The 143,472-nt window shown below is 44.3% G+C and overlaps 4 protein-coding genes and 1 long non-coding RNA gene across 8 annotated transcripts in view; 2 read left to right on the top strand and 3 right to left on the bottom strand.

Moving 5' to 3' along the window:
- VSIG10L2 (V-set and immunoglobulin domain containing 10 like 2) overlaps nucleotides 1-2,885 on the bottom strand; it is a 10,148-nt gene extending 7,263 nt beyond the window's left edge. Inside the window, 3 exon segments of the mRNA XM_087433899.1 lie at nucleotides 305-580; nucleotides 852-1,202; nucleotides 2,804-2,885. Coding sequence (XP_087290025.1) covers nucleotides 305-580; nucleotides 852-1,202; nucleotides 2,804-2,885 — 709 coding nt within the window.
- Nucleotides 2,886-23,899: 21,014 nt separating this feature from the next.
- Nucleotides 23,900-40,499, bottom strand: DDX25 (DEAD-box helicase 25). Its single transcript, XM_004438442.2, has 12 exons — nucleotides 40,437-40,499; nucleotides 39,743-39,809; nucleotides 39,434-39,478; nucleotides 38,807-38,942; nucleotides 37,512-37,604; nucleotides 37,296-37,398; nucleotides 35,614-35,728; nucleotides 34,461-34,638; nucleotides 28,922-29,159; nucleotides 27,707-27,869; nucleotides 25,429-25,617; nucleotides 23,900-24,175 (listed from the first exon to the last, which is right to left on the bottom strand). Exons 1-12 carry the CDS (start codon nucleotides 40,497-40,499, stop codon nucleotides 24,114-24,116), a joined length of 1,452 nt encoding a protein of 483 aa, XP_004438499.1. The 3' UTR covers nucleotides 23,900-24,113.
- A 1,365-nt stretch (nucleotides 40,500-41,864) lies between these two features.
- PUS3 (pseudouridine synthase 3) lies at nucleotides 41,865-52,052 on the top strand. Of its 2 annotated transcripts, none has more exons than XM_014793717.2 (5): nucleotides 41,865-41,909; nucleotides 48,753-49,173; nucleotides 49,291-49,856; nucleotides 51,078-51,268; nucleotides 51,412-52,052. In XM_014793717.2, the coding sequence occupies exons 2-5, from the start codon at nucleotides 48,799-48,801 to the stop codon at nucleotides 51,720-51,722; spliced, it is 1,443 nt and encodes a 480-aa protein (XP_014649203.1). In that variant the 5' UTR covers nucleotides 41,865-41,909; nucleotides 48,753-48,798; the 3' UTR covers nucleotides 51,723-52,052. The 2 variants fall into 2 exon arrangements, with proteins under 2 accessions (XP_014649203.1, XP_004438497.1); XM_004438440.3 differs by lacking the exon at nucleotides 41,865-41,909 and adding an exon at nucleotides 41,953-43,347.
- HYLS1 (HYLS1 centriolar and ciliogenesis associated) lies at nucleotides 43,860-56,889 on the bottom strand. Of its 3 annotated transcripts, none has more exons than XM_087433894.1 (3): nucleotides 56,767-56,885; nucleotides 53,827-53,876; nucleotides 43,860-45,220 (listed from the first exon to the last, which is right to left on the bottom strand). In XM_087433894.1, the coding sequence occupies exon 3, from the start codon at nucleotides 45,193-45,195 to the stop codon at nucleotides 44,293-44,295; it is 903 nt and encodes a 300-aa protein (XP_087290020.1). In that variant the 5' UTR covers nucleotides 45,196-45,220; nucleotides 53,827-53,876; nucleotides 56,767-56,885; the 3' UTR covers nucleotides 43,860-44,292. The 3 variants fall into 3 exon arrangements, with proteins under 3 accessions (XP_087290020.1, XP_087290018.1, XP_087290019.1); XM_087433892.1 differs by lacking the exon at nucleotides 53,827-53,876 and adding an exon at nucleotides 48,099-48,220; XM_087433893.1 differs by lacking the exon at nucleotides 53,827-53,876 and having other exon boundaries at nucleotides 56,767-56,889.
- Nucleotides 56,890-57,043: 154 nt separating this feature from the next.
- LOC106803153 (uncharacterized) lies at nucleotides 57,044-92,821 on the top strand. Its single transcript, XR_015552752.1, has 8 exons — nucleotides 57,044-57,180; nucleotides 69,832-69,896; nucleotides 78,912-78,985; nucleotides 79,317-79,556; nucleotides 80,925-80,964; nucleotides 81,322-81,401; nucleotides 81,784-81,890; nucleotides 85,678-92,821. It is a non-coding gene; the product is annotated as an uncharacterized LOC106803153 (long non-coding RNA).
- Nucleotides 92,822-143,472: the final 50,651 nt, after the last annotated feature.

Raw genomic sequence — 143,472 nt, 5'->3', positions numbered from 1 at the left:
AGTCTTTCAGGCTCAACCCAAAGACAGACTTTCTGGGCCAGGCCTGAAATTATGGGCAAAATTGTGACTATGAATGTACGCACATCCCACAGGGAGGAGGAGCCCATGACCTGGAAAAGCTTAAAACCCCTTGTACTAGAGCCCTTTGGGCACCAATGGGTACAGTGCCCTGAGGCTCTTGCCTATTGAAGGCTCTTGGGGGAACTGCAGCACTCTCGGGGGCCCTGAGGTGTGTCAGGAGTCCGAGCGTGGGTGGGTAGGAGGGTGCCAGCCCTGACCGCCACCCCACCCCAGTCTGACTCACAGATGACATCCAGGAAGGCTTCATCACTGCTCAGCCGGTTGACGGCGTTGTGGGCACTGCACATGTACCAGCCCAGGTGTGTCCTGTTGACTGGGTCCAGCTGGAGCAGTCGCTTCGTGACTCGCACCAGAGCCTCCTCAGGGCCTCGGGGTGCCTGATGCTGCCAGGCAAAGGTCACGGGCTCCGTGCCCTCCCGCACTGCACATGTGGCCACCACGGAGGTCCCCTCCACTGGGGATGGGTCACTCAGCCGCACCTGAGGCTTCGATACAGGCACTGGCCAGAGGAAGGAGAGGCCCTGTGTTTGTTATAGCAGACCGAGGCTGTGCCTGGCTGTGTCCATTGGCCCAGCCCTTGCTGGCTGGGGGCTGGCCTGCCCACTGGGCCCTGAACATCCCTTCCTCCTGACCCCAGGTTTCCTCCCTCCCTGGAGGTGGGCCCTGTAGAACCTGGGCCCAGCAGAATACAATGGGAAGCACATGCAAATAGATGCAAAGCTGCATGCAAAGCAGCTCAAGTCAGCTTGGATCCTGGCAAGGCCCCTCACCCAGCACGGCCAGAGTGAGGTAGGAGTAGGTAGTGTGGAGTTGGCCGCTGGCCACGTGCAGGGCCTGGCACAGGAAGAGGCCGCGGGCACCCTCCTGCAGCTCTCCCAGCACCAGGCTGCCGTTCCGCAGACTCACGGCCCCCGGAGCTGAGGCCCCGGCCTCCACTTTGGACTGCGATCTGTTGGTGATGGCCACAGGCCGGGGAATTAGCGAGCCCAGGGGGGTGAAGCTCCAGAAGACCACCAAGGGGGCGGGCCGGGAGCCACAGGCCAGCCCCACAGAGCCGCCTCGCACTCCTTGGATGGACGTGGCCGCCTCTGCAGGGGCTCCGAGGGTCGGATGGGGCTGCCCTGGGGACAGAGTGGCAAGGCAGGACGTCTGGGCTGTTCTGGGTTCTCCTGCTCCTCCTCCTTGCCCAGAACCTCTGCTTATTGTTCTGCAGAACCGGTGGGCCGGGCAGGGTTTGATGAGACAGCATAAGACCTTTGCAGCTGGTGGGCAAGACAGTTTCTGAGGGAGCCTGCGGAGTTTCCTGTCTAGATGTGCTCTAGGAGCAGGCTGGATGGGGGAATCCTTGACTGAGATCAGGGAAGGGACTGGAGTAGAGGTTCCCATCCTCATGGGTCATCAGACCACGTGGAAAGCTTGATAAAAATATAGATTCCTGGGCCTCATCCCAGACTACTGAGTCAGAATCCCCAGGGCAGAGGGCAGTGGGTCAGGAATCTGTGTTCTTAACAAGCGCCCAGAAGTCAATCTGATGATCAGCCAAATAGTGACCCCCAAGGCTCAGGAGACCTACATGGCCACTGGCAATTCAGGCTCTGGAGGTCTCTGGGTAAGGATTCCAGGGGGATTCTAGACCCATTGCAGCAAACGTAGGATGACACCAGCCTGCCATGAGCCCATCCAGCACTCATTCATTCATCAGCTGTTAATTATACAGGGCCTGCTTCGGGCCAGGCACCCGGGTTTCAATGACAATGAGCCATCCCGTCCCTGCTCTCATGGAGCTTTCAGTCTGTCAGACATTGAACAGTCGTTATGAGGCAAGGCAGTCAACAGTGCTCTTTTCTGCTCAGGGCCTAGCACGGACCTGAGAGTCTGCCCAAGCACTGTGTTCTTCTGTCCCTTGTGGCCAGGATACTATAAAGAGCCTCAGCAAACTTATGAAAATAAATGCCTCAGAGGACGACGAGCCACAGGAGTAATTCACGTGAGCTTCCATTTGCCAAATGCCTCCTTTGTGCTGCGCCCTGTCCTAGACTCCTCACATGCATTACCTGTTGACTTCAATTGTAATAACATCCCCTGAGACTCTGAAACAGGAAATCACTTTGTCTAAAACCACATGGTGGGTGGTGGAGCTGGGATTGGAGCCTTGTCTAACCTCCAGTCTCAGACACTTCTCACTGCCATCAGCTTCTCCAGAGAGGGAAGAGGAGAAGACAGGCATGGAGTCGGGGGGAAGGGATCAAAGGTAAAATTCCAGTGTTTGGTTGATCAAGAAGAAAACAGTTAACCCAGAAACCGATTCTTTCCAACCCCATGGATGCTGCTTTGACCCAAGCTACCAGCATCTCTCACCTAGACCATTGTGGTGGTCTCCCAACTGCCTCCAGCTTCCTGAAAACCCTTTGGCTTGGAGGGAACTTTCTGAAACCCAGACCTGACCATGTCACTCCATGCTTACAACCTGACAGTGGCCCTCAGGATAGCTTCCAGCTTCTTCAGGTAATTAATGCAGAATGCCCTCTGTGTTCCTGCTCCGCCTCCCCCACCTGGTCACTCAGTGCATGCTGGCTAATGTCTAGCAGATGAGCAAAGTTAATGGACTTCATTGAGTGGCTACTCAAGTGCAAAAGGAGGATCCGAGGAAAAAAGAGTAAGAAATAATGGGATGTGAGTGGGGAACGGGCCTCCATGGAGGGGTGATCTGAGTATCACTCACCTGAGACCCCTAGATGCAGAAGGCAGAGGGGAGTCAGCAGCAGGGGACTGAGCAGTCTGCACAGGGCCCTCTGACCCACCATGGCTCCATCTCCCTGGGTGGCCTCCAGTCTGAGGCCTGCCTGACTCTCAGGCTCCCTCTCCCCAGAGCAAAGCCCAGCCCTGAAAGGATTGGGGGTCTGGCTCAGGTTGCCAACCTCAGACCCTCCGACACCTCCCCCCTGCTCTCCTGTTACCCACTCTGCCCCGATTAGGGGTGAATTATTTACCAGATGGTTCACTCCATCCATAATGCAGAGTTGGAGACGGCAAGACCTGGCTGGGGCAGACCTAGGGGAGGCCCCTGAGCTCCATGCATCTTCATTTCAAGGATATTATAAAATTAGAGAGTCACGGAGCACAGAGTTGGAAAAGGCCTCGACCTCATCAAGCCCAAACACCCGCCCAGCACAGCCTCCTGCGTGCAGCCCTCCAGACCACAGAGACCAGGAGGTGCAAACACACCTTTAAATGCCCTTTGTGTCCTCTGTGTTTCCACATGTTTTCTTGGGAGAAGTTGGTGGAGTGGTGGAAGGAGCTCCAGAGTCAGCCCCAGAGTTTGGGTCTAACTGACAAACTGTGAAACATTATGAAATTTCTGAGCCTCTCTGAGCTTTAGCTTCTTCACAGACAAATGGGGATAATAGTACTTTCTTTCTTGTAAAGATTATTGTGAATATTGAAAGAAAAAACTTATATCAACATCAGGGGTCTTCTTGGGTGCTAGTAATGTCCTATTTCTTGACTTGGGCAGGGTTACAGTTCATCAAGCTGCCCATTCATGTTTTACATACTTTTACATATGCTTGACAAAATTCACACACACACACACACACACACACACACACGGGTGAACAGTGCCCTGCAGGTAGGTGGTGCACTGGCATTCATGCTCCTAGCTGGATTTGACCCACAAAGTCTGGACCCTGGAGCTGGAGTGGAGACGAGCTTTCCTGCTGTTCAGGGCTCTCTGAATCCCGGCTCTCTCTCTCCTGCTCTCAGCATGTCCTGCTGCCCTAGCTGTCTTTTTTTTTTTTTTTTTTTTTTTTATTATTTTTTCCCCCAAAGCCCCAGCAGATAGTTGCATGTCATAGCTGCACATCCTTCTAGTTGCTGTATGTGGGACGCGGCCTCAGCATGGCCAGAGAAGCGGTGCGTCAGTGCACGCCTGGGATCTGAACCCGGGCCGCCAGCAGCGGAGCGCACGCACTTAACCACTAAGCCACGGGGCCGGCCCTGCCCTAGCTGTCTTTGAGTGACAGCCTGAGATGAGGTCAGCGTTTTCTGTCCTCTGGTGGCAGGGTTGGGGGGAGGGTAAGATTCCTGGACCCCAGTGAGATGGGGGATCTGACATCTGGTGTCAGGTTCCTGAGGGCTCAGCTGGAACAGGAGCTGTCAGAGCTGAGAGCCCGGCAAGCTCCTCCTGGGCCCAGAGGTGCTCACTGTGGCACTCTCAGCCTCTCACTTTCCCTAGTTCAGTGGACAGACCCCTGTCCTACTCTCACTCAACCCATGGCCAAGCTCCCTCCCCGCCCTCCTTAGGGTCTTGAGCCCCCATTCCCATCTAACTCAGCTTTGAGCAGAATGGTAGATGGTCCCTGAGAGTCGGGCTCCCACGTGGTGGGGATGACACGTTTGCCTGACCCTGTTGACCAGTCTATATGGCCCGCTCATCTTGATCCCCCCACCCCAAACTGGAACTGTTTTCAGAACTCCATTTTACGTTCCTTTTGGAGCAAAGAATGGGGATCTGGGACTGCCGTCCACCTCAGGGTGGGCAGCAGCCCCTGTCTCTAGAGAAAACATGAGATTTCAGGCAGGGTGGATCGGGAAACCTTTAAAGGATTCTCTGGCTTGCAGCGAGGGTTTGTGTGGGCCCTGAAGTTAATCTATTCTGCTTGTGGAATTAGCCCCTCCAGCCTTTTCTCACCCAGGGCCGTCAGGTCACAGAAGGCTTGGGAGGTGCTCCTTGACCTACTCTGTCTCCTTAGTAAGGGAGACCCCGGAAGGGAGAGTCTGGGAAGGAGATGTATTCCTCAGGATTCTCCAGAGAAACAGAACCGATAGGATGTGCATATACATAGAAAGAGATTCATTATAAGGAGTTGGCTCACGTGATTATGTGGGCTGGCAAGTCCCAAGATCCGCAGTCAGCAAGCTGGAGACCCAGGAGAGCCCATGGTGTAAGTTCCAGTCTGAAGGCTGGCAAGCTTGAGACCCAAGACGAGCTGATGTTTCAGTTCGAGTCCAAAGGCAGGAAAAGACTGATGTCCCAGCTCAAAGCAGTCGGACAGGAGGAGTTCTCTTTATTTGGTGGAAGGTCAAACTTTTTGTTCTACCCAGGCTTTCAACTGATTGATGAGGCCCACCCACATGGTGGGGAGCAATCTGCTTTACTCAGTCCACTGATTCAAATGCTAATCTCATCCAGAAACACCCTCACAGACACACCCAGAATAATGTTTGACCAAATATCTGGGTACCCCATGGCTCAGCGAAGTTGACACAAAATTAACCATCATGGACGTGAAGTGTATCCCCATGCTATGCCCTGGCTCTGCCAGACCAGGACCCCCAGGGCAGAGCCGCAGCCCCTGTCTGGAAGGGAAGAGGATGCAGGACTGGAATGGGACTGCTGGCTCTGGGCTGCTGTCTCTGCTGCTGTGGGAGCTCAGAGGCCAGGGAAGACAAGGTGATGGGGCCTTCACTTTTGAGGGACAAGAGAGCACAGTGGTCAGAACACAGCTTTGCCTCTTTATTACTATTGATCTTAGCATGTTACTTATCCCCTCTGAGCTTCAGTTTCTTCATCTATATAATCAGTTTCCTGAGAAGAGTAAATGAGTTTATGCATCTATAGCACTGCCTATTAAAATTACTTATGGCCCTTGACCTGAAGTATGTAAACAATTAATTCAACAAACATTTCTTGAGCATTTACTAAGTGGAAGGCACTGGGCTGTATATGGTAGGGCACCTTCCTTTCTCCTTTCCCCTTTCCCACGGAGCATCAGCCCAACCAGGGTAACCTGGTACTGTGCTTTGCTCTGGGCATGCTCAGTGCCTAGACCATGGGGCAGGTGAAGCTTCAGGCTCCCAGCTTTCGGTACCTGCTTTTCATCTTCCCCTCCTGCTCAGGCTTACTCCACCCCTACTGCGGGGGGCCCTCATCCAGAGCCTACCTTGGTCCCCAGGGCTCACATCAGCACTTGTATTCATTGTTCTGGGAGATCTGGAGGGAGGGAAAGGAGATGGTGTGGAGTCAGGAACAATGAGGGGTCAAACCTGGGGTGGTTTCTCATCTAAATTCAGAAAGAGGTGATTGTAAGGATGGACTTGAGGATCCAGACTCTTGTGTAGTTTGAGCTGAAATTTTGGAGAACCAGGTAGAGGGCTCTGAATGGGGCAGTGGGACCTCCCTTGCAGCACAGGATGCCCCTCTGCAGCCTTCTGGAAAGATGGCCCTTCAGCCTCTCCCACTGACCAACATTGGGTGGGCATTGTACTAGTTGCACGATCTTGGGCAGGCAACACACCCTCTCTGAGCCTCATCCTCCTCATCTCTAAAATGAGCATCATAATAACTACCTCTTCAAGTTATCGGACAGATAAGATGCAACCATACATACCAAGAACCTAGCAGGTAGCATACATTCAATAAATGTTCATTCTCACCCTCTTTCTGTTTAGGTTGAACTGGGATCTGCTTCTCTGACACTTCTATCCTTGAGGTTGAGTTCTTCCACAGAAGCTTTGCAAAATTATTAAAATCCCTCTTCCAAATGAAAGTCACCTAATATTTGAAACAGCATGTCCAGCCCTTCTCTTCTCTACCTGAATAATAATTAGAGTTACTGTTGATTGCCAGGCATGTGCTATATGTACTAGGTGTTTTCCAGTACTCCGTGAGACAGTACTGCTATCCACATTTTACAGCAGGCTCAAAATCTCTCCACTTTTTCCCTGAAGACTTGATTTCCCAAACCCCGTGTTGCTCCCCACCTTTGGGCGTTCTCCAGTTTGTCCCATCCCCCTGAAGCTATGTTCACCCTGGGCTGGCCAGTGGCCTGTGCAAATGCTACGTTCCTTCTCTCTGATAAGAAGACTCAAAATCGTTCTCAGTTACCACTGTGTTAGAGCCTCGTTTATCCATCTAGTTAACGTTTATTTCCTGGCCACTGTGTACCAGGGCATGGTCACTCTGCTGCTTTCCTGGGCCCTCACCTGGCCCAGGAGGAAGGCTGGACAGAACTCAGTACGCTGAGAGGAAATGGCGGCTCCATGGGGCTCCCCAGGTCTGTTGACTGGGTAGCGGTGTGGCTACAACAAGCGCTCAGGTTTCTGGCTGCTGCTTCACTTTCTGGGAGCCTTCTGCCTTGCTTTGGGCAGCAGTGTGACAGACTTCGGTACTTGTTACACTTGGGGTGAGATGACTCTTGTTCCTGGCCTCTTCCTGAGTTTAAACCCAGCTCTCCAGCATGTGGCGACCATTTTGAATACTGATCTGAAACCCCAGGCTTTCAGAGGGGCAGAATGTGGAAGTTTAGGGACAGCTGGGCTGGAGCAGAGGAAGCAGATGCTCCTGGAAGTAAATGGCTTTTCCATGTGTGTCCATGTGTGCCTTGTCAGAGGCCAACCCTAAGCCCTCGGGGACCCCAGCAGGAGATGAACCGAGAGCTGGAGAGGAAATGGGCCAGAGGCTCTGCAGTCGACATGGCTCCCGCTGTGTTCATGGCTGAGAGGAGGAAGGAGGAGGGCAAGAGGGACAGAGGGCCCGGCAGGGGTCACTGCCTAGTCACTTTGTAAACTGCTCCTTGGAGACCAGAGAGGAAATGAATGAGGCCCTAGATGGAGGGGTGAAGAAAGGGAGACCAAGAGATCAGGAGAGGAAGGAAGTGGGGCAGGGGGAGGCAGAGGCCGAGGTGTGACAGTGGAGGCTCCAGCCCCCCTGGGCCGCAGGGAAGGAGGCCTGGCTTCCGTGCCAGCTCTGCCCGCTGACTAACCCTCCTTCCACCTGCTGCACCACTCCCGGGGCCCTTTCGCATCCAGCCCTTGCGGTCCGCCGTGGGCAAGACACCCCATTTCTCTGGGCCTCTGTTTCCGGATTGGTTAAAAATGTGATCATAACGCTGCCCAGCTGCTTCTCAGGGTTGCTGTAAGAGCTGGCAAGCGGATGAGGAGGAGAGGACTGTGAAAAGTATAAACCATGTATGAAAAAGGGGGTGTGGAAGGAGAGAAGACCTTGGAATCAGATCAGCATTCAGATCCTGGCTCCGTGGCCCACTATCTGACTGACAGCAAATGGGTTACTTCCCTACTCCAAGTCTCAGTTTTTCTCCTGTAAAATGAGGCTAATTGTTTATTAGGCAATATTAGAAAATTATTGTTATTTTCTTATGTATGATAATAGTTTTATGATTATGTAAGACAATGTTTCTATTTTTTTTTAAGGAATACTAAAATACTCAGGGATGAGATGTGATGGCATCTTTAGTTTACTTTAAAATACTTCTGCAAAAATAAGTTAGATGAAACTTTAGCCAGGTCTTTAGTTCTACATTGCCTCAGGGATTTTTACAGGGTGGAAGCAGAACCTGCTCCACAGCAAAGTGAACATTTCCATATTTTTGTAAAAGCCTAAATCCATTGAGAAGGTTTATTAGGGGTTCTCGGTGGCAGTGTTGAGAAGGAGAAAAGAGAGTGCCTTTGGAGGCAGTTAGAGTGGAGGGGAAGGGATTTCCCTGAGTTTGGGGACAGGTCAGAGGTGACTGGGTCCCTGGGAGAGGCTGAAGGGAGAGGCCAGGCCGAGGACCTGCAGGGGAGAGAAGTGGAGAGCCGTCCTCATGGACATCACAGGCCCCCTGAGGCTTGAACAACAAGAAGGTCAACAGCAACCACTGTGGACCCGAGGTTAGAAGCTTCTCCCTGTTTTTGGTACCTCCTGGATTCTGGTGGGACTCTGGGAGGGGCAGGGGCCCCAGTACTGGAGTCAACTTTATTTGATTTTAATGAAGCAAAGGAATGGATACTCTTGCAAACCTAAGTTTATGGAGTAAGATTCACACCCACCTCACTGCCAATATTGTTATTAGTCGTATTATTATTACGAAGTAGACTGGAGCCTGGGCCATGACACTAGGTTTCAGTGTGTATTAAATGCTGCTTCACTGAGAAGAATGCTCGGGAATGGCTGAGGTTTCTCCGCAAGTAAAGGTTCCAGGCACTCCCCTGCTGCAGCTGGCAATACGGCTTTTACTATGCCCCAGTGACAGTGTTAGGACAGTTTTCTATGGTAGAGGGCCTGGTTGGAGAACTCAGTCTTGGCTGGACCCAGTGGACGTCTGTCTGGACAGGGACGAGGGGGTGCCAGGCCAGGCACTTGAGGTCTGTGGAGGAAGCCAGGGTCCAAGGAAACGTCCGGTCTCTCTCTCCATCTTCAGGCCTGGTCTGCTTCCCCATTCCCAATGTTCTGCCCCGTAACCTGGCTAGATTCTCCAAGTTCCTTGGCTGGGGAGCAGGAAGGAGTAGGGAGTTTCCAGAATGTCTCTGTAGAGCTCCAGGGGGAGGCTTGGCAACTGGAAATTATCAGCCGTCTCCTTGGCAACCAGCAGCCAAATAATTCTGGGAATGGAGGAGGGAGGGGAGCTGTCTGCAGGGCAGCCAAGAGAAGCAGCCCTCAGCCCCCAGAAAACTTCATTTCCTCATTACCTGTGTCAGTCGGGGTCTGGTCAGGGGACAGAAACCACACCAGTTAGTTGAAAGGAGAGAATTTAATATAAAGAATTGATAACTAGGTATAAAGTCGTTAATTAGGTAATGGAAGGGTAACGAGCACGCTTAGGTATCGTGAAGGTGGCAGCTGCAGGAGCAGCTGTCAGCCCTGGGGCTGGGAAAACCAAAGGAAGAGGCTGGAATTACTAAACCTTAGACGTTTCAAGGAGGGACCCAGAGCCTGGGACCCAGACATCTGAGGAGGAGCTCTGAGCAAGAAGGGAGGACCCTTGGGCTTGTGCCCAGACCTCTGAGGAAGGGTCACCCGCAGGCTGGTGCTGGCGTCTCTGGGGCAGGGGTGTGGGGGTGGGGGTGGATGATGAAGCTGCAAGTGTGGGAAAAACTGCCAACTGGATTCAGCTGTTGCTTCAGGATGGGCCTGCTGCTGCTGTTGGGGAAGAAGTGTTGTTGGGGTGACGCTCACAGGGAGCCCAAACTCGCAAACAGGAAGGACCGTGTCCACCCTTCCTGCTCCAGCCTGCAGCCTCCCCCTAGTGGCTCCCATTGGGAGAATCTAACAGGGAACAGCTGGCAAAGCAGAAATGGGGGTTCGCAGGGCTCAAGGCCAGCATCCCAAAGCACTGTATAGAGGATAGGTCTGGAGCTGAGAAGCAAGAACCCTCAAGTATTAGTCACTGCGGGGCAGGACGTGCTGGTCTTCCAGCCCCCGCTTCAGTGGAAAGAAGAGTGCTGAGCACACAGTAGGTGTTCATCTAATATCATTGTCTGGCCTCTGCCTTGGTTGATTCCTGAAAGGGCATGTGGGCAGGCCTTCCTGGACTTACTGTGGCTTGTCTTGAAGAGTTACTGACATTCACAGGCTCTGACAGCTGGAAGGAATTTGTATAATGTAATGATGAAAACAACAGCAGTGAGGAATATTTAGGTGAGAGTGGCCTTAGGAAAACTGACTATAAATCACTGTGATCAAATCCTACGTTAAGTGTAAAGAATAAGATAAATAGATCCATGGGACAGAAATAGAACCAAGTCCAGAAATAGATCTCAGGACGCATGGATTATAGTATCTGATAAAGGTGGTGTTTCAAACCAGTGGGGAAAAGGATAGTTTATTTAATAAATTGTATAGGCACCACTGGCTATCTGTCTGAAAAAACAAGACAAAGTTAACCTTTCTACCTCACAAGTTATTAAAACTAAATTTCAAATAGATGAAAGATTTAAATGTGCTTAAATTTAAACATTTAAAACAATTTAAATATTGTTTTTTATATTTAAACAATTTCATGAGGAAATATTTAAAACAATTTTAAACAATATTTGAAACAATTTAAATAATATTTGAAACAATTTAAATATTTAAAACAATTTAATGAGGAAAAAATTAGGAGAATATTTATACAATCTAGGGTCTGAGAAGATTTTTCTAAACAAAACAGAAAATCCAGAAGCTATAGAGGAAAAGATAGACATCAAATGTTTAAATTTTAGAAGGATAAAAGATAACATATACAAAGTCAACAAGACAAATTATAGACTGGAGAAAATATTTCAATATATACCACGATAAAGAGTTAATATCTGTAATACAGAAAGAGCTCTTACACACGATAAGAAAGAGAAATAACCAAGTAGAAAAATGGACAAAACGTGTGACTAGGTGATTCATGGAAGAGAAAACCCACATGGCCAATGCATTTATGGAAAGATGCTCATCTTCACTAATAGTGAAGGAAAGGCAAATTTTAAAAGCGTGACACTACTTTTTATTTATCAGAATAGCAAAACTTTAAAAGAACGATGGTAGCTAGGGCTGGAGAAGATGAGGGAGAAACGATGTCTCAGTCACAGCTGGTGGATATGTGAATTCCCACAGACTTGGAGAAAGGGATCTGGTACCATACATGAAACTAAAAATATGCGTCTCTTTCACCCAGTTATGTCCTTCCTGGCAATTTATCTCACAGAAAAAAAAAAAGAAGCAAACTCCAGTGCGCAAAGATATGCATATAAAATTTTTTATAGCATTTTTTGTGGTGTCAAAAATACTGTTAATGGTTGAAGGACATACACATATCCATATACTGTAATGTTACGCAACTATTAAAAAGAATAAATTACAAAAAGACAAATGCTGTATGATTCCACTTTAGATACCTCTAGAGTAGTCAAACTTATAGAAAGAGAAAGAATAGTGGTTGCCAGGGGCTGAGGTTGAAGGGGCAATCGGGAGCTGTTGTCTCATGGACACAGAGTTTCAGTTTTACAAGATGAAGAAGTTCTGGAGGTTGGTTGCACAACAATGTGAATAAACTTAACACTACTGTACACTTAAAAATGGTTCAGATGGTAAATTTTATGTTATGTATATTTTACCACAATTTAAGAAACAGAATAAATGAGAGGGATTTTCACAATGTTTTGTTAGGTGAGAAAAGCAACTTGCAGAGAAATCTATGTGGTATTTGTGAAATAAATGACAATAAATGTAAATAAATGCCTGTGGATGTTCCAGACCTGCCTGGTCATGACCTCACTCCTCTGATTCCAGAGCACTCTCCACCCTCCTCAAGGCCTAGAATTCCAGGCAGGAGCTAGCATTGAACCAAGCCCACTAGATTTGTCAGCCTTCGGGTGGCAAAGCATCCTTTTGACTCCTGCCCTGGTGTTTTCCCATTTCAACCCTCCTCCCCCAAACACCAGGGCCCCACAGGCTCTGGCATCGCCAGGCCAGGCCCACAGCTGTTTCCAATATTCTGCACAAACTTTATTGAAATGAGAAGCCCCATTTATCATCCCTGAGGCCCCGGTTCCTCCTGATTAGGTACATATGACCTGACCTGTCAGCAGGGCCTGAGCCAGCAATCAAAGAGGAGATTGTTCTGGGCCAGGAGGTGAGAAGGGAGGAGGCTGGGGAGCTGAGAAGGGCCCAAACGGGTCTTCAGCCAGCCTGGGGTAGATGGGAGATATTCTCAAGCTGAGGGGAGAAGGGGAAGGCAAGGCTGAGTAAATTCTTCAAGGGCCACTGGTCTGCTCATCTTCTCTGGCTATATCTTCTCTCTCTGGCCTCCGAGTCTCTTCCAAAAGACATATCCCACAGCAGGAACATCCCCGAGCTCCAAACTCGTGCCAATTTCTCTTTCGTTTCATCTCTCAGCTGTACCAGGAAACACCTCTGGACATAATAAAAAAGATAAAGCATCTCTTTAGCCTTGGCTTCTCCACGGTTCCACTTGTCCTAGAGCTCCAGAATCATTGAAAATCAAATATTGAAAATAACTTAGAGATCACCTTTGTCAAGTCCCTTTCAATGCAGAAACTTCCTAAACAGCATCCCTGACTGATGGGCATGCCAGTTGATGCTTGAACATTCTAAGCTATGTGGTCCAATATGGTAGTTGCTAGCGACATGTGGCTATTTAAAAATAAATCCCACTTCTAGGTACATATCCAAAGGAAACAGAATCAGTATCTCAAAGAGATATCTGCACTCCTTTTTTCATTGCAAATTATTAACAATAGCTAGGATATGGAAACAACCTAAGTGTCCATCAATGGATGAATGGATAAAGAAGATGTGGTATAAATATACAATGGAATATTATGCAGCCGTGAAAAAGACATCCTGCCATTTGCTACAACATGGATGAAACTGGAGGGCATTATGCTATGTGAAACAAGCCAGAGAAAGACAAATACTGTATAATATCACTTATATGTGGAATCTGAAAAAAAAAAGTTGAACTCATAGAAACAGAGAATAGAATGGTGGTTGCTAGGGGCTGGGGGTGAGGAAAAAGGGGAGATGTTGGTCAAAGTGTAAAATTTCAGTTTTAAGATGAATAAGTTCTGACTAATGCACAGCATGGTGACTATAGTTAATAATACTGTATTGTACACTTGAAATTTGATGAGAGTAAATCTTGAGTTCTCACCAAAAAAAAAAGGTAACTACATGAGGTGATAGATGTTTTAATTAATTTGATTGTGGTAATCATTTCCCAATGTATATACATATCAAATCATCATGTTGTATACCTTAAATATATGCAATTTTGTCAATTATAGCTAAATAAAGCTGGGAAAAAATTAACTAAAACAAAAAATATGGCTTCTTAGTCACACTAGCCACAATTCAAGTGCTCAGTAGCCACATGTGTTGGACAATGTGTCAAGAAATGTGAAGGATCTCATACTTTACTCTAGTTGCAAGCTAACAAGTGAATCTGCCAGTTTCGTGGATGCTGGCAGAAGACATGAGACTCCCGGGTCTGAGACAAAGGACTTTATTATTTATAGCAATATCAGTAGCCAGAGTATCAGCATTTTCTTGCTCTAGCTTCCAAAGCTGTAATTCCCATGAGGCAACATGAAGAGGGCCAGGTGGTACCTGCACATGTGGCGGGTTGCAGTACAGGAGGGGAACCCTGAGTTCAGGGAAACTGAATCTTTTATAACAGGCAGGAAACATGCTGTCCTTTGTTCTGGAGGAAGACACTATCTCTACCTTCCAAGGCTGTTGACCTTGGAATGCATCCAGAAAAAGGCATTCAGTACCTCTGCTTGCAAAATGTGCAGAAATGCAAGAGACCCATGGAGAATGTTCTCTCAGCACAGTGCGGATACTGAGCATATCCATCGCTGGAGCAAGTTCAGTTGGACAGCACTGCTCTAAGGAGCTAGCTGCTTTACTAGGTCCTCTCATCACTTCTGAATTCTGACCCAAGGAGTCACAGAGAAATAAGCCACCATTGGCTCTCTGCATCCTTACAGGTACATTTCAAGGTGTCTTCCTTGATGCAGATGTTCATTCACATCATGCTTCTTGTCTTCTTAACTAAGTCACAAAAGGCTGGGTCTGATTTAACACGTATGTGGTCCTTCACCCAGGCTTTCATGTGCTCTGTCTTCATAAGGACACTGAGAATCCAGGAGGGACAAAGGTGACACAACCAGGACACTCTTGACGGGTGCAACACTCTAGTGCAGTGGTTCCCAAACTTTAGCAGGCATCAGAATCACCTGGAAGGTTTGAGAAAAGAGTTTGCTGAGTCCCATCCCCAGAGTGTCTGGTTCAGGGGTCTGGGGTGGGGCCTGAGAATCTGCATCGCTAACAAGTTCCCAGGTGCTGCTGATGCTGCTGGGCTGGGAGCACACTGTGAGACCACTGCTCTGGTGTGACAGGAGCACTGTGGGCCACATGCGAGGTGATACATGGATGACAATTTCTATCCTACAAATATTTATACTTGAATGCATGTTGGAAAAATATAACCAGCACATCAAACTAGCTATATTTTTAAGTAAAAATAAAGTGATTTAAGGATATATTTACATACATACATAGTATGAAGATTGGCAAAGATGGTGAAGGTGTTAAAAGAGTGGTTGAAGTTTGGGCAGTACTGCTGCAGGGGGAAGGGAAAAGGACGGGGTTCAGAGAGGCCCCCAGTCAAATCCCAGCTCTGCTGCATGCTGGCAATTCACACTTCGCAGCTTCTGCATTCAAAAAATAGCATTATCAAGTTTCCATGGGAGTTTTCCAGGACTTGTGAGGATCAACTGACTGACTGACTAACTAACTAACTTCCTCCCTTCCTTCCTCCCTCCCTCAGGAAACAGGCACAGTCCCCACCCTTGGGGTGCTCACAGTCTAGGGGACGTGCCCTGTCACCTTTAAATGCTAAGAAATTGTCAGGGATTGTTCCTGTCCCAGGTCCGCCACCCTAAGACAGAAACCACCCTCCATCTGCCTGAAGCCCGAGGACTCTGGAAGGAGGAAAAAGTCCTAGCTCTGGGAGAGTGCAGGGTCACACAACCGTCTTGCCAGGATGGGCAGGCGCAGACCCCAGGCCCTCTAGCTAACTGGCTTCCCTCTGCTCGGGCCTAAGCAGCACCGTCCTGCCCTTGGGGGCAGCTGTTAACTTTTCTAATCGTGCTGCCTCAGGTTAATAACGTGGCTATTTGGTGAATCCTGAGTCTGAACCCATATAAGAGGGATGGACATGGGCCTGGCCAGAAAATCCATCTGGGACAGAATCCATATTTCTTTTTCTAGAGCAATAAGGCCCTGTCTTAATGGGCCTAGTTTTAATGGTAGTAGGGCAGCAGGAAAGAAAAAGTATGACTTAACAAGAAAGGAAAACAAACCTTGTGACCATCAGCATGGAGAAACCTCTCTGGAAGAGCCCACTTCAAGGAGCTTAGGTCAAACCAACTGGTCTTTCTTCCGTCCAAAGGACTGCTAACTGGTAGAGACAACACTGGGAGAGAGGCAGCCTTTTAAATGAACCCCTAAATTCATGCTTTTGGCTGAGCCCTCTAGACTCCAAGTGGTGTTTCCATTGCACCATTCATTCCAGGTCTTTCTGCTCCCTGCCCTCCTCATTTTAATGATCTCAGACAGACATAAAAACGGCTGAGTTCAGCACCAGTGACTGAGACATGCACGTTGCCTCAGCGTCCCAGCGGACCCCAGCTGGGTACCATGCTGCCCTCGGCTCCCTTTTGACAGGATAAAGTGAACTCATTTATGCGGTTGTTTTAAGTGAGCTCACGCGAGACAGAGCCAGAGAACGGAGACATAAATCTCTCCCAGCACACGGAGTCGCTGCCAAACACCTTGGATAAAGCTTTCTGCCTGTTCAAGACAGTTTTTCCTCCCTTCTAAAAACGAGGAGGGGAAAAGCACTAAAAATTGAAGGTGATGGAGGCAGAGTGTTAGCAGATTCTGGGGATGACAAACTTGTCAACGCTTTGGCCTAATAAAAATTCTTCCAGTAAGAAAGGCAAACTGTTAGAGATTTTCCTTAGCTCTTTCAGTGGGTGTGGAGGGTGTCACTGGTCATTTGGTCTGGCTCTGGGTTAACCCTGGCTGGGGACGAGGGATTTTCTTACATCTCCAAAGGTTGCATCTGCACCAGAGGAGGGGCTCTTATCACATTCCGCCCTCTGGGCCCTCCGCCCTCCAATGCTGCTTCTCACCTAGAGCAAACTCAGCAGGCTGTTTGAAAACCTCCCAGCCAGAGAGAAACCACTCCAGGAGTGCAGAGCCACTCTGGGAAGGGACGGCGAGTGGTGTGGCCTAGCCAGCCTTGTGTGGCTGCAGGACAAAGAACTGCTTTTGTTTTTCCCGTCACTAAGAGATTTCGTTCAAGTTTTTCTTCTTTGCAAACACATTACAGCCACAAACCTGTAGAAGAAAGTCACCCATAACCTTACTATCCCTATAATGTATCAAAGGGCTTGTGTTTCCAGGGTTCTTATCCCCACACATACTTTTAAACATAATTGTGACTAAGATTCAGCCAAGAATTCTCACCTAGATCTGTGTTCTAAAACTTTGCTACTCAAAGTGTGGTCTGTAAACTAAAAGCATCAGCATCACCCCGACTCACCAACCCAGAGAGCTGCAGTTTAACACCATCCCCAGGTGATTTGTGTTTACAGTCAAGTTCGAGACAGGGTGCCCTGAAATACATTGGTCAGGACAAAACTCTTCTCTAAACTGGGGCTACACAATTTTATCCTTCCCTCCCTCTTCCCGTGGGTGTGAAACACACACTGTGAGGTGCTGGACCCTGGGTTGGGTGCTGGGACTGACATAGAGCAGACTCAATTAGAAAGAGTTCTGCCTTTTTGCCCCTATGGTCCATTGGAGGGGAAGCCGGAACAAGCCCGTGGTGTCTTCCACTACACGAAGCAGAGATGGAACGGATTTTAGAGCTGGAAGGGACCTTGGGGCACGAGGCCACGGCACGAGAAGTGACTTTGTCCTGGCACAGAATGGGCTAATAATGGTGGGGGTCTCCTGACCCCTCGAGGATACACCACTCTTCCCCTCACCTGGCCTCACTCTCTGGCGGAAGAGTGAGCACACGGGCATGCCTGGCCCACCCCCAGTCTCCCCAGCTGAGACCACCTCACCCACACTCTCGGCAGTCACAGCCTGGGGCCCAAGCCACGTCCGTTCCCTTTGTGTCTTTTTTCCTGGCATGCTCCTGACTTTTCTGAGACAGGAAAGACCTACCACGCGATTAAATATTGTAAAGAAATCAATTCCCCACAAATTAATGTATGGACTGAATAAATTATTACTGCCAAATGGATGCAGTCAAATAAAAATCCAGAAGGCTTTCTGAAAGTTGATAAAATGGATCTAAAGTTAATCTTGAGGAATAAAACTGGTAATGATATTCTAAAAAGATAAAAAAGAATTAAAGTAGCCAAGAGGAGGAACAAGTCCTTAAATTAAAACACATTATATAACAATAATACTTAAAACTGTGGTACTGGCAAAAGAATAAACTGGAATTAAGTACATATCCAGAATCCTATTATACGTGCATAGATGTGTACAAATTTAATATCATAAAGGAGATATCAGAAGAAAATGGAAAAAAGATTTCTCAATAAATGGTATTGGAATTATTAATTAGCATTTTTTAAAAAGAGAAAATATGATCAATTTGATATACCTCACACTAGAATAAATTTCAGATGGATTAAAGTCAAATATCTTTTAAAGATAAAATTGCAACAATAACTGAGAACAAAATCGAACATTTTCTAGAGCAGCGCTAACGTTCTAGAAGCAGCAGACAAAACCCACAAAATTATTGATATATTTCACTATAAAAATTAGATAATTTTGTGTGTAAAAGCCATCATATAAATAAAAAAGGCAAACTGGGAAGATATATGTTCAGTAAAGAAAAGTTATCTTTATTTTATTTGGAAAAATCAATTCAAACATGTATTTCACACAACTTGATAAGGACAACATTAAGATCTCATAAGATAAACGGGCAAAGGGAAAAACACCACAGATGTTTTTCAAACAATGAATCATATACAAAAAATAAATTCAAGGTTGCTTGTATGAAAAGAAATGTAAACCAGAAAAAGTTACCAGGCAATTTTAAAATGAAACTATCCCCTGCTGGTAAGGTGAGGTGAAATCGGTGTGGCAACATAAATTGGTGTGGTCTAGCTCTTGAAAGCAATTTGGCCCAACCATCTATTAAAAGCCATAAAAATGCTCCTATTTTTTGACCTACTACTCAAACTTAACAGCTCTAATCCTAAGAAATCATTCAAAATAATGGGCAAGATTTGCTGAAGCATTATTTATAATTACAATGTTGAAAAACTGAACACCACATAAATGTTCAACAAAGATAGTAATATGCATTGTGTTATATCCACCTGGCAGGATAATCTGGTCAATTATTATTTGTACTAATTCCAAAGACTTTGTAGCAACAGGAAAAAACACTTGAATGTTTCAAATAAAAGGACATAACTTATATGCATTATGATTAACTAAATAGTCATATTAAGATGAAAAGGACTCTATCAAGAAAATAATTATGATGAAGTAATGAGATTTCTGATAATTTCTCCCCTACTACTTTTGTTTGCTGTTTTATGGCTTTTATCATATAAATATTAAATTAAAAATAATCCACATTCTGCATAAGCTGATGAAGATAGGTATAAAGAGATGGTCACATGGGGAAGAAGCCAGTGAATCTCAAAGTTAAGACAGGGTGCACTAGGAGTTAATCACTCCATTTTCTTCTCATTTGTGGAAAATAATCTTCCTCTGAGCAAAGCTTCCATAGCTCATGTTCTTCCATGTGTGTAATTCTGCTGTGTGGGGTCATGGAAACATGGTATTTTAGGATGGGCAGAGTCTCAGAGATATTTTATTCCAAACTCCCAGCTAATTCAAGAACTAGAACTATAGCATCCATTGCAAGTACCTGTAATGAATGCTTCTGATTGACTGAATATTCTCATGAACGAGGAGCTCACCACCTCACAAAGCAGCCTGTTCAGGCTCTGCCTTCTCAATCATGCCTGATGCTGTTATACGTGACCATGCCTCTAAATCTCACACAAAGCAGGCCTGCTCAATCACTTCCTCCCAACTGGGATTTCAAACCACGCAGCACAAACTAAGGGACTGGAGTGAGACTGCATCATTCTTCCTAACAAAAGAAAAATATTAAGCTCAAAATATGAGACTATCCCTATTCATGAAAAGTATATTCTAGAAATGGGAATATAGAAACCCATGGCTAGTCTATTGAATAGAAAAAAATTATGAGCAAAGATGAATCCCCCAAAAAAGTGCTACAGACAGTTGCCCAGGCTTCTCTCTAAAGACTAAAGACTTTAGATCTGTAAAGATTTTCATTTAGAAAATTCTTTCAGTTCTTCTGAGAACAAGAGGAGGAAGCCATCTTTTCAGTGCTCATCTTTCTGACTACCCTAGAGCTCCTGGTTGTCTCACCTCAGCAGCAGAAGTGGAAGGCTGGTAAACTGTGAGGGAGGCTGGCAGCTCCACACGGGCAGTGGGACTCTGGGTTTTTGGGACACACTATTACTTCTTGTAACCAACAATCACCACATTGCACGTGTGTTTCCTGTATTTCATTAGAAGAGCCTCAAAGTTTTATGTTTAAAGCTGGAGTGGGAAACCAAATTAAAAATGGATAACGGTGCTTCAACCCCACCCAAATTTTAAAATGACAGTTTGCAAAGTGCTACGGTTATATTGTAAAATGACAGATTGCAAGGTGTTATCTGGCAGGTGAGGCACAATGTTTGTCCCCGACCCCCAGTGTGATGATATTTGGAGGGGAGGCTTTTGGGAGGTGATTAGCTCATGAGGGTGGGACCCTCACGATGGGATTTTGGGATTAGAGACATGAGAGACAGTTCTTGCTCTCCCTGCCAATGTGAGGACACAGGAAGAAGGCGGAAGAGAGTTCTCACCAGAAACTAAACCCTGATGGACCTTGATCTTGGACTTTATGGCCTCCAGAACTGTGAGAAAATAAATTTCTGTTGTTTAAGCCACCCAGTCCGTGGTATTTTGTTACGGCAGCCCGAGCTGACGGAGACACAAAGCGGTAAGGAAAACCATTGTCAGAGGGCGCCAGCGGCACAGCTGAGGACAGCCAGGAGGGGTGTGAGAAGGCCAGAGCCTGGGTGATCACCCCTCCTCAGAGATGCAGGGAGCACAGGAGAGCCAAGGACCCAGGAGAATGCAGAACCTAGGAATGAAAACATCAGCCTGGGGAGGTGAGCAGCAGCCCTGGGGGAGGGGGTCAGCAGTAGAAGTAAGGAGGGAAAGTTCTCACTCTTCTCTCAGCCATGGCTTAAAAAAAGTATAGAAAACGCTGGGGTGAGCTCTTCTTGGATTTTCCCTAGAGCAGAGTTGGTATTCCCTGCAGCATATAGCAAGACTGTGATATTTCACAGTCCATGGGTTACAATCTTATACATGAGTCCCTGAAAGTGGTGGAAGGTTGGAGTGAGGCAGTAGGACTTAAGAGGACCTGACTCTCCCGTTAGTCCCTTGGTTTTCAATACGTGTCCATCTGCTGGGCCCCAAGTGTCCTCTGGATCAGCACACATAGGCTCTCTGTACAACAGCAGCAGGGGACAGAGGAAGGCCCTCGAGTTCAGAAGGCAAAGAAGTACAGCCCATGGAGAGGTCCTTGCTCTGGACTCCCACCAGCTTCCATCTCAACAGCTGTGTTGTGTCTGCTTGGGTCCTGTCTCTGATGTGGACCCCTACTTGAATCAAAGGGAAGGAGACTGAGCGTCTGAGATGACCAAGAGCAAACCAAGGCTGACACAACCGGCTTCTCTCCCCAGTGTCTGGAAGGTACTGCTCACCCCCCAGCAATTCCCCAAGATTTTCCACTGTTGATCACATGTGCAGAGACTGCCAGCAGCCTTCATGGGGACTGAGCTTTGCGGAGGAGGATCAACACTCTGTCGTGACCAAAAGCAACAATGTCTCCTGAGGAGGGCTGTCAGACATCCTACCAGACTATGACCACCGTGTCTGCCTTTCCTCTTATTCATAGTTGCCATAGATCCAGCACCTAACATCACAGGAGCTGTGCCCACGCAGGGTGTTCACTCACCACTCCCACTAGAGACCACAGCCCTGCTCTACGTAATCATGAATTTCAATATGCTAACCGTATTCAGCCGGCCAAGATAAACCTAATGGATTTGGTTTAGTATTTGGTGCCAAGTAACACACAGCTGATTAACCCAGCTCACAGATGCCCTGAAATCAGCTGGCTACTCCTTGCTTCTCCATTTACTTCTTCCTCAGGCAGGCATCAACTGAGAGAGATGACCTTGGCCAGGCCATGCACAGAGATGTGAAAATTGCTTGCAGTTCTGAGCAAGGAGCTGCACCCTGCAAAAGAGGCTTTGGATTGTTGACTCACCAAACTGGACAGTTAGTGTTAAGACAGCTGTGATGCACAAAGAACACAGGATGGCTGTGCTGCCTCCTAGGTGGCGAGACAAAGGGATATGAGGAGAGGGGCAGAGGGGAAGGCAGAAGAATACCCACTATTTGCAGACCTTGTGGGAACCGTTGCCAAATGGAAATTACTGAAGACATTTGTGAGGGTAACTGGCAGAGATTCCATCAGCGATCTGAACTGGAAAGGGAAGTGGAGAAGTTTTATTTAAGACCCCCTAACACTGAGCTGAGCATAATTCAAAGTCCAACTCGATTCTCAAATAGCGAGAGAGCAAAATATCTTGATACACTTCCTATGCTTATTCATCCTGTGCCATATAATTGGGGTTCAAAACTAGGATGGAAAACATCAGGGAAGAATGTTAGTGAATGAAGAAACGGCAAAGGAATATGTCAACAAGAACAAATATTCACTGAGTGCCTCTTACGTGCTGGGCTCTGTGTAGGACTGCTCACAGGCTGGTCACAGTCCAGAGAGGAAGGCAGACACAGCGTCAGGAGAACCTGAGTGGGCATGGAGAGGTGGGAGCTCCCCTTTCACAAAATCTGTCTCTGAGGACTTCTCTGGGCCTCAGCATCTCCTAGGATAGTGGTCTTTATTGCCTACTGCTTTCCTATGCTTTCAGCTCCTTTATATAAGCGTGTATTTCTGGGCTCTACCCTCAGAGAGTCTGTTTTTTCCTGTATGGGCGAAGGAATCTATTTTTTTTCAAGTTCTCCAGGTAATTCTGCTGATGAGTGGGATCTGGAACACTGCCTCAGTGGACCCATGTCAGATAACTGCACAGTGGTACTAAGGCCATGATGAGAGGCACTATGAAATCCATACTTCTCTCCTGTAATAGGAGATGCAGTGTCTTCTCCTCTGGGAAGCGGGCCCAGCTGGTGTTAGGGGTCCCTCCTCTTGCTTTACTAGCGACCTGTACACTCTCCTTGAGCATAGTCTATTAGGATGCTGGCTTATTCTGGGTCTCTGCTATTCGACTCTGAATTCTGAGACGACTGTACCATCTTATTCATCTCCCTTTCCCCGCTGTTGGCATAAAGTGTGCGCAATACATATCGGTTGTGGAGTGAGGAAGCTGGATGATGATCACGTATTTCTGAGCCCTGCTCACAGGGAGAAAACAAGGGCAGGGTGACACGGATGTGGAATATCAAAAGAGATACGCCAGAAACACCCTTCCACGCCGGGGTGACAAGAGCATTCACTGATGCTGCCAGGGGTCGTCTGGGGTGACAGAGCCAGGGCCTGGGCTCTGACTCGAGGCTGCAAAACCTGCTCGAGCTTTCCGGGAGAGTATCAATTTCCCCCCGTTTTCTCAAGCTCACTGTTTCACTTTTCAGTAGCAAATGTGAGAAGAAAAAAGCATCTCAACAGGACCTGCAGGAAAACATCCCGGATTCTTAGATATACCTTTAAGTTCTTAAAAGCAAAACCTTTTGGATTCCTGAAATGTTACTTCTTTAATAAGGCAAGAGGGTTTTTTTCCCCCACTTCCAGTTTTTAAGAAACACCTATAATAAAGCCACATTTTCAGAAACTATTAAATAACTGATGATAGATTAAATCTTCTCTAATTTGAAGGCATTAAGAAGCAAAACAGAAAAATATTTTGAAATTCTGTATGTCGGTTGAAACATTAAAAAAGCAAAACGTTCTCTCTTCCAAATTGTTTTGCTTTTTAAAGGTTTCACCTTGCACTCTCACCTAAGAATATATGTGATTGTGTGCATGCGTGTGCACATGTGTGCACGGGTGGCAAGCATGCATGCCTGCATGGGGGAGGGAAGACAGTGGCTAGAAGGGGCAGCCTGTGAGTGAGGCCTGACGAGGTGTGGCTTTTTCATTTGCCCTACTAACGCAAATTCCAAAAAAAGCAGTAAAGTTCTACTGCCATCTCGTGGCACTGTAAGATGTTCACAAGAGGCACAATCGGCTCAGATTCTATAAACTAAATCCAAAAACATCCCAGTGGTCCACACAAAGATGTTTACCTGTCAAAAGATGAGAATAAGAAATAATCTTGCTTTTTTATTCAAAAGGACCATATGCTTCACATCAATTTGGTTTCAAAAAGACCCCAGGTCTTAAAACTAAGGCTACCACAACATTTGTTTTGCAATATGTAATAGTTTCACGTTGAAAAAGCCTCAACATAAAAAATTACCTTCAAAACCCACTGGGACATTCTCACATAAACTAGGATAGTTCACAAACAATAAAGTTCTTTCTTCAATATTCAATCTTTTCAATTTCATCCATATCTTCAGGGTCGAGTTGATTAATATTGCTGTCTAAAAGAACAAAAGAGAAGGGACCAGTTTTATCCCAGGGCCTAAATGGAATCTCATTCCATTCAACTCTGAATTTCTGAAGACAGTGACACCTCTGAAAAAATATATATGTTCTTGTGACACCTTGTATACAAAAGCCTTGAGATAAGAACATTCTCTAGATTTGATAAGGAAGGGATGATATCAAAATAACTGATTAATACTGACTAAAATAGCACTGAATGCACCAGACAATAGAAAATACATGTCTAGGTACCTTGAGGCAGAAAAAAGGTCAGAGCGCAAGTGAGGGGAGCCTGGGAAGGGGCCCGACAGAGCTCAGAAGGAATGAAGTGGGTGTGTGTATGGGGAGTGGGGGTGTGGGATGGCAACAGGGAGAGGGATGAAGGCTCCTCCTGAGGTCACTTCCCAAGACCAGGTCTTTAGGAGCTTACCATAGAAACAGTGGATCATAACGGTTCTCTCTCCCCCAACCCTCCTCAGTTATCCTAACACAGGGGTGCTTAACCAACTTCCCTGAAGTGTTCACGGATGTGCTACAATCAGTCTGCACACCTTTTAAAATTATATTCCAAATTGCATGCATGTGTCTATGTGCATTTCCCCAGGGAGAGTGTCCATTGCTTCCCACAAAGGTTAAGCACCATTGTCCTGAAAGGTGAAAGATATATTTGGAGTCATCTGAGTGTTTCTCCTCCCCTGCTCCCCAGCCATCTCCATGGCTTCGGGGCATGGGGTCATTTGAGAAGTGGAATCTCAGGTTCCATCACCCTTCCAGTTTCCAGTCCAAGAGCCCTGCAGGTTATCAGAGCTTGCCTTGTTTAGATGGGGGTGCTGCAGGAAGGGCAGCAGACCTCAGAAGTTAGGACTGTCCTATTTGGTAGGGTGGGGCGAGAGGAAGGGAAATGTGAAAAAGAGGAAGCTGGGGACAGACTATAATCATAAGGACTTCATTATTTTGCTTAAGGTCGTTCTTTAAAGGACACGAAAATCTGTTCCAGATCCCAGAATGAGCAATAACATACAAATCTGAGCTCATATTAATTCCACTTGATTTAAAAATTTTTAACTACCATATATGAATTAGTCAACAGTCTTATATTAGGAACTCTGGCATTGTGAATTAGAAGCCTTCTACTCCATGGCTCCTGCCCTCATCCTATCAAAGCCTCTGGGCCTGAGGTCCATGACACACATCATCACTCTCAGCATTTAGCAAGTCCACAGTTCCCACTGTGAAAGGTGCTACTTACTAAAGTGATCCTGGATCTTCATAAGCAGGGGCAGCTTATCCACTTCAATCATGTTGAAGGCAAGGCCTTTCTTCCCAAAGCGTCCCGTCCGCCCTATGCGGTGGAGGTAGATTTCATAGTCTGGCTCCTCTGCTTGGTTTACGGGGAGATCAAAGTTCACAACAATTGTGACCTGCTTCACATCAATCCCTAGAAGAGGAAAGACACTGTAGGGGCCTGTAACCTTTTCCTTAGGACACAGCTATTCAAGAAGCACATCTGCCGAGGGAATTCTCATTTAATAGACAAAATTTATAAATTATATCTGGTTTTACATAACTGAAACAGGTCCTCTGGTCAGGCATTTGCTTGCACAGTATGTCTACGATGTTGGATAGGAGTGTCAGCAGAAGCTAATTCACAGAAGTCTAAATGTGTACAAAGAGTGTGTGTGTGTTGTGGGAGGGGCTCTCACCCAGCCCATGGAGCCACTCCCTCCTCTCCGCTCCTGCTGTGCCCAGTCCCCAGCAGGCCCCTCACCCATCGCGGGGCCCCAGCTCTGCTCCACTCCATGGCCATTGTTCTAACCAGGTCTTTTTGATCCCTTGCCTCAACTGTTACCACAACTTCCAGACTGGTTCCCCGCCCTCACTTCTCCTGCTCCTCTAATCTCTCACCACAGTCCCCACAGCCATGTCCAGAGCACTTGTGTTTGGAACCCAACTGCCCAAATTGTATAAGATAAAGTACAAGCCACTCAAGACTTCCAAACTACCTCAAGTCTCATCTCTTCCTCTCCTGACTCACAAATCCAACAATACAGTCACACGGTCTTGTCATTTCCCAAGCAAACTGTAAATTCTCATCAAACTGAATTCTACATTTCCTTCAAAACCTTCCACATCTAATGTTTCCCAGGAAGACTTCTGTGATCCCCCAGTGCTTCAGTCCCCCAGTACGAACAAGCTGTCTGGGTCACAGTCCTTGTACTCCTTGCACTGTGTGTCGACTCTGGAGCTCTCTGTGCCGTCCTTCCTGTGGGGTCTAGATAGTGCTGTCCAATAACCATTACCCTCATGTGGCTATTTAACTTTAAATTAATTCAAATTAAAACTTCAGTTCCTTAGTCAACTGGCCACATTTTAAGTGCTCAATAGCCATATATGGCTAGTGGCTACCAATTGGACAGCACAGAATAGAACATCTCCATCGGTGAAGAAATTTCTATTGGATAGTGCTGGTCTAGAGTCAAGAGTCTAGGCAGTGAGCTCCTGAGGGGCAGGGGCCTCATCATTTTTCAGGCTACTCTTCCCAAATGCCAAGATCAGCACTCATGGCAGGTCCTCAGTTCTATTTGCTGAACTAAGGACGAATTAGAAACATGGTTTGAGTACAGTGTCGAGGCAAGATACAGGAGGGATGAAGAAAGTAGGAAGGCCCTTCTGTTGAAAAAACAATGATTGTTTTTCTCAGTAGTGAATAGTTTTAAAATTAAAAACACCTCAGAGATGACCAACGTCATTAGTCATTAGGGAACACAAGTTAAAAACATGTGATACCACCCATATCTAATAGAAAGGTTAAAATGAGAAAGAGTGACAATTCCAATTGCTGACAAGGATGCGGAGCAACGGGAACCCTCCTACATTGCTGGTGGAAATGAAAAATTGTACAGCCACTTCGGAAAACAGTTTTGCAGTTTCTCATAAAGCTAAACATACATTCACCGTATGACCCAGAAATCCTATTCCTAGGTATTTACCCAAGAGAAATGAAAACATATGTCTACACAAGACCTATATATGAATGTTTAGTACAGCTTTATCCAAAAAAGCCCCCAACTGTAAACAATCCAAATGTCCATCAACTGGTGAATGGATGAACGAACTATGGTATATTCACTCAATGGACTACTACTCAGCAATAAAAAGGAATGAACTACTGATACATGTAACAACACTGATGAATTTAAAAGCATTATGTCAAGTGGGAGTAAGTCAGACACAAACGCTACCAACTGTAGGATTTAGTTTATATGGCGTTCTGGAAGAGACACAAATATAGAGACAGAAATTCGATCAGTAGTTACCAGAGTCCAGTAGTTGCAGAGACTGACTGCAAAAGAGCAGAAAGAAATTTTGGGGGGGAGATGGAAATGTTTTGTATTTTGATTACAATGATGGTTACATGACTATCGATGTTTGTCAAAACTCACTGAACTGTATACTTAACAAGAGTGAATTTTATCATATGTAAATTATACCTCAATAAACTTGACTTTAAATACATACACACACACCTCGAGCACAGACATTGGTCGTTATAAGAACTTTCTCTTTCCCATCCCGAAACCTCTGAATGATGGAAGCTCGCTGATCCACAGTCAGCTCTCCGCTTAACAAAGACACTTGGTGGCCATCCTGTATCATCTTCACAGTCAACCACTTGGCATTTCGACGAGTCTACATAAAAAACAAAACCCAGTACAGCACCCCAAGTTAAAGCAGACTGGCCGTGTTTGCCATGCTCATGGATGTACACACAGCAGGGTGCCGGGAAGGGCTGCAGAGATTTGCTTCATCTCTCCCTTAATCTCAGAGGAACCTCAGAGAGGGGCACGGGACTCTCCCCTCCCCCTGCGCTTCTAAAGGTCACTTCCTCCCTGCCAGAACTTTAGCTTCCGAGCCATGAAACAGAGATAATAAAAATGTCCTACCTACCTCACAGGTGGTCTGAGGACACAATGAGATACTGTAATAACGGCAACGTCAGATACTCTAACAGTGCTGCACGTATGCCAGGCATCTTGCTAAAATCTTTACACACATTATGGTCACTTGCTTTCACAACAATTTGATGAAGGAGCAACCTAATTTCATTTTAAAAATTAAAAAAAGGCCCCAAATCTTACAAACATTAAGTAACTTGCCCAAGGTTATGTGGCTAGTCTGTGGCAGAGCCAAACTTTTCTTTAGTCTACAAATATGTTTCAGTGCTGTTCACAGGCCAGGTGGGTGCTATTCTAGTGCAAGGGATGTGAAAGGGATGGATATGATCCCACTGTCATGGAGCTTAGAGTATTCAAGGGGGAGTGAGAAACTAAAACCAATACAGGAACATGAAAAATGTCAGAGAGCAAAAAAATAGGTAACAGTGAGTAACTGAGTGGCTACTTTACTCATAGTAAGTCACGAATAGAAGAGAACATTCTTAACTCGATAAATGGTATCTACAAAAACCCTACAAATAACATCAACTTAAATGAGGAAGTGTCAGAAGCAGTCCCTCTCAAAATAAGGATGTCTTCTGTTTAATGTATTGCAGTCCTACCCTATTACTTAACTTTTCTAAGTTTCACCCATAAAATACAGATAATTTCTATTCAGAGTTGCTCTGAAGATTCAACTACATAATGTACAAAAAGTGCTGAATATGGTCCCCGGCTCTACTATTGTCCCCCCACCACCCCCTGCAGGGAAGTCTGGGCGTGACGAAGACAAATCTCAGCAGTTACCTGGCAGAAGATGATGGCCTGGCCAATGGTGATGCCGCCATAGATGTTGCACAGAGCTTGGTACTTGTCCTTCCTACTCTCGCACAGCACGTAATACTGCCGGATGTTGTTCAGGGTCAGCTCCTCCCTCCGTAACTTGATAACATTAGGGTCAGGAATGATTCGCTCTGCAAACTGCCACACAGAGTCCTCGAAGGTCGCTGAAAAGAGGAGCATCTGGCATTCGGAGGATAAAGCTCTGGAAGAGGGAAGGCAAGAAGGCCATCACCCAACTGCCATGCTGTCCCTCCTCTCCTTCCAGGCAGCTTCCAGCACTTCACACCCACCGCCATAAGCTCTCCGCACACCTGCTCCGGGGTCAGTGTGAGGTGCTGCCTGTAATGACCAGCTACATCTTCATGCAAAGAGCCACGTGTCCCGCCCCTCCCTGCCACCAAGAATTTGGAAAATTACGTAAACTGAATGTGGAGCTCCAGAGCCAAGTTTAGATACATATTCTGGAGGGTCTGAGGTTTTTCATGCCCATTTTCTCCTTGGGAGACATAGAAGCGTGGAGCCAAGAGTGTTAGTTAGATGCTCTTTATGGCAATCATCTCACACAGTGACACGGGATGCAGGACACAGAGGCTAGTCATTTGATGGCAGGTGATATATTTCTTGGGAGGGAAAAAACAAGAGCCACAACTAACTTTATTTGGAATGGGAAGAATATGGATACAAATAAAAGGGGAGCAAAGGGGAAAATGCTATTGCAGGTGAAATGTAAACTGAACCCATAATGAATACAGGGCTAATTCACCTGGAGTTCAAAAACAGGCAAAATGCATCTAAGGCGTTAGCAGTTAGGAGACAGGTGACGCCTGGGGAGGAGGGAGGGGCTGCTGGTAGGAAACGGCCGTAGAGACTTCGGAAGTGCTGGTATAGTTCTATTTCTCTACCAGGGCCATTGTCACATGAGCACAGCCTCCTTGTCATAATTCACTCAGTGGTACACTTATGATTTGTGTATTTCTCTGTCCATACTTTTTACATAAATAAAGAGGTTAATTTGTTTTTAACAAAATAGAGAGACCAGAGAGAAATCACCACTTTTGAGAAGAAGACAGAACACTTAGAAGAATAAGCTGTTAGTGCTAAAAGGGAGTGGGAGAGATCACATAGTCCAGTGATTCCCAAACACTGTTTAAGCCTGCGGCCTGGATCATCTGGGGAGCTTTTCAAAATAATAGTCTTTGATAGACCCTGGTTAATTATGGTAGACTGTCTACCTGTGTTACCTTCCCAGCTTCCCACATCCCACTTACATAAAGAGAGAAAAAGATCTGAATCCACAAAAACATGGACAATAGGAAAGGAGAAACTGGTGGAAGAGATATTTCAATGCATTTTTGGAAGAATGAAAAGTGTGATAAACGAGCAAGTGGAGGAAAATACAAGTGCTATACAGGGAAACACTGATGAAAGAGGTAGCTAAGTGGAAAAGACTGGTTCCCTCAGAGCACTGAGAGGTCTAGGACCTGCAAGCACCAGAGACCAGAGAAGTCGGTGAAAAGGACGGGTAATGGGGGCGGTATGCTAGAAGACATGAGAAGAATTCTGCATTAGCATGCCAGGGCCTCTTGGCCATGATATATCACAATCCTTCATCTGGAAAAAGATGGCACCAGGGCTAACATTGGGTTCAACAAAATATAACATGAATTTCATTTCTTTTCTTGTTTTTTTGTGAGGAAGATTAGCCCTGAGCTAACATCCATTGCCAATCCTCCTCTTCTTGCTGAGGAAGATTGGCCCTGGGCTAACATCGTGTTCATCTTCCTCCACTTTATATGTGGGATGCCTGCCACAGCACGGCTTGACAAGCGGTGTGTAGGTCCATGCCTGGGATCTGAACCTGCGAACCCCGGGCCACCGAAGTGCAGCACGTGAACTTAACCACTACACCACTGGGCTGGCCCCTGTTTCTTTTTTTTAATGTAGCTATTAGAAAATTTAAAAATTACACATGTGGCTTGCATTATATTTTGATTGGACAGTACTGTGATTTAATATTTTTTAAACAAAAGAAAGGAAAACCAGGGGCTGGTTCCGTGGCCTAGTGGTTAAGTTCAGCATGCTCCGTTTTGGCGGCCCAGGTTCGGTTCCTGTGCATGGACCTACACTACTCATTGTCAGCCATCCTGTGGCAGCAACCCATATACAAAATAGAGGAAAACTGGCAGAGATGTTAGCTCAGGGTGAATCTTCCTCAAGCAAAAAGAGGAAGATTAGCAACAGATGTTAGCTCAGGGCAAATCTTCCTCAGCAAAAAAAAAAAAAGGAAGGAAAACTGAACAATGGGGGGATAAATAACCAACATAAATGCTCTATCCAATTATTACTTAATATTCTCTTGAGTAGACAGCCCTTTTTGGTGAATCTTTCCTGGAGTTTTGAATCTTTCATTTGCTGTTATAGATAAACATACCAACTTATTGGTAAGGGATGGCAAGAAGGGAGTCTCGCTTGATCTTTGGCCAAAATTACTTTAAATAGGAAGTCTGGCTGAAAACGTGTATAAGGAGCAGTTGGACCCCACCTTACTTTAGGCAGCTATGCATGTAGCAGCAGAAGACTAGAGGTTTATTCTGCATAGAAATTTCAGACTTGGGGATACCAGCCTCAGTAGAAGGTGAGGGTAAAGCATGGAGCTGAAAATAGGGGATCAGGGGAAACTATGCATACTGACTCCTCTCAGCCCATTCCCCTGCCATGCTTCCACGATGCCAGCAACCAAGTGGGTATCTCCCAGGAAGGAGAGCAGAGCCATTACATAGTCCCAAAGACCTATGACAATCATCCTGAAGTGAAGCTTGCCATGCCACAAGCCTCCACCATGAACATAGAGCTGTCAATAAGCTTGATAGTTTCTCATCTTAGATTATGAAAGGCTGGCCACATTATCAACTGACATGACGAGGAAAGGTCCACCATGAAAGACAGAGACTGTAGCAAAAAAACAAAAAAGGAAACTCAGATAATTCAGAGACAATGTGGAGAACAGAAAAAAAGTTTTAAATACTATAATTAATATCCTCAGAGAGACAACAGAAACATATTGCATCCATAATGCAAGAAAAGGAAGCTATGGAAAAGAAATAGAGAACAATGCCAGGATGGTCCAGACAGGACAGAAAAAGACGGTGAAACGACAGTGCCACTTAAACGATGGACGGAAGGACACATACCACTGGGTTAAAGAGGTAAAGAACGAAAAGAGAGCATGCTGCACCATCTGAAGGGAAGAATTTGGGACTACGCATGGTGGAAAAGGGGATGTGAAAAGCACACATGGAGACTGAATCGCACAAGTTCAGGATGAGACAGGCAATACTTCCAAATTAAAAGTTTTTTTGCCTCCTCAAAAAACACCAGTGCTTGGCTGGAAACAGTGGACGCTGAATTAGTCTGGCCATTCCACACAAAGGGACATGCGTTATTGAATCCTTCCTTTGATACCCCTATGAAACTGAGTCAAGTTACATTTCCTGGCTCAGAGGTCGCAACTAAAACGTCCTGTGGGTGAACAAATGGAGAAATTTTGATGACAGGTGTCTTATCTCTTTCTGTGTAGAGCTGATTCTATCATATCAATGATAGATATCAATGATCATGCTTTCTACACTGTATCAAGTGATACGTCAAATCACAGCAACAAAAAATATGTTGCCCCTATTTCTTAGGTACTTGGATTTGAAATATGGAATTTCAAAGCATCTTCTTGACTTCTATAACGTTTTAATAAAATAAAAAAAATACAAAACAAAAGACTGTTGATATGGTATCGAAATACAACCTAGCCTTTGCTCAACTATCTGCACATGCAGTAGACAGTGCACACGTAAATTTGGCAGATTCCATTCAATCTATAAACTTCTTATCAAAGAACATGAAAAGATCTTACCAGTTAAATGTCCTGCATACTCTGTACACACCACTTCTAAAAAGCCATACAATTTGCTTTTTTTTATTAACAAAGTTTTGATAATGTAGTTATCAAAATGCAGATAAAGTTTATCAAAATGTAAAGTGTATCAAAAAGGTCACTCTTGAGTTTCTCAAAACTTGCAAAAGCACTTATTGAGATTTTTAACTGTACAGAAATAGAAGAAGATAGCCACCTTAGACATATGCCTACAAGATGACTATCATTGTTCCTGGCCTTTGAAAAGATTTAAAATGTTCCTTTGAAAAGATTTAAAATGTTGGCCTGCCATAAAGTCAATTGTCAAAATTTGAGACAAAAAGGATGTCCATTTCCAATTTGGAAATACACTGAGGATGAGAATGGAGAAAAAGATTACAGTAAAACAGAAACAATATGCTGTTTCTCCAAAACTATAATGACAGCTGTAACAGGAGGCCTGGAGAGCAAGCAGTCCAGACTGACACGGGAGAGAAGGAGCTCGGCAGATCTTCAGGGCAAAGAGATCGATGGATTTTTAAAATGTACTTGACTATTTGAAGATATCATTGACATATGATACACATGATGAAAAAGGCAGAGAAAAAAGAAAGATCCCTAAACAGTAATACCAATGAAACAGAAGAGGCAATTATTACTTCCAGGGGAAAAAGCGGTATAAGAAAAACATAATTATAATAATATACTGCTCAACAATATTTATAATGTCATAGTGATATCAATACTGACTGTTAATGTAACCAAACTCTTATGACGTAACCACAGAGATGTGACAGAGGGGACAGGAAGTGAGAGTGGATGGTGGAATGAAAGCACTGAATTCCTACCTCCCGTACGAGGAGTCCCCAGACAGTGATCATATATCAAGAAACAGCAATATAAAGCACATTATTTAAAGAGATGAAGGTTAACATCAGAACAGAGGTATTCTCCAGGGGATGGGGTGGGGATCACTGTCTTTCATTACAAGTCTTTCAGCACTATTAGAATTTAAAGCTGAGCATATAAATACTTTAAAAATAAGTGACACAGATTCCTAAGGCCACTCCCAGAAATTCTGATGCGGTAAATCTCAGGTTAGGCTGGTAATCTGTAATTTTAAGCCCCTCAGGTGATCCTGAGAGAGAGGCCTAGGACAATAAGACGATTTATTTAACCAATTAGAGGCCAAGTCAGGACTAGGCCACCAGACTTATGATTGCAGGTTACTGTGTTCTCTATACCACTTACCCCCGGTACCCTCACAGTAGTCCTACTAGGTTTTAATAAATTCTCTTTAGAATTTTGCTAGAAATATAAAAAATTGTTGGCAAAATCTGGTGGAGCCCCACCAAATGGATCCCGTCTCTAAGCCTGCAAAAGGAAAGGAGTCAGGCAAGATTACAAGGTGAAGAAGTCAAAAACTTACCGCAGGCTGACGGACCGTTGAGCTAGTGAAAATAAAGACAACTTCAGTTTGTTTTAAAGATGAAGAAAGTGGGGAATTAAGCAGTAAAGACAATTAGGAGCAGCAGACAAATGAAATTCCTAGTCTGGACAGAAGATCCAGGAAGAAAGGATGACCGTGAAGATTACCTTTGAATACGGATGCTTTGATCCGAGAATCCTTGCGTGTCGATCATCACATCGGCTTCATCCAGGACAAACACACGAATTTTAGTCAAATCAATTAACTTTCGCTTGAAACACCAATCTAGGACAGTCCCAGGAGTGCCGATTACAATCTGTTTGGTGACGTCAGTGCCTCTGGGAACTAGGAGAAAAGGTTTGAAGGGCTCCTTCAGATGCAGACGACTCTAGCAGTCCACAGTTCAGGGCAATGCCACTTACAGCTCTTAATGATTTTCCAAGCGCAACCCCTGAGGGTCATTGTGTTTTTGATTTTGCAGAGTTTTAGGATAAATTCCCGAGTTTCTAGCTTTATTGTAATGATAATAGTCCTGCATATGTGATTCTGCTCCACAGTCATTTAAAAAGCCACCCTGCAGCAATCCCACTGTCCTACAGAAATACTGGCCCAGTTGTGAAAACCCTACAAACCCTCCCCAAATGGAAAACAACCAAAGTGTCTATCAATAAGTTACATTAAATAAGTTATGGAATATTACACAGCCAGTCAAAAGAATGAGGTGGGGCTCTTACGTACTGATATGGAAAGATGTCCAAATCATGTAAGTTTTTTAACAGTATGGAAAAAACGCTCCCATTTTTTTAAACACTCTATGAAAACAAATAATACATATGTGCATTCGTATGTGTATGAGCTCAAAAAAATTGCAAAAATGAAAATCTGTTAACAAAACTGTAGTTATCTTTGGAAATAGGTGTTTGGAGGACAAGGAAGAACAACTTTCACTTTTACCTTCTAATCTTCTGAGTTTTAAAGATTTTTTTCACTATATGCATACAACACTTTAATGAAAAAGTTAAACAATAAAAGCTATTCTGCACCAAAACAACTGAGCCTCAAAGAAAAGAATATACAAAAGCATCCTCCTGTGGGATGTGGAAATGATGCAGCTGACATTCACCGGGTCTTCATTATGTGCCCAGCGCTGTGCACGGTGCTTTATCTATATCATCTCATTTAATTCTAAACAACTCTATGACACAGGTGCCATTATATCCCCTACTTTAGATACAAGAAAGCAGAGAAGTTATATAACATACTGGTTAGTGGTGGAGTCAGGATTTAAAAACTCAGCCAGGACTGGCTACCAATACATACTTTGATTGCCTCGAATGGCATACATCACTTGAACATCCACACAGAATTTTCCCATCCGTTCAACCACATGGCCAGTTTGAAGAGCCAATTCATAAGTAGGAGCCAGGCAGAGGCACTGTGAGATACAGAAGGGGGAAGGAGGAAGGTTCATACAAGCCATCATGCAGATTTGAAATACAATTAAAATCTGTACAGGGAGAGGCACAGAAGTGAAATTGGAAATTTTGGCTGAATAAAATGTTTCAAATTGAATACAATTTAGCAGTTGATAGATCTGAGGGGAATGATGAGTTTCGGCGGGAGGGTAGAAGGGGCAGAAGGATGGAGGAATAGCTGTCTTTTACATATTCCTCTCTCAAGAGTTATGAAGAAACACAGGTCACTGGTCACGCTTTTTTGGTGGGGGAAGAATGGGATGTAGGAAGGCTGGAAATCAAAAAGAGAGGGAATGCAAGACAAATTACAGCTTGAGTGTGATCCCCATCACCTCCTGCCCACTATTAAAAGTCTGCCTATTTCCAGAACACTCCCTGCTTGATCTAATCCATCTTATACATCTGTGGCAGAATATTCCCTCAAATGCTTTCATCTGTTACTTCCATCTCCCCTACGGTTGATAGTGGTTGTTGATGAATGAAGATGTTGTGGGAGAAACTGGTGATATTTAATGCATTTATCTGCTTTAATGAAGGATCTGTGATAGAGAGGAGGGGGAAATAGAGCTGAAGTGCTAAAAACCATTTCCACACACATTTCTCAACATGTGCTCCAGCACAGCTGTCTTGAAGAATTTTTATTCATAATATCAAACTCCAAACATAAATTTCACTGAACTTGTCCAAAAAAAAAGCACAAGATTTCCTATGCCTGGTCTTACTCATCCACAGCCCCAGCTTATCTTGCTGATCAGATGGTAAGCTTCCTGAGCATGCTCGTTTCCCCACAGCACTGAGTGCACTCGATACTCGGGTACTCAGCTTGCCAAACGAGTTGATAAGTACAGTTTGGAGAAGGAGGGAAAGATAACCAGATGCTTTCCATGAGTGCAAGCTAGACTAGGAGAATGGGAAGCTCCATTCCAGTCCCTGCTCAGTGACTCTCTGACACCTGTAACCTTACATGAGCCATTTCCCTCTCCAAGCCTCAGTTTTCTCCTCTGCTAGATGAGTGAGGTGGACTGGATGAGCTTCTAGTTTTATAGCTATACAGCTATCAATATTGAATGCTCACTTCATGCCAAGCACAACGCTAAAAAGTACATCATTTCCTTTAATCTGTATGACAATCCTATGAGGCAAGTATTCATTCATTCATTCATTCAATGTTTAATGAGTGCTTTCCACGAGCCAGGCACTGTGCTTGGGGTTAGGATTCAAGGTGAACACAACAACTACGATCCATGCCTTTATAGATGTGATCTTGACAGACAAGGCAACAGACTCGGAAAGATTTACTAACTTGCCTAAGACATTCAGCTAGTAAGTAGAGAGGTTGGGATTGGAACCAGTCAAGCTATAAAGCCTGGGCTCTCAATTACTGCCCCATACTGCTACCCAATACTCTATGATTTTATGAAAGAATGTCTATTCTCAATGTTATCATATCATTGCAGCAATAACCCCTATTACTAAAATGTCATTGGCATTGCAAGCATTCCCATTTCTCTCTCAGCATTTCCTTACCTGTGGGAACAATTCCAAGGCATTAACTCTGCTTAGCATTGCCAAGACAAAAGCAGCTGTTTTTCCTGTTCCAGACTGGCTCTGGGCTATGAGATTCTGGGGTCTGTAGGGAAGAGGAGACCACTGGGCATAAACTGAATACAAGAGCCTGGGCATAAATTGAATATAAGAGACTAAAAATAACCAAGTTGGAATACCACTACCCTGGAAACTCACGGATGTGCCAGCATCATAGGGAGAGCCATCTCTTGGATTTTGGATGGTCTATTAAATCCCAATGCATAGATCCCTTTTAGTAACTCTTCCTTTCTGTCAAAAAAAAAAATCATACACTTAAAGATTATGATTGGTTAGCAGCCTCAGAAATACACACTTGAAAGGTGCATTTCTCAATTAAGCCACTTTGCAACTGAGCTTGCAACTACTGCCAAAGTAATAGTTAGAAATATATAATTTATAACTCAACTCCAAAACATATACAAGCATGCCTGTACAGTTGGACCACTAAAATAAGCTATGCTATAAGCCTAGGCTGAGGACAGTAATAAGAGCCTAATGTTGAACTTTCTGTTGAACCAAGAAAAAAAGGACAAACTCATCTGATAGAAATATATCAATTTGCTAGGAGAGTTTTATTTTCCACACAAGCCGAAAACTAAGTGAGATTTATTGTTCAATTCTTTTTAATGAACGACAAACTTTGATGTTTTAGCAGTAATTTCAGAAAAGACAAAATTTTATTTAGGTGATTTTTATATCAATTCTCTCTAGGAACAGAAGACACAATATTACCTCACTCTTCTGAGCCAGTATTTTTAAATGCTTCTTTCCTGGGGCCTCATGATATATGTGAGAAAGAGTTGTGATAAAGTGAAGTAGGCTGGAACACTTCCACCTTCAATGACATGCACGTTTTGGATGTGCTTAATTGGTAGATTACTGGTAGCGAACTTTTAATTATAGGTAGTCTTCTTCCATTTAGAAAATGTCTGGGCATTGGGATTTTGGATTTTTCCCCTTTACATAAGTCCGTATCAGTAACTCTCCCTGGTAAAACACATTTCCTTAATACCAAGTGATAAATTCCTAAGAAATGCAAACCCATTTGGGAAAGTTATTCATTTTAATACCATTTGAAACAAAATATAACTAGGAAGGTAAAAGCTTGTAACTAAAGGAGATGGGAGAGGATATTTGGGTCATCAATGTCCCTGTATCTGTATTCTGGTATGCACAGTAGCAATACGGCTGTGTCAGGCTTAGCTATCCCCCTTAGCACAGCAAGGTTAAAATATTTTACCATCAAAAATGTTCTCAATTCACTGGACAATTCAGGTATCCTAGTGTTCCTCTTGGAGCTACATTTTAACTGCATGCAAAATGTACACATCTCATTTTAATATTGAATATTAGAACATGAAGGCAATTCTGATGGTTTTTATTAGCATCGTTGTTTGTTCTGTGCTATGCTTTCCAGCATTTTCCCACACTAAAAGAGTAAAAATACTCACAGCCGCAGCTCTTCAAATGTTTTCACAGAGTAGAGTGGAGAGCTGGGATCCTTTTGTAAAACTTCGACTCGGTGACTGGATTCTACTAAGGATTGTCGGATTAGCTTATTTAAAAGTGAATTAGCTGCCAAATCCACTAGAAAAAGCAAGAATAAAAAAGGGGATATTGCAGGGGAAAAATCAAGCCTCTTGAACAACACCTAATAAGTTCCTCCCTTCCATTCAGTGGTTGTATACAAAGCAACCGCTCCTACTCTCATCTTTCTTCTGAAAGAAGGTTCCAGAAAAAATGACATAGCACTGAGAATTCCTTTTTTCATGAGGATCCAGTTTCTTATGCTTTGCTATTACATTAACCTCAAGCAAGCCTACACCCATTGCCACCAGATCTAATTTTTCCTTGTCAGCTGAAAATTCTTAACCCTTTCCTACATATTCCATTTCAACTTCCTCTAAATAAATCGACCCCACTCCTAATTTAGTATTTCTTCTGATATTCACTATTTATAAAGAAAATAGAAGCAAAGACAGTTCTCTTCCAATTGCGATTCTTCACTCACATTGTCCAAGACATGACTGACTGACACAGAATGCTAGTAGATACATGCAAATGAATTTATCTCCTACCTACATCTTCTTCATCATCTTCTTCAGTGTTATTAATAGAACCATCTAAAAGGATGGAAGAGAAATAATACATGTAAAGATAATGCCGAGCAGAAATGTAAAGCATTATTATCCCAATTTCTCTTGCCAACTGTGTTTACTGACAGGAAAGGCCATCCAGGGGAGGAGTAAGCAAAAAGACTGGGAAGGTAGTGGAGGGCCTTGGATGTTAAATTAAGGGAGCCAAAGGTATTCAGTTGCCAGGGACATGAGGAAAGCAACGCTTTTTAATTAATTAAGGCCCATCTCCTTTACCCTAACAGCACTCACCTACGTTTGGGACTGTAGTAGTCTTAATACCCCGAAGGTTCTTCCGGGGGTGGATGAGGTTTGAAAACTATTGAAAGACACAAATTTCAACCAATATTAGGAAGCAAGCCCTCAAGCAGCCCAGTGCTCCCCCCTAACAGGGGCTGGAAGGGATGCAGAGAAGCCCACCCAAATACTGTTTCCTTTGCAATGTTAGGTATTAATGGATTCCTTTCAGGAATAGGTCTCCTGTATGTATTATCCTAAAATTGGTGGAGACTTTCCGCTGCCTCTGTAGATTAAGTTCCTCTTCAAAGGCTTCTAGTCTAAAAGTCCTTGGGGTCAAAGCACGAGCAAGGGACGGTGGATAGGCAAGGGCTTTGGTAGATAAGACGGACGCCAGCCGAGGCTAATGGTCAAATTGAGAGACTAGAAAACTCAGGGTCTAGTTGGGACTTGCGGTAGCTTTCGCTCCCGGGACTTCCAGGTGACTTCATTTTGCCCTTTCACACCAAAGGTCGTGTTCTCTCTCGGGGTCTCCTTTCCCGTGACCGTCTTCCAAACCCTTGCCCCATCTCCCCTCCACCACCTGACACCCCACTCCAAACGCTAGCGGGGCTCCCCCTCCCCTCCCCTCCCCTCCCCAGCAGACTTCCCTCTGGGGGTGCTGATCGAGCCCCCGCCCCTTTGCCCTCCCCGGCTCGGTGGCGGTTACGTGGCTGTTCAGCCGCTCGCTCTCCGCCGCCCCTGCGTCGCCTCCCCAAAGTAACGACGCCATAGCTGCGATCGCTGCTCCCGCCCCCGGCACGTGGCGTCCCCCACAGGCGCGAGGCAGTGCCTGGCCGCACTCAGCGACCAATGGGCTTTCTCAGGGGGCAGGCTCATGCGCCCGTGACCACCCGCTGCGCGGCGCGCAGGCGCCTGAGCTCCGGGGAGGAGGGAGGGAGGGGTCGGGAGAGGAGGGGAGGGGCCGCGGGAGGAGGGGTAGAACTGTGTTGATCCGCCAGGTTTCTAGTTGGTCAGCCCCGATCCGGGTCAGGTGTTAGGAAACCGGGGAGGGGGCGCTATCCTAGTGAACATTCACCTGCTGCTGACCTCTGCTAAGCCAACAACAGCTTGGGACTCGAATTGGCAGCAATTTTCTTACTGACTTGAGAGTCCTACCTCCCTTACCCCACCGCCCACTACCCAGACAATTCTCCTGGTAGTGACGCTGGACCCCCCACCCCCACCCCACACACGCTTCAAGCTCTCGTGCCCGCTTTCCCCCCGAAATTCCCGCTTCTACATTACAAGATGTCAGAAAGGCTAGCGAATTGCATAGGAAAGTGGAGGGTCAAAATGGGTGTTTCATCTGACAAATGAATTTGAATGTGAAACATGCGGAGAGGAAGTAAAGTCGTTCAAGTTCTAACTACTATCCCTGTTCCTAGATACCTGTGATGTTCCACATACCGGCTTGTTTTACTTTTGTTACTATGTGCCCCTTGCTAAAACAATCCTGAGAAAACTGTTTTCCTTTCAACTTCCACCGCCTATCTGCACCTGCATAATCCAGGATAGATTCTTTGTACTACTGACTGCTAAATTTGGACAAAAGAACCAGATTTTTTTCCAATTTCCTGACTGGAATCTTGAAATTTGGATCAGCATCTCTGGAAAAACCCACAAACAAAAACCTAGTTATGATCTCTCCGTGGTGCTGAAGCAAGACTCCTCAGCTCTGTTCGGTCACTCTTAGGCACCTCAACTGTTTGTTTGGAGGTTATCATGTTCCTTTTCAGCCTTTATATGTGGATTCTAATAGTAAACGTTTTGTCTCTCAATGGTAACTTTCTACTAATTTAAGTAGGTATAAATTCGGGCCAGGTTCTTTAATTTCAGTTTGCGTATGAGGATAGCAGACATTTGAAAAATTACTTTTCTATTATTTTAGCGAACTAGAATTTATCCTATCTTTTATTCTTGTACTACCACGAGCCCCAGATTCTGCCTTGTCGGAGGTGGAGAAATGGTGGCCAGCCTAGAAAAACATCAGGCAGATCTCAGCGCCTGCACCCTCGGCTCTTAGAACTACATTTCCCACAAAGACGGACTACCTCTCCCATGAGGCACCGCGTGCGCGCGAGGAAGACGCAAAATGACAGCTTCCCGTCTTGCGAAAAGCTGCGTGGCCCACGACCGGAAGGTAAGCGTGAGGCTTTTGGGGTGAGTTATTTTCTGGGTTTTGCAGAGAGGAACGCTCAAATGGACAAGCAGCAGGAGGTTTCTCTCTCCCCTATCCCCTTTTCCCATACTTTGATCTTTTCAGGAAAGCACTGGTGTATGGAAGTGGGACCTCGTGTTTCTGTGTCTGGTGCTTCTGGCAGAAAGGTCCTTCTCAGCAGTGGGACCTTCTTTAATTGATTCTTGTAGGGACCTTGGACTGTGGAGTTAAGTCTCTGCTGCCTCAGAATTCTGTTTGCTCAGAAAACTAAATACTACTAGAGGTCGGGATCCCAGTCGTCTGTAGGGTGGGAGGGAGGCGTGGCGACTGTTTTTTATTAGTGATCATAGTGCGTGCCTCCTGATACTTTGGCTGTTACCCCTCCTTCCCTCTTTTACAATAAAGTTTATCATGAGGAAAGCTCTTTGCACTACTCCACTGGTTACTAATATTTTCAAGAGTAAAACCCTTTTTTAACTTAAAAAAATGTATTGAAACTCTAGCAATGGCTGTTTTAGTGTTTACAGTGGATGCTTAGCACACGCAGGAATTCCCTCTTCCTGGTAATGTGGCGGCCGCTTTTCAGGTGTTACATGTCTGCTTGAGAACCACTGTTATTTCACCCTGAGGATGGTACGGTGTGCTGGAGAAAGCACTATACTGAGAGGAGTCTTGAGCTCAAGTCCTCTTTTTGCCACCAATTTGTCTTATTACCCGCTTAACCCCTTTGGACTAGTTCTTTGGTTAAATAAGGGTTGAACTAGATAACCTTGGAAACTTTTTGATTTGGTAACATTGGGCTTGGAGATAGATACAAAGAAGGTAAATCATTGGAGTGTTTTGCTGTAATTTCCATGTAAAAAATGCTATGTGGCTTTTAACTTTTTAAAAAATAGAGGTATAAAGAGAATAAAAACTACCTTTAGTCCCACTACCCAGAGTTAGGCTTTGATTTTTCCTTGTGCATTGTGTATATGGGTGTATGGCTGAGATCAGAGTGCATCGTTTGCAACCTGTTCGTTTCACCTAATTTGCATTTTTCCATTAGCTTCCCGTGATTCTCAATGACTGATATTCTAATGTCCATTTAATCACTTTACTATTATTGGATAATTTGCGGTTTTTACTTATTTGCAGAGTATATATCCTACATGTATCTTTGACTCACTGATTCTTTCCCTCATAAATGCCTACCAATGGAACTGGGTGAATGAATGAATGAATGATGGAGAAAATGTATTTCGGTAGATAAGAATGGTCAAGGTCATTCATTTTTATGTTACACAGCTGTTTTTCCTTGAGCAAGCAAATTATTTATGCTGTCACTCTTCTGGCTTCAAATGCTAAAACTGACAACCTCTAGATTTTAGATGTTCCTCATTGGATCAGAAGCATCAAGAACAAATAGGTCCAATTTAAGGTGAGCAGAATTAGTGTTTTGGTCTGTACCCAAATAGGCCAGATTCATTTTCATATTTATGTCTGCACCTGGTTCCAGATGTTAGTAGTGTGAAGTTCTGTTGCAGTGGGAATAGCCTTCAAGTAACAGCCATAATTTCTAAGAAAATCTCAGTGGCAAATTAAAAAAAGCATAGTATTCTAGAAGTAACAACTGGAGGGCACTATATTATTGAAATAATTCTGAAACAAAATCTTGTATGTCATATAGTGCTGTTATTGAGCATCTATTACAAAGCACTTTATTTGGTTATCTGGATTTCCTATCTTCCTGTAGTAATTGAGGATATCTGTGCTGTGACCTTTCTTCCTTCCTTTAGGATTGTGTGTGTAAAGGCCAGGTTTTTTCCCTTTCCCTTTCCCTTTGGTTCTCGTTATTTAGGTGGTGAGAGTATGATGAGGAGTATGATTGGAAGCAGAATCATAACCCAGGTTTGAGATCATCTTACTTTGGGAAGTAAAAATAAGGTTAAGTTCACAAATTTCCAGAATTCTTTAATGGATAAGCTTAATGCCCAGAAACTTGAAAAACACACTAATAAAAAGAGCAACTCACATTGGCCAAAGGTAAAAAGATTTGTAGAACAGAAATAGTGCTAACTGATTTTGCTTACTAATCTCACAAAACAGAAAGACAGGTCTGTTTTTCTTTCTCTGGCAAGATTTCTCCTGCAATTGCTGACTCTGAGAGTGGTAATTTGGAAGTTAAGTGGCATCTGATACCAATGTGATATATACCTAGAATAGACCAATGATGACTGAAGTCCTTACTCTATAATGTCCCAAGGGCTTTCAAGTTAATTGTTTCTAACAACTAATTTAAATAAAAGAAGAGCTATAAAGAACCAGGTTATCCCAAACAATCTTGTGAAGAGATAGGTTAAAAAAAAAAAAAAAAAAAAAAAACTTAAGAAGGAGAAAGAGGGAAGGGAAGCTTCCTGGGAATGACACCATTTGCAAGGTCACAACGAACACCCCAACGGAGGGCAGATCTTTTCTTCTCAGTTGGTACTAGGTAATTGTTTGGAACATATATGTGCTGAGGCTTCGATTGGGGTTCTGCTCGACAAAGCATCTGCTCTCGGACACCCCAGCGTAATTCCTTCCTATGATCTTCACCAGGAAACCGCATTGAGTCCCAGTCTCGTTTGTACTCAAAATAGCGGGCTACCCGGTCTACCTTGCCCCGGTTTCGGCTTAACTGGTCCAGCTTTGGGAGAATAAAGGACTTGGGTCGGCTGGCAACAATCAGGTCTTGTTCATATGCTGGAGGGCCCATTCCTTCTCTTCGTAGATAGCAAATGAGCTGATCCTGAGAGACTCCATGATATTCATGTGGTAGATTAAATTTTTGGGAAGTATCAACTGGGGATTCCCTGTCTTCCTGGAACTGTAGATTCATCAGCCTTTGTCTTAAGTCCCAGAGATCCACATCACTTTCTGTACCAGACTCTGATTCACTGATAATTGACTCATCTGTCACTAATACTTCCCCACCTGGCTTCCTACGCAGCACTTTTCTCTTCATCACTGGCTTCCGGAGTCTTCTGGAGGCCTCTGAGACTGTTTCTGAAGTGACATTATTTTCTACGTATGGGTACTGCAGGTGCACAGGAAGAGCAGATCGGTTTCCTGGGGTTACTGAAGCTTTACTGTAGGGATCATATTGGACAGACTGGGCTTCTCTCCTGACATCTCCCTCACCCTGCCCTGCACAGATATGGGTAAAAGCTGTAGCAGCTGCTAACATTTGTTCTTCTGGATCCATATTGGCCCATTTTTGTCCATCAGGTCCCATGAGTTCCTCCATTGCTTCCCCTACACTGTAGGACCTTCTGCAAGAGAAAACATTGATCAGTTTTCTGATAATAAATTCCCAATCATAAACTGTTCATTCCCTTCTTGTCTATTATTTTATAGCAGTCACATGGAAAAGAATGACCAAAGCAATCTTAAGTACAATAGTTATACAGTCATGCACTGCATAGTGATGTTTCGGTCAACGACGGACCGCATATACGACTGTGGTCCCCTAAGATTTGTACCATAGAGCCTAGGTATGTAGTAGGCTATACCATCTAGGTTTGTGTAGGTACACTCGATGTTTGCACAATGATGAAATCGCCTAACGATGCATTTCTCAGAACGCATCCCCATAGTTAAGCAATGCATCACTGTATAATAAAATATAGATTAGTACAGGGTAGTATGGGAACAGTTTGGAGGGGCATTAACTTAGTTTTAGAGAATCTATTACCTGCTTTCATTTCCACTCTCTTACTACTCGCTCTTAACTTTCTACTGCCTGGTAGTTCTTGCCACCTTTAATAGCTACTAGGACAGCACAGGTGAGTTCTGGCATAAGAAAAGCTTGAGACTACAAGATATGGGGCATAATGCTTAATGTACATTATGTAACTTGTACTTAGAGGGACACTTTATGTATCTAGCAGTGTTCTATGTGCTTTACATTTATTAATTCATGTAATCTTCACAACTGTGAGATAGGTACTAAATTTTTTTTTTTGTGAGGAAGATCAGCCCTGAGCTAACATCTGCCAATCCTCCTCTTTTTTTTTTTTGCTGAGGAAGATTGGCTCTGGGCTAACATCCATGCCCATCTTCCTCCACTTTACATGGGACGCTGCCACAGCATGGCCTGACAAGCAGTGCGTCAGTGCGTGCCCGGGATCCAAACCGAGGAACCCTGGGCCGCCGCAGCAGAACCTGCGCACCTAACTGCTTGCGCCACCGGGCCGGCCCCTAGGTACGCTTATCATCTCCTTTTCACAGGTGAGTAACATGAGGCATAGAAAGGTTAAATAAATGGCCCAAGATTATACAGCTAGATGTGGGGGAGCTGGAATTCCAACTCAGTCAGTCTGGCTTAAGAATCCTTGCTTTTAACCATGAGAGTGATTTAATCCAAAAAATCATCACAAAGGCAGTAATATGCATGCATACTCTCTTTATGCTTAAGTAATTTTAATGCATCTTCAGTTGCCAAGCTAAATCTGTTCATCCCAGTACTCTGTCACTGAAATAAAAACTTTTAGTATTCAACCAGCCAAATACCTAATGCTAGTTTCCTCACTGGATCTGGGATAGGTATCTACTGCTCACTATTTCCTGTGTCCCTACTATTTTTCTTTTTAAACTGAAAAACTAATATATGCAGCACATGGTAATTTTAAGCAAGGATTCCCCCTCCACCCACCAAGTTTCACTCTTAAAGGCAGTTTCTTATAATTTCTCCAGTATTTTCCATATTCATATGCACATTTTTTATACCATAAAGGAGCATATTATACAACTCTTCTGAACCTTTAAGACATTCTTGGTGATCCAGCTATATCAACACATGTAAACTTACTTCATTTTGTTTAAAGTTGCATAGAACTCCAATGTATGGATGTACCATAATTTATTTGGCCAGTCCCTGATTGATTTAATTTAGGCTTACAATCTTTTGCTGTTAAAAACGAATGTTACAATGAATATCTTTTTTTTACATACTGTGCAAGCATAAGTATATGTTAAATTTCTAGAAACGGAATAGGTGGGTCAAAAGCTATGTGTGCTCAATTTTGATAGCTGTTGCCAAATGCCCTCTAAAGAGAAGAAGTACCAACTGTGTATGACAGAGCTTGTTTCTCCAAAGTGGTGTACTATCAAACTTTCTAGTCTTTGCAGTCAGTTTGGTAAAAAAATAGTTCTCATGTAAATTGGCATTTATTTAAATTGAGTAAAATTGAGCATCTTTTCATACATTTATAGGTTTTTTTCTCCCTTTTTGTATGAAATGCTTGTTCTTTTCCCATTTACCTCTCAGGTTGTTGGATTTTTTTTTTATTGATCTTTATATTAAAACGGATTTATATATTCTTGAAATATGTATTAAGGAAGTTAGCCCTTTACTGTCATTACTTTTTTCTTCCCAGTTTGTTGTTTACCTTCTGACTTTATTTTTTGCTAGTAGAAACTTTTATTTTTAGGTAGTCATATTTTTTTCTATAGTTTTCTATAGTTTCTGGGTTTATACAGTGTTTTACTTAGAAATGCCTTTCCCACTCCAAGATTTTAAGAAAGTTATTCCCTATTTTCTTCTAGTTTTTTTTTTGTGAGGAAGATTAGCCTTGAGCTAACATCCATTGCCAATCCTCCTCTTTTTGCTGAGGAAGATTGGCCCTGGGCTAACATCTGTGCCCATCTTCTTCTACTTTATATGTGGGACGCCTGCCACAGCATGGCTTGATAAGTGGTGCGTAGGTCTGCACCCAGGATCCAAACCTGCGAACCCTGGGCTGCCGAAGCGGAGCGCATGAACTTAACCGCTACGCCACCAGGCCAGCCCCACTTCTTCTAGTACTTTTATAGCTTCATTTTTTACATTTAAACTTTTAATCTATCAGAGATATAGAAATTCAAAGGGCAAAAAATTAAATGAGCTACTTAGATAACACCGTCAGCCTTAGTAACAGATGTGGAGATGATCTTCTATAACTAAAGTAACCATCCGTCATAGACTGTCTAGTACTGTCCCAATTTTAAGGATGTAGTACAGCTGTCTTCAGATTTGAAATATGCCAGGAATTTCAACATTGACATCTAAATTACATTATCAAGACTAACTCTTCCAGCTGCTAGAGGTATAGAAATCTTTTATCAGAACATGTACTAAATTTGTCTTAAAGGATCATGATGCTTAATTACCTTCTTTCTGCCATCAAAACTGCTTAAAGTGGGAAAATCTCTACTCCAGGTTCTACTTTATTCCAATATGAAGTACAATCATTGACAAGTTTCTTCAATCAGGCTAGCTCCTATTGTACCACCTTTAAGATAGAACTGACTATTAGATGATAGAACACAGAAGTCACTAATTTTATCTGAAATACTGGAAAACAATAGAAACTCAGAGTAGAAATTTTATATTCCATATAAAGAGATCTATGATTAGAAAGATTGGAAAAATATAATGAGAAGTCAAAAGGAAATGTTTTAGGGAAAAATACCAATAACATCAGTCCTCAATCATCTCAGCTAGTGAAAAATAGGGAAACGAAACCTAAAGACATTTTCCCTAAATTTTGATTACTTACCCCTTAACAATACAAGCTGAATAATTTTTGATACTATTTTCCTTTTCCCCTGCGAACTGGCCAGGCAGGATCGGAAAGAATAGTATCTGTGGATGATCAACCCATAATAATTAATGTAATGCTTGTATCCCTGGGCAGAAGCAAAAGTCTATATCCTTTAGGCATTAAATTAAATCTTAGATACTATTTGGACATGATGGAATGATACTGACATCACCAAAGGAATTAGCACTGAAACTGTTGTATCCTTTTACTCTCTTTTCAGGTAAGGTGGACCTATGTGATTTGTTTATTCCTGGAGTTATCTTATCATGGCTGAAGATGACACAGACAGAAACCAGACTGAGAAACTACTAAAAAGAGTGCAAGAACTGGAGCAGGAGGTACAAAGACTTAAAAAAGAACAGAACAACAAGAAGGACTCAAACGTTAGAGAAAATTCTTCAGGAAGTGGAAAAGCTAAGCGTGCATTTGATTTCGGTGCTCATGGTCGAAGACATGTAGCCCTAAAGATAGCCTATCTGGGCTGGGGATACCAGGGCTTTGCCAGTCAGGAAAACACAAACAATACAATTGAAGAGAAACTGTTTGAGGCTCTAACCAAGACTCGACTAGTAGAAAGTAGGCAGACATCCAACTATCACCGATGTGGGCGAACAGACAAAGGAGTTAGTGCCTTTGGACAGGTAAGGGCCACTCTTCTGTTTCTCAGAGCAAGCAATACCAATATATTCTAGGTGTACATACTGAGGATTCAGGTTATTTGTATCTCTAAAACACAGTATCTTTCTCTAATTCCACAGGTGATTTCTCTTGACCTTCGTTCTCACTTTCCAAATGGCAGGGATTCAGAGGATTTTAATTTAAAAGATGAAGTCAGTGATGCTGCTAAAGAGATCCGATATACTCACATTCTCAATCGGGTGCTCCCTCCAGACATCCGTGTACTGGCCTGGGCCCCTGTAGAACCCAGCTTCAGTGCTAGGTTCAGCTGTCTTGAGCGGACTTACCGCTATTTTTTCCCTCGTGCTGATTTAGACATTATAACCATGAACTACGCAGCTCAGAAGTATGTTGGCACACACGATTTTAGGAACTTATGTAAGATGGATGTAGCCAACGGAGTGATTAATTTTCAGAGGACTATTCTGTCTGCTCAAGTACAGCTAGTGGGCCCCAGCCTGGCTGAGGAGAGAGGCCAAGAACCTTTCCAGCTGTGTCAGTTTGAAGTGATTGGCCAGGCCTTCCTTTATCATCAAGTCCGCTGTATGATGGCTATCCTTTTTCTGATTGGCCAAGGAATGGAGAAGCCAGAGGTTATTGATGAGCTGCTGAACATAGAGAAAAATCCCCAGAAACCTCAATACAGGTAAGTTTTTAAAAAAACCTCAAAACACAAAACTGCTATTGCCCTTAGAATATTTAAAAATATATTCTAGGGGCCGGCCCCATGGCTTAGCGGTTAAGTGTGCACGCTCCACTACTGGTGGCCCGGGTTTGGATCCCAGGCGCGCTGATGTGCTGCTTCTCTGGCCATGCTGAGGCCGCGTCCCACATACGGCAACTAGCAGGATGTGCAACTACGACATACAACTATCTACTGGGGCTTTGGGGAGAAAAAGGGAAAAAAAGCAGGAAGATTGGCAATAGATGTTAGCTCAGGGTTGGTCTTCCTCAGCAAAAAGGAGGAGGATTGGCATGGATGTTAGCTCAGGGCTGATCTTCCTCACATAAATAAATAAATAAATAAATAAATTCTAACATATCTTCCTCTCTTCACAATTGTCTAAATAACTAAGTCACTGAGTCTGTCTTCATGAAACTTTTAATGCAACTCGTAGCGTGTTATGAACACATAGGAGAAAGTGGTCTCTTTTAATTTTCTTCTGTCATTGTTCTATCCCTTTAGTAAGAAATAGGTGTTTGGACCAGGCCCTTAAATAAAAGGACATTCATTTCCCTCTCTATATTTTTTCTGAATTTGTGTTAAGAGGTATATTGTTAGGTTCTGGTGAAGTTAAAAAGTGAGCATTCAAACTATTCATATTAAATCTTGCTTGCTTTGTATTATGGAGTAGTCATACTACTGTACTTTTTTATTTTTCCTAATTTTCAGTTTCTGAAATGGTAGGAAAGGCAGGAAGAATAGTCAGGCTTTTCTTTTGAGAGCAGGCTGAGGTCAGATAGACAAATAATTCATTGCTAAGCAGTGAAATCTAGTTTTACTCCATACTATACAAAATTTGTATAATTTTGTTTGGACAAGTTTGGAAAAAAACACCACCAGCTGTTTGTAATTTTATAGCCGTATGGTCGAACCAAGTCAACTCACTTCTAGGTGATTTGTTACCATTGAAATTTATCCTAATCTAGATCAAGCCTAACCAATTGATCCATGGTTTATTGTCTTTTTCTTTTTTTAATTATAAAGTTGTTCCAAGTTAGGGATGGTGTTGTATTTTCTTAGCTATTAGATACTCGATATGGACAAGTTTTTCCCCTCCTTTAACCCAACTAACCCTGTTTTTTAGGGACTTGGATGGCTGCTGTGTATTCTCATACCTTATTTCTTCTCTTTCTCTCTCTCTAGTATGGCTGTAGAATTTCCTCTAGTCCTATATGATTGTAAGTTTGAAAACATCAAGTGGATCTATGACCGGGAGGTTCAGGAATTCAATGTTACTCACCTACAGCAACTCTGGGCTAATCATGCTGTTAAAACTCACATGCTGTATAGTATGCTGCAAGGACTGGACTCTGTGGCAGTACCCTGTGGGACAGGTATGCCAGGGAAATCCAAGGATAAAATGATTTACTAGAACCAAAGTTATACAGGGTTATGGGGGAGGTAGATTTATATAAAGTTTGGAGGTGATTCTATTGTGGTCAAGTATCCATGTAATGCTTGATTGTATATATTATAGGACCAAAGACGGATGGAGTGATGGAGTGGAGAAATGTTACACCTTCTGTCATAAAGCAGACCAGTGCCTTTGTAGAAGGAGTGAAAATGCGCACATATAAGCCCCTAATGGATCGTCCTAAATGCCAAGGCTTAGAATCTCGGATCCAGCATTTTGTACGTAGGGGACGCATCGAGCACCCACATTTATTCCATGAGGAAGAAACAAAAGCCAAAAGGGACTGTGATGACACACTAGAGGAAGAAAATACTATTTTGGAGAAACCAGCAAAGAGAGTCTGTGTTGATCCAGAAATTAAAAGCATCATTTAACCATATAAAATGCATCAAGATCTAGGAAGCAACAACTAGCTAAGTGGGTAGGTGGATAGAAAGGAAATACAAAATATTTACTACAACAAGACCTAGAAATTCAGATGATCGGCTCTTTAAAAACAAAAACCAAAAAACACTATAGGTCCTATTAAGGAATTTCTTACGTGAACAAGAAAGAGTGCAAACATTCTGTCATTCCTTCCTATACAGAAGGATTAAGAGATGGAAGAAGCAAAAAGCAGTTGTAAAATGGAGAGGTATTTATGTACACCTGGAAACCTGTGCCTGTGTTCACATTCATTAAAGCCTGATCCTGCAAGTGTCTAATTTGTTGTGCTGTCCTTTTTAAAAGCAAAGCAAATGTGATACTCACTACTCAGCTGAATTCTCATAAAGAGCTCTGCCCAAGTGTCTTATTTTCTAAGTCAGAAATTAAAAATAGGAAATTTGGTTAGTTAAATATCTGATAAATTGGTCTAGAGCCAGGCACAATACTACCTGAAAGTGACCTGAGTAAGACACAGCATCTCTTAGAAAGCTTATCAGACTAGTGCTGTGTGAGCCACAAATGGTCTCTGTTGCATATTTTTTTTTTTTCCTTTTTTACAACCTTTTACATATGTAAAAAACATTGTTAGCCCATGACCCATATAAAAACAGGCCATGTAGTTAACTAACCTCCAGTCTAATGGTTTAAGGAAAGCTGGTACAAGAGATATCCAAGGTAAATCTTGCAGAAGAAGTGGGAGCCAGTTAAAGTGGGGATAAAGAAGCAGAGTTTTAAGTGTGTCTAAGGCGGAAGATGCAGTTTGTCTAAAGGGTTAAAGACTACAGCACTTGTGTTCAGGTAACCATAAATACAGTGGTACATGGCTTGAGAGTGACAAACGCATAGTTTAGAAAGGTGAGCAAGGGTCATGTTTGTACACTCTTGTAGGCCTTCCTAAAAAAGCTTAGATTTTATCTTGAGAGGCGGCTGAAAAAAAATTAAAAGCCACAATTGTGTAGCAAAAACGTTGCCCTGGGTGTACTACTGTGGTCTGGATGAGGGCAAGATGATGGGACCAATTAGGAGCCGATGATTACAGCCGTTAAAGTAATCAAGGAAATAGATGATGATGGCCTAGACTAGATTTGTAGTCAAGGGAATGGAGAGAGTAGATGAATTTGAGATTAAGAAAGGAGTAGCAACAGGACTCTGTGGTTGACTGAATGTGACGTTCAAAAGGAGGGAAGCTTTCAGCATAACTCCCAGGTTTCAGATTTTAAGGACATCTGAGACACACACTGGGACAGGAAAATGAAGTGGAGCTTTGCTTGTTCTCAAAGTTGATAACTGTCAAAGTATTACTCATAAACACCAATATTTATTCAGAAGAGTTCAGTGTTCTCTTAAATACATTATCCTTTATAGCAATTAAATAATGAAGTAAATGAAAGACTTTCTACCTCAATAACAATTTTCGTCATTGCTGAGTATATTACTTATCCACATTTATACTACTATGTTTTGAGATCCAAAGTTTTATTTATCAACCAACAAATAGTTTTCTCCTACCTATGTTCAAAACTCCAGGTATACAAATGTGGTTTATATCTTCAAGCTGCTGGCTAAAATATAACTAACATATAAATAATAAACTGGTGCTGCATAAGTGCTACAGCAGCTTAGTAGCAGGTGGGCTACAGAAATAAGGCTTCATTGAAAAAGTTCCAGGTTTAGGAAGTAAAATAGTATAAGAAAAGTGAAATGACCTTGTAGTATTGAAGAATAAGAAGATACATAACAGCTTTTACATTCTAGCAGAGAGGGAACCATTTTAGAGATGGGGAAATAGTGGTATAAAATAACTAAGATTTATTCTCAATAGCCAATTGTATGATCCAGGTCTTCTGGATTTTGAATCATGTCATTGGTTTTTGGGACCTGATCTGCCAACATTTTATAATGCTCTGAATAGTCTTAAAATATGATTGCCTTCTCCTTAATTTTGATGTAAAGATCCTTTTGTTTTTAGTGTAATCATTGAGCACAGTAGAATATCTTCACTTAAACATGTAAGGACAAACCAAAGCATTTTATTTTTTTTCAATTTCCTACCTTATTTCAATATACCTTCACTGGCTTTAGTTTTCAAGTTAGAGAAAAACCTAGAAAAGAACAGAGTTTTCTAAGAAGTCACTCCTTATTTAAAATAATCAACTCTAAAGAAATGCTACATGGGACAAAAAGCACTAATTAAAAAGCCATGCTTGAGGGCCGGCCCTGTGGCTTGGTGGTTAAGTGCGCGCGCTGCAATGCTGGTGGCCCGGGTTCGGATCCCGGGTGCGCATCGAGGCACCACTTCTCCGTCCATCCTGAGGCCGAGTCCCACATGCAGCAACCAGAAGGATGTGCAGCTATGACATACAACTATCTACTGGGGCTTTGGAGGGAAAAAAAAAAAAAAAGCCATGCTTGGGAGATTCTGTGGAGGCCAAGGAGTTGGAGGATCAAGGTCTTAGATCATAAGTAAAATCCTTTCAAGGTTAATTAGGTTGTACTATCAAATCGAGATGAATAAAGATTTAGTGACATTATTTTTGGGGTAGTTACCACAGAAAAACTTCTACCATAAAAGTCCCAAAATGTAACTTTGCAAAATTACTTCAGTTATTTGAGGTTGTGTTTGTATAAATTCCAAAGTCTCTGACCCATGGTAGGGACTAAATAAATGTTAGAAGTAAAATAGGACTTAGATCTTACTTTCTCCACTGGAAAAATGGAAGGAATTATTTCAATAGGTTGTGCAGTTTAAATCAGATTATACATATATAAATATACAAAATGTTACATATGTAACATATATAACATGTAATATGTAACGATATATATAATACATATTAATATATGACAAATATATATAAATAAAATGATGCTTTGTGAGAAGTATTAAACCATTCATTTCAATGTTCGTGCAATACCAAACTACCTAATAAAGAGACAAACATAGGATAGAGGAAAGTAAGGACAGAGAAGGAAAAGGCTGTCTGGGCTAGGAGGATTTCTAACACTAAAGCCCAAAGAGATTTTTTTATGGCACGTGTACTATGCTACACAGTGATTAATACGTTATTTTCTTTGAATTTAAATTATGGCACACTTCCATTTTTTTTGTGAACGTATGAAGATAGGTGTTTGCAAATAATACAATACAAGCTTAAGTAAGGTCCACAGGTAACTGTCAGTTCTTTTTCTTTCTTTTAACATAAAGACCTGATAATCCTTTCTCTTTACTTAGAGGGAAACTTTCACATAGAAACTAGAGCAGCTTCTATTTTGAAGATAAATACAGATAATATTGACCAAAATACTCAACAGTACCTTCTCTTCAAAAATCTTAAGACTCAAGTGTCCCAGGCTCAGCTAGTTGCAAGTGAAAGGCTCTGAAGGGTGGACCGGGAGCACTTGAAACTGGGATACAGGGGCTGGGTCAGTAGTTAGATTCTAACCATTACAGGGAGGCTATTGCAGAGTTAGAACAAATTCCTCTACCTCTGGGGAGGTGAGCATGCAGCTTAAAGAACCACAATATTAGAAAACAAACAAGACAACCATAATCCAAAGAGACAACAAACTGGGAAATAACTGTAACAGGTTAAAAATCACTAATCCAAATTCCTCTAAGAAAGGTACTAAAAAGACACACCTGCAGAATAAAGATAGATGATTTACCAAAGAAATAATGAATAATAAACAGAAAAAAATGTTTAATATTATTAATAACACAAATAAAAACATTAAGATATCCTTTTAGATTGGTAAGATTTTTCAATACCCAGTGCTAGTCAGGGTGTGGAGAAATATGCACCCTTACCGGGGGAGGCGGAGGGGGCAGGCGTGTAGATATCAATTTCTCTAGAGAGCAGTTTGGCAATATGAATCAGAATTTAGTACCATAATTTCTAAGCCACAATCCACATCCAGGAATTATTCTAAGATAAATTGGACAAGAATGCAATCATGTATATGTTCAAGTAACCACTACTGTGCTATTTGATGATGATGAAACTGGAAAAACAAATGTCATCATTAGGGGATTGGTTAAGTAATATACGGTACAGTAGAGCCATAGCAAGAAACATTACATCTATTAAGAATGATAATGCATATCTACGTTTGACATAGACATACGTCTAAAATATTACTGAGACATAAACTGCTTTTTAAATGAATATGCTTTATTATATTAAAGATACAGAATTATATAAAAATACATTTTGTTAAGTATAATCATGTAAATACATATTCATAATGAATATACCTGAAGCAAACCCAAATGTGAACAGTGTTTTTTTGGATGGTTATCTGTGGTTGATGGAATTTCAAGTATTTTCTTCCTTTCTTCTTTGTGCTTAATATTGCTTGGATTTATTTCTAAAAACAATGAGACTGTATAATTCTTATAATCAGAAAAAAAGGTTTATTTTCATTCTGGGGTAGGACTCTAGGGTTCTTCAATTTTACCGGCTCTCAACTCATTAGGGAAAGAGCTTCTCGCACAGTTCAACCCAGAAATTCACAAAAGGTGTGTAACTAGAAGGTAAGACTTTTCTCCCTTTATAACCAACAACAAAGACGAGACTCTGCACCATCTGGCCCCGGGCGTGGTTATCGTCTCGGACGCTCGCGGCCTCCGAGGAGGCGGCACGGCTGCCCCGCCGCCCCGGCCCCTCGCCGGGCGGCGACCCCGCGGTCCTCGCCGCTGCAGCCCCCAGGCAGCGGCGGAGGGGGTGGTGGCGGGGCTCCCCAGGGGCAGTCTGCGCACACTGTGACCTCGAGGGGCTCGGCGCGCCCCAGCACCGCTGAGACGCGCCTTAGGGAGCACAAAACTCGGGTTCATCAGCAATGTCAAGGCTCGGGACGGCGCGCCAGAGGGAACCGGTACGCAGGGGAGGGAAACTCCGACTCCCTGCTACTCAGAACCCGCCCCCTCCACAGCAGCGGGCGGGCTGCGCTCGGGGGCCCGTGCACCACCCCTCCCAGGCTTTGCCCGCTTACCAGTCCCACGGAAAACAACCGCCGCACTGAGTCCGGCCGCCCGGCTAGCGCAGCTCCGTAGGTTTCCGTTAGCGTCCCGCAGCTCGCGCAAGCGCACAGCCCACCCACGCACCGAGGCTGCCGTTAACCGACCGGCCCCAAGGTTTAAACCAGAAGAGCGAACCGGCGCCCTCTGCCCCGCCCCCCAGCCCTCCTATTGGTTCCGAGGGTGAACGTCTTCCAAGTCTACATTCTGATTGGTGCACATTTTCTCTTGGCCGTCCCCCAAGGCGGGAGGAAGCCCGGGATTTGGGGCTGATGGGGAATTACCCAAAGCCCTCCGGTCTCAAGCGCGTAACCGGGAACCGTGGCTGCGGTGCCTTCAGGCGTGCCCGGAGGGGAGAAGAGGATTCTCACGCCTCGGTTAACGGCGAGGTAGCTGGGTTTTTGGAGAGGCGATCTTAACGTCCCGTCCACCTCAGTGGAATCAGTCTCTACCCTCCCCAGCTGCGGCTGCGGGGTCGGTGAGGTCGGGAGGGGAGGGCGCTCAGAACGGCATTGGAGGCGTCTCCAGCAGTCCCGCCTCTTCATCTACCTGGGGTCTGACACGCGCAGGTTCTTCCTAAACCGGACGCGTATCTGCGCATTGAGTCCTTCCCGTGGCTTACAGGGCTCTCTGATTGACCCGTTGCTGTGTCTCCAGTTTCTACCAACGTTTCTCGCACACTGTGCTCCAGCCGCTCTGACTTCCTTGCTAGACGGAGCACTCGCTGGAGGTTTTCCTCCGCAGTGCTCCTATCTGCTCCTTTCACGTAGTCTTACTCTTTAAAGAAATGAGTGTGTGTATGTGTATGTACCTGGGAAAAAAGGTCTGGTGCTTTGGGAATTGCTGAGGATGAGACCTGAGGATGAGAAAAAAAGAATGAGGTCCCACAGATAAATTTCCTAGTCACTGCCCTGCAGCATAACTAAACTTGCCCTCCAAGTCCTGAGCGTTCTGCTTATATCCCACCTCACACCACGAGGCAGGTGCACGCTTGTTGACAAATTCAACTTATATTTCTTAAATCCAGGCTTCAATGAGAGGGAGAAAATAATGTTTAATTCTTTTCCTCCAACACTTCATATTACCTCTTACTCTTCCCTCTTTGTCTCAGGGCCTTCGCACTACTTCTAAGGCACTTTGGATTTGTTGAGGGAAAGAAAAAAGAATAAAGGAGAAGATGACAGAAGTAGGCTGTGAAGATTTGAATGACCCTATCCCTAGCTCTCCAAGGTCTTAACCCTGCTTTAGAGCACACATTCTTTCCTTTCCTCGTGAATGAATATCCCATGTTCAGGTTTGGTCATCTTATACCTGCAAGACTTTTCCTTTGGCATCGAATCTCCAATCAGTCTGTGTTAGAAATAAGAGGAGACATTTTTCTTACCTATTGCTTTGATCATTCAATATACCCCCCCCCATTAGTTTCTTGTTATCCTTTATGTTAGAATTTGATCTTTGAAAACCTTAATAACAACTGGAAGGGTCTATCGCCTGTCATATTTCAAGTACTATCTTGTGTTCAACTCAATACATGTTTTTTGGTGGATCACTTTATCCTCCAACTTAGCCTGGATCTGATATAATAATCCTCATGATTCCCTGAAATCCACTGAACCCAGGTCAAAAAACCTTAACCAAGACCATTTAAAATACAGTGTATGGAAGAAAATCCTATTCTTGCAAACCAAATTGCGTGTTTAAAAAGATTTATTAAGGAAAATTTCAAACATATAAAAAAATTATATGTAATGAAGCCCATGAAGCCCCATGAACTCAATGCCCAGCTCCAACAATTAACTCATGGCCAATCTTGTTGCTTCTATATCGCTATCCATGTACCTCCTCTTGTATTATTTTGAAGCAAATATCAGGCATCTGAAATCTTTAAATATTTAAGTATGATTTCTAAAAAAATAAAGGACTTTTTAAAGCATAACCACAATACTATTATCACACCTAAAATATTTAATGTATTTCCTTAATATCATCAAATATCAAGTGTTCATTTTCTACTTGTCTCATCATTTTTTTTCTTTACTTTGTTTGAACCAGGATCCAGTCAAATCCACATGTGATTGAACCAGGATCCAGGCAAATCCACATGTTGTGATTGGTTATGTCTTTTAAGTTTCTTTTATTCTCTAATTCCTCCTCCATTTTTTTCCCTTGCAGTTTATTCGTTGAAGGAACCATGTTGTTGGTCTTGTGGGGTTTCTGATAATCTGGATTTTGCTAATTACATCTAAGTGATGTTGTTTAACATGGCTTCCTCACCTTTTGGTTGTAACACAGCTCTCTTCCAGATGCTTTCTCTAATTAGGTCTAGCTGGTTTATTAAAGCATCATCTTTATGCATTCAAATATTACTTTCAACTGCTTATATTGTCATGCTTAGGTTAATCACTCCTCTATGATATCTTTGCTTCCCTCACCCCTTTGTTGACATTTTCAAACTCCTTCAACTGTAGTCCTCTCTTATCTGACAAATTATCTCCTGTCTCTCACATTTCCAGTTCTTCTGTCTTTATGTCTTCCCAATGCTGGGGAACAACAACAACAGCATAAAGAACAGCAAAATGAAAACAACTCTCCCTTAACTTGGCTGCCGCTCCTGTCAGCCCTCTTGTCCACTCTCTCTTCCCTATTTCATTGCTCAGTTGTTCCTGAAATCCTTGTGTTCTGGATTCTACCCTCATCGGTATATTCAAACTGAGTCTCAAGGGTCATCTTCTTAATAGTCAACTCCACTTGTTTTGCTTATTCTCTTTTACTTTTTTGAGTGTGTTTGATTATTTATTCAGCAAATATTTGTTGAACACCTGTGTTAGGTACTGTGCTATGTCTTAGTGATTTGATGATGAATAAAAAGACACAATCCCTGCCCTTATGAAGCTTCCAGTCTGACAGGAGAAATTGACATTGATCAAATAATCACAAATTATTGTAAAATTACAGTTGTGTTCAGTGCTACAGAGAGGCAAATGGTCCAATGAGAACATCTGGTAATAGGGAGATTTTGACATAGTGCCACTGAACCAAGAGCTAAGGGATAAGGACGGGAAAGGATGTGGAGGGGAAACATTGGGGTGAAAGGAGTTTTCCAGGTGGAGGGAAAAGCATATGCAAAGGCCTGTGGGAGTGGAAGCCTTGAAATTCAAGACATTGAAAGAAGACCAGCAAAGAGACAGAGGCTAGAATGAGGCTGCAGAGGTAGGCAAGGGCCAAATCATGTAGGTCGTGTAGGCCAAGGCAAAAGATTTGGTCTTTACCCTCAGAACTGTGGAAACTCACAGTTTCTCAGTGAGGATTGGGATGTGTTATGTCATGTACTCAGATTTGCATTTGAAATTTCTTCTTGGCTGCATTGAGGAGAATGCATCTGAGGTGGGCAAGATTATAGGTGAAATCCAAATGGGAGGCAGTTACGGTATTCCAGGTGGAAGATGGTGGTGGCTTTGATTAGGGTAGTAATAGCCAGAGATAGCAAGAAGGGGACAGATAGAACATTTAGTGGATAAAACCCATAATGACTTGAACATGGATTGGCTGGGATTGACTTATGAGAGAAAGACAGGTCATGGATTATTTGTAGGTTTCTGGTTTGTGCAGCTTCATGTCATTTTCTGAGACGGGTGGTACTGGAAGGAGACCATGTTTGAGAGGCAGAGTTAGATTTTCAGCATGTTGAATTTGAAATGCTCTTGAGACATCCATGTGGAGATAAAATTAGGCAGTTGGAAAAATGAGTGGCGATTAGATGCAAGATGTGACTTTATGATATTTGTATATGGGTGGATGGTAGTGTAAGTAATGGGTGAGAATGAGGTCTTCCAGGAGAGAGTATAGAATGACAAGAGCAGTCTACTCTCTTCTTGAAACTCTCATCTGTTGCATTGTGTGAGACTACCCTGTCCTAGTTCTCCTCCCACCTCTTCTCTTCTGCCTCTCAACTGTTGCTGAACCCCAAAGATTGGTCCTTTTCTTTTTCCCTTTGACAACATAATAGTTTTGTTGCTTCCACTATTCATTTATGTGAGATAATTTCAAAATCTATAATTCCAATCCTTACTTCTCTCCTGAGTTTCTAAAATCTATCTTAGCTGTATACTAGAATTTCTACATGGATATCTTTTCGTCTTCCCAAATGCAACAATCTGAAATATTACTCATCTTTTCCCCTCTGGATTCACCCTTGTGATTTCCATATTCCTAGCAGTGGTTTTATCATTTCCCCGTGCTCTCAACACTTAAGAAGTGATCATTTTTTACTCTTTCTCATCCCCAGATATCTCATAATCATTAAGTTCTGTCTTTTGTTCCCTTGTAAAGTCTCATCTCACTCTCTTCCATTTCCTTTTGACTACTAATCACTAGTTCAGCCCTAATTATTTCATTCTTGGATTCTTTTAGTAACACATTTAATAATATGGGAGGTTATGACATAGTAGTTAACAGTATAGGCTCTGGGATCATATTATCTGGGCTCAAATTCTCACTCCTCCACTCCCTAGTTTTGTGACTTGGGCAAGTTACATAGCCTCTCTTTGATTCTGTTTTCTCACTTTTAAAATAGAGATGATAATCCGACTTCCTTCATGTGGTTGTTGAATTAAATGAGAGATATTGAGAATTAAATAAGAAAATGCATATTACTACAGTGTCTACCAAATTAATAATAATGATGATGATGATGATAATCATCATCATCATCAATGAGCTGCCCCATTTGGGAGGGGCAGATGTTGTAAAAGTTGATGTAGAGTGAAATACGTAGCTGTTGTAAATCACAGTTTCTCAGCTTCAGCACTATTGATATTTTGGACGGGGTAATTGTTTGGGAGGACTATTCTGTACGTTGTAGGATGTTTACCAGCATCTCTGGCTTCTACCCACTAGGTGCAGTAGCATCCAAATAATAACAATCAAAAACGTCTCCAGACATCACCAAATGTCCACTGTGGGGGCAAAATCATCCCTGATTGAGAACCAGCTGTTATAAATAAAACACTTAAGACTAGACATGCCAGATTGTGAATGAGGTTTTCTTTACACCATGTTTCTTTGTATCTGTTGTACTTCTTAAACGTACTTAAACTTTTAGAAATGAGAGAATTAAGGGCTGAGTAGAGTTTTTTTGTGTGCAGAAGGGAAAATACCAGGCCATTTCCGTGCCCACAGTCTGAGGAAAAGTAGTAGAGTTAAGCCATGAATTAAGTGGCTTCATGGAAAGTGGTTTCAACCTGAGGCTCAGACAGAAAAGGACCCTGATTTCTCAGATCCTTAGGAGTTGTGAGAAGTAATTTTTACTTTGGAATAAAGAATGAAAGTAAGATACCTCAGAGAATAATTGGCCCAAGGGTTGAGCTAGAGCAGAACTGAAAGAGAAAGAAACGGAAACACTGGGAGGAAACCCTTTGATGCCTTATGTGATAGGTGTCTCCTGAACTTTACCCTCAACCCAAACTGGGCCTTTCTAGGAAGTGACGTATGGCCATTTAAAAGGAAATTCTTTTAGACAATAATGCATTTTTGTTAGTAAATCGTGATTAGTTGAAGGTAAGTTATTTGGGAGCTTTGGGAATAGATAGGATTTTCTGAATTCCCAGTTTCTGACAGCTCAGGACATATGAGCTAATACCTGCAGGGCTTACGTGTCTCAGATATAACATAGCTACCCAATGCATGAGTTATCAATTTCTTGCTGTTAGCCTGAGTGGTGCTGATCATTCCTAGTTCTTGACTGGTGCTGAATATTTTAGAATCGAGGGCACTGTGGCCCAGCCTCATGGTGGCTGTGAGATTCTAATGGGGGAAGAATCTGTTTCTTTGTTATTTCAGTAAGCCAATTTGATAAAGCTCTATTGGTGAGTTTTATGCTGGATTCTTTTATCCAAACCTCAAACCCTAATGCTCAGTTTTATATGTTGGTGTATCTTAAACTTTTGCCAAATAGAATACTGAAAAACTTGTAAAACTAACGTTATGTTCTACTTAGGTTAGTCTGATGCTTTCTAAAGCCTTTCTGACTCTGATTCTGTTTGTACCCCCAAGATTCCTCAGAATGCTTAAAAAATAGTTTTGTAGTACAGCAGATGACCGTGGGATGAGGTAAGGGAAAGGTGCTGCAGATGAAGTGAAAGGGGGTTTATGTTAGAATTAGTATTGTTTTTTTGCATATGACAAAACGCAATTCAAGCTACCTTAAGCAAATAGGGAAACTATTATTGGCCTACCTAACTGATAAATCCAAGGGCTGGTGCTAGTTCCTCAACCAGCTGCAGCCAGGAGTTGAAATGATTTTATCAGATCTTTCTCACTTCATCTTCATTTCTGTGCCTTAGCTTAGTTTTTCTCTGGGTTGAATTCATTCTCAGGCAGGCTCTCATAAGACCGTGGTTTACGTGTTCCTAAATGATAACTCTCTGAAAACAAGAGAAACCGTTTCTTTCCCAATGTCCATATTGATCACTGGAAAGGGAAATTGATGTCTTGTGCCCAGCCCTCTGGTGGAGGCGGGGGCACGTGATTTACAGATGATATGCAGCCACATCAGACTCACATGGGCCTGGGGAGAGATGGTTCAAGAGGTCTAACCTCAGGAGTAGAATTCTGGAATCGTAATTGCATAAGTTGCTGTTTAAAGTATGAAAGTAGATGCAATTGCTCAGGAAAGCATTTTGAGTGAGAAAAACAGTGAGGCAGGTTTGGAATTATAGGGAACACCAACATTTAACATGAGAGCAGCAGCAAAGAGAACATAAAGGAGACTGAGCAGGAACGATCAGGAGCTATACCAAACACCAGGGAGAATTGTTTTGATTAAAACTGTTTTGGTTGCAAGTGATAGAAGTTCAACTCAAATTAGCTTAAGCATGCCCGCTGTGTGCACACACATGCATGCAGGCACACATACATTACACACTCACATATACACAGTAAATTTATTTGTTCATTACCTGAAAATTTCAAGGAAATGGATCCTGAGCCTTAAATGATATCATCTGGACTCTATCACTCTATCTCTTGACTCTGTTTTCCTCTGGGTTACCTTCAGTTTTGGGTAGGCCCTTCTCCAGTGGAGGCAAAGATGATCCTCTGCAGCTCTGAGTTTATACTATATTTACTTTTAGACAGTCTAAAGAAAAAGAGAACTCCTCTTTCCTGAGGGGCCCAATAAAAGACGCAGAAATGTTTCTTCTAGGCCCTGTTTGGGTCACATATTTTCTTCAGCTAGGGGACAAAGTATTCTGGCTGTTGAGTTCTGATTTGTGTTCCCACCTCTGAAATTGGGGGGTTTGATCAGCTCTACCCAAGCCACATGTACTGAGAGTGTGAAAAGGGTGGTTCCAAAAAAAAGAAAAATATGAAGACATACCAAAAACGTTGCAGATTCCATCCCTTGTCTGTGCATCTACACTAAATCTTATTCTCAAAAACACTTTAAAAAAATTGTGAAATATGTCAGTCATACAAAAAGTTTTAGAGAATAAAATAATGAACACTCAGATACAACCTACCAAAAGAAATAAAATATTTTAAATAAAATTGAAACCAATGCCCAAATCCCTCTCCTTTGACTCCTACTCTTAACTTGGTATTTATAATTCTATTTTTTGTTGTTAGTTAATTGGTACATTTTTCCTTTTTTTCCGCAATTATTTTATTGAGGTCCATAATGGTTTATAACATTGTGTCATTTCAGGTATACATTATTTATCAGTTTATGTATAGATTGCATCATGCTCACCACCAATAGTCTCATTTTTTCTGTCATCATATGTATGTGCCCCTTTACTCCTTTTGCCCACCCCCTACCCCCTTCCCATGTAATAACCACTAATCTGTTATCTTTATCCATGTGTTTGTTTATCTTCCACATATGAGTGAAATCATGTGATGTTTGTCTTTCTCTGTCTGGCTTACTTCGCTTAACATAATACCCTCAAGGTCCGTCCATGTTGCTGCAAATGGAACGATTTTGTCCATTTTTATGGGTGAGTAGTAGTCCAGTGTGTGTGTGTGTGTGTGTGTGTGTGTGTGTGTGTGTGTGTGTATACATACCACATCTTCTTTATCCATTCATCAGTTGTTGGGCGCTTGGGTTGCTTCCATGTCTTGGCTATTGTGAATAATGCTGCGTGAACATAGGGGTGCGTAAATCTCTTTGAATTGTTGATTTCAAGTTCTTTGGATAAATACCCTGTAGAAGGATAGCTGGATCGTATGGTATTTCTATTTTTAACTTTTTTAGAAATCTCCGTACTGTTTTCCATAGTGGATGCACCAGTTTGCATTCCCACCAGCAGTGTATGAGGGTGCCCTTTTCTCCACATCCTCTCCAACGTTTGTTATTTTTTGTCTTGTTAATTATAACCATTCTGATGGGTGTCAGGTGATATCTCAATGTAGTTTTGATTTGCATTTCCCTAATAATTAGGGATGTCGAACATGTTTTCATGTGCTTATTGGCCATCTGTATGTCTTCTTTGGAAAAATGTCTGTTCATATCCTCTGCCCATTTTTTGATTGTGTTGGTTGTTTTTTTGTTGAGTTGAATGAGTTCTTTATATATTTTGGAGATCAACCCCCTGTCAGATAGGTGATTTGCAAATATTTTCTCCCAGTTGATGGGTTGTCTTTTCATTTTGTTCATGGTTTCCTTTGCTTTGTGGAAGCTTTTTAGTCTGATGTAGTCCCATTTGTTAACTTTTTCTTTTGTTTCCCTTGCCCGGCCAGACATGTTGTTTGAAAAGATGCTGCTAAGATCAGTGTCAAATATTGTACTGCCTATATTTTCTCCTAGGAATTTTATAGTTTCAGGTCTTATATTCAAGTCTTTAATCCATTTTGAGTTAATTTTTGTGTATGGTATAAGATAATGGTCTACTTTCATTCTTTTGCATGTGGCTGTCCAGTTTTCCCAACACTGTTTATTGAAGAGACTTTCCTTTCTCCATTGTATGTTCTTGGCTCCTTTGTCAAAGATTAACTGTCCACAGATGTGTAGTTTTATTTCTGGGGTTTCAATTCTGTTCCATTATCTGTGTGTCTGTTTTTGTGCCAGTACCATGCTGTTTTGATTACTATAGTTTTGTAGTATATTTTGAAGTCAGGGATTGTGATGCCTCCAGCTTTGTTCTTTTTTCTGAGGGTTGTTTTGACTAGTTGGGGTTTTGTTGTTCCATATAAATTTTAGGATTCTTTGTTCAATTTCCATGAAGAATGTTATTGGGATTCTAATTGGGATTGCATTGAATCTGTAGATTGCTTTAGGTAGTATGGACATTTTAACTATGTTTATTTTTCCAACACTTGAGCATGGAATATTTTTCCATTTCTTTGTGTCTTCTTCAATTTTTTTCAATAATGTTTTATAGTTTTCAGTGTATAGGTCTTTCACCTCTTTGGTTAAGTTTATTCCTAAATACTTTATTCTTTTTGTTGTGATTGTAAATGGGATTGTACTCTTGATTTCTCTCCCTGCTAGTTGATTGTTATTGTATAGAAATGCAACTGTTTTTTGTAGGTTGATTTTGTACCCTGCAACTTTGCTGCAGTTGATTATTTCTAATAGTTTTCTGATGGATTCTTTAGGGTTTTCTATATATAGGACCATGTCATCTGCAAACAGCAAGAGTTACACTTTTTCCTTTCCAATTTGGATTCTTTTATTTCTTTTTCTTGCCTAATTGCTCTGGCCAAAACCTCTAGTACCATGTTGAATAGGAGTGGCAAAAGTGGGCACCCTTGTCTTGTTCCTGTTCTCAGAGGGATGGCTTTCAGTTTTTTGCCATTAAGAATGATATTGACTGTGGGTTTGTTATATATGGCCTTTATTATGTTGAGGTACTTTCCTTCTATACCCATTTTGTTGAGAGTTTTTATCATAAATAGATGTTGGATCTTTTCAAATGTTTTTTCTGCAGCTATTGAGATGACCATGTGGTTCTTATTCTTCATTTTGTTAATGTGGTGTATCACATTGATTGATTTGTGGATGTTGAACCATCCCTGCACCCCTGGAATAAATCCCACTTGATCGTGGTGTATGATACTTTTAATGAATTGCTGTATTTGGTTTGCCCATATTTTGTTGAAGATTTTTACATCTATGTTCATTAGCAATATTGGCCTGTAGTTTTCCTTCTTTGTGTTGTCCTTGTCTGGTTTTGGCAATCTCTTTACTTGTGATTGGTCTATTCAGATTCTCTATTTCTTCTTGATTCAGTTTTGGGAGGATGTATGAGTTTTAAGAATTTATCCATTTCTTCTAGGTTATCCGATTTGTTGGCATATAGTTTTTCATAGTATTCTCTTATAATCCTTTGTATTTCTGCAGAATCTGTTGTAATTTCTCCTCTTTCATTCCTTATTTATTTGAGCCTTCTCTCTTTTTTTCTTGGTGAGTCTGGCTAAGGGTTTGTCAGTTTTGTTTATCTTCTCAAAGAACCAGCTCTTTGGTTTCATTAATCCTTTCTACTGTTTTTTAAGTCTCTATTTCATTTATTTCTGCTCTGATTTTTATTATTTCTCTCTTTCTGCTGACTTTGGGCTTTGTTTGTTCTTCTTGTTCTAGTTCTGTTAGGTGCAATTTAAGGTTACTTGTTTGAGATTTTTCTTGTTTGTTGAGGTGGGCTTGTATTGCTATGAATTTCCCTCTCATGACCATTTTTGCTGTATCCTAGAGGACTTGGTATATTGTATTTTCATTTTCGTTTCCAGGTATTTTTTAATTTCTCTTTTGATTTCTTCATTGATGCAGTGGTTATTCAGTAGCATGTTGTTTAGTCTGCATATGTTTCTGACTTTCCCAGCTTTTTTCTTGTAGTTGATTTCTAGTTTCATAGCACTATGGTCAGAAAAGATGCTTGGGATTATTTCAATATTCTTAAATCTGTTGAGGTTTGCCTTGTTTCCCAACATATGGTCTATCTTTGAGAATGATCCTTGTGCACTTGAGAAGAACGTGTATTCTGCTGTTTTTGGATGGAATGCTCTGTATATATCTATTGAGTCCATCTGATCAAGTGTTTCATTGAAATCTATTATTTCCGGGCCGGCTCCGTGGCTTAGCGGTTAAGTGCGCGCACTCTGATGCTGGCGGCCTGGGTTCGGATCCCGGGAGCGCCCCGAGGCACCACTTCTCCGTCCAACGTGAGGCCGAGTCCCACGTACAGCAACTAAAAGGATGTGAACCTATGACATACAACTGTCTGCTGGGGCTTTGGGGGGAAAAAAACTGAATAAATAAAAAAAAAAAAAAAAAAAAAAAAAAAAAAGAAATCTATTATTTCCTTGTTGACTTTTTGTCTGGATGATCTGTCCATTGATGTAAGTGAGATGTTGAGGTCCCCTACTATTATGGTGTTGCTGCGAATTTCTCCCTTTAGGTCTGTTAATAGTTGCTTTGTGTATTTTGGTGCCCCTGTCTTAGGTGCATATATATTCATAAGTGTTATGTCTTCTTGGTGGAATGTCCCTTTTATCATTATATACTGCCCCTCTTTGTCTCTTGTTGTCTTTTTTAACTTAAAGTCTGTTTTGTCTGCTATAAGTATGGCAAGACCTGCTTTCTTTTGTTTGCCATTAGCTTGGAATATTGTCTTCCATCCCTTCACTCTGAGCCTGTGTTTGTCTTTATAGCTGAGAGGTGTTTCCTAGAGGCTGCATATTGTTGGGTCTTGTTTTTTAATCCATCCAGCTACTCTATGTCTTTTGATTGGAGAATTCAATCCATTTACATTTAGAGTGATTATTGATATATGAGGGCTTAATACTGCTATTTTATCTCTTGTTTTCTGGTTGATTGATGTTTTCATTGTTTCTCTTCCTTTGTATTTCTGACTGCCATTTCATTTTGGTGGTTTTCTGTACTTGCTAAATTTTTGTCTAGTTGTTCTATCAATTGGTGAGAGAGGGGTGTTGATGTCTCCAGCTATGATTGCAGATTTGTCTTATTGTCGTTTCACTTCTATCAGTTTTTGCTTTACATATTTTGTAGCTCTGTTGTTTGATGGATGCATATTTAGAATCACTATGCCTTCTTGATAGATTGGCCCTTTTACCATTATATAATGCTCCTCTCTGTCTCTGGTAATTTTCTTTGCCCTGAAGTCTACTTTATCTAATGTGTATAAATCATGATTTGTTTTGATTATTTGCATGCTATATATTTTTCCATCCTTTTTATTTCAAACTGCCTATACTATATTTAGAGTGAGTTTCTTGTAGATAGCATATAGTTGCATCATAGTTGTTAATCTGCTCTGCCAATTTCTATATTGATTGATGTATTTAGAACATTTACATTTAAAATAATTATTGATATTATGTGCCTTAAGTCTGCCATTTTTTTTTCTTTTCCATTTGTTCTGTTTTTCATTACTCTTTAAGTTTTTCCTGCCTTCCTATAGGTTATATGAACAATTTTTAGAATTCCGTTTTGATTTATCTTTTTGAACCTTTTTTTTCTTGGTGAGTCTAACTAAAGGTTTGTCTATTTTGTTTATCTTTTCAAAAAATCAGCTCTTAGTTTCATTGATCTCTTCTATTGTCTTTTTAGTCCCTATTTCAATTATTTCCACTCTGATCTTTGTTATTTCCTTCCTTCTACTAACTTTGGGCTTCATTTGTTCTTGTTTTTCCAGTTCCTTGAGGTGTAAAGTTTGGTTATTTGAGATCTTTCTTGTCTTAATGTAGGCATTTAGCTCTATGAACTTTTCTCTTAGAACTGCTTTTGCTGTGTCCCATAAATTTTGGTATGTTGTATTTCCATTTTCATTTGTCTCAAGATATTTTTTGATTTCCCCTTTGACCCATTGGCTATTCAGCAGTATGTTGTTTAATCTTCACTTATTTGTGAATTTTCTAGTTTTCTTATTGTAATTGATTTCTAGTTTCATACCATTGTGGTGGGAAAAGATGCTTGATATGATTTCAATCTTTTTAAATTTATTAAGACTTGTTTTGTGGCCTAACGTATTATCTATCCTGGAAAGTGTTCCACGTGCACTTCAGAAAAATTTGTATTCTCTCTACAGGCATACCTTGGAGATATTGCGGGTTCAGTTCCAGACCACCACAATAAAGCAAATATTACAATAAAGTAAGTCACGTGAATTTTTTCATTTTCCACTGCATATAAAAGTTATGTTTATGCTGAGGCCGGCCCTGTGGGGTAACAGTTAAGTGCGCGCATTCTGCTGCTGGCGGCCCGGGTTCAGATCCCGGGCGCGCACCGATGCACTGCTTGTGAGGCCGTACTTTGGCGGCGTCCCATATAAAGTGGAGGAAGATGGGCACAGATGTTAGCCCAGGGCCAGTCTCCCTCAGCAAAAAGAGGAGGATTGGCATGGATGTTAGCTCAGGGCTGATCTTCCTCACACACACACAAAAAAAGTTATGTTTATGCTATACTGTAGTCTATTAAGTGTGAAATAGCATTATGTCTAAAAAACAACGTATATACCTTAATTAAAAAATACTTTATTGCTAAAAATCCTATCATCTGAGCCTTTAGCAAGTTGTAATCTTTTTTCTGGTGGAGGGTCTGGCCTTGATGTTGTTGGCTACTGACTGATCAGGGTGGTTGCTGAAGGTTAGGGTGGCTGTGGCAATTTCTTTTTTTTTTTTTTTTTTTGGTGAGGAAGATCAACACTGAGGTAACATCCAATGCCCGTCCTCCTCCTTTTTTGCTGAGGAAGATCGGCCCTGGGCTAACATCCATGTCCATCTTCCTCCACTTTATATGGGACACCACCACAGCATGGCTTGACAAGCAGTACGTCGGTGCACACCCAGGATCTGAACCTGCAAACCCCAGGCCACTGCAGTGGAACGCGCGCACTTAACTGCTGCGCCACCGGGCTGGCCCCGGCAATTTCTTAAAATAAGAAAACAAGGAAAGTTGTTGCATCAATTGACTCTTCCTTTCATGAACAATTTCTCTGTAGCATGTGATGCTGTTTGATAGCATTTTATGCACAGTAGAACTTCTTTCAAAATTGAGGTCAGTCTTCTCAAACCCTGCCACTACTTTATCAACTAAACTTATGTAATATTCTAAATCTTTTATTGTTGTTTCAGCAATATTCACAGTATCTTCACCAGGAGTAGATTCCATCTCAAGAAACCACTTTCTTTGTGCATCCATAAGAAGCAACTCCTCATCTGCTAAAGTTTTAACATGAGATTGCAGCAATTCAGTCATATCTTCAGGCTTCACTTCTAATTCTGGTTTTCTTGCTATTTCTACCACATCTGCAGTTGCTTCCTCCACTGAAGTCTTGAACCCCTCTCTCAAAGTCACCCGTGAGGGCTAGAATCAGCTTCTTTCAAATTCCTGTTAATGTTGATATTTTGATTTCTTCCCATGAATCACGAATGTTCTTAATGGAATCTAGAATGGTGAATCGTTTCCAGAAAGTTTTCAATTTACTTTGCCCAGATCCATTAGAGGAATCACTGTTTATGGCAGGTATAGCCTTACAAAATGTATTTCTTAAATAATAAGATTTGAAAGTTGAAATTACTCCTTGATCCATGGGCTGCAGGATGGATGTTGTATTAGCAGGCATGAAAACAACATTAATCCTATTGTACATCTCCTTCAGAGCTCTTGGGTGACCAGGTGAATTGTCAATGAGCTGTAATATTTTATTTTTTTCTGAGCAGTAGGCCTCAACAGCGGGCTTAAAATATTCAGTAAACCATGTTGTAAACTGTTTTTTTACAACCATGTTGTAAACCATGTGCTGTCATCCAGGCTTTGTTGTTCCATTTGTAGAGCACAGGCAGAGTAGATTTAGCATAATTCTTAAGAGCCCTGGGATTTTCAGAATGGTAAATAAGCATTGGCTTCAACTTAAGGTCACCAGCTGTATTAGCCCCTAACAAGAGAGTCAGCCTATCCTTTGAAGCTTTGAAGCCAGGCATTGACTTCTCCTCTCTAGCTGTCAAAGTCCTAGATGGCGTCTTCTTCCAATGTAAGGCTGTTTCATCTGCATTGAGAATATGTTTAGTGTAGCCACTTTCATTAATTATATTACCTATATCGTTTAGATAACTTGGTACAGGTTCTACATCAGCACTTGCTGCTTCACCTTGCACTTTTATGTTATGGAGAAAACATCTTTCCTTAAGCCTCAAAAACCAACCTCTGCTAGCTTCAGACTTTTCTTCTGCAGCTTCTCCACCTCTCTCAGCATTCATAGAATTGAAGAGAGTTAAGACCTTGCTCTGGTTTAGGCTTTGGCTTAAGAGAATGTTATGGCTGGTTTGATCTTCTATCCAAACCACTAAAACTTTCTCCATGTCAGCTAGAAGGCTATTTCTCTTTCTTATCATTTGTGTGTTCACTGGAGTAGCACTTTTAATTTACTTCAAGAATCTTTTCTTTGCATTCACAACTTGGCTAATTGTTGGGTGCAAGAGGCCTAGCTTTCGGCCTAACTTGGCTTTCAACATGCCTTCCTCACTAAGTGTAAGCATTTCCAGCTTTTGATTTAAAGTGAGAGACTTGTGGCTCTTCCTTTCACTTGAACACTTAGAGGCCATTGTAGGGTTATGAATTGTCCTAATTTCAATATTATTGTGTCTCAGGAATAGAGAAGCCCAAGGAGAGGGAGAGAAATGGGAACAGCTGGTCAGTAGAGCAGTCAGAACAGACACAATATTTAGCGATTAAGTTTGCCATCTTATATGGGCACGGTGCATGGCACCCCAAAAAAATTACAATAGTAACATCAAAGGTCACTGATCACAGATAACCATAATAAATATAATAATAATGAAAAAGTTTGAAATATTGAGAGAATTACCAAAATGTGACACAGAGACATGAAGTGAGCAAATGCTGTTGGAAAAATGACCCTGATAGACTTGCTCAATGCAGGGTTGCCACAAACCTTCAATTTGTAAAAAATGCTGTATCTGCAAGGTGCAATAAAGTGAAGCGCAATAAAATGAGGTATGCCTGTATATGATTTCAATCCTTTGAAATATGTTGAGATTTGCTTTATGTCCCAGAATATGGCCTTTTTTGGTAAGTGTTCCATGTACACTTGCAAAAAATATATATTCTGCAGTTGCTAGATTAGTGTTCTAGGTAAGTCCATATGGTCAACTTAGTTAATTATGGGGTCAAAATCTTCTCTATTTTTTACTTTTTCTTTTTGACTTCTTATTCTATCTCTTACAGAGTATGTTAAAATCTCCAACATGTTCAGTGTCTATTTCTCCTATTAGTTCTGTCACTTTTTGCTTTTTATATTTTGAGGCTATGTTATGAGGTGCCTGCAAGTTTAGAACGTTTATATCTTTTTGATAAATTGACCTTTTTATCATCATGAAATGTCTATCTTTACCTCTGGTAATGCTTTTGGCTTTAGTGTCTACATATTTATTGTTAATATAGCTCCAGCAGGTTTTATGTTAGTGTTTGTGTGGTGTATTTTTTCAGTCCACTTACTTTCAACTTTCTGTATTCCTACATTTAAGTTGTGTCTTTTGTAAATAGCATGTGTTGTTTTTAAAATTTTAGTCTCATATTCTTTGTTTTTTATTGTAATATTTACTTAATTTATATTTAACATAATTACTGATATATTTAAGTTTAAATATAACATGTTAATGCTTGCTATCTATTTATCATACCTATTCAGTGTTTCCTTTTCTCTCTTTTCTTGCTTTCTTTTGGATTTAATATCTCTTTCATTATTCCAGTTTCTTGCTTCTCTTTGCTTGGTAATTATAAAATCTTTTACTATTTTTCTAATGGTGACTCTACTTACTTTTTAAGTTTAACATATATTAGTACTATTAATGCCTCTTGGACAATGAAGGAACCCTAAAATACCTTAAATCCATTTACTTCCTCTTCTGACTTATATTGTTGTCATGTATTTTAATTATTTATATATTTTAAACCCTACAGAACCTTATGATTTTTATATATTAATATTTATGTAGATTTATTCAGATATTTATCCTTTCTATTGTTTTACTTTTTTTGTAGAAATCAACAATGAGCTACACATTTTTGAAGAAAACTAGACTTAGAGATTATTCAAAAAATGTTCTACTGACTTTTAAAATTTCTACACAAAACAATTACCACATAAGTTTCAGCCATCAGCTATGCCATTGCTTTCATTTGTATGTGTCCTGGCAAACGTGAATCTTCTCTTTACTTTATGGAACCAAGGCACACAGAGCCTGTAACTGGATATCTGCTTCAAAAGTCATGGTATTATAGGGGCTGGCCTGGTGGCACAGTGGTTAATTTCAGCATGCTCCACTTTGGCAGCCCAGGTTCATGGGTTTGGATGCTGGACGTGGACCTATACCACCCATCAAGCCATGCTGTGACGGTGACCCACATATAAAAAGAGGGGAAGATTGGCACAGATTTTAGCTCAGGGCCATTCTTCCTCAAGTAAAAACAGGAGGATTGGCAACAGGTGTTAGCTCAGGGTGAATCTTCCTCACCAAAAAAACAAAAAGAGTGATAGTATTATGATATCTTTTATCATTTATCTTAAAGCTAAAATTATAACTCCATTACATTGTTTGAGATAAGTTTAATGGACAATTCTCTGTCTGCATTTTTTGTTTTTTGTTTTTATTAGACTTATTTTTTAGGGCAGTTTTGGTTCATAGCAAAATTAAGCAGAAAGTACAGAAATTTCCCATACACCCCCCTGCCCCTACACATGTATAGCCTCCCCTATTAACAATATCTTCCACTAGAGTGGTACATATTTTACATTTGAACCTACACTGACACATCATTATCACCCAAAGTCCATAGGATACATTAGAGTTTATTCTTGGTGTTGTACATTCTATGGATTTTGATAAAGTTATAATGATATGTATCCATCATTATAATATCATACAGAGTAGTTTCGCTGCCCTAAAAATTCTCTGTGCTCTGCCTATTTATCCCTTCTTCCTCCCTAACTTCTGGTAACCACTGATCTTTTTACTATCTCCATAGTTTTGCCTTTTCCAGAATGTCATATGGTTGAAATCATACAGTATGTAGCCTTTTCAGACTGGCTTCTTTCACTTAGTAACATGCATTTAAGTTTTCTCCATGTTTTTTCATGTCTTGATAGCTCATTTCTTTTTAGACTTGGTGATATTTCATTGTCTGAAAGTACCACAGTTTTTATCTTTACCTACCCAAGAACTTCTTAGTTGCTTCTGAGTTTTGGGAGTTATGAATAAAGCTGCTGTAAATGTCTGTGTGCAGGTTTTTGTGTGGACTTAAGTTTTCAACTCCTTTGGGTAAATTCCAGAGAGCGTGATTGTTGGATCATATGGTAAGAGTATGTTTAGTTTTGTAAGAAACCTTCAAACTGTCTTCCAAAGTGGCTGTACCATTTTGCATTCCCACCAGTAATGTTGCTTCACATTGTTGCCAGCATTTGGTGATGTTGGTGTTCTGGATTTTGGCCATTCTAGTAGATGTGTTGTGATATCTCATTGTTGGTTTAATTTGCATTTCCCTGATGACATATATGTGGAATATGTTTTCATTTGCTTATTTGCCTTCTGTATATTTTCTTTGGTGAGGTGTCTGTTAAGGTCTTGGCTCATTTTCTAATTGAATTAGAAATGTTTTGTTTTCTTATTGTTGAGTCTTAAGAGTTCTTTGTATATTTTGAATAACAGTCAGTTATCATATATGTCTTTTGCAAATATTTTCTCCCAGTATGTAGCTTCTTTTTATTCTCCTGACAGTGTCTTTTGCAGAGCAGAAATTTTTAATTTTAATGAAGCCCAGCTTATCAATTCTTTCTTTCATGGATTGTGCCTTTGGTGTTGTGTCTCAAAAATCATTGCCAAACCCTGGGTCATCTACATTTTCTCCTATGTTATCTTCTAGGAGTTTTATAGTTTTGTGTTTTACATTTAGGTCTGTGGTCCATTTTGAGTTAATTTTTGTGATTGATGTAAGGTTTGTGTCTAGGTTCATTTTTTTTGCATGTAGGTTTTTCCAGCACCACTGGTTGGAAAGTATCTTTTCTCCATTGTTTTGCCTTTGCTCCTTTATGAAACATCAGTTGACTACATTTATGTGGGTCTATTTCTGAGCTCTCTATTCTGTTCCATTTATCTATTATCTATTCTTTTGCCAATACCATTATCTATTCTTTTCTCTTGATTACTGTAGCTTTATAGTAAGTCTTGAAGTTGGATAGTACCAGTACTCCAACTTTATTCTTCTCCTTCAATACTATGTTGTCTATTCTGGGTCATTTGTCTTTCCATATAAACTTTAGAATTAGTCTTTTGTTATTTATAGAACAACTTGCTGGGATTTTGATTGGGATTGCACTGAATCTGTAGACCAAGTTGGGAAGAACTGACATCTTGATAATATCGAGTCTCCCTATCAATGAACATGGAATATCTCTCTACTTAGTTTCTCTATGATTTCTTTTATCAGAATTTTGTTGTTTCCTCAAATACATCTTGTATATATTTTGTTAGATTTATACTTAAGTAGGTTATTTTTTTGGTGCTAATGTAAATGGCACTGTGTTTTAAATTCCAGTTGTTCATTACTAGTATATAGTAAAGTGATTGACTTTTATATATTAACCTTGTATCCTGCAATCTTGCTATAATCACTTGTTAGTTCCAGGAGTTTTTTTGGTTGATTCTTTTAGATTTTCTTTATAAACAATCATGTGATCTGCAAACAAAGACAGTTTTATTTCTTCCTTCTCAATCTATATACCTTTTATTTCCTTTTCTTATTTTATTGCATTAGTTAGGACTTCCAGTACAATGTTGAAAAGCAGTGGTGAGAAAGAACATCCTTGCCTTATTGCTGGTATTAGTGGGAAAGCTTTGAGTTTCACACCAGTAAATATAATTTTAGCTGTGGGTTTTTTGTAGATATTCTTTATCAAGTTGAGAAAGTTCCCATCTATTGCTAGTTTAGTAAGAGTTTTTATCACGAATGGATGGTGGACTTTATCAAATGTTTTTCTGCATCTATTTATTTTTTTATTTATTTATTTTTTATTTATTTTTTTTGTGAGGAAGATCAGCCCTGAGCTAACATCCATGCTAATCCTCCTCTTTTTGCTGAGGAAGACCGGCTCTGAGCTAACATCTATTGCCAATCCTCCTCCTTTTTTTTTTTCCCCAAAGCCCCAGTAGATGTGTCATAGTTGCACATCCTTCTAGTTGCTGTATGTGGGACGTGGCCCCAGCATGGCCAGAGAAGCAGTGCGTCTGTGCGTGCCCGGGATCCGAACCCAGGCCGCCAGTAGCGGAGTGCGCGCACTTAACCGCTAAGCCACGGGGCCGGCCCTCTGCATCTATTTATATGATCATGTGATTTTTTTCTTTTCTAGCCTGTTGATATGATGGATTACATTAATTGATTTTCAAATCTTGAACTAGCCTTGCATACCTGAGATAAATCCCATTTGGTCCTGGTGTATAGTTCTTTTTATATATTATTGGATTCTATTTGCTAATATTTTCTTGAGGATTTTTGAATCTATGTTTGTGAGAGATATTGGTCTGTAGTTTTCTTTTTTTGTAATGTGTTCATCTGGTTTTGGTATTAGGGTGATGCTGGTCTCATAGAACGGATTAGGAAGGATTTCTTCTGCTACTTCTCCTGATAGAGATTGTAGAGAATTGGTATAATTTCTTCCTTAAATGTTTGGTAGAATTCATCAGTGAGCCCATCTGGGCCTGGTGCTTTCTGTTTGGGAAGGCTATTAATTATTGATTCAAAAAATTTTTTTATAGATATAGACCTATTCAGATTGTCTATTTCTTCTTGTGTGAGTTTTGACAGATGATGTCTTTCAAGGAATTAGTCCATTTCACCTAAGGTATCAGATTTGTGTTCATAGTATTTCTTGATTATCTTTTTAATGTCCATGGGATCTGTAGTGATGTCTCCTCTTTCATTTCTGATACTAGTGGTTTGTATCCTCTCTCTTTTTTTCTTAGCCTGGCTAGATACTTATCAATTCTATTGATATTTTCAAAGAACCAACTATTGGTTTCATTTATTTTTTCTGTTGTTTGCCTGTTTTCAATTTTATTGATTCATGCTCTAATTTTTACTGTTATTTTTCTTCTGTTTAACTTTGGATTTAGTTTGCTCTTCTTTTTCTGGTTTTCCAAGGTTGAAGCTTAGATTAGGGATCTTTTTTCTTTTCTCATATATGTATTTAATGCTATAAATTTCCCTCCAAGCACTGCTTTTACTTCATCCCACAAATTTTGAAAAGTTTTATTTTTATTTTCATTTAGTTCAAAATATTAAAAAAATTTTTGTTGAGATTTCTTCCTTGACCTGTGTGTTGTTTGGAAGTGTGTTGTTTAATCTTCAAGTATTTTGTGATTTTCCAGCTATCTTTTTGTTATTCATTTCTAGTTTAATTTTATTGTGATCTGAGAGCAGGCAGTGTATGATTTCTGATCTTTTAAATTTGTTGAGGTGTGTTTTATGGCCCAGAATGTGGCCTGTCTTGGTGAAGGTTCTATGTGAGCTTGAGAAGAATGTGTATTCTGCTGTTGTTGGATAAAGTAGTCTATAGATGCCTATTATATCCAGTTGATGTCACTTTCTTGATGATGTCATTTGAAACAGAGAAGTTTTTAAGTTTGACGAAGTCCAGTTTATTGGGTTTTTTTGTTGTTCATGCTTTTGGTGTCTAAGAGCAAAATATGATTCCCAGTCAGCCTGCAGGAACCCCTTCATTGGCTGACAGCTGCCCTCTCCTTTCCTTGGTGCCAGCCCTGGGCCAGGAGTACGCCACATTGCACTGCAGATCAGTGGTTCATCTGAGCCTCCTGGGTCTACTTTCTTATTCCTCGTAAAGCTTTCTGAAGAGAGCTTTGTAATCTCATTATGACAAGGTTTCCCACGTGGCTGGGAAGGTAGCCTGTAAGTGGGAGTGCCAGAAAGTGTGAGTGCGAACCTATGATCTGTCAACCCAGATGGCACCCAACCTGGCTATAGGGCTTTCTCCACTCTCTGGTCAGACAGACTGGGGAGCTGCCAAGAGGGAGTAGACTTTTTTGTTCTCTGAAGCTCTTCAGTGCAGTGTAATATTTGGATTTTTTTGCCTTGCAGCATGGAACATGAAGGAGGACCTGGAGATATTGATGTCTTTGGAATGAGCAGAGATAATAGCCAAATACAATCAGGTAAGGCCCAGGAAGAGATGGTAGCCACTAGGAACAGATACAGCCCAGGCAGGAATCATAGGCAGCAGGAGCAGTTATGTCCCAGGCAGGGATCATAGCCAAGGACAAGCAGGTGAGGCCCAGGTGGGCATCACAGCCAGCAGGAGCAGGTGAAGCTATCAGGCTGTTCCCAGACAGGTGGCCAGGTCCTTGCCTCTCACGCTGTGCCCATTGTCAGAGGTTTCTGGGCTCCTTCAGGATGCAGGGGAGGGAGGAGCCATCCTGCTCCCTCCTTGCCCCCATGTCCCTGGCTCTGGTATGTCCTCACCACGGTGCCCCCTCTGGGTTTCAGGGATGCCAAGCACGGACACTGGTGGAACTTTGGAAAGATGCTGGCCTCTTGCTGCACAAAGTCACTGACCATCTTGGTTTTCTGCAGTGAGTCGTCTGGAGACTCCTCCTTCTCATCTCAGGGATGGTTTCCATTTGCAGAGACAGCCGTCTCTTTAGCTCAGAGCCTTGTCCCCTGGTGCCTTCTGCAGGCCACGATCTACACTAGGCTTGAGCTGAAAGACCGAGCATGCAAACTCGGGTAAGTGGGCAGGGGGTGGAGCTGGGCTTTGGGCCGGGTGTCTGGGCACTCAGTGGTGTGGCCCCCACACCTGCATGGGGGATGGGGTGAGGATGTCTTCCTCCCAGGGTCGGAAGGAGGGTCCAGCCTGGTCAATAGTGGCTCCACAGGGTGAGGGCACCTGGCCCAGGGGCGCCTGCCCAGGCCTGTGGGCAATTGTCCAGAAGGTCTCCAAGGGCTCAAGTGGGCCTTCAATTGTCCAGAAGGTGAGTAGCCACCTGGGGACAGGCACAAGGGGCAGCAAGGGGTGTGGCCTTAGGCATTGAGAGGGTACATTCAAGCAGGAGCTGGCCTCAGAATCTGATAGGAAGGTAAGTGACAGAGGCAGGTCATATTTGCGGCTGAAGATAACCTGACCCCTTGGTCTGGTGCTGGGAGGGGATTGGGGGTGGAAGGCTGGCCAGGCCATGGTGGGAGGAGAGAGAAGAAGAGAATGAGAGGAGATGGGACTTGGGTGATATGTGTGTGTGTAAGGGTGTGTGTGTATGTGTGTGTGTGCCTGGACGGGGCTAGCCTGGGGCAGAGCCGAAGGCGCTGGGCTCCTGGGATGGTGGCATCCTCTCTGGGGGAGCTTAGCCTGGAATGGGGCAAGGCCTGGGGGGAGCAACTCACCTGAAACACTTGAGCCAGGGGCTTTGGTCAGTCCTGGAGACACTGCAGTGGGAAGGAAGGAGACTGAGGGCCATTGCAGGAAGCCAGCTGAGGCTAGAGACGCAGTGTGGGGCCAACCTGGCTGCCTGTGGGGCCCTGGTCACTGCTCATCACCCAGTGGACAGGCAGTTGTTTGGACCGATCAGGGGTGGGTCATACTCAGAGGTTCTGACAGGACAAGGGGTAAAAGATGGGCCAGAGTGGCTGAAGTGACGGATGAGAGAGGGGTGAAGTCAGGGGATGGGAGAGGTGCAGGGAGAGGGAGGTGGATGCCAGACAGTCAGACCCTGTGAGGGGTGTGGGGACATCAGCAAGATGGGCACAGGGTGCACCCTGGCTGCCTGGGCAGTTCTCAGGCTGGCCCAACCCCGGGACAGTGGCAGGTCACGTCCTGGGGGCTGCTGTCAGGGCGTAGCCCACCCCCTGTGCCAGCACTGACCCTTCTCAGGCTCCCGTGGAGGACGCTGCCTCCAGCCCGACTGTGGCTAGAGCTCCATAAGCACCTGGAAGCCCCTGCCCTCCCTCTGCCCCACATCACTGGCACCCTTCTGGGGTCAGCCCTCCCCTCCAGAGTCTCCTGGGGCGAGATGTGGGGGTTGATGGGGAGAGTGGATCTGGTCGTTCCCTGGTGCCCGGCATTGTGCAGGTCCTCACAGCTCTGCTTCTCTTGCCTTCCAGTGAGAAGGAGCTGCCTGGCCTCGGCACCCAGGAGGCAAAGGTAAGAGCCCATCCTTGCTGCACAGGCAAGAGGTGGTCCTGGGTGCGGGGCCGCGGTTCCTGTCTCCCCTGACCCCAGAGCTGTCCTGAGGGGGGGTTTTAACAAACCTAGCTGTCCCAGAACCACACACACAGCTCAGGGGTCGCTGCCTGCTGGCTGCCAGGACCCCACCTCGAGTCTGGGACCTGGCTGGAGGCCCAAGTGTCTGTGTGAGAGGGTCTGTGCCCGGGGTCTGTGTCTTTTCTGGCTCTTTTGAGTTTGCTCACATCAGGGCTCCTAACGTGACTCGACGCTGCACTAAGTGCCCCTCTAAGTAAGCTGGCAGCTTGGCTAGCACCACCATTTCTCATTTTCCAGCAAAAACACCAAGAGCTTGGATGAGTGAGTGGACAAGTAGGTGAAGACGTTGAGGAAGTGGAATAAATACCATGGCAGTGGTGAGTTAGAGACCTGAACACTTGGCAGGTGGCATGCTGTCCTGACCTCAAAGGATGATGGGCCTGGGTCCCCAGGGCAGCCCGCAGCTTCCCTGTCCACCCTGCAAGGGTCACCTGGCCTGGAGAGAATCTGATGCCAGAGCTGGAGCCACCCCAGGCCCAGGGCCACGTAGGGAGGGATAAGTTGGGACCACAGTCCATGACGTCCCCTGAGACCTCGTCCACTCCTAGTTGTGGGAGACGGGGCCCAGTTCTAGGCAGACCCAACCTCTCCTGAGAAACCATGGAGCCAAATGCTAGAATCTTCCAGATGCCTCGTGCTCCATCTCCTCTATGGTGTCACCCTGTGGCCTGTTTCACCAGAGCTGCTTCTTTCCCGTAGATGCATCGATGGATCTATAAAGGGATCCCCCCACAGGTGCGGGGTCAGTGTGGTCTCTCCTGTTGGCTATTGAGAAAGTGGAGGTGGAGAATGAAGGAATATATGAGGTATGACCCTTCTATACTCGGCACAGGCAGTGCTAACAGGCCAGGCCTTGTCAGGAGCTTATGGGGAGCCTGGCGGAGGGTGGTGGGTCATGTGTCATGAGCACCCCCATTCAGTCTCAGTGCTTTCTTGGCACCTCCCCGACTCACAGGCCCTGAGCACTCCTGCCAGGAAGGCCCTGCCCCTTCCCCTGCTGCCCAGGCCTCCGTTCTCTTCAGCCTGGCCCAGTTGGCAGAGATGGACAGATGCCACCTGGAATCCAACTAAGGCCTCCCAGACACCTGAGCAGGGGACAGAGTCACACAGCGAAGGACAGAAACTAGGGAAAAAGAGCAAAGAAGCACACCCACAGAAACCGTAAAATGAGAAAAGCAAAACCAAACTTATGTGAGCAACAGATATAAATGAAGTTGAATAAAGAGAAAAAGACCTAATTGGGAAAAGAAATGGGTCTTTTCCCATCCCCCCAACGAAGACCCTGCACCTGGCCTCATTCCCATGGGTCAGTCCTCAGTCTCCACCTGAGGGTCCTGCACAGTTCACATTGCTCCAGGGAGGGTGCTCTATTCACACTTGGTGAATGAAAGGGCAGCGATGCTCCCAGATCACGTGGGACCGGCCCAGCGAAGCCTGGACACCAGGAAATGCAGCTAGGAGGGGGTGACAGTGGTTACCCTTCAACAAGCAGCCCAAGAATAATTTCTTAATGTAGTAAATATATACACGTGTACGTCCATTTATAACTGTGAAACAACAGCCAGCATCCTGCGTAATTGTGAAATCCTCAAAGGGCACCTGTAAAACCGGGGACAAGAATGAGTCTAGTTACTAATCGCGCAGCTTAACATCATGGTCCTGCAAATGCGGCTCAGTGCGATGAGACAGGATAAATAAGATGGTTAGAAAAGAGGTGGGAGTATTTTTGGTTGTGGAATGCTGTCCTGGCAGGAGGGCGAGCCCAAACCCGTCTTGCTGCACTGCTGCGGGGCCAGGAAGGAAGCGGCGGCACGCAGGTATCTACACCCCATATGGTCCGGAATCCGGGCCCCCAGGCGCCCTGCACAGCTACCCGCAAATTCCACCTATGCTTCTGACAGCCCGAGTCCATTTCTGAACTTATTACCTATAACCCAGCCAGATGCATCTAGATACAGGTGAAAATCCAGACAAACTGCCCAGTAGCTGACGATGCCACATACGTAGGGACACGGGACTCAGCCAAGAGCCCAGTTGGCAAAAAGAGAGTTGATTGAAGTAGCAGGCTGTTGCTACTTACAGCATACATGGTTATAATTTATATTACACAGTGGTGCCACATCAATAATAAAACCATTGTCTATTTATCAACTACTTTGTAAGTGTTATAAGAAAAATTTTCTATTCACCATTGCAGCAAAACTTTAGAGCAAAAAGAATATCAAAACTGAAATTACAAATTATGTAACAGATAATGAAAAGCCCCACAAAACATGTGTTTTATTTTTTAAAGACTGACACTAAAGAACTAAGTATTCAACTTTTAGAAGAAAAAATTAGAAAAAAATAAGGAAGAAGTTTAAAAATGCAAAATGAAATAGAAAACTAAAAGATGTAGAAAAGATAAATAAAAGCCAAAACTGGATATTTGAAAAAACTAGTTTTATAGCTAAACTTCTCTCAAGGTTGAATAAAGGAGGGGAGAGAGGATAAAATGTGGGGCAGTCAGAGAAATGGGGCCCTGGACACAGGCAGGCTGAGGTCAAGAGAACTACAAGGGAAGGTTGTGTGCAGTTCAGTGGGCATACATTTGAAAATTGAGAAAACAGATGATTTCCAAGCAAAATCGGCCCATGTGGGAGAAAAAGAGAAGGCTTCACTGAAGGATAAGCAGAGAAAAGATGAGCAGGCCGTCAGTGGAGGGAGGGCTGGGCGTCTCCTGGCTGCAGTGATGCAGTCCCCTAAGACGCAGCTCCTCAGCCTGGGGCTCAGACCAGGGGGAATGGAAAGCTTCATTTTTATAAAGCCGTCTGCCCTAGTACTGAAACTGAGTAGACAGTGCCAGAAAGGAAAAGCTATAAATCCATTTTGCATTTAACTGTGGATGTATATTTCTAAATATAATCTTAACATGTTTAACATAGCAAAGTTTTAAAGGAATGATCCCTCATGACCCAGTAGGGTGTGTTCCAAAGCCAGCCTGTGGGGACTAAATGTCACATTGATGCATTAAAAGGGAAAAATCACCTGATGACATCAGTGGATTCCATAAAGCTAGTGAATAAAATTCAGCAGCTATTTCTAAATTGTTAAAAAATCATAATATAAGAGTAGAAATAAACTAAATATTTTTAAACCTATTTAAGAAAAACCAACAGCAAATATCATAAAGGGCCATGAAATGCTGAAGCCATTTCCATTAAATCAGAAAGAAAAAAACAGATGCTTGCTGTCATCCCTCTTATTCAAAATTATTTTGGGGGCCAGCCCCATGGCTTAGCGGTTAAGTGCGCGTGCTCCGCTACTGGCGGCCTGGGATCGGATTCGGGCGCGCACCAACGCACCGCTTCTCCGGCCATGCTGAGGCCGTGTCCCACATACAGAAACTAGAAGGATGTGCAGCTACGACATACAACTATCTACTGGGGCTTTGGGGAAAAAAAGGAGGAGGATTGGCAATAGATTCAGAGCCGGTCTTCCTCAGCAAAAAGAGGAGGATTAGCACGGGCTAATCCTCAGGGCTGATCTTCCTCACAAAAAAAAAAAAACCAACAAAACCTCCCACAAAATTATTTTGGTAGCTTTAACTAATACAATCAGACAAGAAAATAAAAATAACTGTTACACAGATAAAAAAGAAGAAACAAAATTTTCATTTGCAGGTGATAGGGTCATATACTTAGAAAACTCAAGACATTCTACAAAAACCTATTAATCAGAATTAGTAAACCAGTCTAGAAAGTTGCCTAGGTACAAGATCATAAGCAAAGGTCAAGAGTTCCTTTATATGAGTAAAAAGAGCTTTAAAATGGGAAACGTGCATATCAGTTAGGCCTATGTGGAGCCCCAAGGATATTTTTTGCCTTCGTACCCAGGGACCTTAAAGTGGGAGTATCAAGGCTGTAGGGCTCTGTGCTCCTCCTGGGTGGTTTTAGTGTCAGGGTGATGGGAGCTGGCTCTGCAGATGGGCCTCCAGCCCCGGGCAGCCCTCCCAGCAGGGCCCTGAGTGAGGGGGTGGCAGGATGGGCTGGTGCCAGATTCCTGCTTGGCGAAACAGAATGAATGACTGGGTGAAGATCGGAAGGTGAAGGTAGTGAACTGCCCTTGCCTCGCCTGTCTGGCTTCAGGACTCAGGAAGGTGTCAGGGAGCAGAGGCTGAGCCATCCGCCTGCCTCCCGGAGTGCCCTAAGATGGGCCGGTGCCCTGGGGGCAGGCTCTGGGGAGCAGCCTCCCAGGGGGCAAGCTCAGAGCCCAGGTGGGCGCTGTCATCCTGGGCAGGCCCCCATGCAGGGGAGTGGAGGAGAGGTCAGGGTGGCCTGGACGGTGCCAATTTAACGGGAGGGGATCTGGGCCTCGGAGGAGCCACAGGCTGACCATCAGCGGTCCCCTCCCCAGGGCTGCTGGGCACAGGCAGTGATGTGGGCATCATGGGCATAGTGGGCACATGCGACCCTCCCTGGCTTCAGAAACAAGGCAGAGAATGAGGAAAAACTCACGTCTCAGCTAGCAGCGCTCGCTCTGTTTCTGATGGCAGTTTGTGGCAGTTAGTGTTCTGAATCTCTGATGCTGGCTTCTCCTTGGTTCCGCCCATAGAAAATGAAGGAGCAGGCCAAGGTCTTCTCTCCGGAAATAAAGCAGATTGACTTGGACGTGAACTACACCTTCCACAACCACATCATCTGGGACCACTGGGCCTGGAGTGAGTGTCCCCAGCGCCCAGCCCTCTTCTCACCTCTCCCAGCATTGAGACGCTCCCTAAAGAAGATGGGCTGGCCCTCCCTGGCCCACTCATCCAGTGTGAGCAGCCCAGACCCTCGTCTAGCCAGACTGTCCCTAAAGCCTGGGAGCAGCAGCATGAGGGGATGTCCACAAGGCCCACAGCTGCAAGCCACTCTCTGGGGCCCCAGAGACCTCCGTCTGGCCTGCTTGCCCCCAGCCCAGGACAGCTCTTGGGATTGGCTGCGGCCACGCCGACGGAATTCCCTCCCAAATCTCCCAATGAACCACAAGGCAGCAGGCAGGTGGCCCCCAGACATCAGCTTTGAGCTGGAACGCTGGGTCCCTTTCCCTTCAACACCTGCTTGGGCCACCCCCAAGGCCACACAATGGGCTTGGCCCTGTAACCCCAATGGGGCCCCAGTGACAGGTCCTGCCCAGCCCGCTGAAGACCGAGCCGTAAGGGCCCCGGACACCCCTCCTGACCTGTGGCACCTGCAGCCGATGCCCTTCTTGGGGCAGTGACCAGTGCAGCCGAGACAGAGCCAGGGCGGTGCCCAGCGAGCTACCCCAAGGCCCTGCACATACCAGCCACCCCCTGACCTCCGTGTCCACAGGGAATTTGGACACTAGGGGTCCTCCGCAGCGGAGGGTGACTGCAAACGAGGTGGCCCTGAGGCCTCGGCCAGCCAGAGCAGGCCCTGCTTCTTCATGCTGACCTTCGTGACAGATGGTGCCCCTTTCACACCACACAGTTCCCTGACCCAGAGGGGCCTGGCCTGAACCCAGGCCCTGGGAGCGCGGGGAGCTATGAGCTCCCCCACAGCTAGGATGAGGACTGAGGAGACTGAGCCCCCTGGGGCCCTGGCCAGTCCTGGACTCTGGCCTACGGCAGGGCAAGCCCTTGGAGCAGTATGTGGCCACTGGGGGCTGGCATCATGAATGACCTGAGGCAGCTCTGGGAGCAACAGGCTACCCCAGTGAGGGAATGGCAGAGGCAGGAGGGCCAGCCTGACCCTCATGCACACAAGCTGGCAGGATTGGCCAGACACCAGGGCACTGAACGACCACCTGGCACCAACGGCGCAGAGCCCCGAGGCTGAGCAGACGGCCCTGCTCTGAGAACCCGAGAGGTGCTGCTCCCGGTCGGGCTGGAGGACGCTGGTGGGGGTGGACCTAAGATGCCAGGTCCCTCACTCTGCCATCATCGGCAACTGCCTTTCAGGAAATGTGACCCCACCAGGAGTCAGAAGGAGGCTCCAAGGTGGTGGACACCAGGTGCCTGAGTCTGGTTTCAGCGTTTCCTAAGAAGGCCTCCCTCTCAGGGGGAAGGGACACGTCCTTGGCCTCAATAACCCCCTTGCCGGCTAACGGTCAGTAAAGTGTTTTGTGTTAAAATGCAAGACTGGCCTGTTCTTACAGTGCCCAGGGCTCTCTGCAGGAAGCGCCAGATGCCCCAAGAGGCAGAGGGAGGCACAGCCCAGACCACCTGACCAGCCTCTGCCAGCTGCTGCTGCAGAGGGGCCACCAGCCAGACGAAGCTGAGGTTCCTGCCGTGCTTCCTGCAAGGAACATGCGCCACAGCCTCCCAACCTCTGCCAGATGCCAGGGTCAAGACCATCAAATAATTTACTGCGATGTACTTCCCAACAGGCCAGGGCAGGGCTGGGAAGAGAGCGACAGCTGGGGTGCTGCTGGTGTCAGTTCACAAAAATCTGTGCAAAGTGTCCATGGGAAGTCTGCAGTCACCCTGTCCACTGACCCTGGGCTGGCTGGGCTCCAGTGGCACTTCCTTCCTTCCAGCCTCCTTCCCCTATCTGTGCCTCCTCTCTACATCTGGTACCTCCACGCCCTGCACCTGTGCCTGGCAGAAACTTCAGAGTGGACACTGGTCAGGAGAGCAAGCACTTGCAGCTCATGCATCCTGGCCACAGCTGTCAGGCATGCTCAGCTTGCCCACTTTGTGCTGCTGGATCTCACCCCCAGCACGTAGAAGGCGTCCTCCATGCCCTGAGAAGAAGAAGCTGGCTCAGTGTGGGACTCGGCCTGGGGGCCTGGCAAGAGAGAAGTCCCAGGGATCCCTGCCGTGGGGTCAAGCAGAGACCCAGCCTCTTCCCTACCCCCCACGCCCACAAACAGGGATCCAGGCCCTGCTCATCTTGTGGCCCCAGGACCACCCCCATCAGGCAGCTTACTCCTCAGCTGCTCCCCACAGGGCAAGGCAGGTGGGCCCCAGGTCTGGCTCCAAGCTTGACCACCCTTAGCCCAGCTCCTATCTGAGCCACCCCTGCCCAGCACCACAAGACCACCTCCTCCAGGAAGCCCTCCTGAGTTTCTTCAGACTATACATGGTGCCAGATGAGGATGCACTTGAGGTGCACAGGAAGGCCCTGGGTCAGTCAGAGCCCAGGATGCTGCCTCTTGCCTGAAGGATGAGGGGAGAAGGTGGGCATAGGCCAACTCTGAGCTAAGAGGAGGGGTCCCCCACTTGCTTTGGTGGTGTGCTTGGTATTGGCAGAGAAAGAAAGCCCAGGAGAGTTCCCCTGCAGCAAGACGATGGAGAAGGGCTATCAGGTGGGTCCCACCCACCTGGCAAATACGGGACATCCACCTGCTTCAACCAGGCTTTGCAAAGAAGGGCACAAGAAATCCCTGGGAAGGCGATCCAGGACCAGGCGGGCTCCCTGGTCCAAAACCTGCTCTAGTAGTTCCTTTATGCCAAGAGGAGCTTGAGAGAGCTCGGGGACCTGGGGCAGTGGGCAGCACCAGAGAAGCTGCCCCCACAGTGAGCCTGACTCAAAGGCCCTCCAAATGCCCAACAAAAGAATGAGAACCTCCTCAGGTTCCAGTTTGGCACAAAAAGGGACTGGGGTTCCCATCCCAGCTCAGCCACATACATTTGGACTCACCAACTCACCCATTTATGAGTGGTGTGATTTGAGCCAAGTTACTCAGTCTCTCTGTACCTCAGTTGATTTCTCTTTAAAGGGGAGACACTCATGCTTACGTATCTGAACTATCATGTGGACTCAGTGAGGAAAGAACCAGACACATGGCAAGCACTCAACAACGATGTGTCCCCTACTTCTGCAGGCTGAGTTTGGGGAGCTGCTGCCCCTTGTGGGCCATGCAGAAAGTGTAAGAACAAGAGGTGGAAAGTTCCCAGGTCGTACACGTGGATGCCCACATAATTGAACTGCAGTCTCAAGAGAAGAGAGCATCTCATCACCAGAGGCAATCAAGTATCTGGAAGGGATGCCCTGAGGACCCTTGATTCCCTCTGGGGGCTGCCATGCAAGCCACTCTTGTCCAGTACCTGCTGGAAGTCACGTGTACCACAGCCACCCTCCTGGGTAATCTAGCCCTTCTCTAAATGCCCCAGAAAAATTCTCCTGTCCTGTAGCCCTCATCTTAGGAAGGGCTCCCTGGATTCACCCTAACTCCAGCCCCACAAACTACCTCTGCAAAGTCCACAGGTAGCTTTTCTTGGTAGGGAGCTTGAGATGGGGGGAACAATAGGGACAGCACCAGGAAGTTAGATACATGACAGGCTGAGGGTTTGCAACACAACCCACATGCAAACTCGCATGATATGCAGACTGTCCTCTGTGTGGGTCAACAGCTCTGACCTGCAGTGGAAGCCACAGCCACAGGCCTCATCAGGGCTCCTGGCATCTCTCCACATGCCAGGTCCCCTCTCGCCCCCCCCGCACCTGTCCGTGCCCCTTCTTCTGCCAGCACCGTCCCCAGGGACCCGTCTCTGAAGTGCTCTGGCCTCATTCATTATTCAGCTGTTTCCTCAGTTCGGAGGCCCAGGGGCCAGAGGGTTGGCAGTGTGCGTGTTCTTTCATCTCCCAGGTTGTGCAGGGAATGCAGAAATGCTGGGCTGGTGTCTAGGATGCGAACTGGATACTCTCATTTCTGGGTCTGGGGGAACCCTCATGCTTTATGCTCCAGGACCCCCCTCTCACAGGGCTGCCCCCTGGGATTACCCCACAGGGGCTTCCCCCCCCACCTCAGGGAGCCACGACTGGACCCACCAATCCCCCGTCCCTGCTTCTGAGTGCAGAGCTGGGATTGATCCCAGCGTGTGAGTCCAGGTGCCAGCTCTCTACAAGCAGCAAGTGGCAAGACTTGGCTGTTCTGTGAATAGCACACAAGTCACCTCAGAATGAGCTTGGGGCTGGAGGTAGCGTAAAAGCCTCAGCAAGCCTCTGGTCAGAGGGAGGAAGACCCCCCCTGACGTGGTGCTAAGACATGTGCCAAATCTACAGCCTACCCGAGAACCAGCTCCAGCGGTTGTGCCCTGACCCTGCTTCGGTGGACTGCGTGGGAGGTGGGTTGGGAGGGCAGAGGTCTCTTACAAAGTACAGGACCACTTATCATGTGATGTGCATGTGGAATGGTGACGCTGCTCTGCTCTTCCCCTCTCAGGCTGCAGGTTGCATTTTAGTCACTCAAGTTTCCCTCCCAAGATGCACTGACCAGCCTTCAGTTACTTGAATAAATGCAAGGGTTGGGGGAAGATGGAGAGATATAGGATCAAATTGCCTGGTCTTAAATATTTCTCATCCCTTTGCCTATCCTTTATCTATCTGCCCCATAGCCTTGATCCCCGCCATAGGATCAAAACCGGAATCTTCTGTACACGTCTGCAGCTGCCCTGAGTCTAATGTTGGATTCCTAGGCTAGGCCAAAGGAGATGGAACTGGCCTGGCCCTCCCCTCCCGGCAGATGGAGTCTTAACAGGAGGGCTTCCCCCCGTTACTGAAGACAGAGGAAGATGGTAGGGGAGATAGCACCCAGCAGGGATGGTTTCCATCTCTCCTGCCCCTGTGCCTAGCGCAACAGCATCGGGCCTAGAGCGTGGCGGTGAAATGAGTCTTGGTCTTCCCCTCCACAAAGTCCCACTTCAGAAAAATCAAAGGGGACATCAAAGGAGAAGTCTTCGGTGAGGGCACCAAAGGCTGAGTGGGAGGCAAAGCAGGATGCCAGGGATAGCTGCCCCTGACAGGTTCCCAAGTGTAGGTTTCCTCATAGAAATCTGAGGATCCCTGTTTAGCAAATCCAGAAAACCTAGGACCTGGTGAGGGGACCAGACAAGATCTCAAAAGTGTGACTTTTTCATTGACTCCTACAATCCAGGCTGCTTTTCCAAAACCTGACTCCCAGGTCCGCATTCCCTCCCTGGCTTTCTGCTGTGGTTCCCTGGAAGGGACCAGCCTTAAGTGTAGAGGATGGGATGAGAGATCTGGACTCTGCCCAGAAGAGAGATGGCCAGCCTGTTCAAGACTTTGTGGAGGTCCTGACCTGGCGGGCCTAGAGATCTGGAGTCTTCCAAGAAGCAGGGACTGGAGATCCTCATCTGGGCCTTCCCAGTGACCCCAGCCTCTGAGCTCCAGGAATCCGGCATTTAATAGTACACCTTAGCCAGAAATAATATGATTAGCTCAGCCCAGTCTGGCCCTAGTTCCTGCCTTCAAGGTCGAATCATGCACCCCTCACTCGCACTGTTCCTTGCCAGGGACCCCCCCCCCCGGCCCCCGCTTTATCTCTACTCTTCTCCTACTCAAATCCTCCCTGTCTTCAAGAATCAGCTCAAGTTCCACATGGTCCAAGAAGCCTTTTCCTTCTGCTCCAACCCCTGTTGAGTCAGCCCAAAACACATAATGACCATATTCAATTTGGCAACTCATTAAATACTCCTCTTATACCTTTCTCTCATTATGTGTGCGTGTGTGTGTGTGTGTGTGTGTGTGTGTGTGTGTATATCTATTTTTTTTTTTTTTCCTTTTCTCCCCAGCTGGGCTTATAGGTGGGAGTTGTATCTTTCTCTTCTCTGAGATTCCCCAGTGCACACCCTGCACCCCTTCATGAGGCCACTTCTCTAGGTCGGGTCTTCACCACCTCTGCCCAGCCCACTGCAGTCAGCTGGTTGCTGCTAAAATACATCCTGTGCAGCTCTGCTAAATTATCCTTCCTAAAGCACCACCCTGATCATGCCATCCCCAGCTCAGAACCCCTTGTTGGCTCCCTGCTGATTATTCAGTGAAGCCCAAGCTCCTTTGCTTGGCATTCAAGATTCTCCATGACTTGGTTCAAGCACTGCCCAAGGTTTCTCGATCATCCCCTTCTCTGTATGCTCCATGCTTTAGTTAAACTGGAACTTCGCCAGTTCCCACATACAATACAATTTCTTGTCTTGATGCCCTGGCTCATGCCATTTCTGCCACTGGGAATACCCTTCCCTCCGCCATTTGTTGAATTCCTGCCCATTGTTCGAGGTCTGGCTCAAATACCAACTGCCCCTACTCAGGTCCACACCAAGAGGAGGCCGCTCCCACCTCTGGACCTACGCACTGAGTGGTATGCACTTGTTTCGTCTCCTCTGTGAGTGTAAACAGCTGAGACAAGGGTCATCCTGCATCTCCACAACCTAGTGAAAGGAGGTTGTCAAATCTTTCTTGCTTTCTCACATTTCCAAATCTTTTCTTAAGGAGAATTCAAGAGTCTAGGTAAGGATTTAGCTACTGTGAAAAGCACAATGCCACCAGATGCAGGATGAATGTCCCCCTGGCTATGGTTAGTGGGGATGCCTCTCATTTGCTGGCTCCAAAACCCAACCCAACCAAGGACTTTGAAGCAGGTCAGCAATGGGCTGTAGAGGGAGAATCACCCATCCAGCCTTCTAAGCCCTCTGGGGTTCCAGTTCATGGGACTCTAGGTTTGGGGGAGATGTGAGATTCATAGGCCTGTCCACCAGCATTCTTTGGACTCTAGAGCTGAGGGGTGTCTAACAGAAGGGGGTGCAGAGGCTACACCAGTGCCAATGTGGCTGCTTGGGGCCATATGTTCTAAATGAGAATCTTCCAAGCCTGGGAGGCCTGTGTACAGCAGGATCCATGAGACCCTTATTAACCTTCCAGCTTCCCCCTGCCAAGTTTCAGTTACCCCTCCCTACCATTTATGCCCACAATCCTTGTCTTTCCCCCCCTACACACACAAAGACACACAGACAGAACACACACACACACACACACACACACACACACACACACACACACACACACACACACACCAATAACCTGTTCTGGACAGCCCACCCAACCTGAAGTGGGCTGGATGGGCAGGACAATAAAGAAAAGATGGAACAGTCAAGAACCTTGAACCTGGTGTCCAAAGGCCTGGGCAAGAGAGAGCCACTTCTCCAAAGCTCAGTTTCCTCGTCTATAGTGTATACAACATCAATAGTATTGATCATAGACACCCTGCAAAGCACTATGCATTCATCATCTCACCTGACAACAAGGGAATGGGCACTTCCCTGGGCACTGGGACAGCTGACCAGCAGCCCCCATTATGCCTTCCCACCCTCATGTCCTGTGTGTCCCTGACTGTCTAAAGTCCCAGCCTGCCTTCAAGGGTGGTTTGAGAACAAATGGAGGTGTGACCCTGAAGGTGCAGAATGGCCCAGGGAACAGAAAGGATGACTTTGGGAGCCATTGTGTGAGGAAGGAGAAAAGTCTTGCCTGGGCTCAACCTCTAGTGGGACATCACAGAGCCCTGGCTGGTTGGACCATGCTTCTTCCAAGGGCCTGGGGCCACCTGCACCATCTCTCCGATCATGGCAAGTTTGTAGCTCTCTCCATTTGGCTTGGAAATGGTGGGCTTTTTGTAGTTTTGAGTTTGAAATCTTCAGACTCCTCCCTCTGCTCTTTCCCTTATTAAAGTTTCCCTCACCCAGCTTATGTAATATCCAAAAATCAATTGCTTATTTAACTATCTATTTAGAAATGAAAGTGGGACTTAGAGAGGGAGACTGTAAGCCAGGAGGTAGCCCCAGGCTGAGCCAGAGGCACTGGGAGGGAGAAGGTCCAGGCAGCTGGCTTCTAAGCTTGGTTGTAAAGGAGCTGAGTGCTTGGGGTGTCTGAGAACCTTGGGGTTGGAAAAGGCTCCAGAGTTGAGCTCTCAGTTGACAAGGCCACCCTCTCGCCTCTGCTCTCCCTCACCCCCAAACAAGACCTGGAGCACCAAGCCCTATTGAGGTCACAGCTCAACCAGTAGAATGGGGCTAGAATTGGGCCAGTTCCAGCAATAGCTGATCTTTAAAAGACAACAATTCAAACTCATGTGCAGGCTGCTCACACACCTCTGAATCAGCTCCTCGTGGGGCCTGCATTCCAAGAAGGCTCTGGCTAGGCATGGTTGGATCTAGAGATCCATGAGAGAAGACTTCTAGAAAATTCTAAGGAGAAGCAAATTAAAAAGCCCTGGAAAAACTATGGAGACAGTAAAAACATCAGTGATTGGCAGAGGTTAGGAGAGAGTAAGGGATGAGTAGGTGGAGCATAGGGGATTTGTAGGGCAGTGAAAATATTCTGTATAATACTGTAATGGTGGATATATGACATCATACATTTGTCAAAACCCATGGAATGTACAAAGCCAAGAGTGAACTTTAATGTAAACTATGAACTTTAGTTAATAATAATGTATCAATATTGGTTCATCAATTGTAACTAATATCCCACACTAATCCAAGATATTAATAATACAGGAAACTGAGAGGTATATGGGAACTTTCTGTACTTTCAATGCAATTTTCCTGTAAACCTAAAACTGCTCTAAAAAATAAAGGCTATTAATTAAAAAAAAAAATTATAGCCCAAATCTGGAAACAACGCAAATGTCCATATCAGGTGAATGGTTAAACATCCTGTGGTACATGCATACCATGGAACACTGCTCAAGAATAAAAGGAATGAGCTATTCACACACACATACACACACAACCCTATGTTCTAGTGACAGAGCCACTAACTTGCTGTGTGACCCTAGGCAAATCACTTGCAGTTTCTGGGCCTCTGTGTGGCCACATGAGAACCTTCTTACTCCAGCCCATTTCACTGCCTCACTCTTGTCCAAGACAGGAATGACGAGATGAAGCAAAATTTGATTCCTCTCTTGCCTCTGAGAAGGAATAATCTCTCCATGGCCCCTGACTCCTTGGCAGCTGTGATGGCTTCACCCCTCCCAGCCAAGCACCCAGGGATTTTCCTCTTGCAGGGCTCAGCCAGGGCCCTGCTCTGCAGGACCATGAGCCCATGCATCAGCAGGAGCAGCCACCTCCCCTGTCCCACAAGGCTCCAGCCACTCTGGAGTCCCAGCTCACCTTCCCCTCCCATCCCAGCTCTCCTTTTGCTCTCCTGACTTGTCCATATTTCGCCAGGAATGCAATAGCCTTAAAAAAAAAAAAAAAAACCATTTTGCTCTGAACTAACAGAGTCAGGCCTCACTGTTACCAATATCACCAAGCGTTTCTGAGCTAGAGGAGTGTTGAATCGGAGCAGGAAGATGGGCAACTGGGCAGGGTCAGCTGAGGTGGTGGAGAGTGGGGGTTGAGAGCTCCAGGGAGGTAGGAGGAAGGGCTCAGCTGGGAATTAGGAAACAAGGACACAGAAGTGACACCCTAATATTTTCTATTCTGAACCTCCGACCCCACTTACTGCGCTCAATTATGGGTTCACTTCACCTAGAAAGTAACTTCTTTACCAACTGACAAAATCTCCTTTAAATAATACCAGCCTGCCTTAATAGTTCAACCTTCTTAGCTACAAGTTTCTACAGCAAAAATTCCAGCCAAAGAGGTTTGAGCGACTCCAGAACCTGGAGAACATTACCCAGAATCTGCCTGCCCAAGGACTACCAAGTATCCTTTGAGGAAGGGTCCCCAGGTCCCTCCTCTAGGAAGCACTTCCTAACCCAACTCTGAGAGAATAATTTGCCCCCTGCCCTGGCTACCATGACACTGGCTCTTGCACAAGGTTAGCACCCCTCACACTCATTGAGCTCCTAGGCCACGTGATACAAACACAGCACTGAGCTCTGCAAGTTAACAACCTACTGCTCTTATAAATTACATTTATGAGCAGGGACCATATTTATTATTTATGTCTTTATAACTATATCTTCAGTCTCAAATACTGTTCCAGACACAGAGTGGGACTTAATAAATGTTAAATGAACAGAATATGCTGGTGGCTACACAATTCTTGACACAGTGTTAATTAACTGACACCAATTATCTAAAGGAATATTAAAAAACTCTTAGGGGAAAGAAATTCATTTCCCATAGTGCTAGAACAGTGCTGTCCAGTAGAACTCTCTGTGATGATGCGGATGTTCTGTTTCTGAGCTAACACTTAGCTACTAACTACATGGGCTGTTGAGCACTTGAAATGTGGCTGGTGTGACTGAGGAAGTAAATTTTACATTTTAATTCATTTTAATTTAAATAGCCACATAAAGTTGACAGCTACCAAATTGGACAGTACAGTTCTAGAAGGAGGTGTCTCTGGAGATGGGAGTAAAAATGAAATGAACATGAAAGCCCCTACTAAGAATTTCGTGTCACAGCATGGTACAGTAATAAAGAGCATGGTCTTGGGTTCAAATCACCACATCTCATGTTACTAGCAAGTTATTTAACTTTCTGTGCTTCTATTCCTCAGCTGAATAACAAGAATAACATTTACCACGTAGGATTCCTGTGAAGGTCAAATGAGTCAATGCATTTAAACAGTGCCTTGCATATAGTGAGTACTCAATAAATATTAACTGTTACTATTATTGGCAAATAGTAGGTATTAAAATGTTTGTTGAGTCTGAATGTGCATCTATAAAAGAATATTTGCTAATATTTATTGATCACGTACCGAGTGTCAAGCACTGTGCTAAGAACTTGACAATAACCCTAAGAGCGAGGTATGATTATCATCCTATTAAAAGTCAGAAACTGAGGCTAAAGGAGGTTAAGTGAGTGTCCAGATTCCAAATGACAATATGCCCGATTCCAGAATCCCTACTCAGTCTGTTTCCTCATCTATGAAATGAGCATTAGGGTAATATCTATACCACAAGTTTGGCAGGTAGATACATAAGATAATGCACATGGCCTATGCACAGTATAAAGCAATGGTTCCCAACTGGGGGCAGTTTGCCCCCCCAGGGAAAATTCGGCAATGTCTGGAGACATTCTGGATTGTCACAACTTGGGGGGTTGTTGCTCCTAGCATCTAGTGGGTAGAGGCCAGGGATGCTTTTAAATGTGCTACAGTGCACAGGACAGCCCCACAACTAAAAATTATCTGGCCCAAAATGTCAATAGTGCCGAGGTTGAGAAACACTGGTCTAGAGTCTCATACACAGTGTTCAATATGTGCTGGCAACAGGAGAAAGAGGGGAACTGGATCTACAGATTTCAGAAGGTACACCTTTTGTTCAGAGCCTGGAACCACAGTGCTGTAGAAGGGCATTAGGCTCAGGGAAATGATGCAGTTCTTCAAATCACAGAGTTACCACTTGCCATGTGAAAGAGCCATGTGCCTCGCACTGCAGGGGTGTGTGCTTGAAAAACAGAGTCCCCACTGTGTAGACACTCGTGATGAAACTGCACCAATGCAAGGTTAGGAGAGAGAGGAGGAGGAGCCAGGGGCTGAGTCACCCGCGACTACAAAGGGAGGGGGTGAAATCACTCCATCCCACTCCCTCATTTCACAGGAGAGAAGCATGGGGCACAGAGGAAGGGCCCAGAGCCACAGATGACGTGGACAAAAAGCATGGAGTTCCTGAAGAGGCCAATCACCACCTTTACCCCAATTTTCCTGTCTACAAAGTATGAACGATTCTGCTCCTCCACAGTCTCCAACTAGGTTAGCCTGTCAACCAAACGCCATCACCAACATCACTGCTGTTTCCTGAGCACTTACCGTGTGTCACGTACTGCGCTCAGGGCACACTCTCAGCCTCATAACAACCCTATTTTACTGATGAAGTAACTAAGTCCACCTCCAGACTATCAGACCCTAGAGCAACAGCTCTTAATCACCATGCAACTTCCGCTCTTTGCATCAGACAGGAGCCTGAACAATGAATGAAATGGGCTCAGGTCATGCTCTGCCCCTCCACACAACACACTTAGACCTGCCTGCCAGTGCCATGCATCTTCACTCAGTCCTGTCCCCTGCAGAAGTTGTAAGGGTCTTCCAGGTCCCCGCACAGTGCCTGGCATCCAGGATTGAGTGGGAAGGTTGGTCATTGAGCTCCACGGAGAAAAGCCAAAGTCACATCTTCTTCCTGCTGTGCACAGGCCCCATGCTTGGCTCTCACAACCCAGTACGGCCAGGGAGATAACAGAGTTAATGAAATAATAACAGTGGGTGGCAGAATAAGTGCTGGATCAGCAAAACCCTATGGGAGCTCGGAGCTCACACCTCAAGTGCTCAGAGATCAGGAGACAGGGAGACAGAGCAGAGAGGGCTTCATCAAATCCACGCACTTGCCCTGGAAGGAAGGGGAGGAGGTGTCCTACAGACCTGGAGTGAGAAGTGAGGAAAGAGGCCTTCCCAGCAGAGTGACTTGTGTGAGTAGAGGCAGAGGTGGGCAAGGCAGCTGAAGTGGGGAAAGGAGGATTCCAATTTGGTCAGAGCATGGGAGACAAGACAGGGCATCTTGTGATGCAGACAAACGAAGAGGGGCTAGGTGGTGGGCGTCTAAGAGCATCTTCTAGATGGGGGCAGATTAGTGTTAGCGATGCTTCCAAAGAGGTTTGCAAGGGAATTATTTATTTATTTATTTATTTGCTGAGGAAGATTGTCCCTGAGCTAACATCTGTGCCTATCTTCCTCTATTTTGTATGTGGGTCGCTGCCACAGCATGGCTGACAAGTGGTGTAGGTAGGTCCACACCCGGGATCCAAACCCAGGAACCCCAGCAGCTGAAGCAGAGCATGCCAAACTTAACCACTAGGCCACGGGGCTGGCCCACAAAGAAATTATTTATGGTGGTAACAAGCAAACACTCATTTAGCTTATATCCCACATTATACAAACACGGCATTGAGCTCTGCAAATTAAGACCCTAATGCCACTCTAAATTACGTTCATTAGGGTCTTAAGATCTATATTTAGTTCTTAATTAAAGGGAGAGGAAAATCCACAATGTTGCATTGTAGACATTTGGAATGGAGATAAATCATCTTTCTGCCAGTACACTGGGCACATTCCCGCCCACTCTCAAGACTTAGCCCCCTGCCAGGGCTGGCAATCCTCTCTTTCTTCTTTCCTTCCTTCCTCCTTCTTTCATTCATTTCTTCTTTTATTTCTTCCACATCTATTTATTAATCACCTATTATGTGCCAGGCACTGAGCTTTGATTCTGGGGCACAGTAGGGAATGAAATAGAGATGGTCCCTGCCCTCAAGGGGCTTACATTCCAGAGAAGAATGCCAATGGATACACACATGTCTCAGCTTTTAGATCCCCTGTGTCTCCACTGCTCTCCAGGCCCTTCCAGTAGGGAGAATCCTGGTGTCCAGACACCCTAGGTGGTGCCCTGGCTGGTGCCTTCAGCCTATCAGCCAGAGAAAGCCTTGAAGAGCGACCGTGTGGGTCTTCCAGTCTCCCTGCCCCCACCATGCTGGGCAAGCTGCCATGTGGGCCAGCTGCAGGGCAGACCCTCAGGACCCCATTCCGCTCTCCCATCCCCTCAAGCAAAGGATGACGACTAGCTGTCCGGAGAATGAGGAAGGGATCTGTGAGCTTCCCTTCAACCCTAAGTTTCTTAGGATGCTCTGACACCAACCAGGGCACTGTCCCCTGGGAGTGGCTTCACTGACTGGGGTTTATGAAGGAAGATTGGAGAAAACAGAACATTACAGCCACAAAGACCTTGCAGCCCAGCAGTCTGAGTTCCTGGGAGGTCAAGTGACTTGGTCAAGTAAACAGAGTTAGCAAAGGACAAGAGGTGGAATCCACATCTGCTTTGTGCCAAGGACTATATCCAAGGGGACACAAACATGGGTAAGACAGGGTTCCTGCCCTCAGCACAGTTGATGGGGGAGGGACGGCCAGTCTGAATTAGGGGGAGGGGATGTCTTAACGTCGGCAGGACAGCCATGTGGATTGTCAACGAAATCTAACTGTGCTGCCCATCCTCATCCCCTGGAAAACGTTTTTCTCCAGGGCCTCCTGGGTCCCGCCCAGTGCGCAGTGGGAAGTCCGCTGGGCAAGGGGGGCGCTTTTCAAATCACGACAGCACAATGCCACGGTGGCACGACACAGGCTCCCCTCGCTCGCTCGGGAGAAATAACCGGAAGCATGAGGTCAGGCTTCCAGGGCCAAGACGCATTTGAGCTGTGTTAAAGATGTCAGAATTGGTTAGCGAAAGAAGAGACAGAAGGGATCCCAGTCGGGGAACCACTGTACAAAGGTACAGAGTCAAGAAAGCAGGGCGAGTTAAGAAAACTCGAGCAATTTTTGTGTGGCAGGGGGGTATGCGGCAGGTGAGGTGAGGGAGGTTGGCTGGAGTTGGCCTGGGGAAGGCCTTGAACGCCGGCATTTCACTCCCCCGCTCAGCCTGGGGCCCCCCGCCTCCAAAGAGCGTTCACCGCCGCACTCCCCAGGAGAGGTCCGAGGAGGAGAGCGCGGCCCTCCTCGCCAGTGTCCGGCCGGGGTCCCCACACGGGCGAGCCCCGGAGCGCCCTGCACCTCCGAGCAGAAAATCGACGGCCCAGCACCCTGCTTCACAGCACGGTCTCGGGGTGGGCAGGGGTCGCAGTTTACGTTAGAGTTAGCGACTTGCTGCCGGGAAGCGGCGCTCAAACCCGAGGACCGGGCGGGCGCAGCGGGTCCCGGGAGCGCCGGGGCGGACACCGAGCGGGCCGGGAGAGTGAACTTGGCACAATCGGCTCGCGGGGCCCTCGCGTCTTTCTTGTCTCCAATGCATCAGCGGCTACAGCGCGGCGCTTTGATCCTCAAAATCAGACCCTCCGTCTGTTGGGTGACTTGATGTTATGCTAGTCTGAACTGATTGAACTGAGATAATTACACTTCATCCAGGTTTCCTGGGAGTTCCGAATAAATACTGATGCACATCTGTCCCCTGCTCAGGTGTAGCGGGGAGCTTTGCGCTGGCCACAGTTTCGGCCGGCCCGGGAGCGCGCGCACACCGCCGCCAGCCGCCCGCCTTCGCCATCCTCCGCCCGCCTTCGCGGTTGCGCCGGGATGCGGCGAGCCCGGGGGGATGCCCAGAGCCTCGCTGCACCGGGCCCGCGGGGCGCCCAGGGAGGTGGCGAAGACCTTGCGGTTCGGGGACCGGGTTTGAGACTCAGCGCCCCGGTATCAGCTGTGTGATTTTGGACATGTCACTCGGCCATGGAGTCACACTCGGCCTTGCCGCTGGGCCCTCCACGCCGAGAGACGGGGGACTTGGAGGAAGGGCCCCAATCAGTGCATCCTTCTCGCCCACTGCGCGCTCCAGACGGTGTAGAAATGAATGATAAAGCAAGCGTTTCGGTGGTGCCACTCCTCCCCGCGGGCTTATTAGGTCGTGAATGTAAAGCCCTTCGAAGACGAAATGCGCCCCAAATGTTAATTATCGTTAGCCCCGTGGTGTCCCCCTGCCAGCCTGTGCTGCAGCGGCCGGATGGGGCGCAGAGACCGGCAGAGCGGGGACCGCCTCCAGTCCGCACACCCAACCCGTCATGTGGCTCCATCCCTTTCTCAGGCCTTGTGGAGATCGGGACGCGAGGATAGAGACCGGAGAGGAAGAGGAGCGGAGTACAAGACACAACTAACTGCAGATGTATCCATCCCCACTCCCGGTAAGGGCGAGGGGACGTCCAGGAAGGCCTCACTGAGGAGGCGCCCCACGTTCTGGAGGTGTTGGAGTCCCTTGAGGGACATGGCGATGTGGTCTCCTGGTAATGACACCGGACAGCCCTAAGCAATGTGTCTTCCTAAAACCTGCAGGATTTACTCCCCCCGCTCCCCACTACTCACCCTCTATCCCCCTCATCCCCCGTTCCCCAGTTTCCACCAGAACCACGCCTCCCATTAAGTATATAAATACCTGCAAACAGAAATGAACATTTGTATACTTTTTGGCATTTGTGCTAAAAATACTTTTACGAAAGTTAATTTGAGCTACTGTGTGGCAACTTCAGTTAATGAGAAAGCTTTGAGAAATTTCACTGTTCTTCAAATGAATATTAGAGACCTCAATTTTTAGCAGTCACTTATTTTCAAATGTAAAGCTTCAGCTCTTATTTAATTAAATAAATTAATTTTAAATTCTGGAAGTATATGACTTAAGTAGGTATACAATATGAAGTAAGCATGAAGAAGTTAAAATATTGCCTCTAAAGGCAAAATAATTTTTTTCTGAGACATTTTTGAAATTGACAGGAGGGAAAACACAACTATCTGGTAATGGGACCAGAAACTGCAGTTACTGTGGGGAAAATCGTAGCTAAAAAGAAGTAAATTATCACACAGTCACCTTAGTTAGTTCAATAGTAAGAACTACAGATGGTTACTGGAGATTCAAGACTCCAGAGCTTCCACATTGACATCCAATACCTTCTCCTTGGGTGTGTGACTATTGTGAGTGTTCTTTCACTTTACATAGGAAAATGATTGGGAATATCATGGCTTGTCGTGTATCTCAAATTCAGCAAATAAAAATCATGGCTTTAGGGGCCAGCCCTGGTGGCCTGGTGGTTAAGTTCAGCATGTTTTGCTTCGGCGGCCTGGGTTAGGTTCCAAGCACCAACCTACACCACTGGTTGGCAGCCTTGCTGTGGCCGTGGCTCACATACAAGGAGAGGAAGATTGGCCGCAGATGTTAGCTCAGGGTGAATCTTCCTCAGCAAAAAGAAAATCATGGCTATAGATGAGAACATTTTTCATATGATAATATACACATAGTTCAGGTTTTACCTATGTTGATTCAAATAATGTATAACTGATTATATTCACCAATGATTCTACAAAGCCAAAGCCAACAGAATAAGTCAGGCACAGAAGCATTCAGTCATCTAGTAAAATAATCATAGATATTTCCTTTATAGCATGATCCTTGGGAAAAGGGCTTATTTTCAAGTTTAAACAATAGAACATTCCAGAGCTGTGAAATTTGAATGGGTAGAACCCAATAAATGAGCTTATACATGAATATGCTTGTAAAAATAGGTATCCAAGTTGTCTCTCTACTTTATACAAGTACTTATATACATCTTGAAAGTCCATAGTGCTGTTTCACTTTTTATTTGCATTTTTGTTTTAGCACCCGAAAGTTTCTGTTCCTGGTGAGATATCAGTAGATCTAGGGAAGTTTGAAGCTCCAATATCTTGGAGAATTACATCTCTGGATACATAGCTCAGCTCAGCTCTAAAGGTTTTATCTGTCACGTGGTGACTAGTAGGTCATCTGAATCACAACAGAAAGTCTATAATACACTGAGTAAATTAAATCTGAATTCTGAGATGAAATACATAAACTGCACTGAAGAATGTCTCTTTGTCTTACTGCAAGTTAAGTTTTCACCAAATAGTATTGATATGCTGCCAGTTATAATGCATAGAATATACCTTTAGATAAAGTAACTCCTTTCCTTTTCTTTATGCGGAAAAAGGAAGACCCGAGTTCATTCCTGATGACTTACATCACCTCTATATTCAAACCATTCAAGAAAGAGTCACCTAGAAGTTCAGAGGCACTTGGAAGATTTTTGGTAAGCTTGGTGGTAGATATAAGCTGATATGGTCATTCTGAATTATTTTTTTTTAGGTAGGAAGAGGTTGCACATTAAATCCTTGGTCTTTAAGGTCTTTATTACTGTTATTAAAACATAATGAACATCTGGAGTCAAAGGGTTGGAGTGGTACTGAGAGTCCTTAGTTCCCATTCCACACACTTTCAGGATTTGAGCTCAGCATTATGTCTGTGGTAACTGAGTTCCTTCAGGCTATGTATTCTATTGAGTGATTGCCTCTGGAATTTTTTTGCTCTGGTGACATGGGCCCCAAAATAGAAAACTGTGACATTTTGCCCATTGCTAGAAACTCATAGCTATGGAAACTCTGATGGAACATCTCCAGAGGGAGATCGTTTTTCTCTAGGCTACCTCAGGAAATTTCTCCAATTCCCTTTAGGCAGAAACATAGCATAGACTGAAAGCCAATCAATTGCCGTGTGATAAATTACCCCCAAACTTAATGGCTTAACACAAAAAACATTTATTATTCCACATTTTTGGTGGGTGAGGAACTTGAGAGCAGCTTAGCTGGGCGTTTCTGGCTTGGGGGTCTCTCCTAAGTTGCAGTCAAGATGTCAGCCAGTCATTTGAAAGCTTAGCTGGGGCCAGGAAACTAGCTTCTGTGCTCACACAGGTGGCTGGTGGCAGGAGGACTTAGCTCCTTCCTGGAGGTCTCGGCTTCTCACCACATGGGCTTCTCCATAGAACTGCTTGAGTGTCCAAGACATGGTAGCTGACTTTCCCTGAGTGATCCAAGAGAGAAAGCAAGAAAGAAGCCCCAGTGTCTTTTATGACTTAGTCTCTGTGGGTGCACACTGTCACTTCAGCCATATAGAAGCAAGTCACTAAATCTAGCCCACACTCAAGGAGAGAAGAATTTGGCTCACCCCTGAAGGGAGGAGTATCAAAGAGTTCATGGACATATTTTCCAGCTACCACAGCTGCCAATGATTAAAAAAAAAAAAAAAAAGAAAAGAAAAGAAATAAATCCAAGGAAATATTTCAGAATGTATAACAGAAATATTGAGAGAAATTGGAGAGACAAGAATTATATAGAGACCCACTATGGAGGTCCAACATCTGTCTCTTTCACAAAACATCAGCTGAGGAAATGGAGGAAAGGCAGTTAGAGAAACAACACAAGAAAGCTTCCCAGAGTTGGAAAAGGATACATGTATTCAGAGAGAAAGGGCTCACTGGGCACCAACCACAATGAATAATAATAAAAAAAATAAAAATATCCATACCTAAAATATCTTTGGAAGATTCAGTGCACTAGACATAAAGAAAAAGGATCCTAAAAGCTTTTAAGAGAAAGAAAATGGGGATTATGCTGCATCCTGTTTCTCATCATTACACTAGGTGCTGGAAGGCAAAGGAGCAATGCCTTTAACTGCTGAAAGAAAAAGGTATTGAACTTAGAATTCTATATCCAGCCAAACTATCCACTGAACATGAAGAAAAGATACAAAGACATTTTCAGATATGTCAGGATTCAAAGTTTAATTGAAATGCGCCCTTTCCTTGAACATCATTTGAAGATACACACTCCAGCAAAATGAGAGAAATATTAAGAAAGAGAATGTCATGGGACCCAGGAAAACAGTGGAAACAACCCAGGAAAGTGGTGAAGGGGAGTTCTAGGATGTTCATTGTGTCACAGGCCAATGGAGCAACTGCTTCAGATTGGAACCCAGGAACACAGAGGATAAGAAAAAGGGAGATTTTAAACAGTTGATAGTATGACACAGCAGATGAAAAAATTTGAGACGTGATAAAATTATCTTACTTTGACAGCAGTAAAGGAAAGGCATTTAGAAATGCTAAGAAAAACAGAGTTGTTCAAGAAAGTTAAGTCATGATTTAAACATGAAGCAAAATAAAAAGTGGAATAATATTTTTTTTTAAAAAAACTCCCTTTATTTTATTCTAGTATGTTTGTCTTAGATGATATCCATGTTTTCTTCTTGTTTTTGTTTTTTTTTTTTTTTGCTTGAGGAAGATTGTCCCTGGGCTAACATCTGTGCCAATCTTCTTCTATTTTGTATGTTGGACGCCACCACAGCATGGCTTGATGAGTGGTGTGTCAGTCTGTGCCCAGGAACCAAACCCCTGAATGCTGGGCTGCTGAAGTGGGGCACGCAAACTTAACCACTACGCCACCGGTCCAGCCCCATAAAAGTAATTGACGGAGTACATGACTTCTATTTCAAGTGCCCAGGAGTTGCATCATTGGATCAGTAGAAAAGAAAACATAATCCTAATTAACATACCTCTTAACCTGGCAGGAATAACATGTATGTGTATGTTGTATATTGTATATGACAATATGTATACTGTCGTGATAACGTAAGCACTCTATTGGTTTTCAGACTTCTAGAATCAACGTAATAGGCCAAGAACAGAATATTTAGTTGTGGCTGCAGATCAGAAAGGAAATGTAAAAAAATCCTTTTAGTAATACAAGTAAAAATGTAGTTGAAACAAGTGAGAGGTAAAAGGAAAGAAATACAGTAAAAGGGAAGGATACGGACACGAAATACCTAATTTGACATAAAAAGAGTTAAGATACTAACTCCTTGATGGAACAAAAATATAGATATAATTCTATCATTTAAACTTAGGTAATAACCAATAACCCAACTAGTAATAATAATATAATTATTAAATATTGGGAAGAAATGGGGGGAAAGTGCAGGTGGGAAGTATAGTGAGCAGAATCCTCAGAGGAGGAAAAAGTAGATATACCTAAAGATAAGAAGTCCAGACAGAGAAGTATGAGGTCAGCACTGGGAGGAGGACCACCGTAGAAACTACAATTTGATGAAAAATGTGGCACTGGGGTAGAAAAGGAGGAGGTCAGAGAATGTTTCTTGTTATCACATGCTTTTCTCGGTGGTTGCCAGGTCTTGGCATGATTTTTTTTAAAGCTTCAGTGCATGGTTGTGTATCTTAGTTGTTAGTTTAGTTCTCTATATCAGCCGCCACCACAGTATGACAACTGGGAATGCACCTGGGCTGTGGTCATGAGAGTGCCAAATCTTAACCACTTAACAGCCAGGGCTGGCTCTTAGGTTGGTTTTTAAAAGACTGCTTAAAAATGATTTTCCTGTTTATTTTTAGTGCATTTTAAAATTTTATACATTAGAATTTTGGTTCTAGCTAACCTGCAATTGTTTAAATAAGAATGTGGCTATGGATTAGGTTGAAGCTCTTTTGGAGACTAATTTTTTTTGTAATTGTTGTCTTTATTAAGTAATAACGCCATCTGAATGTCTGACTTTTGTCTTTTCAGGATCAAAACAAGTTGGAGAAACACCAGCATCTGGAGCCTTGTTAGATGGCATACCTTGTACTCCCAATACCATCTTTGATTTCCTACCTCCTCCATTAGACCAAGTGCAGGAGGAGGAATGGGAAGTAGAAAGGTAATTCAGTGATGTCTTGGGGGGGGTTAGGACATGGCTTAAAGTTTTTGATTGTATGATATTCGTATACTTTGTAGCATTTTTTCCACATTTTTTTGGGGGGGGAAGAACTAGAACTCATTGGTAGTAAATATTAGATAGGTATTGAAATGTTTTTCGGTTTCTTTGATATGAAATCATTACAATATCCAGAAAAAGTATCGATACCAAACACAAACACGAGTTCGTTTACCCACAGTGCAGTAGGGCCAATAACTGAAACGTCAGGCTTGTGGCAAGGAATGAGGTTTACTATTGAAAGGCAGCCAAATGAGGAGATGGGAGTCAGAACTCAGATCCACCTCCTTGAAAGGAAAAAGGCAGGGGTTTTTATCTGGAGTTTTAGGTAGGGGAGGGAGAGCACGTGCTAGGGTTTTAGGTAGAAGAGAGGGGAGCATGTGGCCTTGCTGGTTGGCACCTTCCCACCAGCCTGTGTTTGGCCTTGAAGACTGAATCTTGACTTCTGGACCTTGAATTTCTGGAAAAGACAGCTCACTCATATACTAAGGATGGACAGAAAGACCTGGTTAGTTTTGAACAGTTGATTATGTTGAATATGCACAGCTGCAGTTAGCAAAGCTTATCTCAAAGTTTTTGCTTTAGGAAAGATTTTTTAACTCCCCAGTTCTCAGTTTCAGTATGTTATCAGCTACTGTAGTTTAGTCCAGTTTTGAGTATCTTTGGCATAAATTTATTGATTACCATTTTGTTTTCATGTTGACTCTTTATTCTCCATTGTTTTAAGGTGATTGAACATGGGACACCAAAGCCCTTTCTAAAGTAAGTAATCCTAACGTAGCTTTCAATAGAGGCGTATTTTAAGAAATACATCTTTATTCCCTAAAGTCCTAGTTTTAAAGGGATAGTATAAAAGAAAGTTTTTGGTAAACACAAATCATTCAAAAGATATTTATCAAGGTGTATATAACACATGTAAAGCATTTTGTAGATGAGGATGATGTTTCAGGCTCTGTGCTCAGCAATACTTCAGAAATCTGACTGATTTACTGTAATGTAAAGACTTGTGGTATTTCTCATTGTCCACCTGATGTCGTCAAATTAATTCATCATTTTTTCTTCACTGGGTTTGACAGGATAGCTTTTGGAGAAAGTCACAGTGAGAACAAACAGTTTGAAAATGACTTAGAGACAGATCCACCCAACTGGCAACAGCTTGTTAGTCGAGAAGTGTTATTGGAACTAAAGTCTTGTGAGATCAAAAGACAGGAGGTAATTAGTGGTGAGGTTAATTAGTTGTTACTGTTGTTCACATATATTGAGTTTTATTAGAGTAAAACAAACCCCTGAGTCTTGGAGTTTGCGTCAAAATTTCTTCTAGCCTTTTGTTTTAAACAAAGAGGAAATTAAACTATACATGATCCTTGAACTCTCCAACTCAAAAAATGCAAATGATTCTATGATTCTTATTGATAATTTAAAAGGAAAAGGTGTTTAGCCTTCAGGATATTTAAGATTCATGGCATTATAGATCTTAAACTTGAAAAATCATTGAGACAACATTCGTCCCATCACTTTACTTTCAGGCCAAGTCATTTTTGTGCATAGATTATAGATGACGATCCTTAGGATGTGGTGGGGAAGGCAGAGCTGCTCAAACCAGCTCCAGGAGCACTTCTTCTGACTTCACTGCTGGAGCTTCTCCACACTGGTGCATGCCTGACCTGAAAAATTGCAGACCAGAACATACGCAGGATACTGCAGGCAAGCTGTTGGTAACTGCGTGCTCTAGAATGAGTAGTAGTATTGGCAGCACCCGGCAGAGGATAAATGTTTCGGAACTGTATGTTAAGAATGCCTCAATTATATTGGCTTTCTGTGGTTTGCTTTGTGCATTAGGTATATATGTTTTGGAGTATTTTTGGCAACTAAAACTAAATCACTTGTCAAACATAATTCTGTTAATACGCAAGGAGTTCATCCACTGCTCATATCTTTCAGTAGTGCCCTCTGAACTCTGTGGGGAGTCAGGATGTAATTTTATTCTCCCCTGCAGTCCAATATATGTATATATGTATATATATATACATATATATATATTTTTTCCTCATCACAAGTGACAAGGACTCCCAACTACATTTATAAACACTACCACAATTTAATAAGCACATTTATATCCAGATTCCTGTTTCTGCCTTTTCAAAACTGATCCATGTTTTTAAGTAGACCAACTTGCATCATTGGACCTCATCTATAAACTAGAATTGTATTTTGAGTCATAGACCAAGTATAAATTAAATGAGAGTAGGATTAAAAGTTTTAGAAGCGGAAGCTAATATATGAGTGAAGCTTGGAACTTAAACTTCCTATATCTCTTAGGAGAAGCAAGTAGAAACCAAATGGTTACATTGTGCTGCTGGAAATAATGTAGGCATTCCCAAGTAAAAGGGTTACACCTGGGGCCACTTGACACTAATCAGTGGGCAATGAATCAGGAGAAAGGTAAATACAGATAGAACTTTCATCCTAATTTCAGACAGTACAGGATAATTACAGAATTCTCTAGCACTCATTTGAGAAGCTTTGTAGATTAGCAGAGCTTTGGTTTCTCTTCTAGCTCAGCCAATATCTTGTCCTTTGCAACTATTTGCGTTTCTTTTCCTGCAGTTTGACCTCTCTTTGGAGCAAAAACAGGGCTAACTGGGAAAATACTTGGACCATAGCTCAGGACTTCCAAATAAATTCATATCTAGATTTTCAAACGAAGACCCCAAACGAAGTCTAATTCTGAAAAGATCCCACAATTTTGAGTGTTCTTTTTATTTTACCAGCCTAAATTCTTCCTTCCTCCTTTCCAGCCTGGCCTCCCACACCTTCTGTTTTATTTTGACCATTATAATCACATCTATTTTACTTTGATACTATATCTGCCTTTCACGATGATGGAATTAGATATTCATTCTGTCTTTGAGTGAGACTAGTTATCATCAAAGCTGTTTTCTCAAAGTTACGTGACTAGAAATTGGAATCTACCTCCATGTGGAAGGATCCAAGGGTGGTGGACAAAGCAACCTTCCCAGAGCAGGAGAGCTGGGGTTTAGCTATTGAAGTGACCTGCCGTGACCCTGTGCTCTCTCCTGGGTGGGCCTAATGGCTCCTTTGCTATTAAGTGGCAAATTACGTTTGGAGTGTCTCCTTCCTTTTCAGAGAACAGAGTTATTCAAGGCAAATCAGCAAGCCCCCAGAGTGCTGTAATTTAAAATCATGATTACTGCCCTAGAAGCCATATATTTTGCATGCTTTAAAATCAGCTGACTTGGACTGCTTGAGTTCTCTTGGCTTTAGAACCTAAACTCTAACTATTGATTGTATTACACTGCACGGAAGGTGTATTTCTTAAGGGTTTTGGCTTTCTTTTCCCCAAAACAACTTCTAATGACTGTTAGAAAGGATGAGTCCCTTTTAAAAAGTTTTTCGGTTTATTTGTTTTTGGAGCGGTGGGGGAGCTAATGGGATAGTACAGGATAAAAGTCCATTTTTTCTTATTTTTAGAAGCTAAAGAACGTGATCACGCTTCCTGTGAGTTGTCTTTTACTTGCACACTTTTCTTGCTTTTCGATGTTGGCAAATTCGGTGTGTTATGAGAAGCTTCCAGGTTTCAGGCTGGCCGCTGTCTTCTCTGAAGGTGGGGTGGGGTGTTATTTTGAGCTACTAGAGCTTGGGTCACTGTTTCCCTCCCTATACGTCACAGAGGGCACCACGGAGAACTGTGTACATAGGACCTCAAGGTAGAGAAAAATTTTGGTTGATAATCTTGTATTTTTACTCATCACATTTTGAAATGCCTAAAAGACTTTATTGTTCTAATCATCCAGGTGTACCTTTGTAAAATAGCTCTCTCATGAATTAGCAGATAAGGCTGTATGTTTCTGGAACAAAATATTGGTCATTTAAAAACTTTCTGTTTTCTGGGGTCTGGGAAAATAGAAAATGAGAGTTCAAATTTTCAATATGCTTAAAGGAACCAAGTATGTGACTTTTTATTTATATTTTGTTGATTTGTCTTATAAAAATTATATTAGAAAAGTTTAGGTGCCCAGGAGGCCTTAATTAATCTTATTGGCAGTGACTGTCAAACATCTTCCTGCTTATTAGAGCATCTTTCCTAGTGAGACTAGCCAGTTGATCTCCGTAATGTATAAACTTCCGTGAGGACACTAGCAGCTGGATTGCCCCAGCATCTGGGGCAGCTTTGTAGTTGTTTTTTTAACAGCTTTATTGAGATATAATTCACATATCATACAGTTCACTCCTTTAAAGTGTACAATTCAATGATTTTTGGTATATTACATTATTCATTTTTTAAAATTGTGGTAAAATATATATAACATAAAATTTGTCATTATAACCATTTTTAAGTATACAATTCAGTGGGCTTAATGGGGCAGCTTTTATGGCTCAGTTGAAGATAACTTTGGTTTAATGCTCCCTTAAATGAAAATATGATTTCTTGATTACCATTCTTTTTTTCTTTTTTGCTGAGGAGGACCGGCTCTGAGCTAACATCTATTGCCAATCCTCCTCCTTTGTTTCTTCCCCAAAGCCCCAGTAGATAGTTGTATGTCATAGTTGCATATCCTTCTAGTTGCTGTATGTGGGATGAGGCCTCAGCATGGCGGGAGAAGCGGTGCATCCGTGCGCGCCCGGATCCGAACCCGCGCCGCCAGCAGCGGAGCGCGCGCACTTAACCGCTAAGCCACCAGGCCGGCCGCTGTTTTCTCATCTTACACTGAGGAAATTGGGTGATCATTCTCTCTGAGATCTCTCCGGTTCTGACAGTCTGTAAAATGATAACATGAGAACATAGGGACAGAGCTTGCCTCCAGCTTGCTGTTAGTCTCAGGTAAGCTCTATCCTTGCCACACCTCATGTGTTGCTCCTAATAATAGTATACTTTTGATATCGCTCACCGAAGTCTATCCCCGGAAATCTCTTTTTCTCCTATTCTTCTTTGGAAGATCTATCCTTCTTTGGATAGCTTCCTCTAGTTCAGTATTACCTACAGTCTGACGAAACATGATTTTCATTTTTTTTTTTGTCCTGATCTCACTGCGACTTTACAGGAAGCTTTCAGGGGGCTTTTGTGGAAGAAGATCTGACATTCCTGGTTCAGAGGAGACTTTTTGACACCGTCTGAGATCAGACTGACAGGTCTTATCTCAATTCCAGCTCACGTCCTGAGTGATGGCCTGTTCTGAAAGGTTTATGAAATTTAGAGAATTCACAGAAGTTGAGTGCCCAGAACATGAGCTAGCTGGATCAATTATTTAGCAAGCAAATGCACCATCAGGAAAACTGGTCCAGCCAGCAAGAATAGGTCCCAGAGATCTTGGAAGCTTTTGTGCAATCAGATATTTATAACTAACAGCCCAAGTGAAAGGAAAAGAGGTGGGACAAAACAGTTCCTTTGCCTTGCCACCTACTGAAAGAAAAACCCAAATATTCTTGACTGTCTTTTTTCTTTTTTAGAAATTGGCCTCTTTGGGATAAATTCCAACCTGATTGGGCAGTCAGTGACATTTTGCTGCAATACATACAGGGCCTGATGTTTGCTTCCCGTGGAGGTATTTGCACTCTAATAGGAGAGTGTGGGAAGGTTCTGGATCTTTAAACGTGAGTTATGATTAACTTACATTCTCAACTCTTTTCTTCCTCTCTCTCCAGAGAAATTCTGAGCTGAGTTGCGATTAAGACTGGGCTCACCCGGGCAGATTAGAGTCAGCAGGAATCTTGCTATCTTGGGCTAGAACAGCTTGGCAGCGGTGACTAAAGAGTTGATTGTTTAATTGGCTAATTGATTCCCAGCTTTGCTTCAGAAAACAAAGAATTGGAGGAGCAGGGTATTTGAAGATGGTTTGAGGGAAAAAAAAAAGGTAGCCTTTAGGGAAAGGAGGTTAAAGGTTAGGATCATTTACAGTATTTGTGACTAGGGCCTGCCATTTTTTTTCTTTCAAAATGGCTTTCTGATGTACCCCTTGCTGTATTCCCACTGTAACCTGGTCATTTTGCCACACGTGTGGGTATCTAAAACACCCACATGAATTGCCTCCTCCTGCTCTCCCATCTGTCACACACATGGCTACCCATCCAGTTTTCAAAAAAAACTACTTTTCATCATGTCACGTGCCTGCCCAAGAACCTACGATGGCTTTATGGTCACTGCTGTATCGAGATTAAACTCTGCTTAGTTTCTGAGACGTTCATGATTTATCCAGCCGACTATTTTTCCCTCTACTAACCCATCGTGAGCCCTCTCCTAGTAAGACTTAGCCTCCTCCCTGTCTCCCTCACCTGGCGTTCCAGGTCCTGCCTCCACCTTTACTTTTATGTCAGTCTAAAACGTGCCTCCTCCTCTCTATCTATCCATATGCTGCTCATCTTTACAAGCTCACCTTTTCATTTCCCGAAACTGCCAGTTACTGTTCTCTTTGCCTGATTCTTCCTGCAGTGTGATTTTCCCTCACGCCCCACCTGACCCCCCGCATTTCCACATAGCAGCACAAGCATTTTCGAGTGCCCACTCTGTGCAGAGTAGTGTGCCCCATCTTGTGGAGGATTCAAGGATGAGTGTGAAAAGTAGGAGCTACGGTTTGTTGAGTATGACCTACGTGTCAGGTGCTGTACTCTTTACTACATTATCTTCACAAGCACCCCGAGAGGTAAGTGGTTTTCTCTGTTTTCACAGATGAGGTGACTGAAGCTAGTGGCAATTAGGATGTTCCTAGTGGAACAGCCAGAATGCAAGACAAGGTCTGTCATCCACCAAAGCCTCGTCTTTATTATCCCCCTGTGGAAATAGCTTCTGCCCTTGAGAGTGTTCACAATCAAACAGTGAAGACAAGTACATGAATATCACTTTTCTGCCTTTCTCCCTTACTCAATTGCAGATACTTACATTGGACTAAGGGGTTCGATCTTGGGAGTGGTTTGGACATAGCTGAACATGGAAGAGATTAATTCAGCCACCAAACTGCACTGAGTGGTGCAGAGTAGACCACGGAGAGTTAGGAGGAGGAGAGATGAGTGGAAGGTGCTGTGACATCCACCAAGAAGCTCCAACTGGTGAAGTCACAGAACGGAGAAAATAGTATAGTTGAGGTGGAATTTACAGACGTTGGCATGTAAGTTAACATGCAACATACAGGAGAGGGAGGGGTAAAAAAAAAAAAAGAGAGAACCTAAGAGATTGTATTGCCATTAACAGAAGTAGGGAAGCATTTAGGAGAGAAAGGCTTTGAGGAAAAAAATAAGCTTAATTTGGCCATGCTGTTTTAGGCAGCAGTATATCCACTTAGGGCTGTCCACCAAGAAGTTGCAGGTACAGTCCTGGAGTGCAGACGCGTGTAAGTTGTCCCAGCTGGATTAAGGACAGGAGCTTTGTGTTCAGAAAATCTCAGAGTTGAAAGTACTTTAGAGTCCATTCACTGATGAATGGATAAACAAAATGTGGCATGTCCATATGTGGAATACTATTTGACCATAAAAAGGAATGAAGTACTGATACCTGCTACAACATGATGGACCTTGAAAGCTTTATGCTAAGTAAAGAAGCCAGTTACAAAAGACCACATATTGTATGACTTATTTATATGAAATGTCTAGAAGGGACTGAAAGTAGATTACTGGTTGCCAGAGGCTGGGGAGAGAGGAGAATGTTAATGGGTATGGATTGAACAAAATATCCTGGAATTTTTTGGTGGTGATGAAAATGTTCTGGAATTGGATAGTGCTGATAGACATACAACCTTGCAAATATAGTAAAATCCATTGAATTGTATATTTTAAAATGGTGAATTTTATGGCATGTGAAATATATCTTTAAAAAAATGAAAGAAAGAAAATACCTCAGAGATCACCCACTGTGGCCCCATCTGAGTGGTTCAGTGCCTTCATCCATCCTCTACTTACACTGGAGATGCTCACACATCTCCTGTCATAGGGACTCACTCTCACGCAGTAACCCAGTCCATGTTTTTGGACCTGTAATTGGTATATGCGGCAGAGTGGATCAAGAACACGGACTTTGGACATTAGACAGTCCTGGCTCTGCCACTTACTAACTTGTGTGACATTGGGCAAGTTAGTAACTTCACTAAGGTGGAATTTCATTGTCTACAAAGTGGGGATAATAATAGTACCACCTCATAGGGTTGTACTGACGACAATGACACAATGCCTGGAGAGTGTGTAGTGCCTGGCACATAGTCAACACCTGATAAATGATAACGATTAGCCGTTTGTTATTTCTCACCTGCCCTTAGGGGCAACACCAAACACCTAGTGAGATCTCATTACTACACTTGGTGTTTGGGTTGTCAACAGCCCAGAAAGTCTGCAGCACCAAGTTGAGGAACACGGGGCAATGACATTGTTGGAATAAGCCGTGAAAATGAAGGGTTTGTTAGTGGCTGTCTTTTTTAAGAATCTTGATAGGATCTACTGATGCTCTTACTGTCAGCGAGGTCAGTTTGGCTGCGGTCTTGTTTTTCCCTTCATAAGGCACGTGCCCAGTGAGGCCCGAGATCTGAGGTGCTTCAGCATCTCACAGCTGCATGAGGGCCCAGCAAGATGCAGGGAGCTGTGTGTTGAGTTTTAATGTTTCTCCCCCTCTGCCAAAGGTCCAGTAATATTAAGAGAGTGGAGAGCAGTCTTATTTAGCACAAGGTAGCTGACCCAAACCTTCATAATATCCCTATGCTCTTTGGTAACTAAAAGATATAAACAGAAAGACAGTTTGTAAAGTGTGTGAAAGTAACGAGGAATTTCCTAGATTCTAGTCCTAACCTCAGTCTTCTTATCCTTGTTTTGGTTAAGGTTAGACCAGTACTATGAAATGATATGGCACCAAATCCTAGACAGGAGACAATTTAGGTTCAGTCATCTAGAAGATTTGGTAACCTTTTACAAACCATTTGTTATATTATGTGTCTAGTGTAATCCTGGTATTAGCTGAAGATGTCTGGGTAATCTCTTGTATTGCTTCATAAACCACTGTAATAAACCAATGGCAGCCTTCAATAGCTTTGCACCAAGGGAATATCCCCTCCCACCTCTCACTCCCTCTGCATCCTACTCCCCACGCCCAGCTCATTCCCCATGCTGGGCAGCTGCAACTGCAAACCACCAGTGTTACTTTCAGACAGTGAAACAAACCAGAACTCCCCACCTGCTTTTTAAACTGGTTGGTTTGTTTCCAGATGGCAGTGGTATGAAGTATTTCCACTAATGAATGGTTTAGGCTTCTTGTTGATATTAATTCAGCTCTGTTGAATATACTCTATTAAAATGACCTCCATGGATGGGAGAGTAAATCTGAATTTCTCTCTGTTCTTGGGAGACATCATCATATTTCCTATTATCTGAGGTTATTGTTTTGCTAGGATATTAATGAGCAGTTTCCCTGCGGGAGTTATCATTGCTTCTTCCTTCCTTCAGCCCTAAAACAAACAGTTTTGAATTAACATGGAAACCAAGCTTAATTTCTTGACTCATCTCCTCTGGTTCTGAATCTCTTTCTCTGTTTCATGCCATGATAGATAATTTGGTGCTCCCATCTGTCCATTTCCTCTGACCCTGCCACTGATAATGTGATTAAACCCTCCACTCTGTTGCTTTTCATTTACATCTAAATTATTTCTGATCATGTGTGCTGTATGTTTTTCATTTAGATCTAAGGTATAATTAGGGAAGAAAGCTGAGCAGAAGAGCATGTTTTTCTCTCTCTCGCCATGGTGTTGGGTGGAACATGCTGTCCAGCATGTCTGGTGGGAAACCAGCTGGACCTGCCTTCTGTAAAAGCCATGGGGAGGGTGCCTATCTGCACAAATCCAGATGGGTGATGGCAGCTTGTTTACCTTACTTCGTGCTGAATGGGATTCTTCAGATATTGTGACTTTGAAGTACTTTTTCTACTTTTATTAACTAACATTTATTAAATGTCAACCATGTGCTCCGTTACAGAGAATAGCATGGTTCTGACTTGATTCAAAATCTAGAATGCTTGCGGAGTTTAGTTGAGCCCTAGTGACTGAAAAAAATGTACAGTGGACAGTGTATGTCATCCTAGGGGAGATTGTCCAAATATTTTCTATTAATCAACATTAGACCCTGCCTCTGGGGGGACACTTATATAAAACAAGGCACAAAATAAGAGGGAGAGAAATAAAATACACTGGAACTTACTTTAAAATAAGATTGATTTAAAAGAAGATTTAATTTTGGTTCTTATTTCAAGTGATAGGTTGAATTTTCCAGCTATTTTGGTCTCATCTATGTTTTTCATTCCACAAAGAATGTTTTGATCTTTTCATTTGGCCCGAGGCAGAATTGGTAGCTTGGCTCAGCTAAGAAGAAAAGCCTGGAGCATGAAGGAGCCCGAGTTTGGGTTGTAGCTCACTTAACCAAGAAGTGGCATAGTTTTGTTCAATTAAACTTTTTGTACCTCAGGTCCTATATGTCTCACATCAGGATGGCACAGTGGTTAAAATATAACAGGAGTGGAAGGGGGATTTTCTGGTTTAAAATCAGAAAATACAACTTGAGGGCTCATAATTTACTACTGGATAGGTTACTTTCCTATCTTTGAAATGAGGCTAACACAACTCCCAGGGCTGTGATGAGGAGCAAATATGGCTGTGGCTGTGACAGCGCTTGGTAAACTGTGAAGTGCTATACAAATGTTAGCTGTGATGAAGAGTGGTGGTGAGATGGACTACTAGCTACACAATGACAGAACTGAAAAGTGATTATCCTGAGAACTCTTACTGCCATTTGCGTATATTTATATGTAAGATATGGATCCAAATGTATTTGCTCCATGTGTTCAGATTTATTTTGTTTTTAATGAGTAAACTGCAGGGCAGCAGGGTGGAGCTGAGGGCTAAAATTAGTGGGGTTACTCCTACCAAAGTGGCTCTCCACGCCTCACAGGAGTGAAGGAGCTCCCGGGGCAGGGGCCACATCTACTCACAGGTGCACCCCCAGCATCGAGGACAGGGCCCAGCACCTGGGAGCCACTGAGTGATTGTTCGCTAAACCCAGCTGAAGACTGAAAACACAGCCTCAGCAGTAACTTCCATTATTAATAAACTTTCTCCTCCCTTCCCCAATCCATTTCTTTATCTAACTATACCATAAAGCAGATCCTTATAACACTACTGAAAAATAAAAAACTTGTCTTTGGAGGTTGGGAGAGAGAAGACTTACTTTCAATTTTGGTTATTAAATGTCTAAGTATTTATGTGTAGGTATTTTTGTTTGGGTCTACTGTTGCTTTTTTTTTTTTCAATTTTGTTTCTCTATTCCTCTTTCCCTGCCAAATTTTTAAGTCAACCATATCACCTCTACAGTGGACCTTATTAACTAGCATTTGAAGAGAAGTTCATCCATTGGACTAGGGGGAGGGTGACTGGAGTCAGTTTGTGTTCCCAAGAACAAGGTATTATCGTGTGTGCTGAGCTCACCCAAGTGCTTACTGCTGGAAAATGCAGGAAGAACACCATGCTTCCTCAGCAGGAGGCGCAGTCTGACTCCCAGGCATAAAAGCAGTAGATATATTGAGATACTTTTAATTTTTACTCCACTCACTGTTTTCATTCCTGAATGTATATGCATGTGTTTGTATTATAAGAAGTCATTTAAAAAATAAGCACGACACTTATCTCTTCAGAGGTGTCTTATTTTGGAACTATCGTCCTTTCATGTAAAATAGATTCCCTTTTCTAGCAATGCCATTGATGCTTTTTACCCAGTAACACTTAAGTGTGTCAATATTGCCTTTGTCAATAGAGCACTTAAGTAATTACTGCATTTCCTAGTATTAAATATCTTCACTGCTTAAAGAAAAGTGTCCTTGCATCTGAAGAGAAAGGCCCAAATACATAAGGCACATTTTTTTACTTTCAATAATAAGTGTTACATTTCTCCAAAGATTGAAATTTCCTTTTAGCCTTGGGCCAAGAAGACAGACTGAGAATACAAGAATTTAGAGATGGAAGGTACCTCCTTCAGCCTCCTAATCTAACGCTGGAACACCTTCTATGGCAGTGCTGGCAGATGGCCATCCATCTGCTTGTATACTTCCAATGCTGGGGAGCTCATTATCTCCTGAGGCAACTCATAAATTCTTTCTTATTTGAGCTAAAATCAGCCTGTAACTTCTGTCCAATGGTCCTGGTTGTGGAGGAACATAGAAAAGATCTTAAGCATTTGAAGACAGCTACCACATCTTCCTTTTCCAAAGTAAGATAACTGGATTCTTCTAACTTAAGACTTTTGCCTGCAATCTGGAAGGACAATAATGGAAATGACTGAGTGTTAAACCATGCAATACCCAATACAAAACTTTTGTTACAATTGCATCTCGGTGAGAGGTAAGACCTCCCCAGGGACTGAGACATTGGCAACAGCCATTATTGTGACCTAGTACAGGTGTGCTGACACAGACACTGGCAGATGCCATTGGAGTTCTTCCCCTGGCCTGTTAGCACAAGGGTCTTCCCCACCCACTAGAGCACCAATTTAATCAAGCTCAGCCAGGGCAGGCAGCCCACCCTAGGTACTGACCCCACCCAATAGCAAGCTCTTGGGCAACTTGTGGGCCTGCATAGGCAGGGTGCCTGGGACCTTTGCAGCCAGGCAAGTGGGTCCACCTCTGAGGGGCAGGGTGTGTGCGAGGGGAGGGCCTGCATTGGTGGAGTGTGTGGGGCCTCTGCAGTGGGGTGACTGGGTCCGCTTCAAGGGATTGGGGTGCACACGTAGGGCAGGACTGTGTTGATGGGGTGGGTGGCCCTGCGGGCAGTGCGGCTTGTCAGCTGTAGCAGACTTGTGCTTCTTAAACAGCCACATAGGGGATTGGCCCCACCTGCCAAAGCCTGAAACAATTGGGTGCTCCCATGCCTGAGACCAGCCCCACTCAGCTGCAATCCTGAGACAGCTGACAACAGCCTGGCAGGCCAGAGGCCTACAGAAATTATAAGCCCCTCAGCCTAGCAGCCAGCCACATTGGGGGCCTGCTCACTTAACAGAAAAACTGCAATAAGAATGCGCTATTAGACCTTGCAGCCAACTATGCTGTGGCTCCCCAGCCTGACTGAAGGGAACATAGCAGCCACACGCAGCTGAGCATTACAACCAGCTGGCCAGGGCGACAGCCTAGCCTCCCTGGGCACCTGCAGCAAGAGCAACCCTACCACAACAGAAGGACACAGGTAGCCCACAAAGGGAAGACTCCTGGAATATTTGGAACTGGTGATGAGAGGGAAGCTCATTGTTGGGCCTCATAAGGCATGTCCTACATAAGGCCATCTTTGCAAGATTGGGAGACATAACTGACCTATGTAACACATAGACATAAGCAGAGAGGAGAGGCAAAATGAGGAGACAAAGGAATCCATTCCAAGTAAGGGACTAGGACAAAGCCACAGAAAAAGAACTAAATGAAACAGAGATAAACAATCTACCTGATGAAGAGTACAAACTAATAGTCATAAGGATGCTCACTGATCTTGGGAGAAGAATAGATGAACTCAGTGAGAACTTCAACAAAGAACTGGAAAATATAAAAAAGAACCAGTCAGAAATGAAGAATACAGTATTAGAAATGAAAAGTTCACTGAAGGGTCTCAATAGCAGAGTAGATGATACAGAAGAACAGATCAGCGAGGTGGATGAAAGACTAGAGGAAATCACCCAAGCTGAACAGATAAAAGAAAAAAGAATTAAAAAGAAAAAGGAGAGTGTAAGGGACCTCTTGGACAACATCAAGCTCACTAACATCTGTATTATAGATGTCCCAGAAAAAGAAGAGACAAAGGGGCAGAGAATCTATTTGAAGAAATGATAGCTGAAAACTTTCCTAATCTAAGGAAGGAAACAGACATCCAGGTGCAGGAAGCAAAGAGAGCACCAAACAAGATAAACCCAAAGAGGCCCACACCAAGACAATTATAATTAAAATGTCAAGAATTAAAGACAAAGAGAAAATCCTAAAAGCTGCAAGAGGAAGACAACAAGTTACATACAAAGGAAACCCCATAAAGCTATCAGCTGATTTAGCAGAAACCTTACAGGCTAGAAAGGAGTTACACGATATATTTAAAGTGCTGAAAAGAAAAAATCTACAGCCAAGAATACTGTAGCTGGCAAGGTTGTCATTCAGAATGGAAGGAGAGATAAAGAGTTTTCCAGACAAGCAAAAACCAAAGGAGTTTATCACCAAGAAACCAGTCTTACAAAAAGTGCGAAAGGGACCTATTTAAGTGGAAAAGAGAAGACCACAAATAGGAATAAGAAAATTATCAAAAAAAAAAGAAAAAAGCAATAAAATCACCGGTGAGGGCAAATATACAGTAAAGGTAGCAGATCAACCACCTATGAAGCTAATATGAAGGTCAAAAGACAAAAGTACTAAAATTATATATTTCCACAATAAGAGGGTAATGGATACACATGCACAAAAAAAGGGGTTAGGTATGATATTGAAAACATAAAATATGGGAGGAGGGGAGTAAAAAAGTAGAGCTTTTAGCAAGAGGTCAAACTAAAGAGACCATCAACTTAATATAGATTGCTACATACATAGGTTATCATATATAAACCTCATGGTAATCACAATCCATAAACCTATAATAAATAGACAAAAAATTAAGAGAAAGGAACCCAAACATAATACTAAAGAAAAGCATCAAATCACAAGGGAAGAGAGCAAGAGAAGAAGAAAGAAACAGAGAAGAACTGCCTAAAACACCCAGAAAAAAGGTAACAAAATGGCAATAAGTACATTCTTATCAATATCTACTTTAAATGTCAATGGACTGAATGCTCCAATCAAAAGACGTAGGGTGGCTGATTGGATAAAAAAACAAGAGCCATATATATGCTGCATACGAGAGACACACTTCAGACCTAAAGACACTCACAAACTGAAAATGAAGTGTTGACAAAAGATATTCCATGCAAATGGCAATGAAGAGAAAACTGGTGTGGCAATCCTTATATTAGACAAAATAGACTTTAAAACAAAGAATGTAACAAGGGACAAAGAAGGGCACTACATAATGATAAAGGGAATAGTCCAACGAGAGGACATAACATTTGTAAATATCTATACATGCAACAAAGGAGCACCTATATATATAAAGCAATTATTAACAGACATAAAAGGAGAAATAGACAGTAACACAATAATACTAAGGGACTTTAACACTCCACTTACACCAATGGCTAGATCATCCAAACAGAAGATCAATAAGGAAACATTGGCCTTAAATGACACATTAGACCTGATGGATTTTGTAGATATATACAGAACATTCCATCAAAAAACTGAAGAATATACATTCTTTTCAAATGCACGTGAAACATTCTCCAGGATAGATCACATATTAGGCCAGAAAACAAGTGTCAGTAAACTTAAGAGTATTGAAATAATACCAACCATCTTTTCTGACCACAACTGTATGAAACTAGAAATCAACTACAGGAAGAAAATTGGAAAAGCCACAAATATGTGGAGTTTAAACAAAATGCTACTGAACAATGATAGGGTAAAGAAAGGAGAAATAAAAAAATACGTAGAGACAAATGAAAATGAAAATACGACATCAAAATTTATGGGATACAGCCAAAGCGCTTCTAAGAAGGAAGTTTATAGCAATACAGGCCTACCTCAACAAACAAGAAAAATCTCAAATAAACAATCTAACAGTGGACCTAAAGGAACTGGAAAAAGAAGAACAAACAAAGCCCATAATCAGTAGAAGGAAGGAAATAATAAAAATCAGAGCAGAAATAAATGAAATAGAGACTAAAAGCACAATAGAAAAAATCAATGAAACTAAGAGCTGGTGCTTTGAAAAGATAAACAAAATTGACAAGCCTTTAGCTAGACTCACCAAGAAAAAAGAGAGAAGGCTCAAATAAATAAAACCAAAAATGAAAGAGGAGAAATTACAACAGACACCTCAGAAATATGAAAGATTATAAGAGAATACTACGAAAGCTATACACCAACAAATTGGATAATCTGGAAGATATGGATAAATTGTTAGAATCATACAACCTTCCAAAACTCAATAAAGAAGAAATAGAGAATTTGAATAGACCAATCACCAGCCAGGAGATCGAAACAGTAATCCAAAACCTCCCCAAAATAAAAGTCCAGGACCAGATGGCTTCCCTGGTGAATTCTACCAACATTCAAAGGAGACTTAATACCTATCCTTCTCAAACTCTTCTAAAAAATTGAAGAGAAGGGGTAGCTTCCTAACTCATTCTACGAAGCCAACATTACCCTGATACCAAAACCAGACAAGGAAAACGCAAAAAAAGAAAATTACAGGCCAATATCAGTGACAAACATGGATGCAAAAATCCTCAAGAAAATACTAGCAAATTGAATACAACAATATATTAAAAAGATCATACACCATAATCAAGTGGGATTTATTTCAGGGATACAGGGATGGTTCGACATCTGCTAATCAATCAAGGTGACACACCACGTTAAGAAAATGGAGAATAAAAGTCACATGATCATCTCAATAGATGCAGAGAAAGCATTCCACAAGATACAGCATCCATTTATGATAAAAACCCTGAATAAAATGGGTATAGAAGGAAAGTACCTCAACATAATAAAGGCCATATATGACAAACCCACAGCTAATATCATTCTCAATGGTGAAAAACTGAAAGCTATCCCTCTAAGAACAGGAACCAGACAGGGATGCCCACTTTCTGCACTCTTATTTAGCATAGTATTGGAAGTTCTAGCCAGAGCAATCAGGGAAGAAAAAGAAATAAAAGGGATCCAAATTGAAAAGGAAGTGAAACTGTCGCTATTTGTAGATGTCATGACTTTATATATAGAAAACTCTAAAGAATCCACCAAAAAACTATTAGAAACAATAAATGAATACAGTAAAGTTGCAGGATACAAAATCAACATACAAAAATCAGTTGTGTTTCTATACACTAACAACGAAGTAGCAGAAAGACAGTTTAAGAATACAATCCCATTTACCATTGCAACAAAAACAATAAAATACCTGGAATAATCTTAACCAGAGAGGTGAAAGATCTGTACAATGAAAACTATAAAACATTGTTGAAATAAATCGAAGAAGACACAAAGAAATGGAAAAATATTCCGTGCTCTTGGATTGGAAGAATTAACATAGTTAAAATGTCCATACTTCCTAAAGCAATCTACAGATTCAATGCAATCCCTATCAAAGTTCCAATGATGTTTTTCACAGAAATAGAACACAAAATCCTAAAATTTATATGGAACAACAAAAGCCCCCAAAGAGCCAAAAGAATCCTGTGAATAAAGAACAAAGCTGGAGGTATCACACTCCCTGATTTCAAAGTATACTACAAAGCTATAGTAACCAAAACAGCATGGTAATGGCACAAAAAGAGGCACACAGATCAATGGAACAGAATCAAGAGCCCATAAGTAAACCCACACATCTATGAACAGCTAATTTTCAACAAGGGAGCCAAGAACATACAATGGAGAAATGAAAGTCTCTTCAATAAGTGGTGTTGGGAAAACTGGACAGCCACATGCAAAAGAATGAAAGTAGACAATTATCTTATATCATACACAAAAATTAGCTCAAAATGAATTAAAGACTTGAATGTAAGACCTGAAACAATGAAACTTCTAGAAGAAAACATAGGCAGTATGCTCTTCGACATTGGTCTTAGCAACATATTTTCAAGTACCATGTCTGACTGGGCAAGCGAAACAATAGAAAAAAATAAACAAATGGGACTACATCAAACAAAAACTTCTGCACAGCAAAGGAAATCATCAACAAAACGAAAAGACAACCTAACAACCTGGAGAAGATATTTGCAAACCATATGTCTGATAAGGAGTTAATAACTAAAATATATAAAGGACTCATACATCTCAATCACAAAAAATTTAACAACCCAATTTAAAAGTGGGCAAAAGATCTGAACAGACATTTCTCCAAAGAAGATATACAGATGGCCAACAGGCACAGGAAAAGATGTTCAACATCACTAACTATCAGGGAAATGCAAATCAAAACTGCAATGAGATATCACCTCATGCCTGTCAGAATGGCTATAATTAACAAGACAGGAAATAATAAGTGTTGGAGAGGATATGGAGAAAAGGGAGCTCTTATACACTGCTGGTGGGAGTGCAAACTGGTACAGCCACTATGGAAAACAGTATGGAGATTCCTCAAAAAATTAAGAATAGAACTACCATACAATCCAGCTATTCCACTGCTGGGCATTTATTCAAAGAACATGAAAACATGAATGTGTAAAGATACATACATCCCTATGTTCATTGCAGTGTTATTCACAATAGCCAAGTCTCGGAAGCAACCTAGATGCCCATCAAGGGACAAATGGATAAAGAAGATGTGGTATATATACACAATAGAATAATACTCACCCATAAAAAGGATGAAATCTGGCCATTTGTGACAGCATGGATGGACCTTAAGGGTATTATGCTAAGCGAAATAAGTCAGAGGGAGAAAGTCAAATACCGTATGATCTCACTCATAAGTAGACGATAAAAACCACAAGAAACAAACATATAGAGACAGAGATTGGATTGGTGGTTACCAGAGGGGAAAGGGGTAGGGAGGAGAGTGAAAGGGGTGATTATGCACATGTGTATTGTGATGGATTGTAATTAGTCTTTGGGTGGTGAACATGATGTAATCTACCCAGAAATTGAAATATAATGATGTACACCCAAAATTTATATAGTTATAAACCAATGTTACCACAATAAAAAAAATACTAAAAAACAAAACAAAACAAAAAAAGCAATTGCAGCTTACAGGTAAGCATCTCTTCTAGTATTTCAAACTTGGACATAGCCCACTGTGTAGTACAATTATTGAAAATAACTCATGTAATCTATGCAGAAATAGAAGTACAATGATGTACACCTGAAATTTTTACAATGTTATAAACCAATGTTACTGCAATAAACAAAAAATTAAAAAAAATAAATAAATAAATTAAAAAAAAATAAAAAAAAAGAAAGTAACTCATGCCTCATTTAGCTAGGAATAGTAAGAAATCTGTCCTGGGTGACTAGAAATCCTGCTATCTTATTCCTTTTGCTATTCTGAATTCCTTTAGAGGAAACAAGCTTCTAAAAATTGCTATGAGATACAATGTAAAGGTTTTCCTTTAGAAGGGAAAATTAAATGTACCAGAATGTAAACTTTTTGAAAGTAGAAGCCATGTCCAATTTTTCTTTCTGTCCCCTATAGTGCCTAATATCATACCTGGCAGATAGGAGATGCTTGATGAATTATTGTTCTGTTGAGCTGAAAAAACAGACTGGCCAACATTATGTTGAAATATATATGTTGACTGTATTTGGGAATGTGCGCGCACACACACACGTGTGTGTATATATATATAGAGAGAGAGACAGACACATATATACACATACATATGCACACACACATTTTTTACCTTCAATACCTCTATAATATCCTCGAGTCATTTTATAATAATTCATAGGTAGACAATGTCATTGTTCAGACAAAACTCTTCTCTAGATAAACTACCAGACACCTGGCTAATATGAAAAGCGTCCTCTTATTTTGATCTCCTGAGGTGGTGGCAAGGAGGAGGCAGACCCTTCTCTACGTCTCTTCCGTCACTAAGGTGATCATGCTTGCTCCCAGGTGGAATATGTCGCCTTATTCCTCGTCTTTCTGCCTCTTCCTCTCAATTGTCTTGCTTCTTTGGTTGCTCTTGTTATTGGATATTGAGAAGTAAACAACGAAAGGGTGAAAAAATGCAACTTCTTTACTCCTTGCTTCACATTTTACCCAGTTTGATCTAAAGGAGTTTACCCCTTCCCCACAGTGATCTTTGACCAGCATCCTTCATGCAGCGTGCTTCCCTCTTGGAGCCAGGAGCCCTGAGTTTTTTTTTTTTTTTTTGTGAGGAAGATCATCTCTGAGCTAACATCCATGCTAATCCTCCTCTTTTTGCTGAGGAAGACCGGCTCTGAGCTAACATCTATTGCCAATCCTCCTCGTTTTTTTCCCCCCAAAGCCCCAGTAGATAGTTGTATGTCATAGTTGCACACCCTTCTAGTTGCTGTATGTGGTACACGGCCTCAGCATGGCCGCAGAAGCAGTGTGTTGGTGGGCACCCGGGATCCGAACCCGGGCCACCAGTGGTGGAGCGCACACACTTAACTGCTAAGCCACGGGGTCGGCCCCAGGAGCCCTGAGTTTTAACCCAGCTTCGCTACTTCCTTCCTGAGTGGCTTGTTTGTCTAACATGGTGCCATGGAACCTGCCTAGACTAACTGTGAGATCAGGTGAGGACTGGTACACATGGATGCGTAGAGCCCATCACTAGTGAAATGCTGCTTTTAGAAGGGAGCATAGTCCCGCTACAATCTTGGTACTGGCTACAAGCCTTTACTTGTGTGGATGAATGCCAATGCCCCTGTTCCCACACAGGTGCAGCCAGAGTGGCAGGCCTCCAGCTCCATGTAGGCCTGTAGAAGATCCAGGCTGAGAATTCTGGGTGTGTACCCACGCCAGTGAGTGCTAAAGGCCCTCAGGCCCAGCTCTGGAATTGTATAAACCACATGCCCCTGCAGTCTGCCACCCACCCCGACCCAGTCTGCCAGCCTAGACTGTGAGTTAATTGTACGGAGTTAATATAACGGAGTTAATTGTATGTAAAATACCATACAGAAAATTCCCAAAGTCAGATGGACCCAAACTGTTAGAAGGAGAATGCACTACCTCTACGATACATTCTACTCGACTGTAACTCCGAGAGGCCAAGCCCAGGATTTGTCTTGTTTTCTATTTTGTCTCCAGTGCCTGGCATGTAATAGGCACCGAAGATTTCTTGAAGAACTAATTGCCATAGTAGCTTTTCTTCTCTGCAGAGTAGTAAATGGAAACCAGACACGTAGTGGGAATGAATTAGGTTCTCACATCAGGGATGACAGCAGGGCTGCAGAATGAGAGGCAGATTGTATTCTGATCAAGAATGATCCAAGTTTTCACTCTAATTTCAGTGTGAGCGGTATTCTTTGTGCCTAGATGAATAAAATGGAGGTGAGAGATGTTGGGAGAAGGGAGCTGCGTTATAATAGAGTTGTCCAGGGGAGGTGGGCTTCTTAACATGAGATGGTCTTTGCAGCCAGCAAGGCGGAGCAATGTGCTGTTATAAGGCTTGAGGGCTCTGTATGTCTAAACCACATGCATATATATTTGCTCTTTGCCAACACTTGGCCGAAATGTCATTAGGCAAAACCACTGCCTATTGCATCCTTTAAGGCAGCAGTAAAACTCAAAGAACAATTCCCTTTCTAATTTCAATTCTGCTTCTAAACTGGCTCTGCTAGACGTCCTCCTTTAGGAATGAACCATTTATCCCCCAAACAGGTAACAAGAAGGACAGAGAGGATTATTTTCATTTAATGTGGATCTGAGTGTAGTCCTCTGGCAGGCTGGCTGCTTGTTAACACTGTGGGGCGATAAGGACATTCAGTCAGGCTCTTGCTTCCTTCAACCTCAGTCCCTCGAATGTGAACCCCAGCTGCAGCTTAGGACTGTAAGGCTTCAAGCTCAGCGGGACCAATGGTTTCACGGTGCCAGGTGGGCAGTTCCACCTGACTCACGTGGGCCAACGACAGGAGCAAATGTGATTTACCAGAACGCAGACCTCACTAACCCTACTCCACGCTAGTTCATTCAACACATTACTGAGCACCTACTAGACCAGGCACGGTGCTGTTAGTGTAGAACTTTTTTCAAGTCCATACTCTCATTATGAACTTGTGATGAACCTTCAAAGGGACCTTTGGAAGAGAGACGCTGGGTAAATTTAAGAGCAAGTGTTCTGCTTCATGGATATACTTGAGGCAAATACAAAGAGGGGAGAAACTGAAAATAAACCCAGGAGAACAAGTTCACAGTCTGCCAGTGAAAGTAGACATGAAACAAATGACCATAAGCTCTCATAAGTGCAGGGGAATTCTAGAGATGGGAGTAGTAATTCTGTTGGGAAAGGACCAGATAGCAGGGGAGGAGAAACTTCTAGTAGGAGATTCCTAAACCGAGTTTTAAAAGGTAAATATGAACTTGTGTATCTGTGTGTATATGTGTGTGCATGTGGCCAGGAGGGGGCATTCCAGGCAGAATTCAGTGTGTTAAAGGCACAGAGCATAAAAATCAGAGGACCAGAGAACTGACGGTAGGCAGTTTGGTGTTGATGGAGTATGAGCTGGGCAATAGGGGAAGAGGGTGAGGCAGAAGTGCGCAGGGAGCTTACATGCTGTGCTAAGGAGTTTTGGACTCAATTTTACCTTATAGGCCACATGGGGTCATGAAAGGGTTTTAAGCTGGGTGTTAAGTCGTAAAGCTTGTTTTAGATCCATCACTCTGGCAGCCATTGTGGATTTGTTGGAGGGAGCCAGTCTACAAATGGGGAGATCAGTTAGAAGACTGTTGCAATAGTTTGTAAGAGATGGGGACGTGCTGATGGCACGCAGCACTAAGCAAAATGAGGACAAGTCACTTGGCTATTGTGTGCCTCAGTTGCCCCCATTTACGCAGTGGGTTCATTATGAACTTGTGATGAACCTTCAAAAGGACCTTTGGAAAAGACATGGTAGATAAATTTAAGATCGAGTATACTTCGTGGATGTACCTGAGGCGATACAAAGAAGGAAGAAGCTAAAACTAAATCCAGGAGAACAAACTCCTCTCTGTGGACTCCAGCCACCAAAGAGCTCAGATCCAGAGCTCAGATCCTGGCTGCAAGGGATGCCTCAGAGGAGAGGTTCTAGGGGATGGAGCCCTATTTCCCCACGATTGTGCGTTTTCATTCAAGGCAGCAGCCTCACAGATAGTTCAGCTGGGCCAGCCTCATGCCCCTCTGACATATCCCTGCTGTGGAATCCAAAAATGATCTGGACTGACCTCCCCACCCCACCCCCAACCCCAGTTGAGCTTGAGAAGTTAGCTTCCTCGAGTTAAATTTTGATCGACAAGTGACATTCAGGAGTAAAGAAAATGGAGAGCAAGCAGTGAGTACTCCAAAGAACTCAGCAGCTGGTAGCAGAAGGAAGAGAGAGGAGAGTGGGAGGGGGATAGCCAGGCTGGGGCTGAAGGCAGGCTTCTCTGGCATTGCTGCCACCATCTGACTTGTAGAGGGATCCTTGCTTCTAGGCTCAGAGGCCTTAAGTCAGCAAAAAAAAGTCAGATTCATCCTTGCAGGAAGGGGAGAAACGGGTCTGCATTAGGCCACTGCCAAGGCTCCCTCCAGACCCATCAGCAGTCCCTCTGACCTTGCCCAAAGCTCCTTCCCACCTCCCTGTTAATAGGATGAGCTCACCAGGCACAAGAATAAGGTGAAGTGTTTCACTTAGATAGTATTTTTCTTCCCAAGCACTTAAGCCTCTGTGGTCTTGCTGATCTTGCATCCTTCCAGTAAAAAGGGTGTGGGGTCCATGCATGGCACTTCAGAGTTTGAAATAACTTTAGAGCTTATTTAGTCTGCCCCCCCCATGTTTAGAGCTGTGGAAACTGAAGCGGAGGGTCATGGAGTCGCTTGCCCAGGGTCCCAGGGACGCCCCCCACTCCTCCAGTGTACTTTCTGCTTGGCCTCTGCTGCCCTTCTGTCCATTTTGCAAATGAGGCCCAGCGTGGGGGACAGAGCTGAAATCAGGAATTAGTTCCATGTGGCCTGTTCGTTCCAGGGTGTGGCTGGCTTACAAGTGATCTTAAACCTTAGCAGACTTCCTCATCCAGAACATGGGGTTAGTGTCACCTCAACACCTACCTTTCAAAGTTGATGCAAACGTTATTGGAAGACATACTTGTGTAAGTGCTGTGTCTTGGCACACAGTAGGTGCTAAATAATGTATTCCCTGAGGAGCATTCATCAGGTCCAGTGTGTACAGGAGGGATGGGAAGACAGGACCCTTGTGACCCACATGCCTGCCTGCGGCCTGGGATGCAGAGAAGTGGGAAGAGCAGGTGGCTCACCCTTCCTGGGGAATGCAGCGGGAACGAATATTCTACAGTCCAGAGACTCTCCTCTCATGCCCAAGACCCACCTAGTATGTCCGGGGACAAACACTTTACAGAGGATCTGGTGAGGGTGTGGGCGTGCCGATGGTCGGGTGTTGAAGGTGGTAGGGCTCTGTGATCAGTCCGTCGTCTGCCCAGGATAGAGACCGTGTGGATTGGAAAAAAGAATGTCTGAGGAGGTCACGTGTCCTTGGGCCTCCTTCCGCAGGAACCCCGTTCCCCAGCCTCCTCCTGAGGGCAGCTGTGGTGTAAATATGGGCACTGACCGCGTGTCAGAAAGCGTGGTTGCCCTCCTGGTCCTGCTACTTGCTACGGTGTTCACTGGGAGCCTTGGGCTGGTCCCTTCTTCTAGCCTCAGGGTCCTCATCATGAGGATGACAGCTCCTCCAGAATGCTTGTAGTCATAAAATAGTGCCCTGGAACTACAAAATGCAGGCGTTTCTCTTCAGCCACCTGGAACAATTAGGTCTTTTCTTTCCGCTTGAAACCTCTGGCTCTCCGTCTTTGGCACCACCGAGGCCGCAGTCTAGTAACAGGGCACGCTCGGCCCTCGCGCTCTTCCCCAAAACCCCACCGGGAGGCGCCCTTTGCCTGCCGAAGCCGGCCGGGCTGTCCCTCCTCGGGCCGGGCTGGGCTGCCCCTTTGCGCAGGGCGGTGCAGGGTGAGGGCTGCGCCGGGTCCCCCTGAGGTCCATACACTGCAGCGCCCGCACCTCGTCCCGCGGCCCCTCGCGCCCCTGCCCGGCGCCGCCTCCCCAGCCCGCGCCTCCCGCTCGGCCGCAGCCCCCGGGGCGGCGGCAAGTTTGCCCCTGGCCGCTCGGCCCCGCCGCCGCCCTGCTCCTCTGGCGTCTCAGCTCGGGGCGAGCGGGGCAAGGACGGAGCGGGCGCCGAGGGCGTGCGGGCTGCGCGGCTGTGCCGGCCCCGAAGGGGCGCCCCCCCGGCCGGCGAGCCCCGCCGCTGTTCCCGCGCTGCCCGCCGGGCGGCGCCCCGCGCCTCGGCCGCGCTCCTCCCGCGCTGCCCGCTCCCCGCTCGCGAGCAGCCGGACACAGACTCTGCCGTCGCTGCCGGCGGATCGCGCTGGAGCCGCCGCGGCTGCTGCGGAAGAAGGAAAAAAGGAAAACAACGGCCCGGCGGCCGGCGGAGCAGCGCCCGGCCCCAGCTCAGCCCCGGAGCGCGGAGCCGCCCAGATAAGAGCAGGGCCCCGCGGCGCCCCCAGCCCGCACCTCGCGCTGCCCCCTGCGCCCCCCGCGTCCCATCCGCGCGGGCCCCTTGCGCGCGCCCCCTCCTGCGCCCGCATCCCTACTTATGACGTTTCCACCCGTCCTTCCCTCCGGGACCGCTGCCCGCACATTCCCCTGCCCTCCGCTCCCGCCCCCTCCCCGGCGCCCTTCCGCCCCTCTCCCGCCTTCATCCGGCCTGTCCCCTGCACTCCGATCCCCGTGTCTCCCGACTGGGCTCTGAACCCCACCGCTCTGCTCCCGTAGTTCCTCCAGTCTCCATCCCCATCTCCCCCCTCCGCATCCCTTCCCCGGGCTCGCGGTCCTCCCGCTCTGGTCCTCCCCCTTCCCTGGTCAACTCCCCGCCCTGCCCCTGCCCCCTGCAGAGATGACGGCCCCTTCCGAACACTGGTGCTGCTCCCCCACACCGCGTCCGTCACCCTCCGCTTCTCGGCTCGCCCCGTTCCCGGTTCCCCGTTCCCAGGCTGCAGTCCCCCGTCCCAGCTCAACCCTGGATCCTAGGAAGCCCTTTCCCCCTTTCCTCACTGCCATCTGCCTCGACTGCCCCCTGCCCCTGCACTGGACTCCCGCCACCACCCCCCCCCCCCACCCTACACACCGTCTTTCTTTGGGGGAACCAGAGTCCTATCAGAAATGACCCTCTTTCCCTAGAGTAACGGAGTTCCTACCCGTCCCACCGTAGTTCCCCCGAGTGGGAAGTGAGGGGGAAACTAGAGACCTGCATTTGGGCATGTGATGGGGGAGAGGGCTAGAAAGGAGAGGGGGAGGGGTGCCGGTTGAGAGTCTCTCCAGTGAGGACTGGCGGAGCGGTGAGCTGCTCAGACCTGGCCAGGGTGGAGGGCCAGCTTGCGACAGCTGGGACAGGGGTTTCAAGGCGCTGAGAGCACCTATGTCTCTTTCACTGGCTCCCTTAGCTGAAGAAAGTGAGAGGGGAGGAATTGGAGCCGGGGAGAGTTGGCCAAGGGCCTTTGGGGTGGGAGAGGCAGGCGTCGGGGGCTGGGCCAGGGCCCCTTGCCGGCCTGCCTGGCAGGGGTGGGCTAATGCAGCCGAGCTTCTCCTCCGCTGGACCTTTAGCTGCACAGCTCTTGGCATCTCTACTTCATGCTGCCATCTTCCTCCTAGTGCTGTTGTCTGGTGATGCCCCGCGGTGCCACTTCCCTGCTTCCTTCTAGTGGCTCTCCTGGGTTTGTGTCCCAAGGGACTGGGTTGTCTGGAAAGAGGAGGGGAGCTCTGGGCTCCACTGGGGGCATCTGTCAAGACCAGACCAAGAGGTCCCAGGACTGGCCAAGAGCACTGAGCCCTGCCAGTAACAAAGAGAACTACCTGTACTCTCGCTCCCTATGGGTCACCTGGTGACAGTGACAGTTCCAGGAGCACCTGCAAGCAGCTGGTGTGGTATCCCCTGGGATGGAGGCTGTATGGGTGGGCAGTGGGCAACTGAGAGAGAAATCTGGTCCCGCTTTGCTCCGAGTGTCTGTGCTCGAGTGATGGGGCATGAGGGGCCTGGAGAGGTCAGCTGTGTCCTGGTGCCACCCGGGAGGGAAGCCCCCAGAAGTCCATTGGGCATCATCCGACTGGCTGTATTTGCTGAAGCTGCAGCTCATGCCCCATCATTAATCAGGTTTATTATTTTCCTCACTGGCTGGATGTGTTCCTCAAGATCACGACCCTTTGGAGAGTTAATCCAATATGCACACATTATAGTGTCTGGGTTTGTTTAATTTTCCATATTTTGTTCATTTCTTGTGGAGTGAGCCTTCTGTGGGGAACTGTGGCCTGGGCTTGCCCACCAGCCTCCGCCTACCTCACCAGCTACGTCCCTAGTCCTCCTCTGGACCTGCCACCTGAGACCAGAGGCAAGGCTGGTCCTGGGAGCTCTTGGGGGTGCCTGGTGGGGAAGAGGCAGGGTTATAGAGGGGGATTGGGAGGAGGTTCTGGTTTTCTATGCTCCCCACCCCCCAGACGTTTTGATCATTTGCTGACATTTTCCCTAGCGTGGAAAGTTCTTCCTAGACACTGGGTCTACTTCTGGGTCTGGCTTTCTGGTTGGGTTTTCCCTGAGGATGGAGAGGGAACTTCTGCATAGTGGGAGAGAAGTGGAGACTCTAGGGAGAAGCTCCCAGCTGCCGGGACGCAGGGGCTCCTAGAGAGTGGCCTCAGCTGCCCCTGATGTCTCAGTCCCGCCAAGATGAAAGGAAGAAGGGCAGGAAGACTCGTCCTGAGTGAGAGGGAAAACTGCTCAGAAAACAAGAGGAGCCGGTGGTTGTGTGGCTGGTGGGGGTGGCAGTGGCCATGAGTGTGTGTGGGCAGAGAGCATCTCTTGTTACTTCTGTACACTACGAATCCCTTCCGTGTGGATTGAGTTCTGCAGTTCTCCAAATGCTTTTTAGAAAACACTTCATTTCATCTCTCCTAGGGCCCTACAGCATTTTATCTGCACTACTGCCTTGTAAAGAGGGATTATCGATCCCCAGAAACTGAGGCTAGGAGAGGTGTAATGACTTGTCCAAGGCTCTGCAGCCACACCCGAGGCCTCTGGACTCGCAGCCCAGTGCTCTTGTGCCACTACTTGTTGCTTCCTAAGCTGTTCAGCCCTCCCCTCCCTATCCCATGCCTCGGTTTATCTTCACACTTTCCAGTGTCAGCTCAACACTTTCTCATCCCTGTGGGGCTGACGGGTTGTCTCTCCACCCCCACCTGGGTCTGGAGTCTGACTGATTCTTGGCTCTGCGTTCTCTCAGCCGGTAGACTGGCTGCCCCAGCACCCTGGATGGCCTGCCACCCCAGCCCAGGCCAGTTCTTCTTGACTCCCTCCTGCAGAGAGAGTTCCAGGTTCTCCCAGGCATGCAGTCTGGGCCCCTTGGACCCCTTGTCTCTTCTTCTTCCACCTCCCCTGGCCCGCTCTCCTGTGCTCTACCATTTCAGTTCTTTGGGGCACTTCTGTGCCTAGTCTGACCTTCCCTTTCTCACTGTCACTATCCCACTGGGGGCTTTAATGGCTCACTCCTGGGTTCCAGTAACAGCTTCCTCCCTGGGCAGCCTGCAGGCTCTGCCTCCAGGCACCTGCTGCCACAGCTGCCTTCCTATAAAGGATGGTATCTGTGCCATGTGACCCGGTCTCCAGAGCCTTGGTGGCCCCCCTGGGCTCCTGGATAGAGTCCCCATTCTGTACCCTGGGATTGAAGACCCGGTACACTGGCCCCAGCTTTATGCCTCTGGACGTGATCCCCTGCCCCATGTCTGCCTACCTTCACAGCAGGCACCTTACGCCCTTTCCCCTCCTCTTCTTTTCTGCCCACCCACACCTTTCCCAGCCTTCAAGGTGCAGCTGGAGCCACACAAGGTGCAGCCTGGGAAGCCCCCCTCCTCCAGCCCTTCCGTCCCAGCAGGAAGCGGTGGCAGCTTCAGCTGCTGTTTCCGGCAGACCCGGGGTTCCTATCCTGGTGTCACTCCCTGAGTGACTTTGAACACATCGTTTAACCTCTCTGAGCCTCACTTGCCTCACCTGTAAAGTAGGGATAATCTCACCTGCCTGTAAGAGTTGCTGTGAGCATGAATGTGAGCGGGATGGGAATGTGATTTGTCAGTGTGAGGGGCGGCCCCCTGGGTGCCCAGGGAGCAGCCCCAGTGGGCTCCTCCCTGCTGCCTCCTTGTGGGCTGGTTTGGCTCTTAGCTCCTGCCTGCTGTTGATGGTTATCTGTTCCTGTTTCTCTCCCGCCGGGACGGCAAGTCCCTTGAGGAGCCTGGTGCCTTTTCCCATCCTCGGCTCCTAACCGAGCAAGCACCGTCCTTCCACATCCTGTAAATTGGCCCCTGCTCATATTAGGAACCCAAGGAATAGTTGTTACTTGATTATCACATTTGGTCACATGAAACAGGGTATGCCTTACATTTAGCAAATCCAATATGAAAAACATCTTATGCCACAGTACCAGCCAAGGTAAATTATGGGAAGGAAGAGGGAATCAGTTTAACGTGGTATTGACTGCACTTGGCTTGTTCGCTCGGTCACCCCGATACCCCGGGAGTAGATGTGAGCATCTCCATTTGTACAGACGAGGAAAGGGGGTCTACAGGGGGCCCTGCAGTGTGACGCTCTGGGCCACGGCACAGACCAGGGGGCGCTCCAGAACCCTAGTTCCTTCTCCTGTACTTGGGCCTAATAAAGGGAGGAAGAGGCTCTGTATAGAAAGATTCATCAGAGGTTTTCTTGAAATGGGTGAACACCTGAGTCATTTACGTAGAGTCCAGCAGGGGGTGGGTGGTGGTAAGTACCTGGTGAACAGGGCCCTTCCTTCAGCGGGTTTGTGGTTTGGAGGACACAGCACACGATGGAACATGGGGCGCGTGGACGTGCGCTGGCCGCCGGGGAGCAGGCGTTCACGCGGGCTGGAGCTCAGAGACGAGGAGGGAGGGCTTCACGGGGAGGAGGGCCTGGCGGGCAGAGTGGGGACGGGATGTCTGAGGATTGCGTGACGGGCAGAATGGATGGGGCGGGTGAAGGAAGGGTCCTGTCTGCGGGCAGTTAGGGTGGGCAGGGGTCGGGCAGAACTGACTCAGTTCGAGAGGACCTGAAACCCAAAGAGAAGAGGTCCAGGTGGGCGCCTCCGGTCTTGGGGGGGCCATTGAGGATCCTTGGGCAGAGGAGTGCAGTGCCCAAAGAGGGGCCGCGGGCCTGGGGGGTGATGGCAGAAGGGGGCTGCATTTGAGTGACATTTCCAAGTCCAGCAGAACATGAAGACAGATTGTGAACAGCAGATGAGGGAGCGGGAAGTGTCGGAGAGAACTTGGAGATTTCTAGCCCCTAGGTAGGGAGAACGGGGATGACACTTTCAGACACAGGGAAGCCAGCGGGGAGCGAGTCTGAGGGAAAGCTGGTGAGTCTGTTCCCAGACATGCTATGAGGGAGGCGGTTGGAGCATTTGGGGGTCGGGCACAGGTGGCCCGTGGAGTTCCTGGACAGCGGCTGAGCAGTCTTGTGCCAGGGCATGCGCTTCGGGGCATGTGCTGCCAAGGGGGCCGGTTCTCGGCATTTTTGACGCCTGAATTTCACCTCTCCGTCCTCTGTGAGCCCTCTCTGCCCTCCCCACGTGGCACTGGGACCCCTGTGCCCAGCACTCACTGCATTTGAAGTTACTCATCTGTGTCTGTCACCTCCAGGGGACCGTGAATGGACCTTTCCTCCAGGAGGTCAGGGACCGGTCTGCTTTGCTCGTGTTTGTATCCCTAGTGCCTGGCACAGAGCAGGGCTTAAATAAATATTTGGCCTCAACTCATTTTAACAAATGTTTGTTACAGAGATAAATTCATAGAAGGTGGGAAGTGAGGAGGGGAGAGGGAGGCTGTGTGGGCCTTTGGCTTCTGAACGGGGTGTCCCAGGGCCCCTCCGTAAGACTGCACTGGTTTGTGGTTTCTGTGACTCTGCCTCTCCTGTGTGTCCACCCACTCATTGCAGCTTGTGTAGCCAACGGTTCCCCAGGGCTGCTGGGGCTGGAGTGGCGGGGGAGGGAGGGCGAGTCCGGAGGCTGACAGGTCTACTTTGTCACTCAATCCTGAGTTTGAGGCTGCCCCCCTCCATTCACTATACGAGGCCTTGGGCAGCTCCCCCCGACAAACTGTTGTGAGCCCTTGCCCCTCACCTGGAAGTCAGCCTTGCCTCTCACCTGGAAGTCAGCCAGCCCTGCCCCTCACCTGGAAGTCAGCCCTCATGCTTCTCGCCCTTCCTTCTCCTCCGGCTTTTCTCAGGGAGCAGTTTGCTCAGAGGAAGCAGTGAAAACCAGGTGGTGGTGATCACTTTTCGGGGTGCTGTGGGGTATTTTGGCCATGGAGAGGCTGAAACAGAAGCTGAGGTATGCACAGAGTCTCAGGGGGCATCTTTGGGTGGGGAGAGTATGCTGTGGACCAGTGGAAGAGAGCCAACTTGGAAACAAGAAGTCCAGGCTACTTATTGCCGCCTCAGTTTCCTCTCTACCAAAACGGGCATATGATAAACTCCATCTCACAGAATTCCCGATTCAGTGAGATAATCACGTGAAGACCTCCAGAGGAGGGAGCAGGGAGGGATGCGACCCCCCAGGACAGGGGGTCATGGCGGTTGCCTGGGAGAGCGGCTATGGAGTAAATAATGTTTAGAATTGAAGTTTAATGGCCAGCCTTAAAGAGAGGATTTAATAGAATGAGAAATCAATAGCCCAGAGGAGGTTAAGATGTGTTAGTGAGATGCTGGCTACAAGGCACACTTAGTAAAAAAGAAAAGTTTAAGAAGCCATGAAGGGTGGAGGCACATCTCCGGGCGCCAGGGTAGCGGGGGTATTTTCTGCTTTCCAGTCCATCAAGGCTCTGAGTAGGGACGCTGGGTTTAGGGAGTGAAGTGCTGCTGTCCCCTTTTGGGGGCAGCTCTCTGCTTCTCTCTGTCCAGGGGGTGGTGGGGCCCCACTCCTCCCCCGGAGGCTGCCTAGTGCAGTGGTTGGCCACTTCTGGATCAGATTGCATGGATCAAATCTCAGCTCTTCCAGTTCTAATGATGTGGCTTTGGGCATGGAGCCTAAGAAGCACAACACCCACCTCTGTCAATCTCAGCAGGTGCCCTGAGTGCCCAGTAAATGGTCACAGTCGTTATTGTTGGAAGTATGATTATGATGTTCTCATCTTTCCAGTGTCTCTCCTAGCCCAGCCCCATTCATGTGACTGCAGAATACCATCCCAAGCGAGGTTGGTGAGAGGATGGGGACTGGGTGTGGCCCTTTCAGGAGGCAGCAGGGCCTTTTTTTTTTGTACCATCAGAGAAGTCTAGAGGGGGTTTAGTCCAAGCCCCAGGCAGAGGAGGGCCCTGAGGCCCAGGGAGGTTAAATCACTTATGGGCTTATAGGGCGGGAGTGGCAGAGCTGGGGTGTCAGCCCAGGGCTCCAGGCTCCTTAGGCTGCATCCTTGTGACTGGGTCTGGTGGCCTCCATGCAGGAGTGAGAGCTGGAGAAGAAAGACTTCAACAGATTGTTTGGTCCCCTCCCGGCTTTCAAATAAAATTGGACTGGAACTAAGCAGGAGAATGATCTTGATTCTTGAAGGCACTAGACTGTGAACTCCTGGAGGTGGAGATTCATCCCTGTCTTTTGTCTCCAGCACTAGGCTGACACATAGGAGGTACTCAGTAAATGTTTGTTAAATGGACAAATTAGCTCCCACCACCACCAATGACAACAATAGCTAATATTCATTGAATGGTTATTAAGTACCAAGCATGATGCAAAGTGCTTTCCGGATATTACCTTAGTTCATCTTCTTAATAACTTTAAGGTACTATTATTATACTCATTTTACAGATGGAAGCTGAGATTCAGAGTAGATGATTAATTAGCCCAAAGTCCCATAGCTGAAAGAAACAGAGTTGGAATTTGTATCCAGGAAGTCTGATTTCAAACTCTAGTGGTACAAATTCCTGTGTGTAAAAATCACTGGTGCCTGCAGGGCCTGCTTGGGCCTGATCATGGATACACTACTTCCATTTAGTGATGGAATGTTGCTGTGCACGCCCAACTGTATGGCTTGTTGGGTCAGATAACATCCAGTTCATAATGGGCAGCCCAGGTCTCATGGTAACTTGGTGACCCATGGCAAGGTGTTCAGTCTCTACTGAGGCCCAGTAGCAGAACAAGAGCTATTTCTCAAAAGGAGAGTTGTTATCTGTAGAGGATGACAGGGCCGTGCTCCAAATCCTAAAGGCCTGTGCCGTGATTCACTTATAGGGGCCTACCAAAAGCTCCCAACAACATTCTTATCTGCCACTGTCACTTCATCTGCCCTTGGATCTGCCGGATCATATGGCCCAAGTGGCAGAGAGCAGCTTGCATGGCGCCCTGGGCTTGTTGCAGAGCTTTCTCTTGTTTTGATCCCCACTCAAAATTAGCAGCTTTTCAAAAAAGGTCACTCGGTAAATAGGCTGTAGTAATTCACTCAAATTAGGAATATGCTGTCTCCAAAATCCAAGATACCCACTAGGCATCGTGCCTATTTTTTGGTTTTAGGGGGCCCTGGCGCAACAACTTATCCTTTACCTTAGAAGGGATCTCAACATGCCTCACACGACTGGACCCCTAGAAATCTCACTAAGTGGAAGGCCCCTGAATTTTTTTGGATTCATTCCCACCCTCTGACATGCAGATGTCTTACCAATATGCCTGGAGTCCTTGCTGCTTCTCCCTCTCTGGGTCCAGTCAGCATTATGTCATCACTGTAATGGACCAGTGTGATATCTTATGGAAGGGAGAGGCAATTAAGATCCCCCACGAACTAAATTGACATAGGGCTGGAGAGTTGCTTTACCCGTGTAGGGATAGTAAAGATGTATTGCTGGCCTTGCCCCTGAAATCAAACTGCTTTTGGTGAGCCTATGGACAGCTATGGAGAAAAAAGCATCTTCCAGATCAATAGCTACATACCAATTATCAGGGCTGTGTTAATTTACTTAAGCAGTGAAACCACATCTGGTACAGGAGCTGCAGTTGGAGTCACCACCTGGTTTAGCTTATAATAATCCACTGCTGTTCTCCAAGGTCCACCTGTCTTCTGCACGTATAGGTCATATAGGAGAGCTGAATGGGGATGTGGTGGGGGTTGCCACCCCTGCATCTTTTGAGTCCTTGAAGGTGGCACTAATCTCTGCAGTCTCTCCAAGAATGTGGTGTGCTTTTGGTTTACTGTTTTCCTAGGTAGAGGGAGTTCTAATGGTTTCCATTGGCCCATTCCTACCATAATGGCTCTCACTCCACAGTCAGGGAACCAACGTGGGGACTCTGCCAGCTGCTGAGTATGTCTATTCCAATTATGCTTTCTGGAACTGGGGAAATAACCACAGGACCCCCTGGATCCACTGTGAGATGGACCTGAGCTAAAAATCCATTGATCACCTGACCTCTGTAAGCCCCTACTGGTGGGCCACAGTGATGTTTTGGGTCACTGGGAATTAGTGGCAATTCAGAGCCAGTTTCCAGTAGTCCCTGAAAGGTCTGATTATTTCCTTTTTCCCAATATACAGTTACCCTAGTAAAAGGCCATAGGTCCCCTTGGGCAAGGCTGGGAGGAAGAATAACTGTGTACGTTTTCGGTAGTGTATGAGGTTCTGTGTTTGATTTTCAGCAATTTTAGCCCTGCAGCTACAAGAGATAAAAGTCTCCTTCAGGGCACACATAGAAGCTTCTAGTCATTTATGTGGCCCTTGAGCTGGAAATTTGAATTTCTGATCTCATCCTTTTCTTACACCACATTGTCTAGTGACACTGGGGACAACCAGCCAATCCTATTATGTTTATTAGCTTTCCAGAAATGTTTGAAAGTATCTATACGTAGTCACCTTATCCTTTTTTCTTATAAATGGTTGATTAGGAGTAGCCAATGGAGATATTTTACATATCTCTATTGCCAGATCATGCCATGAACTATCAGTGCTCTCTTCACTACTAGAAATAGTCAGTCATTAATGTCTTTAAATCTAATCAGATTAGTGACCAATTTCAGAACCCCCAAAACTGATTTAGAAAACTCATCTTTAAAATTCTGTTCCTCTAGAACCACTCTTGGTATCAAAATTTGTTTTAGCCAGAGAAACAGATCCAATAGGAGATTTATATATTTATTTATGTGTGTATGTATTTATTTATTTATTATAGGAATTGGTTCACACAATGGAGGCTGAGAAGTCCCATAATCTGCTGTCTGCAAGCTGGAGAACCAGGAAAACCAGTGATATAATTCAGTCTGAGTCCAAAGGCTTGAGAACCAGCATCTGCTGATGGCTGTCCTGGCTCAAGCAGAGAGAGCAAATTTCCCCTTCTTGTGCATTTTTGTTTTATCAGGCCTTCAATGGATTGGATGATGCCCACCCTTATTGGTGAAGGTGATCTTCTTTACTCTATCTACTGATTCAAATGCTAATCTCTTCTGGAAACACCCTCACAGATAGTTGCACCGAGAAATAATGTTCTACCAGCTTTCTGGGCATCCCCTTAGCCCAGTCAAGCTGACACGTAAAATTAACCATCACACCTGCCACCTCCCCACAGCGTCCGCCATTTTAATTTTATATCCCAGTCTTACATCCTGAGCTACATAGTCATATAACTACAGCATACTTGCCATTTTTACTTGAATGTCTCACTCAGCTCTCAGATGTAATATGTACTAATTGAATTATCTCCCCCCTTTATGCCACACTTCTAAAATTCCTCAGTGAGGTTTCCCCATGTGAGTAATGACACTTCCACCCAGTTGCATGTACAAATACCTGGGAGTCTTTGATATCCACTCCTCTCTCCATCCTAGTAAATCACTAGTTATCCACCCAAAATATATCTCAGATGCTTCAATTTTTCTCCATCTTTCCTACCACAACTCTAGTACCAGACCCTCTGATCTCTAGCCTGGACTACTGCACCCGTCTCCCCATCAGTGTTCTCACTGCTTCTCTAAACTGTTCTCTCTGCAGCGGAGAAAATAAATCACTGTATCCTTTTTTTCTCATTAAGTTCCAGCCCCACTCTTCTTCCTTCATTTCCTTGAATAAACATGCCTTTTCTACTTGCCATTGGACATTTGCAAACCCTTCCCATCCGCTGTTCCACACTTCACGTGTATTCATCCATCTTTCTGTTAATGTTGCCATCTTCAGAGCTTTTCTCTGACCACCTTGTCATTTTATATGTTATACCCCACTCTCCTCTTTGGTTTGTTCATAGCACACGTCACCCTTTATGATTATTCTTTACTTGATTACTTGCATATACATTTTATGAGAGTGGGAACTATGACTATCATATTTATCATTGTTTTCCCAGCTCCTAGGACAGTGCCTGGTGGAGGGATTAGTAAATATGTGCTGAATAAACGAAAGCCTCGAGGCAGTGCCTCTGCGTCTCTTGAAATGAACCACCAAGAAGAACAGCCTCATCCTGCAGCAATCACAACACTGTCTAGCAGGGTGGGTGCGTGCGAGAGAAAGTGTTTCAGAGAGACCAGGTCTGCTGGAGGGTCTCCAGCTGCTGGTGGCGGAGGCTTTCTGTTCTAGCTGTCAGCTTTTCCACTTAGGACGTTAACGCCAACCATTGTAATCACACTGTAAACTGATTACCTTGAAATGTGATTTGCAGATGTGTCTTGGGGGGTGGGCAAGATAATTAACTTCTTTTTACCTTCCTGTATTATTTAGAGTTTAGAACAGCCATATATGATTTTATAGTTAAAAAATTAAATAGAAGTTTAAACATGTTTAAA

Source organism: Ceratotherium simum, chromosome 7 (assembly GCF_057802395.1).
Source record: "Ceratotherium simum simum isolate JZ-2026a chromosome 7, ASM5780239v1, whole genome shotgun sequence".
In the NCBI taxonomy this organism is placed as follows: Eukaryota; Metazoa; Chordata; class Mammalia; order Perissodactyla; family Rhinocerotidae; genus Ceratotherium; species Ceratotherium simum.
This window is presented reverse-complemented; position numbering and strand designations above follow the sequence as displayed.

What these genes read in the sequence shown, in the direction of transcription:
- PUS3 (XM_014793717.2), top strand. Translation starts at nt 48,799, where the DNA reads ATGGCTGAAGATGACACAGACAGAAACCAGACTGAGAAACTACTAAAA. An exon ending in GAGTTAGTGCCTTTGGACAG is followed by an intron (nt 49,174 to 49,290) that starts GTAAGGGCCACT and finishes CTAATTCCACAG; the next exon opens with GTGATTTCTCTTGACCTTCG. An exon ending in CCCCAGAAACCTCAATACAG is followed by an intron (nt 49,857 to 51,077) that starts GTAAGTTTTTAA and finishes CTCTCTCTCTAG; the next exon opens with TATGGCTGTAGAATTTCCTC.
- DDX25 (XM_004438442.2), bottom strand. Translation starts at nt 40,499, where the DNA reads ATGGCGTCGTTACTTTGGGGAGGCGACGCAGGGGCGGCGGAGAGCGAG. An exon ending in AGATGATGAAGAAGATGTAG is followed by an intron (nt 38,943 to 39,433) that starts GTAGGAGATAAA and finishes TGCTTTTTCTAG; the next exon opens with TGGATTTGGCAGCTAATTCA. An exon ending in ACATTTGAAGAGCTGCGGCT is followed by an intron (nt 37,605 to 38,806) that starts GTGAGTATTTTT and finishes TTTTTTTGACAG; the next exon opens with AAAGGAAGAGTTACTAAAAG.